The 142,050-nt window shown below is 34.4% G+C and overlaps 16 protein-coding genes, 3 long non-coding RNA genes, 1 other non-coding gene and 4 pseudogenes across 28 annotated transcripts in view; 14 read left to right on the top strand and 10 right to left on the bottom strand.

The window, feature by feature from the left end:
• The window catches only part of LOC110715689 (quinolinate synthase, chloroplastic-like), a 5,730-nt gene extending 1,978 nt beyond the window's left edge, over positions 1–3,752 (bottom strand). The window contains exons 1-4 of the mRNA XM_021894295.1: positions 2,655–3,752; positions 1,279–1,563; positions 669–887; positions 262–441 (exon numbers count right to left, since the gene is read on the bottom strand). Coding sequence (XP_021749987.1) covers positions 262–441; positions 669–887; positions 1,279–1,563; positions 2,655–3,389 — 1,419 coding nt within the window. The 5' untranslated portion in view covers positions 3,390–3,752. The remainder of the gene's footprint in view (positions 1–261; positions 442–668; positions 888–1,278; positions 1,564–2,654) is intronic.
• Positions 3,753–6,898: 3,146 nt separating this feature from the next.
• LOC110715547 lies at positions 6,899–7,632 on the bottom strand. The gene is made up of 2 exons (XM_021894133.1): positions 7,516–7,632; positions 6,899–7,434 (listed from the first exon to the last, which is right to left on the bottom strand). The coding sequence occupies exons 1-2, from the start codon at positions 7,624–7,626 to the stop codon at positions 6,991–6,993; spliced, it is 555 nt and encodes a 184-aa protein (XP_021749825.1). The 5' UTR covers positions 7,627–7,632; the 3' UTR covers positions 6,899–6,990.
• Positions 7,633–10,901: 3,269 nt separating this feature from the next.
• On the top strand, positions 10,902–10,973 carry TRNAQ-CUG. Its single transcript has one exon. It is a non-coding gene; the product is annotated as a tRNA-Gln (tRNA).
• Positions 10,974–12,249: 1,276 nt separating this feature from the next.
• On the bottom strand, positions 12,250–15,978 carry LOC110715345 (serine/threonine-protein kinase AFC2). 3 transcript variants are annotated; one of them, XM_021893908.1, is made up of 12 exons: positions 15,761–15,978; positions 14,902–15,091; positions 14,590–14,616; positions 14,353–14,506; positions 14,190–14,238; positions 13,983–14,097; positions 13,685–13,776; positions 13,375–13,531; positions 13,222–13,286; positions 13,037–13,134; positions 12,811–12,913; positions 12,250–12,711 (listed from the first exon to the last, which is right to left on the bottom strand). In XM_021893908.1, the coding sequence occupies exons 1-12, from the start codon at positions 15,860–15,862 to the stop codon at positions 12,565–12,567; spliced, it is 1,299 nt and encodes a 432-aa protein (XP_021749600.1). In that variant the 5' UTR covers positions 15,863–15,978; the 3' UTR covers positions 12,250–12,564. The 3 variants fall into 3 exon arrangements, with proteins under 3 accessions (XP_021749600.1, XP_021749601.1, XP_021749602.1); XM_021893909.1 differs by lacking the exon at positions 14,902–15,091 and having other exon boundaries at positions 15,761–15,946; XM_021893910.1 differs by lacking the exons at positions 13,983–14,097; positions 14,190–14,238; positions 14,590–14,616; positions 14,902–15,091; positions 15,761–15,978 and having other exon boundaries at positions 14,353–14,363.
• A 3,550-nt stretch (positions 15,979–19,528) lies between these two features.
• LOC110715342 (cytochrome P450 71A4-like) lies at positions 19,529–22,057 on the top strand. Its single transcript, XM_021893905.1, has 2 exons — positions 19,529–20,992; positions 21,202–22,057. Exons 1-2 carry the CDS (start codon positions 20,051–20,053, stop codon positions 21,811–21,813), a joined length of 1,554 nt encoding a protein of 517 aa, XP_021749597.1. The 5' UTR covers positions 19,529–20,050; the 3' UTR covers positions 21,814–22,057.
• Positions 21,014–43,428, bottom strand: LOC110715349. 5 transcript variants are annotated; one of them, XR_002510286.1, is made up of 8 exons: positions 43,271–43,428; positions 43,041–43,161; positions 31,627–32,451; positions 30,318–30,389; positions 23,513–23,629; positions 21,710–21,809; positions 21,367–21,550; positions 21,014–21,274 (listed from the first exon to the last, which is right to left on the bottom strand). It is a non-coding gene; the product is annotated as an uncharacterized LOC110715349 (long non-coding RNA). The 5 variants fall into 5 exon arrangements; XR_002510288.1 differs by having other exon boundaries at positions 31,627–31,726; XR_002510289.1 differs by lacking the exons at positions 30,318–30,389; positions 31,627–32,451; positions 43,041–43,161; positions 43,271–43,428 and adding exons at positions 24,556–24,706; positions 24,796–25,584; positions 25,660–25,749.
• On the top strand, positions 24,213–26,220 carry LOC110715343 (annotated as a pseudogene).
• On the top strand, positions 28,070–30,284 carry LOC110715348 (cytochrome P450 71A6-like). The gene has a single exon (XM_021893912.1). The coding sequence runs from the start codon at positions 28,703–28,705 to the stop codon at positions 29,321–29,323; it is 621 nt and encodes a 206-aa protein (XP_021749604.1). The 5' UTR covers positions 28,070–28,702; the 3' UTR covers positions 29,324–30,284.
• On the top strand, positions 40,841–43,977 carry LOC110715344 (cytochrome P450 71A26-like). Its single transcript, XM_021893906.1, has 2 exons — positions 40,841–42,868; positions 43,072–43,977. Exons 1-2 carry the CDS (start codon positions 41,969–41,971, stop codon positions 43,684–43,686), a joined length of 1,515 nt encoding a protein of 504 aa, XP_021749598.1. The 5' UTR covers positions 40,841–41,968; the 3' UTR covers positions 43,687–43,977.
• On the bottom strand, positions 43,523–48,384 carry LOC110715351. Of its 2 annotated transcripts, XR_002510292.1 has the most exons (5): positions 48,205–48,384; positions 48,042–48,101; positions 46,635–46,731; positions 46,383–46,542; positions 43,523–43,612 (listed from the first exon to the last, which is right to left on the bottom strand). It is a non-coding gene; the product is annotated as an uncharacterized LOC110715351 (long non-coding RNA). The 2 variants fall into 2 exon arrangements; XR_002510291.1 differs by having other exon boundaries at positions 48,042–48,382.
• Positions 48,385–50,163: 1,779 nt separating this feature from the next.
• Positions 50,164–51,184, top strand: LOC110715346 (chlorophyll a-b binding protein, chloroplastic-like). The gene has a single exon (XM_021893911.1). It carries the CDS (start codon positions 50,232–50,234, stop codon positions 51,036–51,038), a length of 807 nt encoding a protein of 268 aa, XP_021749603.1. The 5' UTR covers positions 50,164–50,231; the 3' UTR covers positions 51,039–51,184.
• On the bottom strand, positions 51,095–54,095 carry LOC110715347 (annotated as a pseudogene).
• A 946-nt stretch (positions 54,096–55,041) lies between these two features.
• LOC110715566 (protein CREG1-like) lies at positions 55,042–57,982 on the bottom strand. 2 transcript variants are annotated; one of them, XM_021894151.1, is made up of 6 exons: positions 57,528–57,974; positions 56,866–56,901; positions 56,012–56,213; positions 55,647–55,725; positions 55,425–55,542; positions 55,042–55,312 (listed from the first exon to the last, which is right to left on the bottom strand). In XM_021894151.1, exons 1-6 carry the CDS (start codon positions 57,719–57,721, stop codon positions 55,288–55,290), a joined length of 654 nt encoding a protein of 217 aa, XP_021749843.1. In that variant the 5' UTR covers positions 57,722–57,974; the 3' UTR covers positions 55,042–55,287. The 2 variants fall into 2 exon arrangements, with proteins under 2 accessions (XP_021749843.1, XP_021749844.1); XM_021894152.1 differs by lacking the exon at positions 55,042–55,312 and having other exon boundaries at positions 55,421–55,542; positions 57,528–57,982.
• A 1,024-nt stretch (positions 57,983–59,006) lies between these two features.
• Positions 59,007–59,966, top strand: LOC110715435. Its single transcript, XM_021894018.1, has one exon. It carries the CDS (start codon positions 59,007–59,009, stop codon positions 59,964–59,966), a length of 960 nt encoding a protein of 319 aa, XP_021749710.1.
• Positions 59,967–60,869: 903 nt separating this feature from the next.
• LOC110715672 (protein NRT1/ PTR FAMILY 5.9-like) lies at positions 60,870–65,219 on the bottom strand. The gene is made up of 4 exons (XM_021894268.1): positions 64,972–65,219; positions 64,451–64,668; positions 61,915–62,435; positions 60,870–61,747 (listed from the first exon to the last, which is right to left on the bottom strand). Exons 1-4 carry the CDS (start codon positions 65,024–65,026, stop codon positions 60,946–60,948), a joined length of 1,596 nt encoding a protein of 531 aa, XP_021749960.1. The 5' UTR covers positions 65,027–65,219; the 3' UTR covers positions 60,870–60,945.
• A 7,262-nt stretch (positions 65,220–72,481) lies between these two features.
• On the top strand, positions 72,482–77,288 carry LOC110715389 (ferredoxin-thioredoxin reductase catalytic chain, chloroplastic-like). The gene is made up of 6 exons (XM_021893968.1): positions 72,482–72,728; positions 74,148–74,260; positions 74,916–74,965; positions 75,055–75,126; positions 76,710–76,770; positions 76,888–77,288. The coding sequence occupies exons 1-6, from the start codon at positions 72,632–72,634 to the stop codon at positions 76,930–76,932; spliced, it is 438 nt and encodes a 145-aa protein (XP_021749660.1). The 5' UTR covers positions 72,482–72,631; the 3' UTR covers positions 76,933–77,288.
• Positions 77,289–78,843: 1,555 nt separating this feature from the next.
• LOC110715434 lies at positions 78,844–82,217 on the top strand. Its single transcript, XM_021894017.1, has 6 exons — positions 78,844–78,974; positions 79,393–79,460; positions 79,542–80,071; positions 80,352–80,432; positions 80,588–80,650; positions 81,764–82,217. The coding sequence occupies exons 1-6, from the start codon at positions 78,844–78,846 to the stop codon at positions 81,830–81,832; spliced, it is 942 nt and encodes a 313-aa protein (XP_021749709.1). The 3' UTR covers positions 81,833–82,217.
• A 484-nt stretch (positions 82,218–82,701) lies between these two features.
• On the top strand, positions 82,702–86,356 carry LOC110715583 (annotated as a pseudogene).
• A 1,146-nt stretch (positions 86,357–87,502) lies between these two features.
• On the top strand, positions 87,503–90,505 carry LOC110715516 (cytochrome P450 71A3-like). Its single transcript, XM_021894096.1, has 2 exons — positions 87,503–88,484; positions 89,882–90,505. Exons 1-2 carry the CDS (start codon positions 87,525–87,527, stop codon positions 90,503–90,505), a joined length of 1,584 nt encoding a protein of 527 aa, XP_021749788.1. The 5' UTR covers positions 87,503–87,524.
• A 6,094-nt stretch (positions 90,506–96,599) lies between these two features.
• Positions 96,600–97,463, bottom strand: LOC110715433. Its single transcript, XM_021894014.1, has one exon. The coding sequence runs from the start codon at positions 97,461–97,463 to the stop codon at positions 96,600–96,602; it is 864 nt and encodes a 287-aa protein (XP_021749706.1).
• A 3,166-nt stretch (positions 97,464–100,629) lies between these two features.
• LOC110715432 (protein FAR1-RELATED SEQUENCE 5-like) lies at positions 100,630–103,976 on the top strand. The gene is made up of 5 exons (XM_021894013.1): positions 100,630–100,750; positions 101,684–102,024; positions 102,365–103,083; positions 103,423–103,777; positions 103,905–103,976. The coding sequence occupies exons 1-5, from the start codon at positions 100,630–100,632 to the stop codon at positions 103,974–103,976; spliced, it is 1,608 nt and encodes a 535-aa protein (XP_021749705.1).
• Positions 103,977–103,989: 13 nt separating this feature from the next.
• On the top strand, positions 103,990–106,118 carry LOC110715614. Its single transcript, XM_021894202.1, has 2 exons — positions 103,990–104,551; positions 105,105–106,118. The coding sequence occupies exons 1-2, from the start codon at positions 104,009–104,011 to the stop codon at positions 105,228–105,230; spliced, it is 669 nt and encodes a 222-aa protein (XP_021749894.1). The 5' UTR covers positions 103,990–104,008; the 3' UTR covers positions 105,231–106,118.
• A 20,026-nt stretch (positions 106,119–126,144) lies between these two features.
• LOC110715431 lies at positions 126,145–130,196 on the top strand (annotated as a pseudogene).
• A 6,196-nt stretch (positions 130,197–136,392) lies between these two features.
• Positions 136,393–137,930, bottom strand: LOC110715602. The gene is made up of 3 exons (XR_002510330.1): positions 137,476–137,930; positions 136,743–136,777; positions 136,393–136,631 (listed from the first exon to the last, which is right to left on the bottom strand). It is a non-coding gene; the product is annotated as an uncharacterized LOC110715602 (long non-coding RNA).
• Between the last annotated feature and the right edge of the window lie 4,120 nt (positions 137,931–142,050).

Here is a 142,050-nt window from a genome sequence, read left to right as displayed (position 1 = left end):
AGAACCGGGAGAGGAGCTCTAACCACTTGAGCTATTCCTCACTCTCTACCATTGGATTGATCGTATAGGGGTTAAAATTGTTAATTTCAATGGAGCAGCAACATGAAAATGTTCGATGTATCATACATAACAGTTTAATAGCTTACACCTAAGAAATTCAGAAATTAAATCATCAGCATTATGTCTTATAAAAGGCCCACAAAGTATAACAGCACCTCTTTTCCAAAAAAAAAAAAAAAAAAAAAAAAGTATAACAAGCACCTGGAAGTATTGTAAGCGTGGAAGCAAAGATCTGATTGAGTTTCTGTTATGTTGTGGATGTACTGCTGAAATTTCTTCATCTGACATCAAGGCCATTTGCTGAAACAATTCTGCAATATTGGCACCCATGTAGGAATCCGGTCCATAATACACCGTCAGGTCAGGAATCTGTGCAAATGCCTAAGAAAGAGAAAAGGAGATGTGGAATAAGAAACCCAGAACTGCAATTAGAATCCACATAAATCAAGGGAGAAAAGGGATCAATAAACTTTACATGCGTAAAAGGGGAAGTCCAATTAGGCTACCTTGGAAGTATAGAATAGAGAACCAGCAAAAACATATGCAAAAGTAAAGAGAAACAAGCAGCACTGCAGCAGTAGTAATGATTATTTAGCATTTAGGCCAACCTGCAAAATTGTTTGCACCGCATTGGAAGATGTACATGTTATTGTTGGCACAAGTTCATGAGCATGAGCCTTTGTCTCCAATGAAGTATTAATATAGATCACATGCAATGAAGGTGGCGACAAAGAGGCAATCTCAAGATATTTCATGTATTCTGTTGTAGCTGCAGCATCAGCCAATGAGCAACCAATTCGTTCATCAGACATCCTGTAAACACCAACCTGCACAAAGCATTCACCATCAAGTTATATTGTTGGACGCATATTGACAGCAAACTCTTGTGTAAAACAAACTGCAATATACTTAATTAAGGTTTTGTACATAAGAAAATCATTATTTTAACATGAAATATATATAAATGCATTTGAGTGGAGTTGAAATTGAACAATGCAGCTACAAGAAGACAAGGAGCTGATCAAATTCTGAAAACCACAGCACTAATAACAAGGTCATTAACAATGTTTTTTTGGCAGGCTAAGGTTACGCCAATTTTCTACTATGCCATTACCCTCTCATTTTTCAGCACATTAATACTTAGCTTTGACATAAAACAGTCTCCTGTGGTAACTAGAATAAAAGACTATTTGACAAGACAGCACTTGTCAGATTTACCTTGTCATAGCCAGCTTGATCGAGGATTGCACGAACATTTTCTGACATGAAATCTACACCAAGAACAGCAATAAATTGGCATCCAGCTTTAGCCATATTGACAGCTCTATCAGCCATAACCAATGAGTCTGATATATGGATGTGCGGCCACTGCTTTTGGGCTGCAGTTAAGACACCTTGGACCTCAGGATCCATGTAGAAATGTGCAACAATGCCAATGTTCTTTTCTTTGAGATGTTTGACAAGATCATTGACTTGTGATTCATCAGGGAACAAATATCTTGCCTGAAATCAATTCAAATCAATAGTATCATAATTATGCTAGAAATACATGTAGAAGATAGATGCAAAGAATTAAGGACAGCAGCAGATCAACCTAAAGAGTAATGAATTATAAAGTCATTCAAGAAGCGAAAAAGAGGAGTCTTTCATGCATTATTGGAATTTCGTCATTCTTCAACTGATATCCTTATAAGGAGACTTAACTTGACCCTCCACATGAGAACCAAAATAAATACAGCAGTATACAATCACAATATTCTGACTATAACCAGATTTCTCTAAATCAGCTTAAAAACCAAACTCAAATCACTGAATTGTTAATTGCCTTAATATAATCAGACGAAAGGTTAACCAATCCTTCAGGCAAATTTTCCAATCTATCTAGTTGCCTAATTCGACTATGTGTGTCTCTCAATCTGCTCCACAAATTCAAATATGTGCATAAAAATATGCAGTTTCTGATGAAAATTTATGCCTACACAAGTACACACATAAGTGAGCGAGCACCTGTGTCTTCTTTTTTTCATCATACAAACATAATCTAGTCATCAACTCACCATGCTTCAATAAATACCAGCACATAAGATCAACAAACTGATAATGAACCGACTCTAAACAACAGCAGATCAGCATAATAAACTAGTTATACCGAGTCTAATTTCACAAACCCAAAAAATATTTAGTCTTTAAAATTCAAAGTTCCACTGTCAAACAATCAACTAAATCAGCAGCTTTCCACCAATTAAACCACTCATACTGATAATTCTAATTCCTAAAAACCCGAAAACTATTGTCTTCATAATCCTAAATACAAAAGATCAACCAAAGCAGCAGCATGCCAGCATTCCACCAACTATACTATTCAAATACACCAAATAAATTAAAAAATTATAAAAAAATAAATAAATTAAAAAAAAAAAAAGACCAAATCTTGATTGCACACTGGGATTACCTCTACTACATCACTAAAATATAAGCGCATGACAACTAGTTTAGTTGGTAAAAGCATTTGGGAATTACACCAAAAAGACTACGTCTTACTAATCAAATCCCGTCTACATCATTTAAAACAAAAGCGTTATTGAAAAGATTACCTGCGTTTCAGCAAAGCTACCTTTAGCAGCAATCCCATCCGCAGAAATAACCATAGAAGGAAAAGGTTCACCAAAAACCTTCCCATCTTTTTCAGCAACAAGAAATTTAGTCTTCTTCTGCATACTAATCAAAACATTATACCAAGTATTAGCCCTAGAATTAACACCCCCAGAAATTCCCCCAAAATTCAACAACCCTAAATCTTCAATCTTAAAATTCAATACTTCCTCAGGAAAAGCACCATCCAAAACCCAGATTAAACACCCACAAAACCCTCTACTCAGCTCAGAATCACTATCCGCCATGAATCTCATTCTCCCTTCTTCGTCAAGCTTCGCGTCAACCCAGACTTGTGTCGTGCACCCCATCACACGATTCTTCGCAGTCCGATTCTCCTCATCTAACGGCGGAAAATTCGCCGCGTAAGTCAGCAAATGCTTCACCCGGTCAACGGGGTCAGTCAACGGAAGAAATTCTGCAATTAACCTATCAAATTTCGATGCAGCGAGGTCGGAGGTTTCCGGCACCGGAGTCGAGGTAATTGCGGCGGCGCAAACGAAGGATGAAGGGGAAGAATTATGGTTTATGGTGGTTTTGAGGAGAGAGAAATTGAGGGTAGAATTGGAAAAAGGAAAGCGAGTGATTGTAATGGAGGAAGAAGAAGGGGGTTTGAGAGAAGGGATTGAAGAGAAGAAGCGTGAGGAAGAAGAAGAAGAAGTGGCAGGAGAATTCATGGTTGAAGGTTGGGAGGAGAGAGAAAACCTTGAAAAGCGGGAAAAATGGCAGAAAAAATGGAGATGAAAACAGAGGAAGACGATTATAAATGGAGGAGGGTATGGTATATGGTGTTGTGTTGTGTAGGTGTGAGGTGAGGAATTCAAGACAAACGCACGAAAAGGAATGAATGAATGTTCCACTGTCCCCACTTCTATGGGCACTTTATTTCACTTTACTAATATTTTTATTTTTATTTTATTTTTATACTGAGATAGGACAAGTTTCGATTTATTGAACTAATTGTGTTGAAATGAAATGAATTGTTTATGAGAGAAAGAAATTTTTTATTCTCGTCATTTATCGTCATAGAGCCTGTTCACATTTACTCAATTTCAGTTCACTTCAGATAATTTCAGCTCCAATCAATTCTATTCCGTTCAGTTCAACTCCAAACAGATCAGTGCAGTTCAGCTCCTAATTTCCCTCCCTCATAAAATATTCATTTCAGCTCAGTTCAGTTCAACTCCAATTAGTTTAGTTCAATTAAGTTCAACTCAGTTCAGTTTAATAAATGTGAACATGCCCATAGTTAAGAAGAAGACATAAAGAGAAAATTTGTTTTTTTAAATGGCAAAGTAATCATATGAGCAAAAAATCAATGGCCCAAAATGGAATAAAATAAATTTGTTAAGAACAAAACAAAAAAACAAAGGGACATAGGCCGTCGCGGCTAGAGCTGTCAATTCGGGTAAATGGGTCGGGTAAGAGTGGGTTGGGTCAACTCGGGTCGGATCAATTCGGTAAATTCCATAACCTATGCAGGTCAGGTTTGGGTTGGGTCACTTCGGGTCATACTTCTTATCGGGTTTGGGTCGGGTTTAGGTCGGGTTAATAAAAGGTCGGGTTACATCATTTGAGTCTAGTGAACAATAGGTCGGGTTTAATTCGGTTAAAACGGGTTAGGGTAATTCTTGGTTTTGGTTCCAGTCAATAATTTGCGGGTTAGAATCAGGTCGGGTCATTCTCGGGTTTGAGTCGGGTTCGATTCAAGTCAATAATTTGCGGATTATAATCAGGTCAGGTCATTCTCGGGTTCAAGTCGGGTTCAATTCAAGTCAATAATTTGCGGGTTATAATCAAGTTGAGTCATTTCCAAGTCGGGTCCTTCTCGGATTCATGTCAAGTTATGTTCAAGTCAATAATTTGTAGGTTACCATCAGGTCGGGTTATTTACAATTTAGGTCATATTCGGGTTCAACTAACTATAAATAGATAATTATCATTTTTATCAAGCTAATTATTTCCTTTGACTATAATATATATGATATTATACTAGGGAAATATAGTCTATAATTTAGGAAGATAATTATCTCCTTTGACCATATAACAAATATATACTTTATTTAACTCTTAAATTTGAGGATAATGCTCCTTCCTTTTGCTGGCATGGACCGATTTGGTCTCCCTAGACAAAATGCTTGATCAACAATAATAAAGGTAGTCTAAATTGCATTTAAGGTGATTTGAAATCGGGTCAAGAACAATTTGGGTTGAATTTAGGTCGGGTCAATAACAAGTCGTGTTGATTTCGAGTCGGGTTAGTAACCAATCGGGTTGAATTTTTGGGTCGGGTTAGTGATAGGTCTGATAAAATTTGGGTCGGGTCAAAAACAAGTCGGGTTGAATTTGAGTCAGGTCAATTACAAGTCGGGTTGATTTCGGGTCGGGTTTGTAACAGGTTGGGTTAAATTCATGTCAGGTTAGGAACGGGTTGGGTTGAATTCAAGTCAGGTTAGTAACAAGTCGTGTTAATTTTGGGTTTTGACGGGTTAAAACGGGTTTGGGTTAATTTCGGTTCAAGTCGTGTTCGGTTCAGGTCAATAATTTACGTGTTAAATTCGGGTCGAGTCATCTCCAGGTCAGTTCATGTTCGGGTTTGGGTCTCACATACTCGGGTCAACTCGGGTCTAGGGTTGGTTTCAGGTCGGGTCAGGTCAGGTTTGGGTCACCATTTTTTCGGGTTCAGATGGGTCAATTAATAATCGTGTGCGAGTCGATATTTCGAGTCGGGTCAACTTTTGACAGCTCTAGTCCCGCCTAATTATTAGTTGGAACCTAGTTGTATTGGGGTAATAGTTTAATTAGCTAAAAATGGAGAACAAATAGGAATTGACAAGTAAAAACAGAATTAAAGTATCTTGTAACATATGCCTTCATTAGAGTGAGGCAAAAAAAAAAAAAAAAAAAAAAAAAAAAAAAGTGAGACAAACGAATATGAGCTTTTCAAATTTCATTGGGTTGGTGGCTGTGGACCCCTTGATCAATTACGGCATATTGTATTGCGCATCGCCTGTGGAAAACTGGAAAACTTTGAGGGAAAAAGGCTATCTTTGAATTGAATGTATATGGTAGAATGGCTTATTTCATGGTTAGATTCTCTTCCATCAACAAACAAAATCTTAAATATGCTATTTTAGTGTAATATTAGGTCTTTGTATAGACTACATTGAATACATCGACTCTTTTTAAGTTTTTTAATTATTTTTTTTTTTTTAAATAATAATATTTCATTGCTTTGGCTAAATATCGATTTAAAATTTGAACGGATTATTCATCGCCTTGATTTTACCATCTTGGCTATCTATTTAAGTGTAAATGACGTCTTTGTATATAATACATTCAATACATTGACTCTCTCGACTCTTTTCAAAAAATGTTTCATTGCTTTGGCTAAATATCAATTTAAAAAATGAACAGATTATACATCGCCTTGGTTTTTCTATCTTGACTATCTACTCTTGACTCTCTTAGTCTTTTTTTTATAATGTTTCATTGTTTTGGCTAAATGCCTAAAAATCAATTTAAAATTTGAGCAAGTTATTTATCGCCTTGGTTGTATGATCTTCACTGTCCAAGTATTTCTCCTTGTAAGTGATGTTTGTCCGTAATCTTCTTCAATGACCAAATTTCATATTTAAGTCTAATAAGGCAATCTTAAGGGCAGATTGCCTTAATTTTGTGTACCCTCCCTTAATTGAAAAAATAAAGCAAGAATTATACAAAATACATACTCCATACAGAGTATCTATTTTACTGTTTTGATAACCAACTTTATCAGAGCTCTTTCCCAAATTAAAGTCAAGAAGAACCGCAATTTCCAAATTGCAGCCAAATCTTTTTATTTTCCCATTCTACCGTCCACGTAAGCACTGGTTAAAAAACCGGTTTTTTTTTTTTCCGGTCCAGGGTAAACCGCTACTTGAAGTAGCGGTTTCTTTGCAATAAACCGCCACTTCAAGTAGCAGTTTCTTATTTTGGAAAACCGCTACTTCAAGTAGCGGTTTACTTTGAAAAAAACCGCTACTTGAAGTAGCGGTTTACCCTGGACTGGTTTTTTTTTCAAACTTGCATAATCACTCAAAAAAAAAACCTGCAAGTTGTGTACCTGTAAAACATGAGATATATAGCATATTTTCAACACAACCACCATAAATAACAAGTTTATGAAGATCTAAGGAAGTCGAAATTGCAAAGTCGAATATTTTTCAATTGATTAAATATAACAAAATCCAATTCTAAGCATTTACAAAAAAATTAGTTTAGTTCCAAAATATACACTTAGCTCGGGCGTTGCTTCTTCCCATGAGGTGACGATGAAGATGATGCAGCTGTCTCCTCTGGAATGTCATCCAGGCCAACTCCAACCCCAGACGTAGTGTTGCTACGCCGTCGGTTTCTCTGATACTGGCGATGCACTAGTGGAGGAGATGTCATGATAGTATGCTGAGAAGGAGTCGGTGGACGGAAGGCACGTGCTGAATGGCCTCCACGATGAGGTGGTGGTCTGATCGGCATAGTGTGCACAGTAGAAGATGAAGACGTGGACGGTCGAGGCTGCTGAATAAGGTGTGACTGCCCCACCCTAGACAAGGTTTGGCCACAAAATGATGTAAAACCCTGCATCGTCTGTATGGCAAATGGTATAGCCGTCTCTGGTGGCAAGTGGGAGATGGTCTCAGTAGCTCCCGATAGCTGGACGTGCAAATCAGCAAATGCATGTGCCTACATTTAAGTGTAGTTTTAATGTTAGTAAAATGAAATCAAAAATGTAAGAACTAGATTGAAATGAAGTGAAGTTCATACAAGCAGGAGGTCAGAGGTAGCTGGCTGGTAATGACTCGGGGGGCGCTCCTGCGAAGGTGGAGTAATGACCAGTCTCGTGATGCGACGGTACCAAGCCATGTACTCTGTCATGGCCGGGGAAGAGGTTCTTTATGACGACACTTTTAAATTTTGAGTTCACATTAGAAGCCAAGTGTCGTGTACAGTACTTGTGGTAGGCATTGGGCTCCTCCCAACCACTTCCAACTTCTTCCATTGCTGCTAAAATACCAGCATGTCTGTCAGATATCACACATAGCCCTTTCCTATCTGTAACTCGAGCACGAATACAAGCCATGAACCAAGACCAACTATCATTGTTCTCTCCTTCGACAACCGCAAAAGCAAGGGGGAATAGTTGAAAATTGGCATCCGTTCCCATAGCAATGAGTAGAGTGCCTTTGTATTTGCCATATAAATGAGTGCCATCAATGGTGATAAGGGGTCTGCAGTGACGGAATCCATCAATACATGGCTTGAATGCCCAAAAGACTCGTTGAAAAACATGTGTTCCAGGAACCGTACACTCTAACAACCTCCACTCAACAACAGTTCCAGGATTTGATTCCTTGAGAGCTTGCATGTACTTAGGCAACTGTTCATATGAACCCTCCCACCCCTATACATTATATCGCTATCTTTGTGGACAATTTCTCCACCCCAATAGCAATATAGAGGGTAGTTCGGAACCTCCATGTTTCATTCTAGAAAAGACCATTATTAATCAAAGATATTAGATTGCAAAAATTCATTAACAGTGTGGCAATGTCCTAACATCAAGCAAGCAAACTACACAATTATAGCAACCTAAACTGAGCTATGAAGGTCTTAATACCTCTTGAAGCTCAACATGGGCATAAGTCATGACTACATGTACTTTGGGCTCATGTACTTTGTGTATAGAAGCTCTATTTTCACTTTCAAAATCAGCAATTATAGCAACCTAAACTGAGTAATGTGATCGAAACCATTAATAATTCTACAAGGGTTATATGTAAGGTAAGTAAATCAACAACAACAACCAAAACCAACCACAAACATACATACAATTCTGAAACTCAATAACAACAACAATAAACAAGAACACTAACAACAACAACACAACCAAAACCGAAACTCAATAACAACAACAATAAACAAGAACACTAACAACAACAACACAACCAAAACCAACAACAACACATACATACAATTCTGAAACTCAATAACAACAACAAACTCAATAACAACAACAAACCCAATAACTGAATACAAAAAATAATTAGGGCACTTACCACAAACAAGAAGATCAGCACGTTTCTTCTGAAATTAGCGAAGCCGACCACTAAAGTCGAACCCTCGGCGTCAACAGCGGCGACCTTCGTTGCTGAGGAATGCTCCGGCGGCGTCGGTGGATTCCTTGGCTGCGCCGGCTTCCGTTGAAGGAGGTGTGATTTTGGTGGAAGGCGTGGATGGGATTTTGGTGAGAAGACGAAAATGAAAGAGGAAAGTGAAATCAGGAAATTATACGTGCTAGAAAACCGCTACTTGAAGTAGCGGTTTATTAAACAAAAACCGCTACTTGAAGTAGCGGTTTATTAAAAAGAAACCGCTACCTGAAGTAGCGGTTTATTAGTAAAAACCGCTACTTCAGGTAGCGGTTACTTCAGGTAGCGGTTTTGCTGTAGACCGGATTTAAAATTTCTTCCCCCTGAACCGGTGACGTGGACGGTACTTTGGGAATTCTTAAAACTTTGGCTGCAATTTGGGAATTGCGGTTCTTCTTGACTTTAATTTGGGAAGGAGCTCACTTTATCAAATATTCAAAACCTAATCAATACCAATGAGTCTTTCACCTGAGCATAAATTCTAACCAACTTAAATGTCCAAAATACATAATTTGCTAAAATGAACCTCTTCACATGAACTCTAAAATTATTCAAATAAATTTTTAGCCGTGCCCACTTAATCCCCTATATAACACATGCGTCTTTTTATGTACTAATTGAGGTATACATGTGTAATTTTCTAAATGCAAGTTGCAAACATTAATTGGACAGCTCACCAAAAGTACTGAATAAATTACCACGCCTTTTCAATATATTTACATAAATGGCATCAGATTAATAAAAATTCATTTATTTGGCAGATAAACTTGTATTTGCCCATAAATTTTACTACAAAATATGTAGAATTCAAAATAAAATCTTAGGGTCTGTTCTCTTACGTTGAAATTCAGTTCAGTTCAGCTTAGTTCAGTTCAGTTCAGTTCAGCTCCGAATTTCCTTCTCTTATAAAATATTCATTTTAGTTCAGTTTAGTTCAGCACAGTTCAATTTAGTTCAGCTGAGTTCAGTCAATGAGAACATACCCTTAATTGTTCTGGACTAATAATTTTGTGTTTGTTCCTATTATGAGCCTTTTCACATATACTGAGAGCTAAGCTGAATTGAACTTAACTAATTAGAGTTGAACTGAACTGAATATTTTATAAGAGAAGGAAATTAAGAGCTGAATTGAAATGAACTAAACTAAACTGAAATTAAGTTGAAGTGATCAAGCTATAAACGGTGAATAAAGTTAATTAGTTGTGCGAAATCCCATCGGCCAATTTATTCTTTGAGATTATGTTGAAGGACCGCCAAGATAGGGCAAGTAAGTCCACTGATAAAACTAATGCTCCCGTTTCAATCAGAAGTTATCTAAATAGAATCAAGTAACTCACCACAAACAAAAGGTATTCAAGTAGTACTACAAAATTCTTCTTATAGTCAACCTAAAAGTATTTTTCTATTTATAAAATTTGTTTAAAATTCATTCCTTTTTCATAAATATCGGACCCCCCACAATAGGGTTGCAAAGAATTTGAGATGTGATAAATTGGGGGCAAATGAACCAATAAACATCCTTTCAAGTATAAATTGAGCCATTTGAATCTTATGGACATAATTGGGTAGCTTGTCAATAGACAATAAGAGCCCAGCTTATTCACTTACATAAACTCTTTTTTGTTGTTTTCAATAGTTGTCTCCAACACCTTTTTATTTTTATTTTATTTTATTTTTTTTTTTTTTTTTTTTAGGGGTTCAAATTTCATAATTTTACCACAAATTCTTTATCAATTTATAAAAAAAATACTGTAATCAACAAAGATCCATTACTTACATACGAAGTATTACTTATTCTTTTGTATTACTTGTAAGAACTATTCCTAAATCGGTTAACCTTAAGAACCACTTACTACATATATTTTTCCCGTTGGTTGCCGCTTACTTAATACTTACTACTTCTCTAAACACTGTAACAAACAAACAACCCTTCACTGATATTGAGAACATAGTACGAAGTAAATTATTCTTAAGCATCTACTGTAAAATTTACCACAAATTGGTTCTATGGTCTAGTGGTCAGGACATTGGACTCTGAATCCAGTAACCCGAGTTCAAATCTCGGTAGAACCTTATATTTTAATAGTTGTGCTGTTATTTTTGCATAGCTTTTTGGAGAAATTTTGTGCTTCAAGTATATGCTGATCTGATGAATATTTTTCCTTTCTACCAAGAATATAATGAATTGTATTTTAAAGAAGACTGTTTTTATTCCATGGATTATAGCTAAAGATCCTATATTCCCCACTTTGATCGAATATTAATAATTTTTAAAAATGAAATCGGGATGAACAACAATCAAGAATTAATTATGACCAAATCATATTACTCGAAAATGTTCTAGTAGTAATAAATAACTAATGGTTTTTGAAGTAATAATAATACTTGTAAGTTGTAAGCTACAAAGATTTATTTTTTTGGTTCGAGCTTGTAATAGGATTTTAAATAATTTAATTTTATATCGTTCTACAGAGCTAACAAAACCTAAAACTACTTGCACAATGTGAGGGATTGAGGGAATATATACTGCAAAAACTTTCAACTATGGTTGACATTTATGCTTATCTCAAGCTCCCCACAAATGAAAAATGAAACGCTTGCTCGAAAACTACTAATGCATAACAAAGCCCTATATACTAAAGCGCTTTTATTACAGAATATATCCATTGCTAAGTTTATTCTTATGATCTTATCTAGCTTGATTGTTACGAGCATTAGGCCCTACTCTTTCTTAGAGCAACCAAGGCATTGAGGAACAGTTTTGATTACATATAACACACATTAGACGAAACTATCATAGTTTTATCTTAATATAACAAAACTGATTGATTTGTATTACAACATTGGTTAGCAGGAAGTTATTAGTGATAAACACACGGTAGAACGTCCAATTAACAACTGCAAATGCAGCAACTAGAAGTAGTAAATTAATAACTATGATTAGAATCTTAGATAAAGAGATTCTTTGAATACATTTTCACAAAATCATCTCCAATCAAAAGTTATTAAGAGCGCCTAGCATATAATTTTCGGGCAACCTAAAGCTAAGCATATACTGCAATTTTCAACCGACATTGCATAGTTCATAGTTGCATGTACATTGCAAGTTTGCAACAAGGGACCTTCCAATGTACAATGCCAGGTATAGACAATAACATCTGCATATTGACTCATTTTTGTTAATGTCGTTGGGTTAACCGGTGAATACTCATTTGCAAGAGACTGCTTTGATTAGAAACGATTTGACATATTAGCAGCAATCCAAGAAATACTAGAAGAGCCTGAAGAGGTTAACATCAACTTTGATCTCCATGAGATGAACATTTAAAAATAAAAATATGGGGCGATACAAAATGCAGATATTAAGGGAATTTTTATTTCAAATACCAAACTCCAGTGTTGTTATATAAAGAAAATCAATACAACAATACTCTTTACAGCACTGTGACCAAAAAAAGTATATATACACTTTTGAGACATGTGCCTCAAGGATAGGTTAGAATACAAAACTCGACCAGCACAAGCAGAACTTGTAATCCATCATGTGGCAACTTTTACAATATAAGAGTTGGGCACAAGAATTATAAACATCTTCTTCACCACTTTCTTGACGGATAACAAGTTCCCTCTTCTTTAAACTAGATGGCACCCAGATTTGTACATTTCACCGCCTGAGATTATCACGAGAAAAGAATGGATGTCGGAGAGCTTCACGAGCTGTGAGCCTCTCCAACGGATCGTATCTAAGCAGACCTTGTAGAAGGTGTATGAAATCACCACCAGAATGATCCACATGCTGCATTACAAGGTTCTGAAACAGAAACAAAAATTAACGATATCATCAACACATCACAAGTGATAAACAGGTAAAAAACATTGCGTCATTATGCAATAATCGACATGTTAATACCTGGAGCCGTAGAAGCTTTGAAACTGCCCTAACACTCTCCCGAGAAGCTGCACCTTCTGGCCAGTCCAATCTACCTCTTCTAACATACTTCTCAGCATGCCGACTGCCAATATAATAAGCAGAGTTAAATATATTCAAGTAGAACACATCACCACTGTAACCCACATTATCATTGTACCCCACCCCACTTCTACTATATTTATTCCCCAAAATGATTAGTACTTACTCTAATCTCTTAAGCATATGCTGTGGCAATGGACCGAGCACCCTCTCCATCATTGCAAGATGTTCCAAATTTTCATGTGTCTGGAACAAGGCTTCCCCCTATAATTAAAAAAAGGAATACAAGGTCAAGATATTTCATAAAAAAAATTAAAGGATCCATAATTATCATCAAGAAGGCAGACTTACAGAACAGAGTTCCACAAGGATACAACCGACACTCCAAACATCACATGGGTAACTCCAACCAAGGCCTACATATTTCAAAAAGTATCTCAGTAACACAAGTAAAATCACACAGGATTAGGGCAAACATTCAGTACAATGTAACAAGAACTGTACCAAGAATAACTTCAGGAGCCCTATAATGTCGAGTTGACACTATATAATTCTGATCTGCACGTTTATATGTAGTGCTTCCAAAATCAATGACTTTTATAGCACTTGACTTGGGCACTCTCTTGTAATATGAGCTATCCTTGGGTGATCGAGAAGAACCCTGCATTCAATGTCAAAGATTATTCAGAACTAAGTAGGTGCAAGGGCAGCAGAGATAACATGTACAAAACATCACATCAAAATGCAATACACAACAACAACAGAAACACTAAAGGTTAACCAATGCAACACAAAAGGTAGCCGAAAACCAGACCTTGTAATCAGGGACCTTAACATAGTCTGGTGAGACTAATAGCACATTCTCAGGCTTCAAATCAGTGTGTATAAGATGAAGGTCATGCATAACTGCAACATTTTCCAAAAAGCTCAATGTCATGAACCAAACAAAACCCAGACATGACAGTTAATGATTTCTTATGATGTCTTCCCCGAGAAGATAACAAATTTATAATCTTGGGAAAGGGAAATCAAAGATGTGCCTAAGGAACTAGATGCCGGTAAGACAACAACAAAATCAGTATAACTAAGGGAAGATATATTTTAGTACACACATGCTACACACTCCAACAGTTGTCTTCCAATCTCACGGACATGATCAATGGGAAAGGTGCGGTAATTGTTTTTGCGAAGGAAATCGTATAAGCTTGGTCCAAGCTTCTCAAAGACCTGTTAAGACCATTTCAATTCACCAATGATTTCTTAACCCCAAAACTTATGTGTAATTGGGGAAACCCATTCTAAATCAACTATATACTTACAATACAGATATGGTTACGATAGTCAAACCAGTTCCGTAATTGCACACAACTGCAAGGAACAAAACAATTTAACCACTGCAGTCAAACTTAAAAAGCCTCTGTGACAGTGCCATCAATGGCAGCAAGCACAGAGGTGCAAATGCAAAACAGAAATATAACTCACCGATTGCCTCCTTTATCATGTTTACCAAGCTGTTGCAAAACATCAATTTCAATCATTGCTGCCTCACGGTACTTTTTAATGCCACGTACAATCTTTATTGCCACCATTTCTTTCCTCTCACGATCCCAGCACTCCAATACCCTACCAAAGGTACCTGAGGCCAAATGTGATTCGCATAAGATTCCATAACACAAAGATCACTAACCTTAATTAATAAACCTTTCACTTTATACATACCTTCACCCATTTTGCTGTGGACCTTATCTGAAAAGACATAAAAGAAGTAATCAATACCATGTACCAATATAAATCTGAACCACCTTGCTATACTAGTCTACATGAGTATACTGCTAAATGCTTAATGTTTTTAAAGTTGCATCAATATTAGGACTAAAGTATGGAATACCCCCAGCCAAATTGAATGCAACCTTTAACTTTATTAATTCGTAAATATATATTAATAATGAATGACCATCATATCTACTTAGGACAAGCAAACCAGTAACACAAAAGTAAAAGAACAGTTTGAACAATGGAGAGTGTATTTACAGCGAGAAGTTAAATCATCTCCAAGCTCAAACATGTAATGTCCATCTTTGTCATCTTCCCTCCACGGGGGAGAACCATTTCTTGCCACTCCCTTGCTAAACAGGGGACTAGAATGTTCCGAAAGTGCAGCTGACGGTGCAAAGCTTGAAACATTCCCAATCTCTTGTCCACAAAATATACCTATTGGAGCCTACACACAGCCATTCATCCATGTTTCGCTCAAGTTAACACAAAAACAAAACCCTATCTTCTTTTATTTTCTGGGTATTTTTGTTTCATTACTTCACTTCAAATATTTTTCCCATATATCATTGTTCATAACACTTGAAATCAAATTAAAAAACCAACTTCATAAAATAAATCTTAGCTATCAATTTTAAACAGATCCCATCAACAATTTGAAATAAGAAAACATTAATTTGATTAACATCTCCTCAAGCGTGAAATAAAAATCAGAAATTTAACTTTTCTTTCAAAGTCATCAAAGAAAAATAAAACGTTTGCATAAAATTTAAATTCAACAAAATCTACCAATCCATGATTTCAAAAGCTACAAAACATATAAATTCTTGAAATAACATGTAACAAAAAACTTCAATTTCATTACAATACCAAAACTTTGCGAAATCAAACAATCATAAATAGTTAAAAGATGATTAACAAACATAAAACAACAGATCTGAACAAATATAATTGAATCAATACAATAATCCACCAAGAATCAACCAAATTAAAATCAGATCAAATTCACAAATAAAATTCAATAAATTCAGCCAATTTGAATCAAATATCACCAGATCTAGCCTAAAAAAATACCGAAAACAATAAAATCAAAATAAAAAAAGAAAAGATCGTATACCTTGGTAGTTTGAGGAGCAACATCCCATCCCAGACGAGGTCGCTTCCTGGGACGACGATCAAGATGAGTCATAGGAAACTCGGTAACTCGTTCAGTTTCCATTGCAAAAAGCTTCGAAATCGATGAGAGAGAAAGTCGATTGAAGAGAGAGAAATAGAGAATTTGAGGAGAGAGAAAGTTAAGAATTGGGGAAAATTTTGAGGTGAGAAAAAACCCTAACCTAACACAGATGAAGATTATAGGGGAATCCGATGAGATTGGTAAGGCGGTTGAGAGATGAAATCGGGGACGTACACGTGGATGGTTTTATTACTGTTGGATTTAATAAATTGACTTTTTCTGGATTTTGTGTATTTCACGTTGTGTTGTTGCTTTTGTAATTGTGATTAAATAATTGTGATTAAAGGTGTTGTTAACTAGGGTTGGAATTAGGTTCGCATATTCGGTATGTTGTTCCAACTCTAGTTAAGGTCATTAAGGATTTAAGGAGTTGGTTGGACTTGTTGAGGCAACTTATGGATCAAAAAGTATGGGCTGGGCTAGCAGATCTTGTGCTTAAGCGAGTCGGGTTGGATCGTATTCCTCCTCTATCTCCAAGGGGGTGTTTGGATTTAGAAATAAGATGGAATTAAGGTGGTATCGGGTTCCGTTCAAAAAAAAAAAAAAAGGTTGTATCGGGTTGTTGTGTCAACAAAAAAAAAAGGGTGGTATCGAGTTGTTGCGTCAAAAAAAAAAAGGTGGTATCGGGTTGTTGTGTCAACAAAAAAAAAGAAGGTAGTATCGGGTTGTTGTGTCAACAAAAAAAAAGGGTTGTAACGGGTTGCAACTTGATACATAATACTAATTACTGTGTGTGGTTCAATTCTGGAATGAAATCTCTCACTATTTCTTCCTTTATTTGATACCTAAGAGAATGGAATGAGTTAAACCCACCTCCCCCAAGGTTTCTAAACCCCATACTTGATGGGTTTGAGGTATGTGTTTAAAATTCATACTTTTGACAACAAAATATATGGTATGAGTTTTAGTCATTTTAAACTCATACCTCATACATATATTTCGCGAACCAAACGCCCCTTTAGAACACTAAACATAAAGGTGTCTATTCTTTTTTTGAATTTGCCTCAAAGATTATTTCCATATTCCAGCATTGGCATTTTTTTTTCTTTTAAATTTACAAAGCATTATATCACAACACATTTTGTGCGCGGCTGGCTACGCCATGTGACCACTTATAAAAGAATAAAATAGCCTCTACAATACTGACCGAATAACATGTGTATACTAATCGAGTACCCCTATAACACCGTCAAAGTAACCTTTATAACACTGTCTGTGTAATCTCTATAACACTAACAAGGTAACCTCAACTTGGCCACACGGTGTATGTAGCCAGCCAAATAAGAATTTGTGTTCTACATATAAGAGATTAACTTAAAACTAGTGTAAATAGAGCCACAATGACATGATGTAACAATTTAGTTAAAATAAGATAATTCTATTTAAGGGCCAAATCTGTTATGGCTATTTAAGTTGTTGTTGTTGTTTTTTTTTTTTTTTTAATTATTTTTTTTTTATATATGTTTAGAAAGTCACACAGACGGGTTTTGAGAATCAATCTAGGATCCCCTTGATTTGTGAGAAAAACTTTAACCAGCTAAGCTATTCCTCGCATTCATAAGGCTATTTAAGTTAAGTTTATAAATAAGTTATTATAATAATGTCTAATAAGTTCAAATAAGTTAGAATAACTTAGATAAATATCATCCAATTAACTTCTACTTTTAAGTACACTTCCAATATTTTAAACCAAGTTAAATAGACATTGAACTTATTTTTTTTATTGACGTGGAAATAAAGTTACCCCCTTAATACCTAAAAGAGTGCATCTATTTGACCAACATATTAATACATTTTAATATTTTATTATATATTAGTAAAATTAATACAAAGTTGATATTATAGAAATATAAATTGTGACTAATCTAGTAAAGCTTTATTCAATAACATTATGTTGGTACTCTATATAATAGTATAATATAAATTAAGTCAAAGTTACAGTTGGTATGTGAAGTACATTAATTAAACCATTACATTTATTTGGATACAGCGTGAGTATTATTTTCTTATATTTTATTTGATTAGAGTGACTAATGTGCGTTATCGGGGAACTTTTTCAGCGATTGATTACTTTAATGGAAAATATGTAAACAAATATATTAGGAATATAAATATGCACAAACAGTTTTAAATAATAAAAATAAAAATAAAAATAAAACAATTAACATTAATGAATGGGAAAAAAAAAATTGTACACATTAATAAGTATTAGCATGTAAATGCATATTTTACAGGTATATTTGACATCACACTGTTTATAAGATTTGGAGACGATATGCAAGAAAGGTAAGTGGTAACGACTAAGGAGGATAAAAAAATGATACGCAGACGTCATAAGATTTGGAGTAGGAATTAACGAATTACGGTGTATAATAATATGAGAAATTCCTTATACGTTGCACTAATACGGGAGTGCCACTTTTAAGGGTTGATTCCACTAATTTTGCCAAATTCTAATGAAGTGAATGACTTTATAATCTTTATTTATCTGGTTCTTTCCTGTAACTTCGCTCAAAGTTCTACCAAAGGAAGAAAGAAAAGTGTATGCAATTAACGAGTATTATTGAGGAAGGATAACTTGTAGAAATAAGCTAAACTTATAGGGATCATATATGCTCATAAATCGAAGGCACCATGACATGCAGATAAGTTTAAACCGTCCAAAAAAACGAGGTTCAACCATACTAAGTAACAACTTTGATAAGAATAATCACATAAATTTTGTGGTTGCTATAAAGCGAAGTGTCAATTTTTGACGAGGTAAATAGATTTTAATTTGCCTATCCAGATTATAAGTCACACACTGCACAAGAAACCGACCGCCAAAAAAAAAAAAAAACCAAGAAAAAAAAACTAATTTTGTAATTGTCGATTAGATATACAAATGGAAATAAATAATTTAAAATACGAGATTAAACATAATTGTGTTTTTTTTATAGATTAATGGAAATTTAAAAGTAAATTTTGGACATTAGATTGACTTTTCTTGTAATATAATAATAAAGAGAATTGCTGTACAAAGGATGAGAAGATTATTTTATTTTGGGTTTCTAAATCCATATTTTGGAGTAAAGTATAATCAAATCAATCTTCAAGAGTAATAGAGAATAGACACACATTTGAGTGATCAATATCTATCCTACATGGAAAAAAGAAGACTAACATCATCAATATTGGACTAATCCATATCCACTTTGTAACATAGCATGTAGTTGACTTTTCTCTAACACGAGCTTATACTTAGCCTAATAAAGATTTTTAATCAATGAAACTTGATACTAGTATGTGTACTCATAGTACATTTAAAATTAATCTCAGATATCATACGGCACTTACACAACATGCCCATTTCGACTTTAGGGTGTATAGGGAGTCACAAACGAAAATAATATAAACGGCATGAGGATTCATCATTTCATCACACATCATTAATGATGATATTTTTTATTTTGAAGGAAATCATTAATGATGATAATAATACAAGACAAACAGATGGAGTTTGGTTGTTGAGGTCAAAATCCAACAACTAACACATCAATGAAGAAGAGATAATGTTGTTTGAATTATCATACGAATTACCCGGTTCATTGTCGGTATTTTTTTATGTTATATTAGATCTCAGCAGAGTTCTACACTCTTTGAAGTCAAAAAATTGTTTTAAAGGAGGTTGTCCGCTTGTTGGTTCCGAACTTGCGGTCACTTCAGCTCTAGAGTCATACCATGTTTTGATGTATTCACACTTAAATTCGTATCGTAACGTGAAACGTGGAGATCGAACAAGCAAGAGTACAACACTATATGATTTCGGGTGTTCTGAACGGCCACAATCATAGACTTTCAAGCATAGCATTTATGGCAGATTCTATGAAGAAAGTTTGTAGCTTCATTTTGGTGTGCTAACAAAGACGGCATATTGTAATTATGTACCATATTGTACCATTAATTAGTCGGTTTGTATGTATGTAATAGTGAAAATTAGCCTATAAATAGCACTACAATACTACGTAAATCAACCAAATCAATAAGAGTTGTGTATCTTGAGTTTGTGTAACAACACTTCGAGTTTAGTAGTGTATATCTATATCCCTTTGTCTCTAGGAGACTAAAGTGTTATAGAGCTGTATCGTCGAAGTAGCCAACCGACGTTGTCAATTTAGTAGTGTTGTAAAAATGTTAGAGAAAGTACTTAACGAGTCATTTTACATGCATCCCTTCTCATTTTCTTTCCCTTCTTTGATCTTGTTCCTTTTATTCCTATACAAATGGCTATCAACAACCTCTTCGAAAATTCATAACTTGCCTCCATCTCCACCAAAAGTGCCAATCCTAGGACATCTTCCTAAGCTAGGTGAGCTCCCTCACCGTACTCTCAAATCTTGGTCTGAGCGATATGGTGAGCTTATGTTGATCTACTTAGGGAGCAAGCCTACCCTTGTAGTCTCGTCTGCAAGGGTAGCGAAAGAGATCATGAAAACACACGATGCTTCGATATCCAATCGAGGTAAGTTTAGCATAAACGATAAAGTGTTGTACAATAGCAGGGATGTTGCTGCTTCCTCTTATGGAGAGTATTGGAGGCAGATGAAGAGTATATTTGTGCTCCAACTTTTGAGCAACAGAAGAGTTCGGTCTTTCAAGGGTATACGAGAGGAAGAAACCGCTTTGCTGATGGAGAAGATACAGCAAAGTAATGGATCAGTTGTGAACTTGAGCGCGATGTTTATGGGGTTGACGAATGATGTGGTATGCAGGGTTGCATTTGGGAAAAAATATGACACCGAAAATCATCAACAAGGTGGTGTTGATTTTAAGTTGGTATTAAAGGAGTTTGTTGAGTTGCTTGGGACTTTTAATATTGGAGATTTTATACCTTGGTTGGCTTGGGTGAATAGATTCAATGGTTTGAATTCAAAAGCGGAGAGAGTTGCAACAACATTTGATTTGCTATTGGAAGAGATACTTACAGAGCACACTGATCGATTCAATCGAGCAGGAGATTATAATGATGGTGAGAATGGAGTAAAGGATTTTATCGACGTTTTACTTCATGTGCAGAAGGATAATTCAACAGGTTTTCCTCTTGAAAGAGAGAGCATCAAAGCTTTGGTAATGGTAAGTTTTGTACGCCTCTAGTATAACAACTTTTCTTTGTTTTGATTTGTAAGGAAGCTTTTCTTATGGCATGCCTCTTTAATCTCCTTATACTGTTATACTTTCATAGTTGCATCATCAACTTCAGGTAAAAAAAAAAAAAAAAAAAAAAAAAAAAAAAAAGTGCAAGAATTCCTTATGTTCTGAAATTACATGTACAATCCATGCAGGACGCCTTTGCAGCAGGAACAGATACGACATACACGGTGCTAGAATGGGCGATGACAGAGCTCTTACGAAAGCCTAGAATCATGGAAGAAGTACAAAAAGAGGTAAGAGAAATTGGTGGAAGTAAAGATTACATAGCAGACGAAGATTTGGAGAAAATGAAGTACTTGAAAGCGGTGATCAAGGAGACTCTACGGGTGTATCCACCAATTCCGTTGCTGGTTCCTCGAGAATCAACCCAAGACGTAAAGATAGATGGTTACAACATTGCTGCCAGGACTCTTGTTTTTGTTAATGCTTGGGCAGTACAGAGAGACCCTGCAACATGGGAAGAGCCAGAGGAGTTTCGTCCTGAAAGGTTTTTGAACACTTCAACAGAGTTAAAACGACAGGACTTTGAGCTGATTCCATTCGGGGGTGGCAGAAGGATGTGCCCAGGAATGACATTCGCGTTAGCTAATAACGAGCTTGTGCTAGCAAATCTTGTGCAAAAGTTCGATTGGGCGTTACCTGCTGGGGTCAGTGCCGAAACACTTGACATGTCTGAATGTACTGGTCTCACTATACATAGGAAGACTCCTCTTCTTGCTGTTGCTACTCCACATGTTTTCTAGTATGAAGAGAAAGTGAACCATTAGTTTATCATTAGTCTCTAATATATACTACTACAAATATAGCTGGCTTTAAATCATCTGAAGGTTGCAAAAGTCCTAGTAATACTAATACAGGAATGTATAATAGTACTTTGAATATGGATATTTCCAATGTTTAGAAAACTTGAGGAATCAAATACAAGTATCTCTAGCTTGATTATGTCATTGTAATTTTGTACTCCGTATTATTATTAATTTAATTAATGTAAATTAGATACATATTCGAAGGTGATACTGCACTAATTACTACGGACGACATTTGTACATGTCCGCAGTACATAAAAAAATTCCATAAAATATTTTAGACAAATTGAATCTCGTTACCTCAACATGTTATTCAATCTACAGCAAACGGGGGCGTTAATGTTTCAGGCTAAGTTAATTCTAAGGTGAGAATCATGAGGAGAAGCTCGCTTCCACAAACAATTAATGATCGAGTATTCGAGTGACTTCTAATCCAGCTCAATGATTGGTTCATAAATTACATGTAGAAAAATCAAATTTAAATGACAGATTAACAGGGAGATTAGGAGAGGAAGATTTTAAGGCACTGTTGTAGATTTGGTTGTTCAAGTCAAAATTTGTGAGGATCCACATACATTAATAGCCAAGGATATGAACATGGGGGTTGATGACTTTATGCACCAAAAATTAACATAGAATGATAAACATAATCTTCAATTTATATTCAATTAACATAGTGTGATGACTCATGAGATTGCAATACCACATAATCTTCTCTTTCTGTCTCCTCAACCATACACTAATACATGATATTATATGGTTTAGCATTGACCAAAACAATTTTATTTGCCGTTTTATTTATTAAAACTCCGGCCAGTCCACTATTTGACCTAAAAGAGATCTCATAAAAATTGATTACTAGGCAATTCTAATGGAATGGAGGGAGTATAGGCAAGAACGGGCCAATATACGTATAGTATAAAATGCTAATATGAGTACTTCTTAATAATATAAGGATTTTGTGTTTCCTCAATTACTTTCTATGTGTGGCTACATGTGTAAGCACGAATTCGATTAAAGATATTCCATATCCAATATCAGAAATTTGCAATATCCAGTATCCGTAAATGTATTGATTGGATTTCTAAACTTCAAGAACATCTTCCCAATTCAGCAAGACATTCTCCCTCAAAATACTATCAGTGAAGCAAAACCTTGACTTAATGTCACCTTTCCTTTTCTTTTGCAACCTTGACTTAATGTCACCAACTCATCACTCTTTTCTCCAACATTTTACATATACCCCATCCACTTTATCTGGTGTAGCAAAAGAGGAAAATAAAAAATATGCAAAGCATGCCAAAAATAGGTCACACATATTTGGCCCTAGCACCAAGCCTATTTGACAATGGTGTCATGCCAACAACCAACATTGTGTAAAATTTGAATAGTCAATAATAAACACTAACTTGAATGTTGTAGCTCGTAAGGATGTACAATGAGGTATTTGGGTTAAATAAAACTTTTATTAGGGGTGAACGATGAAGGGAGTAATACTTACTTAAGGTATTAATGAGTAAAGACGAAACTTTAGGAAAATTCACGTTTTAACGTATACTTGAGGGTGAAGATACTTTACCGCGAACATTCACATAGGCCAATCCACACAATCATAAAAAAAACTTATTCTTGTTACCTCATCTTATTATTCTGTACCGGACCATATACCACGGCAAACTACAAGCTGTATATGGCTTTCTGAGTCATAGTGTCTTGATAGATCGGCGAATGCCAAAGCCGCCAAAGACAGGACCTGAGAAAACAGAGCAGCAGGGTATAAGGCTTCAGGCTAAGAACGAAAACCGTATAGAGAGATTATACAAGGACACATATCAAACAGAGGAGAGGGTACAATGCATGTGGCAATAGAAGCTTTCCTTGTTCATCAAAACTACACAATATGACATATCACAACATTACAACAGTGACCGCAAAGATGACGTCGTCAAGATGTCGCCGACATTCTTACTGTGAACATGTAATAATAACAAGATTTACATAGTAATACCAAAATAACCAAAAGTTGTGGCTATAGTTAGCATACATGAGATATGTCATATAGCTACAACTGAAGTAAATAAAAAGATCTGTAATCTATTACGAGTAATGTTTGGGTTTTAGAATAACTAACATAATTTAATTGGACATATACTCATATACACAAGCTTGACCATTATTAAATGGACAAATATGCTAGTAAAAACAATACTGTAAAAATTAATAATATGACTATACTCCTTCCGTATATTAATACGTGTTAAACTTTTGACCAAACACGTATGTTGAGATACAACTTTGACTATTAATCTATCTTATTATATGTTAGTATAATTATAGGTTTGCAAAATACAATCAATTTAAACACATGACAGAATTACATAGTTCACTACTTTTTCTATAAAAAGGAAATATACAGAGCAACAGGACACCAAACTGATTTCTTCCATTGCTATCTATTCATGACTACTTAAGACCAATTACATCTTTAAGAAAACATCAAACAAAAAAATATTTTGCTCTTTAGAAAATGATGAATATATGTAGTACTCCAGAAATGGCAAAGAAAATACTAAAGCTCCATTTATATGCATCCCATCTCATTTCTTTTCCCTTCCCTCTTGTTCTTACTCTTCCTATACAAATGGATCTCAACCGTCTTTTCAAAAACTAAAAACTTACCGCCATCTCCGCCAAGATTGCCAATCCTAGGACATCTTCACAAGCTAGGCAATAGGCATGCTCCCTCACCGCTCTCTACGATCCTTGTCTGAGCGATATGGTGAGCTTATGATGATCTTTTTGGGGAGCAAACCTACACTTGTAGTCTCGTCTGCAAGGGTAGCGAAAGAAATCATGAAAACACATGATGCTGCAGTCTCCAGCAGAATTAAGTCAAGCACATATGAAAAGCTGCTTTACAATTGCAGGGATGTAGCTTCTGCGCCTTACAGAGAACATTGGAGGCAGAAGAAGAGTATTTTCATGCTTCACCTTTTGAGCAGCAGAAGAGTTTGGTCTTTCAGGGGTGTCAGAGAGGAAGAAGTAGCTTTGCTGATGGAAAGGGTTCAGCAAAAAAATGGTTCAGTTGTGAATTTGAGCGAAATGTTTGAGTTCTTCACCAATGATGTGATATGCAGGGTTGCGTTTGGAGGAAAATACAGTGGAAATAAGGAAAATGGTGTTGATTTTAAGGTGGTCTTAAAAGAACTTGAGGAGCTGTTAGGGATATTTAATGTTGGGGATTTCATACCCTGGTTGTCTTGGGTGAATAGACTTAATGGTGTAGATAAAAGATTGAAGAAAGTTGCCAAAGGCTTTGATATGATACTGGAAGAGATACTTACAGAGCACGAGCACTCTGATTGACTTAATCGAGCAGGAACTTTTGGTGATGGTAAGAATGAGAACCAAGGTAAGGATTTTGTAGATGTTTTACTTGAAATTCAGAAGGAAAATTCAGCTGTTCCTCTTGAAAGAGATAGCATCAAAGCTATGATATTGGTAAGTTAATTTGACACTTTAATAAAATTTCTTCTTTCATACGAACAAAAAACAGACAATAAGATTATAGTAGAGTCTTGACGTCCTAAGATGTTGTCACCAAATTGTTTCATGTAGGATGCATTTGCAGCAGGAACTGATACGTCTTACGCTTTGCTAGAATGGACAATGGCAGAGATCTTAAGTAATCCCAGGGTACAGGATGAACTGCAAAAAGAGGTAAGAGGAACTGCAGGTGACAAAGATCACATAGTAGAAGATGATATAGAGAAGATGATTTACTTGAAAGCGGTGATCAAAGAGGGTCTACGGTTGCATCCACCTATTCCAGTACTGGTGCCTCGTGAATCAACCGAAGATATCAAAATAGATGGTTATGACATTGCTGCCAGGACTCTAGTTTTTGTTAATGCTTGGGCAATCCAGAGAGACCCTCTTACATGGAAAGATCCTGAGGAGTTCCGTCCTGAGAGGTTCTTGAATTCTTCTCTAGACTACAAAGGCCAAGACTACGAGCTGCTTCCATTTGGAGGGGTAGAAGGATTTGTCCAGGAATATCATTTGCAGTAACTAATATCGAGCTCGTGTTAGCAAACCTTAGTCACAAGTTCAAGTGGACGTTGCCTGCAGGAGGCAATGGCAAAATGTTCGACATGTCTGAAGGCCCTGGTCTCACTACACACAAGAAAACTCCTCTTCTTGCTGTTGCTACTCCACACCTTTACCAATAGACAGTCCATATGCACCCGTCAGTTAACTAGCTAAAATAAAATTTAGCAGCTTTTCCTATCATCTGTAACAATTAACAAAGTGTAAACTAGCGTAAACCATAAAAATTCTATCCGCCCTGCAGCCTGCAGGTTCTCCTTACATTAACATCAGTCTATTAACAGTCTCCTTCTCTAATTGTAAAGACATCATCACGTAGTCAAGCTACAGGCAAGACAACTTTTCCTTATGCAAAATTTTAACAATGTATTACAGTTGCTAAAGATGAGGCACAAACGTAAACAGAGAAGAGAAGCAAGAATAGGGTGAGTATTGCTCATTTACTCACACTAGTCACTACTTGAGATCTTATATGAGATATACTTGCTAGTAACATCAACATATGCTAACCTTATTTAAGTAATTTTTCCCTCTTTTCTCAAAAAAAAAAAAAAAAAAAAAAAAAAAAAAAAAATCAACATATGCTAGCTTCATGTTAAAAGATGTTACTAGCTCCAAATTTAACAAGTACCGTAATTGCAATTATAAAAAAGATGTTATAAGTATTATAAATTGTGTACACTAGGCTAACATGAACACTTAACAATTAGAGGAGTTAGTTTTCTAAATTTCAATCACAACTCTTCAAACCTTCAATTCTAAAAATCTCTACAGACTTTTTTTTAACCTCTAATTACAGCCTTGCTAAATACAAATTACCAAAAAAACTTCCCCACAATTTACACTTATATTGTCATGCCTAACTACCTAAGATACTCCGTAGTATATTTTTTTTCCCTGTTACAATAGTTATTTTTATATAATTAATGATAAATGAGTCATATTTTTTGCAAATTAGAACATACACTTGGTTACATGCAATTCTACATGTAACTGGGAACGTTTTGGTACTTTATTGTGATAAAAGCACATATGTATAATACAAATGCACATAACATTATATAAAAACACAAATATGAATATAAACAACATTTGTAAAAATTAAAAGCACATAGGACAATTGAAAACGAATAAAGACATAAAAAGCATAAACTTCCTTTATAAAAACCCTTATCATTTAAAAAACATAAAACACATTGTTAGATAATAAAGACAAAAACCCAATTGCATGTAGATTTACATACAACCGCGTTTAACTATACCAATTTGTCATTTTCTTACCTTTTAATTACAAGGCTCCAAAACAGCCTCATAACTCTTAACAGAAATTCTTATATGGTTGGTGACATTGTGTGACTAACTATTATGGGGTTGTTGTTACCCGGTCAACATTACAAGGATTACTTTGTCAGTGTTATAGGAATTACTCAGTCAATATTGTAAGAGTTATTCACTTATTGTTATAGGGGACACTGTGTTTTTTTACAAGCGGCCACATAATGTAATCGGGTGCATGCAAGATGCGGATATAAATCTAAATGCTATCTTTTAAAAAATTAATATAAATTAAAAAAAATCTCATATATTGTAGCTATCCACATCTTCACCAAAGATTACAAAATAAATTTGATAATCTCTAGTATTTATGGATCAACTAGTTAGCAAATTTGGCATAACCATTGACAAAAATGTGCAGACGTGTTGTCCACGCATTAAGGTTGCCAATATATTACTTCGTACAAAAGGGCAGATCATAAAAAATAATTTAGACAAGGACTTTAAGCCAATGAAATAACTTGTACTTATTTCGTTCTTTTTAAAGAGCAATGTTGGAATTTTAGAATCTCCACCCTAGTTCCTAGGAACAACATTGGACTTCAATATCTTAAGCAGCATACTCCGTTACTTTACTCTTTAAGCATTGAATTTTACAATCTTCAATGCACGTCTTTGACCACCATAATCTAGCTATTCAATAATATACGAGTAACAATTCTACAAATTTAATATTTTAAGAGTATATATTTAGTTGAATTTAACAAGATTTTACATGATACGGTTTTAATGTTTATAATAATGAGTATTTATGATTTTATGGTCAAAATTTATAAAGGTTGATCATAAAAATTAAGGCGTAAATAGTAAAAAGTAACGGAGGGGGGGAGTAGCGACCTATTCTTTTGTAATTTTTCCATACAACAATGGGTTTGTCTAGCTACAAACTCAAAAGTGTATGAAGACAAACCTCTTATTGTTGTTGCCCTAATATGCCAAAATTTAATGATGTGGGGAAAGCCATGCAAGGTCACCTTAATGGCAGTATAAATCATCGAGATAGCAATCAACACACAAAGCATTGAGTAAACTTATAGAGCTCAAGAATGTCTAGTGTTCTTCAAATGTTTGAAAAATTCCTTAATTCAATTCACATTCATCCCCTCTTATTCCTTCTCCCCTCACTCTTCTTCATAATCTTCCTCTACAAATGGCTCTCCACCAACTCTTCAAATTTCCAAAACTTACCACCATCTCCACCAAAATTGCCAATTCTAGGACATCTTCACCAACTAGGCGTGCACCCTCACCGCTCTCTCCAGGCTTTGTCTGACCGGTATGGTGAGCTTATGCTCATCTACTTGGGCAAAAAACCTACACTTATAGTGAATTTTCCAACAGGCCTAAGTCTAGCATTATAACTGAGACTATAACTGAGACTATGGTGAGCTTATGCTCATATACTCTTCATGATGCTGTATTTTCCAACAGGCCTAAGTCTAGCATTACAACAGAGCTCTTGAGAAATCCTAGAGTAATGGAAGAACTGCAAAAAGAAGTAAGAGGAATTGGCAACAAAGATCATATAACTGAGGATGATTTGGAGAAAATGAAGTACTTAGAAGCAGTGATCAAGGAGACTCTACGGCTGCATCCACCAATTCCATTATTGGTGCCTCGTGAATCAACCCAAGATGTACGGATAATGGGTTATTACATTGCTGCTAGGACTCTTGTTTTTTTTAATGTTTGGGCAATCCAGAGAGATCCGATTACTTGGCAAGAACCTGAGGAGTTTCGTCCAGAGAGATTCTTGCATTCTTCAATAGATTTCAAAGGGCAGGATTTTGAGCTAATTCCATTTGGAGGAGGAAGAAGGATTTGCCCAGGAATATCATTTACGATAGCTAATATCAAGCTAGTGTTTGCAAACCTTGTGCACAAGTTTGATTGGAAGTTGCCTGTTGGAGTCAAAGGCGAAACAATGGATATGTCTGAGAGCACTGGCCTCACTATACATAGAAAAACTCCTCTTCTAGCTGTTGCTTCTCCACATCTTTAGTAATGAATTATAAATGCTCCCAAATTGAGAAAGGGAGTTAACTAGCCTAGTTGATCTGTGAGTCTCTATATTGTAACAGACTAACAGGTTAAGATAAAAAGCAAAATAATAGCAGTTCTCCATTATATTGATGTAAGCATATAACTGCAAAACATCAATACTTCATACTTCCTTCGTCTCGTAAAGTCCTTTTTTTTTTTTTTTTTTTTTTTTTGGCAATAATACGAATTTGAATTTTTTTACCCAAGTTGGAAAATTTTTGGGACCACTTTTCTTTTTACATTCTATTTCTCTCCTTATAAAGTAAACACATGAAAAGCAACTTACATGATTTTACATCAGTGGATTTTTTTTAAAAAAAAAAAATTTATTTTATCATTTTGTGGAGAGGATGACAAAAACCACCCGAAATTATTACAAGAAGCTGTTCCGTGCCAAAAATTTCCAGCTCTCAAACTGTCATGACAAATCATTGTCATAATTTGATACTATCTGAATTTGTAAGAAATAAATTAAAAGGGCAAAGAGTGATGTCCTACTCTCCATAATAATTCTAAAGAATAGACACACTATCACAACAACCGCCACACAGAAATTTTCCCTAAAGATCCACAACCTTTCTTTTGTTTAGTTAGGTTAAGCGAGTAGGGACTTTGATAATAAAAAGAGCCTCTCTTGGGTCAGGCATTGAGCCACACAGTTGATTTCACCCACAGGCTCCACTCTCCCTGTCCTCGAATAATCAAGCTAACCTATGGTGACCTTATACACTGCTTTACCTAGGCAGAAAAACTAACGGAGTACTATTGTAAATTCGTCAACAAAACACAACTTAGGTAATCATAAAGATCCGGTATTATGACTGCAGAGATATGGCAATAACACCATCTATTCTATGGTGAGTGTTTAAACTTCTTTGGTCAAAATCTGTTATCACGTAGTATATATACAAACTATTTGATATTGAGTATAGAGATTTACTGAAAACATATACCTTCTGAGAATTTGGTCTTTCAACATAATTTATTGTCCACTGCCATATAAATTCCTTGTGTGTGTAAAGGTCCTGTATGTCCAAAAAACAGCCACCGGTGATAAGAGACAGGACAAAGAACCGATGTTTTCAAGAAAAAATAACACCAGATAAACTTATTAATCAAATACTCTCAGAATTAAGCCAAAATACATGCACTTGCATTGATCTCATAGACATTTAAATAAACCTCAAGCAGGGCATGTTTGATGCTGGGACAAACACATTTTGCACAGGGCTACAATGATCAATGACAACGTAAAAACACAGCCACACCTACAAGGTGTAAGAGAGTAAGCAATATTTAATTGAAAGACACTCACAATTAGAAGTAGTCCAACAAATTCAAGCCACCCCCTCCTTCCGTTTCCTAATTCAGACCATAGCCTCTAAGCTACTTTGTAACCAATAATATTTCTATCAAGATGAAGGACATGGAAACTAACTTCTTGCTGTCTTATTGAACATTGATAACCACCCTTATTGAAATCAATACAAATGTTCTTATTTTAGGTAGGTTTTATAGTCTTCAAGTGGTTTGATTGAATGACTTTCCCACCTTCCAAACTCTTGTCTCTTTAACTCTCTTATTTCTTATTCAACCAATTTGTTCTTTGCTAATCACTTTAATAATAAACCATCTGCTCTAATAAGTTATGTGTAGTTTGACAGCTTTTAATAATTTAGCTCTACTGGATGGCTTCAATCAACATAGCTTGTTTGATGCCATTTTCAAGAAAATTAGCAAAGACTTGTATCAATTTTCTCACTTGAGTGAACATAAATATAAAACAGATAATAAATTGCAGAAAGTCGTCAAGAATTGAACATATATGGGACGGCACACGGAAATGCATGACTTCTAAATGGTCCTACAAAGATAAGAAAATCTTGATAATATATTCATTAATTAATGTTATCTTCAAGTATATTAAGTCAAATTTGATCCTACAAAGATAAGAAAATCTTGATAATATATTCATCACATAAGCTACTATGGAGTTTTAGATCTAAATGAGTAAATGGTGTTAAAAACAAATGCCATTTCACACTAATGTCAATTTACTGATCAGATAAAAGCTTGAAAAAGGAATTAAATAAGAATTTCCCACAATCTTATTGAAAAAAAGGATAACTCAAGTTTGGTTGAAATTTTAACTTTGTAGATAAAAAAGTCAAACACAATCCTAACAGCAAGCAACCATGATCCAAGTTTAGAAGCTAATTCAGCTGAGACGAAAAAGAATAGCTTATATTAGGAACTGCTCACCTTTGAAGATCATACACTCCTTGGACCATGTCAAGGCAAAACAGTCACATTAGCCCATTTTGTTCATATCCTTTCATCTCCTCAGATAATGCGAATTGTTCTGCATATTAACACGGTTAAAGATGTTCTAACTCTAATTAATATTTGTTTGTAAGGCTATGAAATCTTATGATGCACTTAAAGTAGAAGAGTGATTCCATATCCAGTCTCCTGTTCTATAACCCTGAGATTAACTACAATGCATCCCTTCATTCCACTTCTCCAAAATATAATACATATCCGTGTTTGATATGAGTCGGAGCAAAACAGAGTTTTCTTCCCATGTAAAAAACAAGACGAGAAAAATATGATAGGGTTATCCACACAAACAAAAGGTGTAATGGCATAAAAAAATGTATCATCTATTCTGAATTTAGCAGTCACATAACTGGTTCAATGCCAGAGAAAGAGAGTATAAGATAAAATAAAATAATAAATGGTTATGACATTGCTGCAAGGACACAAGTAATAATCAATGCATGGGCAATACAGAGAGACCCGATATATTGGGAAATCCTGTGGAATTAAATCCAGAGAGAAGAATTTCCAGTTGATTCCGTTTAAAGCAGGAGAAGAGGTTGTCCAGGGGCACCCTTTGCTCTAGCCACTTGCTGAAATAGCATTAGCAAATGTTGTTTACTCTTTTGATTGGAAATCAGCCAATGGAGTAGAAAATGAAGTGTTTCATGTGCCTGAAAGCCCGAGTGTGAAAATCAACAGACGGTATCCTCTTATAGCCATTGCAACTCCGTATTCTTGCAGCTAAATAACATCCCAGGCAATCAACTTTGTCAATCAAGAATCAACATTTGAATCACCAGATGCAAAAGACACAAGACTCAGTTAGTACGTCAGTTGTATATCTAACATCCAACAATGTTGTTAATGTTTATGTACTCAGTATAATGTGACATGTTGATTATAATCAGCCTCATTCTATGGCATATAGCAATAATGAGTGACCATGTGTAATGAGCTGAGTTCGGTCACCCAGTAGAAATCAATATAACAGAACAAATTTCTGATTTTAACTAGCAAATTAATAAAGGTGAAAGCTTTAAATTGATTGATAATGGTGGAATGGTTAAAAGCGATAATTTAATAGCTTAAGGCTATCAATCTTCGATAGTGAGTTAAGCTCACAACTCTCCAATAATGGCTTTAGGCCATAACTCTCCAAAAGGTTCTCACCAACTTTCTGCCTACCTTCCTTCTACTCCTCTCTACCTATTTCTACTTAGCCAAATAGTACAGCTTCAATTACTAACTTTACTACCCCTTGTTAGGATTAGTGTGGAGATGCATCAATATAAGGAGACATAAGGAGGAATCAAAGGGAAGCTTGATAGAGGAGGTTCGACCGAACCCTCTCTATGGCATTACCGAGGTTCGATCGAACCTCAAGGGACCTTTGCGTTTTTTGCAAAAGAGGAGGAGTGACCGAACCAAGGGGGGTTCAACCGAACCACCTCAAGTTCGGCCGAACACTGGGTAGGTTCGGCCGAACACTGGGTAGGTTCGGCCGAACCCCCTGGTGCTCTGGTTCGACGGCTCGATTTGAGCCCGTGCTTCTTGTTTAATTGCTAGCCCTTGGATTGTCTTTATACTCCTAGACTATATATATCTTTTCTTAGCTTCTTTATCAAGTATTCACAAACATTAAACACTTGAGAGAGGGTTTATGAGAGGTTTTGTGAGGAGCATTGGAATTCAATACAATTCATGCTTGTAATCTTGATTTCATTCATCATCAATACTACTCCATAGTGCAAGGTGGGTTTTTTCTCCCGGTTCTCGGGTTTTCCCACAGTAACTTTGTCTCCTTTTTATTTGCGTTAATTTCTTCATGGTTGTTCTTAGTTGTTGTGCTTGCATGTTCTTCATTGTTGTGGGTTGATTGCAATTAGTTTGAGCCCTTAATCCTTTCACCTCTTTGTCATTACCCCAATTGCCAACTAAGGGCTGCAGCTTTAAGTTGCTGTTGCTTGGTGTGGTTGTGCCTCAGCACCTTAGTTGAGATAGTGCTCAGAAGTGTCCTTTTGTTAGAATCCAACCTCTTTGTTATGTATTCTTCTTTATTTTCCTTATATTTTCCTTATGTAATGTCTCTTTAGTCTTTCTTTTTATTTTTCTAGACCCTAGGGAGAATTATTGTGTTACTGTCATTTCAACGTTCACTTGTAATTCTCTACTAATGCAATATAAAGCTCTTTAGGGAGCGAATGGTTATTCAATCAAAGCTCTCTACCCCGTTGTTATTGCTTTAAGACTTGTGTGTTGTTTAAGCCTTTATAGATATTGTGCTTGCCTTGTTTTAAAGCATCCCCCACCAAACCAAGAGACCCTAGAGACGTCCTCATTTTCGTCGGTTCCGCTTGTGCCCGCTTCGAAGTATCGGCCGTCACAAGCCCCGACTCCGCACTCGTTGTTCTCGTGCGCCCTCTTGAGACACCGTAGGTCCGTGTTGCTGTGTGCTCACGAACCTCCTTGCTTTAGGCTTGCGCCCTTGTCGCCAAAAGACGAGAGCGCGCCGCACGATCTGGTGTTGAATCACTCGGACCGTGACACCTTTCCTGACCTGGGTATTGTTTGTATAAAGCACATGTGGCTTGCTTTGATTCGTTACACCATGCAAGAATGGAAATACGGAATGTGAATTTTAGTACAAGGAAAATCAGCCTCTTACTGGAAAAATAAAAAATGCTTTTGAAAAGAGCTGCTAAGTATGTTTAATGTCATTTCGCTTGATTCTCCTACATTTTCACCAAGAACCCACTATTCTCCGCCAAAAAAAATAATAAAAAAAGTCACCATAACTTCACTAAAATTCTTCTGTTGATATCATTTAAAAAAAAAAAAAAAAAAAAAAGAATAGAAGAAATGAAAAATTATGGTGCTCTATTTACTACCTAGCCAGCTTCCCAGACTCCCAGTACTAGTCATCCAAGTACAATTAGTACACAACCAGTGAGTTTATCTCACAACACTCCCTCTGCTCCTAAAGATGTCCCTATCACCCTATCTATTTTTACCTAACTTTAAATGCAAAAACTTTGATCATGCAATGCTAAAAATTAAAATAATAATAATAATAATAATAATAATACTAATAATAATAATAATAATAATAATAATAATAATAATAATAATAATAATAATAATAATAATAATTAACACTGCCTTCCCCCCCCCCCCTTTTTTTAGGGAATACTAAGCTAAATAATGATTCTTTAACTGAGACAATTCAAATATGAACATCTTTAAGAAACGAAAAAGAGTAATAGAATATAATCATTATCACACTGCTAGCCGGATCATGGTTGGTTACTTGACACTCAGGTCATGACTAACATGCCTAACATGATGTTACTCCAACTCTTCAAATCACCAACACTGATTACTACACACTCATACTAGACAAAAATTCAACAACATTATATTATCATTAAGCGGTCATGTCTGACACTTGAACACGGTCCTAAGTTTAACACGCCTAGCCAAATCAAAATAACATAGCCTAGACATCATTATAAAATACAAGTACATAATTTTCAAAACAGTATCATGTGACAGAAATTTCCCAAAATCACATTCAGCTGTAAAACCTCCCAATCAACCATTAATTTATAATTTCCATGAATTTAATATCAAATTAAAGAGATTACATCAAGTTACTGTATGATCAAAACAAGAATAACCTAACACTCTTCCGAAACAATTTCCATCAAACCTACCGAATTTGAAATTACAATAATCAAATGATTTAAAATTAGAACTGAAAAGCACAGTAAATTTACATGAACATACCAATTCAAGTAGTTAATCGATCCAGTCCAAAATTAGTGTTGAACAATTTTATTTTGGTTTTGTTTAATCTCTCTGAACTTTGGTTTGTACGCCTTTATCCTTTGCTACATTCTCTATGTTCCTCTTCTATTTCCTAAATCGGAACTCGGCTCTTATTTTTCATATGATTGTGTGTGTTTGTTGATAATTCAATGCCTAACTTATATTTGCCTTGCATTATTTGAGCTCACTATTCCCTACGTAGTCTAGTGGGAGTATAGCAAACTGTTTTTTTTTTTCAATCTTTTGATAATGCCAAAAGGGGGAAAAGACAAACTTCATGGCGGCTAAGGCGTGTACCAAGGAACTCACACATCGAAGGTATAATTTTAAGGAAAATAAAGTCCTAGTAGTCTAAGTTTTTTTTTTTTAAGTTAGTAAAGTCCTTGTTAATTTTTCTTTTGCTCAGTCTTTTTATTTTAAAGTACTTTTCTAAGTTCTTTAATTACTCTGTTTGTTTTTTTTTTAGTTTTCATGTTTTGTTTTAAGTTTATGTTGCATGCCTCAAAAAGGGGGAATTTGTTGACCCTTTTAGTTTTGATGGACAAATTGACAAACTTGACTAATGAGCGTTTTAAGTCTTTGGTGAATAAAGGGTTCAAGCAAAGTTCGTTCCGGAGTAGGAACCTGGATGCGGAGTAGCATTCTCTAAAAAGCCTCATGCAAATCTCACGTTCTAGTTTTTAATTGTGAGCACTCAATAATACAAGTTGGAAAGGAACTCAATGATTTATGTTTAAGACTACTGGAATATAAAAATTAGTTTTAAAAAGATAATCTTTTTTTGAGCAAAAGATAATTTATAAATGTTTTATCTAATTTACTATTTTTAAATAAAGATAATTAACCTAAATTAATTATCTTAGTTGTTTTTAAATAATTAAATAATTTATAAATTATCTTTTCAAAATAAAATCTTTTTAAATCCTTTAATAACGGAATATTTGATTAAGTCAAATATTGTTGCATGAATATCTCAACAAAGTTGTTTTTCCAGAAACTATATTTTAGCATGTTGATTGCTACGTGGATTAAAGGAGAGATTTAAGAAATCTCCACTACCTTGATCATAGTCACATTCTCCACTATTAGTTAGTGGGTGTTCACTGGCAAGTGGTTGAGGGGTGTGGAGGTTAAGGATTAAATCTCCCTATTTAAACCACGACCATATTCATTGCAAAATACAACTCTTGAGCATAAAAATTCCAGTAGCCATCTAATAACATAAAGAGAGTTATTATCCTTCTTATATTCTCGAGTGCAATAGGTATTTGTAATCACAGATTGTATTCAAGTACTTTGGGGTTGGGATTGTGAGTTTGTAAAGTGAGGTTAAGGAAGCTTCGTTGCTGAAGTCTTCTGTGAGAGTTGGGAACAAGTTCCTAATTTGTGGAACTTATTAACGGGTTAGAATCTTCACTTGTAAAGAGTTTGATTACATAGTGGAAATTTGGAAAAGCCTATATCTTCTCTCATCGTTATTTTATTTAGATAAATTCCGCAAAAGTTTTTAGAATTCACCTCAAATACAATTCACCCCCCCTCTTGTATTAGCCAGTTAGACTTTCAATTAGCAATGCCCAGAACTTGAAAATCTGATAAACATCATGAATGGATGATTGAATGGAGCAGAAAATTAAACTCGTATATGAAAATATCGCTCATTACTTAATCTCAAAGTGCCAAACTTTTTTGATCTTAAATTCTTAGAATTGGGGGAAGTGAATAATAATGAGAAAATCACCAATTGTTTGCTCCGGTTCTCTTTACCTTAAAAAAATAATATTAAATAAAAATAATTTGAGTTCAGTAAAAATTAGTTCAGTTCAGTAAAATAAGTTAAAAATAATTTCAGTTCAATAAAAATAAGTTCACTTCAGTAAAACTCAATTTTCTTAAAAAAAAAATTATAACAGAAAATTAGTAAAAATAATTTTAGTTCAACAAAAAGAATTTCAGTTCAGTAAAAATAATTTAAGTTTAGTAAAAATAATTTTGTTTCGGTTAAAATAATTTTAGTTCAACAAATATAAGGTGAAGAGAACGGAACCTTATTGATAGAGAAAAAAGGTAGAAATGTTTACGGGGCGTTTAGTTGGAGGATGGGAATAAGAGGGATAAGGAGGGAGAATAAAAATAGGGAATCGATAGGTGGGACAAGGATAAATAATGCTTATCTCATGTTTATGGGTAACTATGGGAAATAAATTAGGGATAAGTAGTAAAATTATAAAAATACCCTTACTAACTCCTACCCTTTTCCCTTATTCTTTCAATTTCATTAGGGTTTTGGTATTTTTAGCCTATTTCTTATCCTTTACCCTTATACCACCCCCCTTAGTTGTAGAAATGGAGGGATAAAGGGGTGTTTTAATCCCTATCCTCAACCCCCTTTTAATCCCTATCCCTCTAAACAAACACTACTTTTCTTTTATTCTCATCCTTTATCCTTATCCTTATCCTTACCTTTTTATCCCCCTAAACAAACACCCCCTTAGAGTATGTTACTACTCTTTCCATCCCAGAATATGTGTGATATTGGACTTTTTTCACTATTTATGTACTCGTATTACGTTTGAACACGATTTTTTACTAACATAATAAAAACATATTTTATCATAAAATATGTTGTTAGATACATATAATATAATTTATAAAATAATTTATATTCTAGTATTTAATTATGTAAAAATAAAATCAAACTAGTACAGTGGCGTGTGTACAATGTTAACTATGTCACATATTTTGAGACGAAGAGAGTACAATCTTTGATACTGGGTAACTTAATGGGACTTAGAAAGAAAAGGCACAATCTTTACCCAAGAAAATCAAAATGTTATCATGAAACTTACGTATACTTCGTATAAGAAAATAGAGTAGAAAAATATGGAGTATCTAGAAAATACTACTCATGCAACCAAATTAATCAAAAATTACCACTCTCAGTACAACCAATTCAACTCTTACAGGAACATAAATTTAGAACTTTACAACAGAGGATACACTGTGATAAGAAAGAATACATGTGAAAATCAAAACTGTAACACCAACGCCAATGCAAGCTAAGTATTACTCCCTCCGTCCCCTTTTTCGCTCCATCCCACAAATTTATATTATTAAAAAATGGTAAAAGAAAGATAGTGGGTGGTCCCTAGTCAATATTAGTGAGTAATAACCATGCCCCAAAATGGAATGGGGCAAAAAATAATGGACATCTATTTATGGCAAATGGAGCAAACAAAAAGGAACGGAGGGAGTAATCTATAAGGAGAAGGCTAATTTGTGCCTGCATATATAACAAGTGGCCTATGAGTTCATAGAAATTGTAGAAACATACAACAACTGAATCATATTTTAGAAGTTTTACTCACAGTTTCCAGTTCAAGTAGTGATCAACAGTAAAGAGGTTTTAGACCTCAAAACCAGTTAAGCATAAATATATTTTCGATATCTAGTCTGAAGACCGTTGTGGCTCACTGGCCATGATCAAAACATAAACACTTACTTCTTTAGCCTTTACAAGAAAATATCAGTCAGACTATAGGAATACGATTATAAGGGCGTGTAGTAGACAAGAAAATATGTTAAGGTTATCCAGACATAATTCAGGGGTAATGGCATATTGGCATCCAAAAAATGTACTATCTTATTCTGAATTTAGTGATCACATAACTGGTTCAATGCAGATAAAAAGGGTAAAAAATTCCGATGCCATATGAATGAAGAGAGTAAAAGTTACAAGACAAACTAGCTCAAATGTGATGCAATTAAATTTCTTGTATAGACATAGTCCACCAACTACAGAAAACGATGACAATAATAACATAGATAGTGGGACATTTTTGTGAATTTATATTGCTTCCATTTCTTGTTACTTATAAAAAAAATATCAAACCAAAAATTTAATCCATATTACACATCATTTGTCAAAACCTACGCTTGCTAATTGAATAAACTACTAAACACACCTAAAAAGAACTCCTTCAATAGTCATACCTTGGAAAAGACACCTGTGATTCATATGCTAGCAAAAGAAACAAATCTAGAAGCACCAGAAGGTCCAGAACATGGCATAGAGTATATCTAGTCTATGGTAAAATATAGATAAGTTAGATGAAAAAGAAAATACTTTTTATACGCTAAATATGTGAAGGAAAAAAAAAATGGATGCATGAACTAAAATATCTATAAGCTTAGTTTTATAAAGTGCGCCTTAGACATCTTCTATATGCTAATCTTTGCAGTTTGTTACAATTCCTTCTTTCAGCTAAACTAGAAAAAAGACGAAAATTTTATTTACGTGTGTTAAGTTAATGCAATTATGCTTATACTCATATAAAACAAATTATCAGTCTTGATCTTGTCTTCTCAGCCCATCACTATCATTTAAACAATTTTTTTTTTCCATATACAGCCCAGGCAAGTTGCAGCTAGGTGTGAAGTGCAAGAAATGGCATATCCTAGGTTCCTAACTAATATAATAATTTTAAACTAATTACAGATGTTAATCATCATTAAAAACTACTCCTTCGTCCGGAAATAAAGTCACCTTGGACTGCTAGCCTCTACTCATGTCCTAGCTTGTCTCACAGCAAAAAATTGCTTCTCTCTTTCCTTTTACTTTCTGACTCTCGTCAAGTTGGCTTCTACTAAGCCTCTTATGAATCATTGTCATTACCCCTTTTAGCATCATTAACCATAAATATAAAACAAATAACTAACTGCAAGAAGTCATCAAGAACTCAACAAGTATCGTACGGCACACGGAAAGATATGTTCTACGCACTTGAACCCAACATATAAGCTCAACTACAAACTTCAAATATTCAGCAATTTTATACTAGCACTCCTTCACCACATATATTGCTCCCATATTCCTTTTAAGATGTCTCATTGACTTTGCCTCACCAATTTTCTTTTTCATTAACTTCAACCAACTAAAACTTAATAAAATAACAATTCTACTATGAGGCAAATCTAAAGGGATCAAGGGATTATAAAACAGAAATATAGAACCACATATTATTCATCAATTGATGTTCTTTTCAGATATATCAAATTAAATTAATCCTATTATTCATCATTATATGTACTTTTCAAGGATAAGTTGAACCGACATGATTCTACATAGAGCCAAAAATATATGATTATATATATTCATCATATAAGCCATTATAGAGTTTCTTAGCTAAATAATTTCAATTAATTCTGTCCATACTAAAATCAAGATATATATGATAATTTAAATTCCCAAAAAGAACAGGTAAAGGATTTGCCGTCTTCATATATATATATATATATATATATATATATATATATATATAAAAGAATATGTGTTTGGTTGAGATTTATGTAAGATGAATAAAAAAAAGTCAAATACAATCCTAACAGCAAGCAAGCCTTGCTTGCCTAATCCAAAAAAAAACTAACTATTACCCAAATGTATAATCTATCCAAACCCTTCACATTTAGAAGATCATACACTCCTTGGACCACATCAAAGAAATTCAATCACGTTAGACTTTTTTGTCCTTGTCCTTACTTTGATGTTATTAGATTTGCATAATTACAACCGTGTATAGAAAATGTAATCTCTCCATTCCAAAGTTAGTTTGCCATAACGCTATACGTAATGAACAAAATATCCTTTGATCAATTAAAATTAACTTGAATAGCTTATTCTACTCTCATTTCTACCCACTCTTACTTGCAATCACTACCACTTAAGCCACCACCACCACTTAAGCCACCACCACCACTAACAAGGAGTACCATCACCTTCTAACACCTAAGCCACCAACACTTAAATCACCATCCCCTCATCAACACTTTCTACAAACCTAATATCTAATGCAATCTAACTTTTTGGTTGTTGGATATTAGTTTGCTACCAATGAGGTGACAATGGACCACATATATCTCGGAGGCTTTGGGTGAGAAAGAAGAATTTTGTCGTCGGCCAGGAGATAATTTTTTTTTCGTCGCCAAAAGGAATGGTCCCACTGATTTTTATATTTACATATGGGTCCATTTATTTTCATACTAACTCTGTATTTTTTAAATGCATCATTTGGATTTCTACACAATTTATATATTACTTTTTATTTAATTTGATATCTAGATGTTTTGGTTGGATGAGTTGATTAACTTTTTTTAAGATGGGAAGGGATATGATTTTGGCAAGATAAAAATACAAATAAATAATGAAACTACAACCAAAATAGTAACTTAGAGTTCTTCAAACAATATATAAATAAAACTATAAAAGTTGTTGACATATTCGTTTCTAGAAACTGATTGCTCCATTATGATTTTTAAAATCTTAAAGATATCCTTACTAACACGATTGTCACGTACACCTTCAAGCTCCTAAACTTCTGCTTTGCATTCCTACTATAAATTGAAGCTACAAGTTAAAGCTTCATATTGCTCCAAGTGAAACAGAACACTAGAAGAAATGTCTAATATTCTTCAGTTCTTAGAGAATATTTGTTTCCATCCCCTCTCCCTAACGTTCATACTCTTCTTGATCTTCCTTTACAAATGGCTAAATAATAATCCTATGCAAAGCAGAAATCAGCCACCCTCCCCGAGAAAGTTGCCCATCTTAGGCAACCTTCACCAACTTGGCAAATTCCCACATCGTTCATTGTACTCTTTGTCCAAGAAATATGGAGAAGTGATGTTGATTCACCTAGGTAGCACACCTTCCTTTGTTGTCTCATCTGCAAGCGCAGCTTGCGAGATCTTGAAGACCCATGATGCCATCTTCTCTAATAGACCTAAATCACGCATCACTAGCAAGATAATCTATGATGGCAAAGACATAGTCTTTTCACCTTATGGGGAATATTGGAGACGGATAAGGAGCATCTGTGTCCTACAGATGCTCAGTAACAAAAAGGTTATATCCTTCCGAAGAGTAAGAGAAGAAGAAGTCACTCTGGTGATTGAAACGATCAAGAGATCAGAACAATCACCAGTAAACTTAAGTGAGATTTTTATAGCATACACAAGTAGTGTGTTGTGTAGGACAGCCTATGGAAAGAAGTATGCTGGAGAAGTGGGAACCAATTTTAAGCTTCTTTTAAAGGAGTTTGTAGAGGTCATGGCAGTTTTCAGTATGGGAGATTTCATACCCTGGCTTGGCTGGATTGATCAACTCACTGGTTTGAATAATCGGGTGGACAAAGTCGCGAAAGAGTTTGATAAATTTCTTCAACATGTAGTCCAAGAGCATCTAGATCGCAAGGTTGAAAAGGATGAAAGTGAACAAGATTTTGTGGACATTTTGCTGGATGTTCAGAAGGAAAACACAGCTGCTCTTTCCATGGACAACATCAAAGCCATTGTACTGGTAAGAATTCCTACTACTTCCTTAATTCCCACTTTAATTAATTATTGTACAACAGAAGTCAATATTAAAAGTCCAATAGTGATCACCAATAAAAATTTCCACATAAATTTGCAAAGCAGATAATCAAAATAAAGTACCACAACTATTTCAGCTTAAGCTAGTTAAAACTTACAAAGTCAAAACTGGTTTTGCATTTGATGAAGGATATGTTTGCTGCTGGGTCCGACACCTCATACACACTACTGGAGTGGGCAATGACAGAGCTGCTGAGACATCCCCAAGTCATGAAAAAACTGCAAGATGAGGTAAGGGGAGTTGTTAGAGAAAAAACAATGGTATCTGAAGATGATTTAGAAAATATGAAGTACTTGAAAGCAGTGATCAAGGAAGTATTTCGCCTACATCCTCCACTCCCATTGCTGCTGTTTCGGTATCCCTCCCAGGATGCCAAAATAAATGGGTATGACATTGCTGCGGGGACACAAGTAATCATCAATGCATGGGCAATACAGAGAGACCCAAATTATTGGGCAGAGCCTGAGCAGTTCCGTCCAGAGAGGTTCCTGAACTCTACAGTAGACTTCAAGGGACAGGATTTCCAGTTGATTCCCTTTGGAGCTGGCAGAAGAGGTTGCCCAGGGATACCCTTTGCTTCATTCAAAATTGAGCTCATGCTAGCAAATCTTCTCTACTCATTTGATTGGAAATCAGCCAATGGAGCAGAAGATGAGGCTCCTGAAGTACCTGAAAATCCAGGCATAACAATCAATAGACGGGATCCTCTTATGGCCATTGCAACTTTATATTCTTGCAGCTGAGAACATGCTGCACATATTAACAAAAGAATTGATATTTGAATCACAGATGCTCAAGGCAGTAGACCAACAGTATCAATTATCCAACAATAACAATTCCATGTCCGAGTTTATTTATGTCCTACTCGTATTTATTTTAATCCTGTTCATGATTATGTTTTTAGTATAAAGTTTCTGATGTCCCTAATTAAGCTATGATGAAGCCTCTTCAAAGGCATTAGGGTAATAATTATGTTGGTGTCGTATTTTAAAAAATAAAAATAAATGACTTCACCCAGTCAATTCCTTAGCTGATTCCTCCTGATCTCAAGCTACCTTTTAGAGATAGTGACTTTGGAAGAAAAGGAGGTGCCTTTCCATAAGCTTCCCCACTCCAACTGTGCCTGTATTTAGATTCTCTATTGAATTCAATTCCCTGGAAACAACAATTGGTACAATAGCCAATGTTGCAAACCAATAAGCATCTCAGTTTTTACATATCAACCAATCAAGCTTAACCCACCCGATAAAGTGCAGGTAAACATATTTCCATTCTTGATGATGACAGGTTCCCAAGCAAGAAGTCAAACTAAGTTTGAGATCATTATTTATCATGTGGAGTTTTTTACTCAGATTGTAGTCCATTGTACAAACCAAAATTGTCAAGTTCATTAGTCCCCTTTGTGAACAACAATCTGATATAATGTACAAATTGGTACAATATGATACATGATACAAATTTGGGCTATTCTAAAACTTCATGAAACACAATACATTTCTGGTAGCACTTAGAACATAACAGAACATACCACAAACTTCATGAAACTATTTAAGTTCCTGTAGTACATGTCCTACATACCAGAACATAACGCATTTCTGGTAGCAATTAGACAAATTGACAATAATTAATTAAATGTCAATTTCATGAAACATGACATTATTAAATAGATAAGTAGCTTAGAGTAAGATGACCCACACGTTTATAATCAACAACCATGTAATATGGTCTATAAGATAAGATAATGTGTTTTGAGGTAGAGAACTCTCAGGAAATGAACCACAGAAATTTACAACTCGAATCACATCACTAACTAGTAGTAATACGCAGTTGTTTGTTTTCCCTTTCCCTGTTCTTAAAATCCTTACCTGAACAACTATTATGCCACCACTCATTCCTCCCTCTACTCCTTCCTGTAAAAGTTATATCTCAAGCCAGATCGATTTCTAATATCCTGACAAACGCTGAAACAAGTGAACAACATCTAGTGCTCCCCTATAGTACTCAATTTCTGCATTTTACCTAACATACCTAGGTAGGATCCTTGACACATAAGGACACTAGTTTAGACAATTGAAAGAGTTGCCTCTTCATCTTGGATTAAAATGCAGAACATTTCATAAAATAGATGATATCAGGATACATATCCAAATAAAAGTGGTTCCAATCTGGAAACATACACTGGTATGGACACTTCAATACATACAATGGAATAAACACTAGAATGTGACTAACAAATTCCATCGGGTTCCTGAACCTTTTCTTCCTTTGATTCCTTCTATTAGTTCTATATAATAATAACGGGCTTACAGCTATCACACAAGGTGAAACAGAACACTCAAAGAAATGTCTACTGTTATTCAATTCTTAAATAACCTTAGTTTCCATCCCCTCTCCCTCCGGTTCTTTCTCTTCTTAACCATCACCTATAGATTTCTTAATAAAAATTCTGGCTGAAGCAGAAAACTGCTACCCTCCCCAACAAATTATCCCGTCTTTAGTAACCTTCACCAACTTGGCAAATTCCCACACTACTCTCTACACTCTTTGTCCAAGCAACATGAAGAAGTGATGTTGATTCACATCAGAAGCACTACCTCCTTTTTTTTGTCTTGTCATAGCACACAAGATCATGAGGACGTATGAGTCATGATATCATCTTCTCCAATAGACCTCAATTACACACTACAAGAGCAAGATCATCTATGATGAAAGAGACAGAGTCTTTTCACCTTATGGGGAATATTGGAGGCAGGTAAAGAGCATATCTGTCCAACAGCCCTTGAGTAACAAAAATGTTCAATCTATTAAGAAGGTTAGAAATGACAAAGTCAGTCTAGTGGGCTGAAATGATCAGAGCATTTCCCTATTACTTAAGTGAGAATTTGAAGATGCTCTCAAGCAATGTGTTCTGTAAGGCAGCCTTTGGAAAGAAGCATAACAGAGAAGTGGCAGCTTTTGAAAGAGTTTGTTGAGGTCATGGCAGTGTTCAGTATGGGAATTTTCATACCCTGGCTTGGCTGGATTGGTCGACTCAGTGGTATGGACAGTTGAATGGATATAATAGGCATAGACTTTGATAAGTACCTTGAATATGTTATCTAAGTGTATGGATCGTAAGACTGAAAACGAAGAGAATGAAAAGGACTTTGTAGGTATTTTGTTAAATGTTCAGAAGGAAATACAGTTGCTTTTCACATGGACAGCATTAAAGCCATTATAATGGTAACGATACCTAGTACACACTTGTCAGCCCACACATAAACCCTTAAAATCTGAAGACAAGGTCAAATTTCAATGACTATAATAAAAGTTCAAAATAGCATGTCTCTTTAAAAGACAGGTATTTTTACTTATCAAGAGAGAAAAAATATCACATATTTAGCCAAACAAAGCATACAAAAACTTTAAGTGCAACACATAGTTTTAAATAAGAAGGTACCTCAGCTATTTCTGGCAAAAACTTGTGATATTCATACAAAATTGTGAAATCACTTTTGTATTCAATGAAGGATATGTTTGCAGCTGGGTCCGATAAAACTTATACACTACTAGAGTGGGCAATGACAAAGCTGTTGAGACGTCCCCAAGTTATGAAGGAACTGCAAAGTGAGGTACCAGGAGTTGTAAGACCAAAAAAAAAAAAAAAAAAAATGGAGCCTGAAGATGATCTGGAAGAGATCAAGTACTTAACAGCAGTGATCATGAAGGTACTTAGGCTGCATCCTCCACTCCCATTGCTGGTGCTTCGAGAGCCTCACAGGATGTCAATATAAATGGTTATGACACCGCTGCAAGAACACAAATAGAAATCAATGCATGAGAAATACCGAGAGACACAATATATTGGGAAAATCCTCAGGAATTCTGTCCAGAGAAGAATCAATATTTTAATAATCAGATATTCAGATGCAAAAGACATAGGACACAATTGTATCTAAAATCCAACAATCCTGTTAATGTTTATGTACTCAGAATAATGTGACATGTTGATTATAATCAGCCTCATTCTATGGCATATGGCAATATTTGCAAGAATGGAATATGAACTTTAATACAAGAAAAATCAGCCTCTTATTTGAAAAATTAACAATGCTTTTTACAAGAGCTGCTAAGTATGTTCAAGTCATATAGCTCGATTTTCCTACATTTTCACCAAGAAACCAACTTTTCTCCACACACACACACACACACACCAAAAAAAAAAAATCACCAAAAACTTCTCTACAACACTTTGATGATGTTAGGAATTTAATTAGTAAAAAAATTTGAACAGAAGAAATAAGGATTGTGGTGCTCTATTTACTACCTAGCCAACTTCCTAGAACTAATCATTTAGCATTCAGTTATCCAAGTACAATTAGTACACAACCAGTGAATTTATCTCATTGAACTCCCTCCGTTCCTAAAAGATTTCCCTAATCTATATTTACCTAACTTTCAATGCAAAAAACTTTGATCTCGCAATGCTAAATAAATTAATACTCAACCTTTTTTTCACAAGGAAATAATCAGCCGAACTTCGAATTTTTCACTTAGAGATTCCAAATATGTAGTATGAACATCTTTAAGAAATGAAAAGAGTAATGGAATATAATAATTATCAGCTAGCTGAATCAGAGTTAATACTTGACACTTAGGTTATGACAGACATGCCTAACACGATGTTACTCAAACTCTTCAAATCACGACACTAGACACTTCACACTCGGGAATAGGCATGACATATGGACACTTCATACTAGACAAAAATTAGCATAATTTTCATAAAATGGTCACGTCTGACACGGTGCAAGTTTAAAACTCTTGGCCGAATCGGAATAACATAATTTTAACATCATTATATGAAATTAAAAAATCATGTAGTAATAAAAATATCACAACATCACATTTCAGCTGTAAAGGCTCCCAATCAATATTATAGTTTCCAATAATTTAATATCAAATTAAAGAGATTACATCAAATTACTGTATGATCAAAACAAGGATTACCTAACACTCTTCCTAAACAATTTCAATCAAACCAACCAAATTTTGCATAACAATAATCAAATTATATAAAATTAGAACTGAAAATTACAGTAAATTGACATGAACCTACCCATAATTCAAGTAGTTAATCGATTGAGTCCAAAATTAGCAATCCCCAGATCTTGTAAAACTGATAAACATCATGAATGAAGAAGTAAATTAAACTCGTATACCAAAATATAGCTCGTAATGTGATCTAAAAGTGCCAAACTTTTTTGATCTTGAATTCTTACAATTGAGGGAAACAAGTGAGTAATAAATCAATAATTGTTTTGTAAATACTCCCTTTATTCCCAATTGTTTGCCATAATTTGATGGATTAGAATTGATGATATGATGAGAGAAAAAAATGATGGGCCTAAATTTTTTTGAGGGATAAAAAATGTTGGGCCTAAATTTTTTTTTTAAGGGTAAAGTTGTAGTTTACATATTTATGATATGGTATGGAGTACATTCTTTTAGGGTGTGTTCTATTCATTTAATTTTCATTTAAGTGAATTTAAAATTAATTAAATTTATCTATTTTTTTTTAGAAAAAACCAAACTTATTTGAACTTATTTTGTTGTAATTTAAATTTGGATAATCCTTATCAGAACTTATTTATATTGAACTGAATTTATTTTTAACTTTTGTGAACGTATTAGACATGAAATAAGTGAAAATAAGGTGAATAAATGAGGCCCTTATTTGTGAACACAATTTTTTATATGCGATTGTCCACACCGTGTGGCAGGGGTTACTTGCAGGGGGTTATTACTTGTTTGGTCAGGGTTTACTTGTAAGGGTTATTTATTCAGGAGTTACTCGGGATTACTTATTCAGAGGTTACTCGTTTGGTTAGAGGTAAATTATTCAGGGGTTACTTATCTAAGGGTTACTCGGTCAGATAGAGATTATTCTCATACTCAAAACGCGCTAAACGACTGAGTAAGTAACCCCTACAACTCTACAAGTAACCATTGAATAACTAACTCCTACAAGTAATCCCTACCACTTTAGTCACTTTGATACTATTTATATACTTCACTTTAACTAATGTTTTTACTTTATACTTCGTATATAAGATCAAACATAGTCATTAACTCATAAGGTACTTGTTTGAATCATCATAACGTATATTTCTCAAATATCAACTTTAAATAATTATATTTATTGCTAATTAAAGATAATATTGGTCAAAGTGGGAAAATGTGCATACCAATCAAAATGGGCACTTAAAAAAATTGATCGAGTATCTTTTTCCCCTCTTTCTCTAACATGGAACAACCAACAATTGAACTACAATGGGATTTGAACACATAGTTCAAAGTTCAATAGTTAACCTTTTAATATAATCGTGAAATCTGATAGATAATAGGTTTATATTATCTTGTGAATATTCTGTAAAAGATATATCTTGTGTAATTTAGGTTATCTCAAAATTAGGTTGTAAACCCTATATATATTGAATGAATGAGAAGCCTCCACTGAGGAGAATTACACTATTCCACATGGTATCAGAGTCAGCGTGACACAAAGGTCACGGGTTCGAATCTCATCCACCCCTCCTTCAAAGTGGAATTAATTCGCACCAGGTATAAGCGGGCTTGTGTTGCATCCACATTTCAAGCCCAAAGGACCCTTCATATGAGGGGGAGTGATAGAGTATAAAATATATTCATGAGCCTCAACCATTAGCTTAAGCTTTTAGTTGAGATGGTGCACTAATAACATGGTGGAGGATTACACTATTCTACAAAAGCAAAGGTTTGATTCTTGTATAAAACCACCGTATAATATTTGCTCTAGTATACTTTGCAATCATTTATTGAATTAAAACTATGTTCCAAAAAAGAGCCATACTTGTAATAAATTAGAATGAAGAGAGTGTAGGACTAGAAGACAACAACTTTGCTTAATCACCTTGATGAAACTCGGCTCCTTGATTTAGTTGGTTGTAACTTATGAAAATCCAAACACAAACAGATTTCTACTAGATTATTATTGCAATCCCAAAATCTCCACGTGTCTTCCTCATATTGGTCATCATTCAAAATTTTACAAAAATCGTCCAAATTCATGGTTTAGACAAATACCAACTATAAACAACACCAAAAAATCTTCCCAAACAAATAAGAAACTAGATAAAGATATCCCTTTAGATAACAATAATACCCCACATTTTCCTATTATATTAAACCAACCCAAACTTCATAACTTCCCATATTCCATGATCAAACACAAACTCATTACTACAAACATTATTACACTCTCTCTATTATGGCTTCCTCCACTATGGCTCTATCTTCACCTTCTCTCGCCGGGAAGGCATTAAAGCTCGGCCCAACCGCCTCAGAAATCCTCGGCGAGGGAAGGATCACAATGAGAAAGACAGCCGGAAAGCCCAAGACAGTATCATCAAGCAGTAGTCCATGGTACGGTCCAGACCGAGTTAAGTACCTAGGCCCGTTCTCGGGCGAGGCACCATCTTACCTTACTGGTGAATTTCCTGGTGATTATGGTTGGGATACTGCTGGTCTTTCAGCTGACCCTGAAACCTTTGCTAAGAACCGTGAGCTTGAAGTAATCCACTGTAGATGGGCCATGTTGGGTGCATTGGGCTGTGTTTTTCCCGAGCTATTGGCCCGAAATGGGGTTAAGTTTGGTGAGGCCGTTTGGTTCAAGGCTGGTTCACAAATATTTAGTGAAGGTGGGCTGGATTATTTGGGTAACCCAAGTTTGATTCATGCCCAAAGTATTCTTGCTATTTGGGCCTGCCAGGTAATCTTGATGGGTGCTGTTGAAGGGTACCGGGTCGCGGGTGGCCCACTTGGTGAAGTGGTTGACCCGCTTTACCCGGGTGGTAGCTTTGATCCGTTGGGGTTGGCGGATGACCCGGAAGCCTTCGCCGAGTTGAAGATTAAGGAGATTAAGAACGGTAGGTTGGCTATGTTTTCTATGTTTGGGTTCTTTGTACAAGCTATTGTTACCGGTAAGGGTCCGTTGGAGAGCCTAGCTGACCATCTCGCCGACCCGGTTAATAACAATGCTTGGTCTTGTGCTACAAACTTTGTTCCTGGTAAATGAAGTGGTTGTTACTTGTTAGGAGTTTAGGGATGATAAAAACGGTAGTGTTTGTATGAGTTTTGAACTTCTTGTGCTTCAATGTAAATTGTGTTTATTGATTCAGATTAATTAATGAATGAATATATTTAATAATTATTATGTGACAATTTATAATACGAAGTATGTTTTTATTTTCAACAAGATACGGGGACAATCAAACACAAATTTATTGAGTTCTACGACTTCAATGAAGGGTGTACATAATTTAGGAGCAAGGAAAGCAACTAAGACATAAAAAGAAGGGGATCATAGTGTTAAGAAAGCAAATTAATCAGCAATTACCACTTTGACAGTGTAAATCCAATTCAACTCTTACAAGAACATGAATATTAAGAATCTTACAATAGAGAATACTCTGATACATTTTGCAGGACTGATAAGATAGAATACAGTTGAGAATCAGAATGTAACACCAACGCGAATGCAAGCATTACTCTATAAGGAGAATTCCAATTTGTGCCTGCATACATAATGAGTGGCGGATGAGTTCACAGAGATGAAGTACAAACATACAACTCAATCATGTTAGAAGTTAAACTCACATTATTTTCCAATTCAGATATTGATCAACAGTAAGAGGTTTTAGACCTCCAAACCAGTTAAGCATAAATATATTTTCGATATCTAGTTTGAAGATCTGGAAGTTGTGGCTCTCCGGCCAATCTGTTCAAAACATTAAGCACTCGTGTTAGCCTTTACAAGAAAACACAATTATCGAATAGGATAATAAGGGTGTGTCATGTGTGGTAGAGGGGATGTACATACATATCATCTCATGATGCTTAGTGAATAAGGCAGACCTTGCATATTCAGCTTCTTTCGAGTCTGCATCAACTAGGTTCAACTGTAAAACCACAGGTCCAGTATGAACAAGTGGTGTATGCAGCAGAACATCATCTACGATAAAAATTAAAATGTACTCTACTATTCTGTATCAGAAAAGCGTACCTTTCCTGTAAGAGTAATTTTTGCACAGGTGGGATTTTCAGGATCAGTATTTCCACAAGTCCCAATTGGGTATTCGCTTACTGTTAATGAAGACCGTTGGTCCTTCAGAGCATTCGCAGTGGTGGGATCATATTTTGCCAAGTAGAAGTATGGTATGCCTGTACTTTTACCGGGAAGTCCATCACTAATCGAAACCACGTTGCTACATGTAGGTAAATCATTGTTATCATCAACAAGAACGATAATTTACAAAATCAAGCATCTGACATTGAGTTTTTGTGCCTTTTTAATTTGTACTTCGTGATAGAATAATATATCTTCCAATAACAAAGGAAAAACATCAATTGCAACATCGTGAATTCATGATAACCACATTGTAAGCACAAGGCACATTAGGCTAAGGAAATGTCCATTATATAAATCATACACCCGGGTGTATTGTCACAAAAGGGAATTTTCTTAGCCCATTTACTCAATTAGGAGACCTCTAAATGTTTAAATAGCATAATTTGAGTATAGGTGTATCGTGTATGGTATACATGTTACATCCGAGCGTATACTGGACACCTTAAAGAGGGAAAAGCAAAGAGGTGGGACAATAGAGATTACCCAAAAGGAGATCCTCCTAAATCGGCGGAATGGTACTGCAATAACATGAAAACAACACAGTATTAGCTTCACTTACAATAGATAATTGACATACTTCAACTTAAAGAAAGGTAATATAAAACAAACACTTCTGATAATGTCAAATGAGCAAACATATTTTGCATCCCAATCTAAATCTAAAGGATCAAAATTCAACGCTTGATCAGCTATCCAAAAAAAAAAGTCAACTCTTGGTCATATTTTTTTAAAAGTCAAACCCTGAATTTTTAATTTTCAACTAACTCCAAAGTCCAAACTCATTCTCTCTAGTCATTTTTAGAACATTTGACTTTACCTCATTCATTTGTTCTATTACATTCACAAACAGTACCAATTTTTAAATTTATGAAAAAAAATTTGTGCATCAAATTGGTCAAAAACTAGATTAATTAAAAGATTGTGAGCTTTATAGTTTAGCTAATGTCCATCCAAAAAGGCTCAGATAAGTAGAGATGGATCATCTAATTAACACGGGAACAATCTAATACAGCGGCATATAAAACACAAAAGATCTGCCTAATATTGTAGTAGATAAATTGACAAAACACTATTACATTGCACATAAAATATAAGAAAACAGATTGAATAAGATCCAAAATGATCAACAGAGGAATAGACAGTAGAAACTGATATCTAAATGAGTCAGATTGCAATCAGATAACATATACAAAGTAGGAACATTTTACCAGGTGAATCTATTGAAAGAATGAAAGTGAGAAATTTACTTGAGGACACCCCAAGAGTTTTGGGATATCAACCAACGAAGCGTAGGCAGCAATGTCAGTGTGGTCGGGTTTGTAGACAGAAAGCTTCAGCAAACGTCCATCAGCACTCACACTCAAATGCAACACAAAAGGAACGCTGGGCTGGGCCACCTCGAATGGCGTGAGCCGCATGCGGGTGACCGTCGGGCATTTTCAGGTGGCGAAAGCCCAATGTATTCATAAAATCAAATATGTTAGCAGAATATTTACTCTGAAAATTGGAGATGTTCTTGTTATTCTCTTTTTCAACTCCATTTTATTTTTCTGATAGCAGCAAGATAGAGGATACTCTCACAGGATACAGTACTATTGCTTCCTATAAAAACAACGTTTTGATGGGTACTAGTTTCCTTTTTAAGTAACATTAAATCTTATGGTCTTTAAGTACATATATCTAGCTGTTCATGTGATTTGGTTGCAACTTGCAAGACTTGCTATTCTCCTCAGATTAAAATATTCTAGCCAAATTCAAATGCAATACAAGAACTTACTTCTTCCCATATTAGTTCGGACACTAATAAGGGCATAGTTTTAGAAGATAAGTTGTGATTAAGTTACGAGTCTTACGACTCAGTAAGGATTATACTGGCTGCTCATATTGGACCAACTTGACCGCTAAATCTGCTCACTCTTTCCGATCCAAATGGGGAACCGACATCAAAATTCATGTAAGGATGGCTCACAGTCTCGAGAAACAACTATGGACTCTTCCTGAAAAGGAAACATTTAGTCTAGAAGATTATGCAAAAAGTTCTGCCAGTCACAGTTAATCTTAGGAAGCAGAATATCCTAGTAACATGCCATTTCTGCAGTCAGTTTACAGAAGATGAGAAACATCTTTTAGGGACTGAACAATGTCAAGACATTGGAGATCCTCATTTCTTAATGTTATTTTGAAATACAGTATTACAGTCTTTATTTCAGGCCAGATACGAAATTGAATGAGTTTATTTCGCAAGAAAGACAGGCCTAATAGCTCAAAGAGCATTAGAATCTGAAAGTTTGAAACAGTCTCCCAGCCTCTGTAGATTTGTTGAAAATTATAAAATGAGTTATGGAGTATTTTGTAGATTTAAGGGTACTTCTGAGAATCTCAGGTAGTATAAGCTCAATTGATAGCTTGAGAAATCAAAATGTACCATCTTCAGCACTGAGGAACTCAGAAGAAGATTGTAACCAGGAAAACCTGAGTGTTGTACTAACAAGGTCTTCTTGACTAAGATACTTGCTGATGGATCATGGAAAAGAAATAAAAGAAACTGGCTATTGGACGGGTTCTACTTGAGAATGGGAATATGATTGAGATTGACAAAGAAACTCAGCTGTTCAGACAGAATAATTATTTGCTGTTCTGAAGAGACTACTGAAGAGGAAAGGAGGATGTCAAGATATTCTCAGATTGCAGTTTCTAGACTTTTAGATGTTGCTAAAAACATGCAATCAAGTCCAATGGAAAATGTTAGCATTATCAGAGATTCCTGGTATAGCTAGTAGCAATGTAGCATAGAATTTTGTTGCACTTTGATCTGCTGTTTTATGTTGTTGTTCTTGCTGTCAAAAAAATAAGGTGCAAACCTTAAACGTCACTTATCTAGAAATAGAAGTGATCAAAATATATACCAATTGCCATTATATTGCTGTATACCCAATTTAGTACTTACATAAACTTGATAGTGTATACCACTTTCATAATGTACATACATATTAGCAGGTTACAAATTACAATAGACAGTATAGATTGATATACATGTTGCATAGTAACTTTGATCAGAAACAATGTTTTATATACCCTTGACATTTACAATTGAAACAACATGCCTGAATCAGAAATGGAGTCGCAACACATGAATTTACAAAGAGTTTGCCAATTTGTTCCTGCACATACAAAACAATTAAATGAGATTTATGCAGTTCAACTAATTAGAGCTTCATATACACGAAGTACTTGTATAATTATTCAGAATCATGATTGAGCAAATTCACTCACGTTTTCCATTGTAAATATTGATCAACAGTAAGAGGTTTTGGACCTCCAAACCAGTTAATCATAAATATATTTTCAATATCTAGCTTGAAGACTTGGAAGTTGTGACTCTCCGGCCAACCTATTCAAACATAAATCACTGTGTTAGCATCAAAATATTACCCAGCCCATGGATAAATAAAATTTCATTTACCTCAAATAGGGAGTAGATAATAGAAAGATTACCTTTCATCTCAGCATGCTTGGCGAACAAGGCAGACCTTGCAAATTCTGCTTCTTTGGAGTTTGCATCAACCAGTTTCAACTGAAAAAGATCACGAAGGCAGTAAATCATACGAAGTATAAGTCTGTACACATATTTCTGATCAATACTGCTAATAATTACATACGGAGTATTAGACTAATATCCTAATAAGTCTCACACAAGTCCACATGTAATTTACTAATTGTAAACATAGTATGGCCTTTCAGATTGAACCGCTGCCAAGTTTCGAAGCCAGATTTGAAGCAAAAAATCTACAACATTACATACAAGCTTATAGATGAATTCACCAAATGCTAAAACCACGAATTACTGAAGAAAAGCACACCTTTCCAGTAAGTGTAATTTTTGCACAAGTGGGATTTTCAGGATCTGTTTTTCCACAAGTCCCAATTGGGTATTCGCTGATTGCCAATGAGGATCTTTGGTCCTTCAGAGCATTTGCTGCGGTTGGATCAAGGGTTGTCAAGTAAAAATATGGTACACCTGCACCTTTGCCTGGCTTCCCATCACTAAACGAAACCACATTCCTACATGCAGATTCCAGACACATCATAATGTCAATCAATTGATATGATTCCTAAAATCAATTCAGAAAGAGTCTGTGGGGTTCACAGATTGTAATATAACAATAGCTTTCATCTCCTTAAGGATGTATTTGTAAGTTGTAAGGACAAAGACCCTCTCAGCAGTTTAACTACTAGAAGATTAATTGGGGTAAATATTACGTGAAAACAGAAATTTGCTAATGTGTCTCAAGAACTACTAGAAGATCAATGAAGACATTATTGTCAGCCGTGCCTCAAGAACATACGGCACTAATGTGGCAAGCATAAGACTCAGCAATTTAATTGATCATGCATAGGTAAAACCTCAAAAACTTGATATGTGGTCCTGCGGATTGTGGAACTTATATTGAAATTGATAGACAGACGACATTGATGCCATCACATCGGAAGCACTGAAGGCTCAATCAAACCAATTGTAACAAGAACACCAACCAAATGAATGCCATGACATTGAAAGACTATCAAAATCAAACATACAAACAATGCAATATCTGTGATGAGTAAACGTGACACCGATACACAGAACCCAACTTCAGCACTAAGACCCGACACAAATTCAACAACCATGAAGTGCAAGAGAAAAGAATAACAAAGTTGGGGAAAGAGTGAATACCCAAAAGGTGCTCCTCCCAAACCTGGCGAAATGGTACTGCAAAACAAATGATGAAAATGTTAGTTTAAAGCCTGAACAGATTACTTTCACCTTGAATTGAACACATAAACACATTATATATAAAACCAAAAGATGATACTTTTCAGTTTTGAATTCGAAGAACGAAAAAAATTACATTTGATTTATCAAGGCCAGCAAAACAAGTTAGATGGTTCACTTCAATCATTGTGATGAATGATGATTGAATTAAAAGGATGTAACTACTACTTTAGTAAGATGAACGCTAATATTCAAAGTTCGTATTCGGGTGGATGTCTACTAACTTAGTTGGTCAACGTGTTCGAAGACATTGAATTGAATCCAACTATATTACAGTCACTCCCTCTACACACTACAATCCAAAAAAAACCAGCTTCCCCAAAATCGGTCAACACCAATCTAAGTAATTTGATTCAATTCTTTCGTATGATTATATCAATGTCCTTAATCTAAACAAACCCATGTAGAATACAATGATTGAATAAAAACCCAAATAATCTAAGATACAAAATTTAAGGGATTTTCAATTAAACAATTGCAATCAAACAAAAATTGTAAACATCCCAGTAATCAATTAACAAGAAAAATTGGAACTTGATAAAAAAGAAGAGAAAGAAATATACTTGAGAACACCCCAAGAATTCTGGGAAACCAACCAACGAGCGTAAGCAGCAGCATCATTGGGGTTTGGTTTGGAGAGAGGAAATAAAACCCGCCCTTCAACACTAAACTGGAAGAGTAACACCATCAACATCAAATATGAGAAGAGTGAGGTTACTTTGAAGATTGGAAAATTTGTCATTTTCATGGGTTCCATTGATAATGAAGGAAGAAGGAGATTGGATTACTTTGTTTTTGTTTTAAAGAGATGGATTGCTTTTATATTAAAAAGGAATATGATTAAGGTGAGAGTAAGAAAGATGATGATAGGAGTTGCCTAATTGAGTGAAATTGGTAAAAGTTTTGACATTGCGTTGAAGTGTGCTTTTTCGTGATGTAATTGTAAATCTATTTTGATTTTTGATAAGTTTGATGATAAGAGATTGTTATTTGGTGCCTAATTGAGGGTTTAAAGCAAAAACTTTTAATTCGTGTATGACATGCAAATTGGTAGATAATAATAGATAACGGTAATGAAATTTAATTAAAATGTGATTTTAATTGAAAATATCATGCTACTAGTTGCTTATTTGATTGAAAAGGGTATTGGAGGCATACATAATGTTGAAGTGTGATCTTACGTGATGTGATTGCAATTTAGTGGATAACAAAGATATTATTTGATGCTTGAATGCTTAAATTAATGAATAAAAGAGAAACTACTATCCTTAAAACTTTCCCAATGAAGAAAATCAATTCTTATAACCAATTACTTCATATTTCATAAGTTATGTAATACATTATGAATGAAGTCACATTAGAGTATACACTATAGCTAGCCAAACCATTTTGCTCATCTCAGTTTTACTATAAAAATATGTGCACTTAAGACATTTAAATCGATACATGTCATGTATATGTATGTTGATTCGCACTTGGGCAAATAATACCACCACTTGACTCTAATGCCAATTACTGAATAGTTAATACTTAATAAGTTAAAGTTCATTATCGTATTGAGCCAATTTGACAAGGTAATCCGTATCTACACTAGAAAAAGGTTAAATCTCATATTTCGGATTTATAGTAGTATTAATCGAGTAATTTGATACTTGTAGGATCAAACCTCATAAGAGACTATTTGAGGAGGGAATTACGAAATCCATTATCTTTCCTGCTTTCCCCTGCTCTCATAAGGCGTAGCTTGTTAACCCGAATCCCTATGAGAGATTCTGATCTAATAAAGCCTTACCGAGTACTCCGTGTTATTACGGAGTTTATAAGTCAATTTTGTCAAAACCGGACGCATGAATTGAAGCAACTGAAAATTCTTCTACAGCAGCGTACCGTGTAACGGCCGGTGACCTTTTCAACTTAACGACCACTCTGCTGTCTCTGCATTCTACCACTCTCTCTCCTTTGACCAACCTCTTCATCTTCATCTTCTTTGCAGATCATTTGCAGAAGAATAACTCCAATTCCCAGAAAACCATCAAACTACAATGGGGTTGTTTTCAATGGCATTTGCTGGTGGCAGTTTCATCCTTCTCGGAGCTTGGGAATCTCTCTCCTCTTCCTCCCAATCACCGCAACAACCACCCAATAACCACCGTCGATTCTCCTCAATCTCCCTAATCTCCGCTGCATCTCTCTCGCTTCTCTTCATCATCAACTCTCTTCTCTCCTTCTTCGACGCTATTTCTTCCTCTGACAAAATCGGTTCTACCCTCCAACTTCAGGTACTCGCGATTTCATCCCTTTTCTTCATGTTTTCTCTTCTGGGTATTTGTAATTTCTTCTCTAAATCGCTCAATTTCCCTTTTCCTTTACTCAATTTGATCCTTCTATTTGCTTTTCTCGAAGAATTTCTACTTTTTCATCTCCATTTGAAGGATTCTGATGGAATTGAGAATCGTTACTATGATTTAATGCTTGTTCCGATTGCAATTTGTGTGTTTTCTACTATGATTGAATTGATTTCCCCAAATTCTGGAATCCCTAAATTGGGTCGTGGGTTAGGGTTAATCTTGAAGGGAACTTGGATTTTGCAAATGGGGTTTTCGTTTTTTTCGGATTTGATTGCGAATAATTGTGCTTTGCATCATAAGAGTAGAGGGAATTACACGATTAATTGTAATGGTCATATGGATACTCATCGTGGTGGAGCGATTGCTGTGCTATTGTTCAATTGTCATCTTGCTTTCCTTGTTACTTTGATTTGTGTGGTGTATTCATGTTTTGGAAGAAGGTTTGTTGCCGAGGGTAATTACTCGAGTTACCGGCCTCTCGGTGTTGAGGTGCTAAGGGTGGAGAATCAAGGGACGTTTACTTTGGATTCGGATTCCGATGATGGTGGCAATGATGTGGTTAAACAGGAAGATGGTAGTGCAGGGTTGAGAAGGGAGAATGGTGGTGCTGTGGAGTTGGGTGTTAATGGTCATGGCTCTCATTCAGTGAGTTAGGTAACTTGGTGTTTGACTGCTTGTATGAGTAAACGAAAAGAATTTCTTCCTTTGATGCGAAAGATAGAAGATTACATGTAGATTACAAAGGGAGTTGCAAGGATTAGGAAAGGGAATTATGCCTTCGAATTCGAGGAAAATAGCTGTGGTTATTCATCTTTGTATCAGGTGATCATAGTTATGAGTTTTATGAAGTATTCAATTTCATTCTTTGTTAGTGCTTTTGGAGCTTTTTCAGCCATAAAATGTGTTGTTTGTATATTATGAACAAAGAAAGCTTAAATATTATAGTTCTATGGAATTATACTTTCTATTGTGGCATAATTCTTGTTTAGTGTGTATAGCTGTTCAATTCAACGATTACTTTGTTTTTTCATGCTTGGTTCATCATCAGCGAAACATTTTTTTTATGTTTTGTTTTATGATATGGAATATGTGGAAAGATCACAATGTTTGATGTTATTCCCTTGCGCGTAAGAACACATTTGCCATTTTCCCCCCTGCTGTAATTGTTGCTTTGGGTAGCTTGACTCTCTTTTATAAGCCTGAGCTTTGGGTGACTTGCCAATCTTATAATGTGAATTAAATCACAGCTAATCATCTTGCTATTTTCGTGCTATGATGGATGGTGTCACGGCACTATAATTTTGAGCAGTGTTGATGTTACGATACACCTGTTACATGTAACCTCTGATTCCATCTGTGCCTGCTGTTCTGTTAACCCAATTGCCTTGTCTTCCAGCAGGCATTGCTTAAGAAATTTTAGTCTTGCACTTTCATGTGCTCACAGTTTCTCACAACACCACTGTTTCTGTTATTAGTTTCCTGTTTATTCCAATCACCTGTCCGTCTGATATGGAGGATTATATTTGGTAACAAGAACAGCTTAGAGCGAGAGAAAAGTTGATAAACCAGAACTTTATAAACTGTTTTCATCAATCAAGTCACTACTACTCTAGTGTATTTATAAACCGAAACTTTATACATCATTTTCATCACCCAAATCACTCCTACTCTTGTGAAATCTACACAAAATTATATACACCAGCAAACTGAATGTACTTAATATAGCTAGTAGCCAATAGTACTTATCCAGCCTTGCTTTCGACATATCATCTGAGAACCAACTCTGCTTTCCTCCCCTTGTACTGAAGATCTCGATCAAAGATATCATCATAGCACTAAGGAAACTGCCTACTCCGAACACACTAGTATACAGGGCTATTCCCATTGTCCTCATTTTAACAGGGACTTCACCATAAAAGAACTCTTGCATTCCCACAACAGTGAAGATGTCTGATATGCCTAGTAATATGTATTGTGGTAGCAACCAAAATATAGTCAAGGATGGAGTTCTGAGTCTCTTCTCTTCTACCAAGGCAGCAATCACCATGGCAATGATAGAAAGGACCATTCCTGCTCCCATTCTCTGCAGGACGGTTATTCCCTTCTCATTTCTGGTGATGACTTGTGTACATGGAACGAGAATCTTGTCGTACAAGGGCATCAGGAGAATAATTGAGACAGTAATGGCTCCTTGGAGAGTCGCTGGTGGTATCTTGAACTTGGTGCCTATGTTTCGTTTCATTGTCATGCCCTGTTTGGTGAAGAATGTGGCTGGTTGTTGGAAGATCACAGCAAACAGCAGCAACATGGTCCAAATAGGTAAGAGCCTTAGTGATACCTTAATATTGTCAGAAAGGTGAATTCTTTTACTGGGTTTCTCATCAACTTCCTTGGTTCCTACTAACTTTTGGCTTGAGATTTGGTTTTCCTGCAGCCTTTAAGATATAGAGGAAAAAGACCATTACTGTTAGAAATTCTGTTTTGTTGAAAGGTAAAATGAAAGATGCTTTGATTTATCAAATGCGAGTACCTATAAATTACAAAGTAAAAATATTTTTGATTATTCAAGTTAATGCATTCTGTTGAAATAGAAGAAACTTACTCTAACTCTGGAACATCGACTTTGCGATGGGATTCACCGATGCCACAGTTGAACATCCTTGATATAGCAGCTTTTAGACCATCAACCGTAGTCTTGAACGGATTAGGATTATCAACCTTGTGATCATTAGTGAAATTAAATGTATAGCTTCTGGTGCCACTGGAAAACAAGATGATAGACGCGATCATGGCTAAGGTAGGAACTGCAAAGCCTAGAGACCAGCCTAAAGTGTCTTGGATATATGACATTACAGAGACTCCCAAGAGGCTGCCGCTGCAAACACCAAAGTACCACCAAGTGAAGAATAGGGTCCTTTTACTGGATTTTTTAAGGTCTGTTTGATCAGTGGGCAAGTCTTCTTCCTCTCCGAGTTGATCCGCTCCAAAGGCTTGCAAGGAAGGGTTGTAGCCTCCTTGGCCGAGTGATATTAAACAGAGTGACCAAAACATGAATGCGTTGGAGATATTCTTGTTCACTGGCCATGCCCATTCGAATGTAGTTGATGTTAATGCTGCAAGGCCCTTTAAGTAGGGGCAAAGGAGTAGTAATAAGTAAAGGCTTAACAAGACAAAAAGGGGGAAAAAAAAAAAAAAAAGATGAGGAGGGTGGTTTGGAAGTGATGCAACTCCAAGCAAGAGATGTTAATCGTAGCTTTTTTTTTTTTTTTTTTGAAATGGAATTCTTCATAATTAAAAGTGGATTTTAAGTCGAATCAATACTAACTCACATGTTGTATTACTTCAGATAAATTTTTTTATTAAGGTGATTGTTCGTTGGTCGAATCTGCAATGTATTTAGATTTAAGGTGTAATATACTTGTGCTAGAATTTTTTACAAAGACGTTTGAGGAGTATTTAATTAGAATAATTGGAGGTTTAATAATTAAAGACCCTCTATAATTGTGAAATGAAAAATGAAATCGAATGATAGTTAATAGGGAAATGATTTTGACACTCTAATTGATTTTGACACCTTCATTATGAGTCACACAATTTTGTGCTCTACTTATCGAGAGTAACAAAATCATCTTCCAAACTTCTGCTATGGGCCTATGGTATGTAACAGAGTATATGGTAAAAGCTAAAAACAACTTAATTCCTTATACTCGTACAACACATAATAATATTTGTTCAAATAAATGATAAAAAGATTGTTGTCGCAAGATATCAACTTGGTTTTTTTTAGGGTTTTTTTTTTTAATAAATTTTATTTATTGAAAGCAACTAGTTTGATTGGTTGGTCTCTACTCTCTAGGGTACTACTCAATATTGGTATCAAATTCTATCTACATTATGCCTTTTATACTTTTATAGCACTATATGTACCCATAAAAAAGTTGGTAGAACACATTTGCAATTCATCAGGGTAACAAATGAAAGTGCATTTTGCCGTGGAAACCACCAAGGCACCAACATCTGACATTCTGTATGATGTATTGATGTGAAATTGTGAATCCATACATTTATTTTAATTTTATATTTTTAGGTAACACCTTTGTACGGAGTAGTATTATTATAGAGGAGATTTCTTATCATAATTGAAAAATGTTTAACTTCTAAATATATGGTAGGTTGATAGGATTTCACTCAAAATCTTCTCCAATACACATGGAAGAACTCTATATTTGTATTGCATTCAATTCACTCAGACAAAACCTATCAATTTACATGGGTGTTTGTTTAATTAGTAACTATCACAATCACAAAATAGCCAAGTGAATTCAACGACTAAGGCAAAATATGAGTGGCATTTCGTAAATCCTCAAGGCTTATCTGTTACATACAACTACAAGCGAATCCAAGAGAACATTTGACATTGTATTATCAAAAAATTTCTCGCCAAAATTACTTTCTAATAAATAAATCATTGTTATATAAAAATAAAGTTTGCATCTTTAATTATGAGTTTTTTTTTATATAAAATTTAAAGTGAACTTGCTAAAATATCAACTTGCACATTATAACTATAACATATTTAAATATTTCCTTTCACATGTTTTTATTGTTTTTAATACTCATATATATTTCATGTGTTTTAATATCCGATAAATCGATTGATTATTTCTTATGTAATCATATTGTTATTATGATTATTCAACATCTATATGCATTGCTTGTGGTCTAACCTAGTTAGTGACTAAACTTATATGTATCGCGTGACTTTTAATTCATGACGACTTAAACAACTCTTAGCTCCCATCTACCCTATTATTGCCATATGGATGCGAACATGAGCCAAAAGTCCCAAGACGGCCAAGGGATTATGGCTGTATATGCTACCATCCTATAGCTACACTACACCTTTAGATCACAACTCACAAGGATTGTATATAGAGAGAGTAATAGAGCAGCAGACTATGTTGTTTCTTTGGGCCATTTTATGCAAACTCACTAAAATATTGATCCGTTTATAGATAGTAGATTTTCTTTTTTTTATTTATTCTGATAAGTTAGGATATAGTCTTGAAAGAATATTATCCTAACTTCTTGTTCACCTTTCCACTTAAAAAAAAAATCTCACATAGATGAGAACTTACCAGAATATAGAATAACGATGATACCAATATTGTTGAGTAGTGATCCCATAAAGAATCAGCAAGAGGAGCCACCAAGAGTGGCATAATAGATGTAAGCCCACACCAACTATTTACAGTTTTAGCTGCTGCTGAATTGCTCATATGTATAATATCTGTTAGATATGTCACCAAATTTGATGCTACCCCTTTGAATGCAAATCTCTCCATGCCCGCAATCACTGTAAACACGTACATGTGTACATGCACATGCACGTTGTAATGAATCAAATAAGATAATACAACTACATTAACAAGCCAGGTCATATGATATTATCTAGATATGATTTGAGAACGTATGAATAAAATGAAGACTACCCCGAATATTTCACAAATCATATATTACTCGTAAAACTAAACATTGCACACTAAGATTAATAATTTTGCATGCATTGTCCAAGTAAAATGTTATTTGTAATTGTAAAAAATGTGTTATTGAGATGAAAATCAATGATGAATAATAATAGATAGAGTAACTAACATACCTATAAGCATGATACATGGTTTGTTGAGGGCTCTAGATTTCTGTCTTCCTGCCATGTAGAAAGAGAAGTAAAGAAGAATAATATAACTACAATAATGTAGTAGAAATTACCAAAAACCTCCAATTAATAGCTAGCAATATCATCATTAATCTTTTTTGAATTTCATGAAAACAATTAAGACTCTTAAGCTTTGGTAGCCAAAGTTTCCATTATATATTTGTTGTGCGCACGTATACTGTACCCATTATTGATCATGAAGCACAATGTGTAAAGTTTTTTTGTTTCCTTATGTTTTAATGGGGTTATTAGACATGCCACTAATAATAAACTTTATGTACACATTTTTCTTTTCCATTTTTGGTGACATGGATACTTATTTTTGGGGGTGGGAAAGGGGTTCATGATGATATATGAGGACTGAGGAGGTTTATGTAAAAATAATATTTGTTTATAAACTATTAAAATAAACAAGCTTCTAATCGCGATATATTGATATTGAAAATAAAAAATTAAAAGTAATATATACAAATTGGATGAGATTATATGTTCTCTTTTATCTTCAAAAAATTTGAGATATAAATTTAGATAAATAACTTTACATAAGGGTGATAATTGTTATGTTTTAATTAAAGCTATTTAACAAGCTAAGTTGAGTTCGGCCAGTTCGCCATACAAATTACAAAAAAGTTCAAAAATGTTTATACATGCATGTGAACATTAGGCAAAATTGTAACAACTTAAATGTTTTTGTTTATGTTAGTTTGTTCGATGTAAAAAAAAAACCCCTATATGTTAGTTACTATAACTAACGTATTTCTCATATATAATTGTAACTAGTGTATATGTTTCATTGTTCATGCACCACACGCAAGCGTGTGAGGTGTACTTGCCATCACATAATTTGTGTTTGCACCGGCGTGTGGCACAAGTTGAAGTGTGAGATGCACACACCAAGTCATGTGTTCGTATGCTCCTCCACACTTCAATACATGTTGTTAGGTCATCATGGTTTCAATTCAACCTAAGTGAGAAAGTGTTTTAAGTTGTCATGGTATAGTAAAATATTTGCGTGCATGATCACATTGTCCACCTTGTAAACCTAAAAGATAATAAACAATTTGAAATGTGTTGTAAGAACCAAAGCTAATTGGCTTGTTTTTCTTATTACTTAAATAGTTGAATGACATTTCATTTCGCTTAATAAAAAAAACCCCTTTTCTAACTTTTAATGTTGTTATTGTAAAATGATTATTGAACTTGGAAGAGTTGTAAGCTAACCCATAATTGTTTTATGGTGAAAAGAAAAATGATTGAGTTCTTATATATTAAATAAAAGGATAAGGGTGAAAGATGAATAAAGTAAAGGTGATATGCATGTTTTATGCATTCTTTTTTCCTAAAGAAAATTACTAATCTTGGATTATTATATCAAATAATGTGATACAATGCATATTGTAACGATTGACAATCATGATTGTGATTTTATTGAAGATTATTATCCTTAACAAAACTACCTTTCGATCTACCAATAATATCATCATAAAACATGAATGATAAGGATCGGAGTACATATTATCCTTCCAATTCTTGCTTGATAGCCTACATCACAACATTAACTATTTGATGCATAATAATATGTCGAACTCCAAGCCAGAAAAAAGACGATTAAAGTAGTTTATATATGTATCCACTACTTTGCATATATAGTGGTAAATTTTAATTTTGCATCTTTCAAGTATGAGGTAATAGGATCAAATTTAATGAGGATCTTTGACGGTGATACAATCCCTCCCGGTTGTTCTAAAGGATCTTTTTCACTAACTCGATCAGGATGGGGTAATCTGTTTAAACAGTTACGTGTTACAGAAAATATTTGCAGACTATCCTAGTTATTTGATCCGTGTAATGCACATTTGTAGCAAGTTTTTTTTTGGTATTATTGATGGTTACATTGAACGACTACACATACACAAAAGTAGAAAAAATAATTAAGTAAAACAATCTAATTAATAATAGAGTATATAATGATGATTTATACATAGTATGGACTATGGAGTAATAAGTAAGTTTAACAATAACTAAATTGTAATTTGGTCGTTAATCTTGTGCATTGTCTCGCGAGTTTCTCTCCATGTGATAAGATAATAGGTTTTTTCGCAGTGTAGTTGCTGAACATATGTGTTGAAATTATAATTACAGAGTTGAGAGAGGGAAAGAATCACATTAACAAGCTTGTATTCAATCCATTAGATAACGTATTATATAACAATATACATATAGTGCAAAACTAAGATATAGGTAAGGAACATGATCCCATGATCATTAGATTATGCTAACTTCAACCCACTAAATTCACTACCCATAAATTCTACTAATAACACAAACTAATCACTTAATAGAGCATATTTCTATACATTAGGAGTTAGGTAACCAGTAATAATTTAAAGCAAATATTCCAACAATATATATAGTCATATATATATATATATGCCGTATCAGAAAAGCTCAATCACAAAACTCTCAGTTTGATTGTCTTAACAAGGAAGTACATACGTACATAAGTACATTACTTGCTCACGAATTCACGATAATTTTTATCATTTATTTTACATTTTTACTGGTTATTAAGATATAATCGAATTACCAAAATATTTAAGAAATTTCAATTTTAAGTTTCGAGCTTTAAAGGGCATGTGGTCCATTAAGTGATACATTACGTGTAACCTGATACCTTAAAGCTTCTAAGAATAGCTTGTAGTATAAAACTATCCAACTAGTTTAATTTTGATTGATTGCACAAGTTAGAATATGACTTGAATATGTATATATGCATTATGAATGTTTAATTCACATGTTTTTTTTTTTGTTTTTTATTTTTTGTTGTTGTTGTTGTTTTGTTATAAGTTATAACTTTTAAACGAACCATAAAAATATTGTGAATACATATATATTACAAATGAACGAGATGACCTTGAACGTGTAATATGTACATATAAGCCATCAGTCATATAGACTCATAGCCACTAGATAAGACCTTATGGGTTATTATTTTCATATGTAATTATTATCACATGTAAATAGGACAAAAAAAAATGGAGAGACTACCTAGAGTTACACTATATTACAATTAAATTCTTTCTAATTATAGTAGTTTGTAGTTTTCTCTAGGGAAGATACTCACTAATTATAACTCAAGTGTACTTTTGAAAATGTTACTAACAAACACATTGACTTTCAAAGTCAAACTTTTGCCATTAAATTAGAATAAAGGTAGCAATGATAACTTAATGAAGACTTAGTAATGACTAAGTAGCAATGAAGATACATTCTTTGTCTCCCATTAATCTTCAATCTAATGAAATCAATTAGTGGAAAATTAAGACAGTCTTACACATAATTATGTACAAATGCACTCATTCATTCTTCTAGTTAATTCGTCCAATCATTACTTAGATTAGTGGCACATTAATTTTGTACCACTAGAATATTAAATACCCTTTATATTTCAAGAAAAGAATATACTGTAAAACATTTTCGTAGGGCAGACAAATATGTGGCAACTCAATCGAAATCAAGAAATTAATTGATTTTAATTGAAAGAACAAAGTATGCATAGAATGGTTTTTTTGCCGTTTTGATGCAAAATATGATAATCTTGACTCCACTTATAACTAATAAGATTAATCTTAGCTTGCTTTATTAGTTGATAGTTGAGTTATGTCGACATGTAGCGACAACTTTGCGTAACACCTCGACTTATTTTTTGCATACCATGGAAGTGGTTTCATGGAATGAAAGCAAATCATAACGAGAATCATATTATATTGCATTATATATAGTCTGGTCAACTTCTCAAGAAAATCTTGCTCATCTTGCTTTTAATTTGTTTTTAAAAGTACATAGTGAGTAGTGACCTATATAACTATTGATGTAGATGAGGTACGATTTTAAATCTTGGGTAATTGTAATTAACTAATTACTACTTCTAATCTAGTTGACATTTAAAATTCACGATTATGTTAGTAAGTAGTAAAATGATTAACATATATAGTTAAGGAATTGAACACAAAGAGTGATAGAGTTGTGTATTACTTATGGAAGTCTATTATTATGATAAGGATGTGTATATTGTGCATGCAAGACAAATTAAGTTTTATCACTTTTAACCTTGTTATGCCAGAATACTAATTAATAAGATAACACACTAGCTACCTAAGAATATAAACCATATAATATATATAATCATTCATTTAATAAGATAACACACTAGCTACATAAGAATATAAATCATATCATATAACTAATATATAAAGCTAAACTTTTAGTCAGGTCACGAGGCAACGACACTTGACGTTCCAACTTTTCGCCAAGTGTCGCACCACGTATGATAGACTTTAGATAAAAGGTTAGTTTAGAATTCTATTTGGATAAAATTTTAAGATTAAATTGTAAGTTTATAGTTTTTATTTTTGATAAAATACCAATATTTCAAATGTACAAATTGAATTATAATTTTATTCAAAAAAATTATTAAATTATAATTCTAATATAGTTCAAAGCGTAAAACATCCATTTATAATGTATATATACTAATCGGCTAAAATAATATGAGTACTTCACAATTTAATAGAATTTTATTACTATGTAGACCCATCAATTATGGTCGGGTCACGAGTCATCTCGAATTGGGCCACTTTAGGTTATGAGTTAAGAAATGTTTAACTTTTGCCCAAAGTTTTAGGTTCGGATCAACCCAACGGGCTTTGAACATTTTTTTTTTTTGGATTAAAAGGGGTTTGGAACATTTATTTCATTTAATTTATTTTTTGCTATTTTTTTTTATGTGTATTAAATCGAACATTTTCGCCAAAATTATTACTAGCCATTATATGCTTATTGGGTAGCAAATCATCACAAAAGTACATCCAATTTCTAACTAATTTGTATCAATGATAAATTTTAAAATTTAATATATAGATTAAAAATTTATCTTACAATTCAATACACAGCCCGGGCATCGCACGGGCACATAACTAGTAATATATATAATCATTCATTTTATTACGTAATAATGCATATTCGACACATGTAAGCTATATACACGTAGCTAGTCCTAGTACATGAATAATGGAGATTAACCTACCTATACTACATGTATTACAATATTAGTCTATTGTGAATTTGTGATGCTAAAGATAAAAAGTAATATTACGACATGCATATAGACTCTTTTGGTATGACACAAGCAACAATGTAGTCGTCATAGCTTTTGAATAATTGGATTATTATTTGACTACCTTTCATTTCGATCTTCCTACAATGTAGCTTGACACATAATTGGAGATAATTCTCAAAAAAAAAAAAAAAAAAAAAAAGTACCCCTTAATTAGATAAAGGGTTCCCGTCAAAAAAAAAAAAAAAAGAAAAAAAAGAAAAAAAAAAAAAAAGAAATAGATAAAGGGTTGATGAGGACATTGTGAAAGAATAATCCACCAACAGTTAGATATGGGATAACTCCTTTATATCATGAAGCTCATCTTTTAGTCTTTAATTATTTACAAACTTTGTAACGTGACAATGATCGAGAGAAGTGTTCTATTGAATAGGCATCGTGTACAAGTTAATTTGATGTATTCATCTTAGTAGGCTCTTACCTTTTCTATTGTACCAAATATTATTGTTTGATTAATAATTTAATTCTAAGTCTTTAAATATGTTAAATTGGAATTAGTCATTGAATGGTTTATAAAATCATGAAATACACATTTCTTTTTCATTGATGTATTGTGAACATTGCTTTTTCTTTGAAAAAAAAAAAAGCAAGGCAAATGGTGAGTTGTGTGGGTTGTTGAGACGGACAACACTCTACACTTGCATGTATGCACGTCATGTATCTTCTTTGCTATTTACTACACATAAATTGCTCCAATTTTGCTTACGTTGATCTTTAATTTGAGAATCTATCTTCACTTTTGTTTCTAAGTATTATTGCAATTTGACAATTTGTACACTTCATTAGGGCTGTACAGAGTGCGGTTTGCGGTATGAAATTTGCGGTGCGGTTTTTAAAAATGACCAAAACCGCGGTTTGGTGCGGTTTCAAAAAATATTGAGACCAAACCGCACTTTAATACGGTTTATGATTTTATACTATATTTTCATTAAAATTATATTAAAGAACTAAATTATATGAGCTAATCTTTAACTATTAGTTATTAAAGATTAATTAAAAGAGTTTAATATTTGAATTATAAACTAATAATTAGAAAATAAAATAAAAGTTTTGTTTTTAAAAGAATAATTACAATTTTAATAAAATACGGTTAAACCGCAAACCGCACCGCATTTTGCGGTGCGGTTTGAAAAAAATTACAAACCGCAATTTTGCGGTTTGGTGCGGTTTATGATCCAAACCGCACCGCGAACACCCCTACACTTCATTCTTTAATTTCTATTCAGTTTTGAAGTAAAAACAAAAAAACAAAGAAAGTATTAATTTAAGGTCCGTTAGATATCATTGTACTCGGTATGTTGTTTTATAGCTAAAAATTAATAAAATCTGCTGAAATCATAATATTGTAATTTTGAAAACCAACAACTTTTTTTTTTGATTTATTATTCTAAAAATATAGAAAACTAAAGCGAAACAATAACGAACGACCCTTATTGAATTGTTTAAATATTGCTAAATATTAGCTTGTTACAGCCCAAATTTATGTATTTACGGGTGCAGGGAAAACTTGGAGCCAAAGAAAGAAATAGGGCTATAATTCTCTGAATAGCCAACTATTGGCTAAGGGATAAAATGAAACAGAGAAGGGGAAGAAAGGAAGAGTGATAGAGCCTTAAGAGACGTCAATTTAGTTGTTCGGTTGGATCAGATTAAGTATATTTCATTTTAAAGTCATGCTAATTTTTTGTGTCTATGCAAATCGGAATTAGAATTGAGTGTATTTCAGAGTGATTTCGGATTAAGGGTCTGTTCTATTCAACTTAATTTCATTTCAGTTCAGTTTAGCTCCAGTCAGTTCATTTCAGTTCAGTTTCTAATTTCCTTCTCTCATAAACAATTCATTTAACCACTATTCAGTTCAGTTCAGTCTCAATCAGCTCATTTCAATTCAATGCAATTGTTTTCAATGAATTGGAACAGACCCTAAGTTTTGAGTTTTTGACACTTCTACTTTGCAAAGTTTGCATAGAATTAAACAATTGTCATGCATAGGAGAATTGAACTCTATTGGGTTTATATGAGGTAACATTATCAGCATTTTTACTCATGAACATTTTTTGGGCCTATCAAAGAGGCTAATTTACTTGTTTGTTCCTTTGTTTTGGGCCCAAAAAATACTTGAAACCCATAAAACAAAAGCTCAAAAATAACCAAGCCCAACTGAGTGGCTTCACTAATTTCCCCTTTTAATAATAACCACAAATATATTATCACTGTCTCACTGATATTTTCCAACGAGTGGCGCGCAGTTTAATTTCTTCGATTTTCCTCATTTTAACAATTTTAACAATTTTTTCCAAAATATTTTATCCAATTGAACAAACTCTTAAAAAATAAACCAAATTTCTCTCATTTTATTTTTCCAATTTATTATTTATAATTATCCATAAAATAATCAGGGAAATTAAAAATAGTAAGTAAGCAACCATGAAAGCTCTTCAAGCTTCAACTGCATACAGCTTCCCCATTTCTTCTCCTGCTCCTTCTTCTTCTAGACGCTTCTCCCGTGTTATTCGTGCTCAAGGTTATTTATTTATTTTTAATTTATTGATTTTCTCTTTTGTTTAATTAATTTTTATAATGATTTTGTTTCTAGTAATTAATCATATTCACTATTTGCGCGATAAAAGCAATACAAATTTTGGTATTAATGAAATCCAGAAATGGTTTATACTTGAGGTTATTTTGTTAAGTTGTTGAGAAGGTTAGAATAGTAATTATCAATTGAGTTTGTTTGTGGGTGTTATTGTATTTTAGAAATTATTAATCAACTTCGATTTGTATGAATTTTAATTCATGGGTAATGAAAGATGAGATTCATGGAAAATGGAAGTAAATTTGGGTTTTCGTTCTGATTGGTAAGTCAATTTATAAGGGTATGTCTGCAATAATATTAGTGTATGACTTATTTCATACTCCCTCCGTCCCCTTTTGATAGCCGGACAAATTTTAGTCCCAAAATGTTCACCCCATTTGCTTTTTCCAACATCTATTAATATTAAATTTTTACCAAAATTCCCTCCCATTTGCAACAATATCTTTGCAAATTTAACTTTTCCATGTAACTTTGTGCCATGTACTTTTATTACTTTCGCTCTCTACTTTTTTTGCATACCCAATGTCAATTTATTTTTACCAATTGGGTGTTGGTGTAGTGGTGATTGGGACTACACTTGGTAGGGAGGACCTGTGTTCGATCCCCCGCAACAACAATTGGGAGGGGACTGGAACCTAACCACCCAGAACTGATCCCCGAATCCGGATTAGCCCAAAAGGTGAACCGGGTAGAACACCAAAAAAAAAAAATGTCAATTTATTTTTTCAATTTAGTTTAACTATTCTTATTTGTGATTATTAATTCCTGTGAAAAATGACCATAAGAATTTATCAAAAAGGGACGGATGGAGTACTAAGAGAAACAAATGATGGGCAAATTGTATTTTGTGTGATAGATGAATAAGGGATGTATTAACTTCCTAGGCGTAAGCGCCTCATAGGCAAGTAAAGTCTAATGTTTCATGAGATTGATGATGTAATGATGTGGGAATTGGAAATGAGACAAGTAATCCTTCTTTTTTGGTGTGCCATGGAATTTGAAGTTTCCATGGACGCGCACATTTGAACAAGGGTGAATGTGAATATTGTTCGTGTAATACGGTGTATGTTATATACTTCGTATTAGAAGTTGTAATATCTTTTTCTTGGAATTCTTAAGGTGGCTTCTACACTCAAGACTCAAGAGTGTGAGAAAATGTCAGGATTAAGATCATGAGCTCCTTAAACTGTACAAAGATATTAACAAGGATTGTGTATTTTGAGATGCTGATCAAGTTCTTTTTAAAAGATATTTGAAGATTACCTATTTTCAGCATTCTATCTTTCTGTTTGAGTTCATTCCAGCATCTAGGTAGAATCACTTATTGATATCTCACTTGTTTTTCAGTGGATCCTTCGGAGAAATCTATTGAAGTAATGAGGAAATTCTCTGAGCAGTTCTGTCGTAAATCTGATACATACTTTTGTGTTGATAAAAGTGTCACTGCTGTTGTTATCAAGGTAAATGTTGCCTTCTTATATTCCATGTTTACTTTCTCTTGTTTATGTGGTGCTTCTTTCACAATTATATTTGTGTGGATGTTATATATTTAAGAAGATAATTATTACCCTATGGAAACCTTGTAAGAATTGGGTGGTAAATTTAATACGTAATATGTTTGAAGGTTTTATAATGGTAGGTAGAGATTTGCTTCCAATATGAATGGATTGTCAATCAAAGATGCCATGTACTTATGTAGATTGTAGATTATGAGCCACTTCCAATAGAGTCAACTTTATGTGGAATATGAGAACATTCAAGAAAGCCATTAGCCACCTAATATAATTGTATTTCTTGTCAAGAAATGTAACTAGGGATCGTGAACTATATTTGGTGTTTCACTAAAGATCTGACTATTTTTTCGATGCTGCTTGGTGGTTGTACTTTAGATGAGCTACCTAAAGGATCATCATAGAAAAACAAGAATGTATGAATTTTTGTAGAAGTAATTCATACGAATTGGAAGAGTGTATGTCAAAAGGTTTGTTTCATCTATCTGGTCAGATATCTGTTGGGGACTAGAACAATTTCTGGTCTGATATGTAAAATGCTCCACAGACGGACTGCTTCTTGTTCTGCAATTTTTATGTAACTTTCCTGTTTGGATGTTTACAGGGATTAGCAGAGCACAGGGACACATTAGGTGCCCCCCTATGTCCATGTCGGTGAGTACAGTTACTTTTCACGGAGCTTTCTTACTTTCTCACAAGATTGTTTACATTTTGATGTTACAAGTGATTCTACTGTGGCTCAGGTATTATGAGGACAAAGAAGCTGAAGCCAAGCAAGGTTTTTGGAACTGCCCATGTGTGCCTATGAGGGAGAGGTATGATTCTCCATATCAACTTTTCTTGCAGATGATTCTGCATACAGTGATGCCTGCTTAACCTTTGGAGCATACATATGATTCTGTCATCTCCATTAAGAGTTAATAATGCAGTAACTCAAGACGCTTCAATTATCATATTTTAGAGATACTGAAGTTGATAGTGGAGGGGTCATAGAAAGATTGTACTTGATAACTTAATTAGCACCAAAATACCAATTTGCATCTGTGCAATGCAGAGTGAAGGGATTCAATGAAATTTTACTGTCAAGTTTGTAGCTTAAGGACTTTAGGAGAGATTAAGCCTATAAACTGTTCAAGAGTTTGTAAGGATGTGATGAGTTCAGTTACATGCATGTGTATGGTGGTGACTCCGGTGGGTATTGTCAGTCTCTCTGCTTTATAATTTTTGAGACTTTTGGAAGTAAGTTATTTAGTGTTGCGTTATGATACCTCTATGGCTCCACCCTCCACTGAATGTTCTAGAAGTTCTGCATACCCCCAATCAGTGGCTATTGTGTATTCATTTTGAGCTAAGAGTTTCACGAATTGTATTGCTTTGAATAGGCAATTTCTGTATGGTCTGATTATGATTCTTAATTTTGGTGAGTATTGTTAGTCAGTCTGTCTCTACTCTTAAGTGTGGTCATGGGAATTTGGGGACTGAAGGTGATTAATTAAGTCTACCAATGAGGTTTTAGTGAATTTTGCAGCATTCCTTTTTGAAATAGAATGCTCTAAGATGTCTACAAGGACCCACTTCACAATAACAGTGGACAGTACCCTGAATTGATAACCTTGATACCTTCAATTGATTTTAAATAGCAGTAAAGTAGAAAGGAGAGAGATAATTATGGCTGTGTTGATTTATCATAGCCTGTTTTGTGAGAGAATCTACTACAGCCAGTTCTCTTCCTATTGCCTTCAAATCTCCTTGGAAAAAATTATGATGATGAACTTTACTCTTCCTAGTTTCCTAATTTAAAAGATTAACCTTCAGGGATCGGCTTCCACATATTCATCACTCGTGGCTTTATCTGATATGCTGCTGCTGTGTTTAAGTGGATAATGTCTCAAACAGTCAAACCAATTGTATCCCAAATTGTGCTATGGACTGATATGGATTTGAGTTGATGTTATGCTGTTGTACTGAGGGTGTGCATATACTGTTCGGAGACTGAAAAAGATAACTGAGTGGTAGAAACATGTGGCACTGAAAGTTATAATGCAAATGTAGAAATGTCTGATCATGGGTCTTCTTTTTGTGTCCTATTATTGAAGGGAATGAGGGCTGGGAAGTGATGATTTATGCCTTTTTGGTATTAGTTGCTTGCGATTTACGTTCTCATGTTCACGTCTCTAACGTAGGATACAATAAGGAAAGACTAGCTTAATGGCTGATTGCTGCTCAACTTGCCATTATGTTACTCTAGGTGGTGGTGTTTATGTTTATGGTCACTCTCTGGGGATTAGCCTTGTCATTCGATCATGTTAATTCCTCGGATTTTGTTTATTTTTGTTTATCTAACACAAGGAACTCATTGCTCATAGCTTATAAGTAACTGAACTGGACAATTTTACAGGAAAGAGTGCCACTGCATGCTATTCCTGACCCCTGACAATGATTTTGCTGGAAAGGATCAGGTTAGCCTAACATCCTAAATGCGCGTTATTGTTCTTCCATGAAGGCATATATTTTCTGAATATGCTGGTCTTTATAAGTTTTCTTACTTAGTACGTATAATTTTGCCATGTTTGCAGACTATCACCTTGGATGAAATTCGGGAAGTGACTGCGAATGTGTGATCTTATATGAGCTGAAGCCTCTTATGCGTAGCCTCAGTAGGCCTGTACATTACGTATTATCACGAGGATGCCAATAACTGTTGTTCTGTTATGCTGTACTGCCTGTATATACTCTTATTTTGGAGAGCCTTGCCATCTCTAACTTTAAGCCTTGTCAAAGGTATATAGCCATACTCATGTATCTGAGTTTGTATTTCATTTTATGATATCATACCATATTATCATTGATAGAAAAGTTATACATCAATAATTCCAAAGTATATTTCTGAAGGGTTTCTGCATTTGGTAAAAATGTAGAAGTATTTCTCAACACTTGATGATCTAGCCAACAACAATATAATTGCCATTCTTATGGAGTATTGTCTTAAAATGGCATGTTATTGATTTATGGAATGATTTATCTGCATGTAGCCACAAATAGTTTTGATGCAAGACAGCAAGAGTTAGGAAAGAAATCAAAATCCTCTATTTCACAAATGTTTGTGTATTCTAAATTTCTAATAATGTTTTTTCTATTGTTTGTGTTATTGTGTATGTGTATATTTTTTTGGCTTGGGATGTACATTGAAAATTTGGCATTGAGATGTATGAGGAAGCTCAAGTTAATCACTGGGATAGACAGAAAATTGTTTAGCTCAAGTTTATCTCATTGGGATAGACAGAAAATAAATCAACAACTTTATCTAGTCATCATCAGTGTGGGACTCGCTTTTATGGAAAAAGTTATTGATTTATTTGCGAAAATACATGTGATAAATAATTATTGTGTATCTCATAGATGAACTTGTATTTACCCAAGATGTACCAAACAGAGGAACACACAATACATCCATGATCATTCTTTGCTTCATGATTTTTAAGTATCTTCTTTAGGAGAAACAACAACAATGTCTAAACCTAATCCCTATAACAAAATCGGTTATATAAACCAAGATCCTTTCTTTCGATGCGCTTTTATCAATGCTCATGTCAACCCAAGTTATTCTTTATTGCCTTTAGCTAGTTCGTACATACTTTTTAATACGGTTAATATCCTACTATCTCTAACGTCACGTCATCACATATACTTTTTCAATAAAATAACAATTGATGGAGTAACCAAACAACAACTTTTCTAAAAAAACAAGTATTTGAAAGATATGCATCATTATGTACTCCGTATTATCTTATATTTTCAAAATACTAATTACTGATTTCTAAGAGTCTGTTTTTTTCAGCTTATTTTCAGTTCTTATCTTAATTTCCTTCTTTAATAAAAATAAGTTTAATTCAACTCAGTTTCGTCAATACTAAGTACTGTACTCCGTATTAAGATCAAAATTATACAGAATAAATACCGTATAAGAAAAAATAAAATTAAAAAAATACTGTGTATAAAGAGACCTTGCGAAAAACGGTCCAAATGCCCCCAAACTCCAAAAGTAGTGAAGAGTGCATAAAATGGAAATACTGCATAAGTTCCGATGTGAACGTCATCTTTCAACTGAATTCTACACTCTAGTTTGACGTTTTATCTTTCTCTCTGTTTTTACAACTATGTCAACGCCCCAATTCACCATCACCCTTGGCCGCTCTCGTAAGTTACTCTCTATTTTCACAGATTCCTTTTAATGCTTTATTGTGTTCATCTTAATTCGATAATTTTGTAATTTTATAATTGTTAGGAAAATGTTATATATAGCTCTTAGGGCTACATATAAGCATTAAATTTACGCTTGAAAATTGTAAAAAGTTAAGAAATCGTCAAAATAAAAACACTAATAACACTGAGTTACGCGTGTTTTTGTCATGAATTCCTAATTTTATACAATTTTCAAGAGTATATTTAATGCTTATTAGAGCTACATATAACATTACCCTTAATTTTATAATGTAATGTTCATTTACAATTCTGTAAGATGTTGAATAACCATGAGCAATCAAGTTTACAATTTGATCATAAATGATTTCAATTATCTCTGCTATACGCTTCTGTTTGGTTTTGCTAGTGTTATTAGTAATAACCACATATTTCAATCTCACAGAATTATGAAGGATACTAGGTGAATTTGTTTATATACTTTTGATTTTCGAATAGTTGAATTATTACATTTTTAATATACAAGAGATGTTCTAGTAGTTGGGGGCATCATTCCATAATTAATAGGTTGAAGGTTCAATTAATTTCTCGCCCCTGTCCCAAGCTAATTTCATATTTTAGCTGCAATGGTCAAGCTATTAGCTAGGAACCCTTGATAATCGCAAGCAAGTCCCTACATACTACAACCATAAGGGTTGCTCATATGGTTATTACTCGAATGTGATTCTTTTAGTGTTTAAAAATTAATAAAGAAACCCTATTATCTCAGGACTTTAGTTTCATGCTCTCATTAAAAGTGGTGGTAATTAAAGCTAGTGAATGAATGTGTTTCTGTTTGTTATGTGTGTAGTCTGTTAATTTCTGTTAGTTAATTGATACAGATTCTATTTTGTTACTTGCAGACTACGAGCTATTGCTAAAGAGAATGTGGATTGTGATGGCGAAATTGGTAACAATATACTAATATATGATGGCTTACAGAGAACATAAATCATCCACTAATGATTTTATTATCTTAACTGTCTTGAAGGTTTTCATCTTGAAAGAAATGATCTCCAACACAAATTGATTTGGAGGAGGCTATCCAGTAAAAATCGTGGTAATGAGCATAGGAGAAAATTTAAAGGAAGGTTTCCTGGTGCACCAGCAAGGTCAGCCATAAGCTCTTATGAGCTGCAGCGTGGCCTTCAGTCTCAAAGCGATGGGCATTGTCAGAGAGATCCTTATAGAGAAGCTACTAGAGCCTTAGCTTACATGGGCTCATTGGAAACTCCTCCTCCTACTGTGACTAGAGATGATTTAAGACGAAGATCTCCTACAAGGTCCGCGTATAATTCTGGCTGTTTGTTGCCTCCAACTCATAAAACAGAATTACAAAAAGTAACATCTATAAGATCAATTGGGCCTCTAGGTAGTCAACATACTTATAGCCATATGTTTCCTGGACCACCTAGATCAACTGTACCAGCACAGACGGTGACATTAATGGATCCGGAAAGGACTAGACCTATGGCTTTTATTCCTTCACCAAGTGGGTTCCTGCCTAGAAGTTTGTCCATGGTAATACTTCACTCTTTTGCTTGCTTCAATTCTGTTTAAAATTTAAGGAAATCACTGAATGATAGGATCAACTCGTTTTGTGTTTCACACTTCTTCTATGTTTTGAAGTTAGGATTTCTGAAGCTGTTGGGATATGATTATTCAAACATTATGCAAATGGTTGTTTATTTTTTCTTAATTATTTGGGGGTGTGGTGAGCTTTATTCGCTTTCTGATCAGGTCAGTGCTTAGGTTTGTGACTTTATGTTATTGCTCAAACTATTTCCGATCTTCTGTGCAGGTTGAGGCACCTGTTACTGTTGCAGGGTTGTTGAATTCACTTGGTTTGGGGAAATATACTATCCATTTTCAGGCCGAGGAGGTATTGCCAATAAACAACTAAGCAAAACTCCTAATACTCGCCTCTTTCAGTATAACTCCATTGAAGGAGGTGGTGTTTTTTTTTTTTTTTTCCGCAGTTATTATCTGAACTTAACTGTACATACTGATGAGGATTGCATCCCACCTTATGTCCAGGTAGATATGTCAGCGTTGAAGCTAATGAGTGAAAAAGACCTGAAAGATCTGGGAATTCTGATGGTATTGTACTCAACTATCTTTTTAGCAAAATATGTACATGCAGTCACAAGTAATGATATTTTCTGCCAAGCCATTTCCTACTTTCCTTTTTTTTTTTTTTTTATTTATGTATTATTTTTCTTGAGTTTGTTGCTTCTCCATCTCTACTATCTCAGCTTTACTTGCTGTCTTCTAATTGCTTGCTTCAATTGGCCCAACAAATGATAACATACTAATCAGATTCTTTGCAAAGCCTTAAGGACTAGTCCTTAGCAAGATAATGACATTAGCCGATCAACCAAAGTCCAATATGAAAACTATGTTGAATTACAAAATAAACAACATATTTGTGAAACCCTTGTGAGATTCTAGGCTTGTCCCTTCAAAGGACCGACCAGGATTTTTTTTTTTTTTTTTTCGGTGAAATGCCCCATGTTCTGTTTTGATTTTCATTTTCTCTTCAAATGTAAGATTTTGTTACACCTGAAATCCCGAGTGCATAAGATAAACATAAAATTCACTAAAATCAACCGAAGCAATAGAATGTTAAATTTTTTTATTTAAAAACTTAACTAAGAGAAAACCTTAGCTAATATTATTGTCTTGTTTCTTTGATCCATCTTGTTCGCAACATCTCCATTAATGATAAAAAAACTTCGTAATTTCTACCAACATATAGATCTAGACAAAGTATCTTTAAGCAACTTTCTCAAATGAACTGATATATGGTGCTCAAATTTACCTTAGTGTTAATTAGATGCTTATCACTTATCATCATTCAGCAGTTCTTGCTGTAGGGAATATATCTCATGCTAATATTCTTTCTTTCCCTTTGGTAAGATTTTTGACTCTCTGTGATGTCAAAATCTTTCTCCCTTGTGCTTTAAGCCCTCGCGAATATTTAGATTTGACAGTAAAAACTAAAAACCATTCTTCGTGAAATACTCCTGCCTAACTGTTTGCTACATATTAAAGTTTAGCATTTATCATATGACATTCTGGGAGTTGATGGTATGCAAATACTTGGTTGCAAAAGAATGTTATCACATCCCAATTCCGTTTCTCTGAGTGTATTAAATTTTATGATGTGGTTAATGGAAAGTTGTGTTCTTACATGTCCTGTTCTGTCAACAGGGTCCAAGGAAGAAAATCCTACAGGCTCTCTCAGCTTTACTTAGGAGGCAATTGCCCAGGCAACTTTAGTCGGCTGAATTTGTATGTACCTTTTGCGTTCAGAAACTACAATTCATAGTCTATGTGATGTTGCCTCTTGCTTTGAATTTGAAGTAGAAAAGTTGGTGTTTATCATTCTAGATTGTTATTCCAAAATTACTCTTTAGGAAGTGGTGATTAATGAATGAGAATCAAAGCTTCCTTCCCATTGTTGCCTTTTTTTTTTTTTTTTGTTTTACATTCATGTTGTGTTGTTAGGCCTATCTAGATATTCTGCCATCACTTTTCTGTCAAGCATCCCAATATATATATATATATATATTTTTTATGCTCGCAACCTTGAATTTATCAGCCCTGCTTGTGTTGTGTCTTGTGTTACTTGTAATTTGAAAATCAAGTGCTTATTGCTTCAACAACCAAGAGCCATTTTTCATCTGCACTAGGCTTCCAAGTTGTTTGTGGAAACAGAATACTCCTCAGTGTTAGGGTAATCAAGATGTCCTAGAACTATGTCCAATGTATGTCCGAATTTCCCTCTGCTATGCCTTGCTGTCCGAGAGCTAGGCCTGCAAAAGAAAAAGAGGGTTAACTGCCCCGGGGTGTGACCCGGGAAAGCCCCTCCGATGCTTAAGTCAGCGAATGTCCTTTCTAGAGATAGAAAGTAGAGAGAGAAAGAGTACTTTAGAGAGAGAAGGTTAGAGAATTAGGAAAAAGTTACCATCATTAATGATTGGAGAGTTATTTATAGACGTACTTTCAGGTGGCAGAAGTTGTACTTGTTTGGACAGATTAGGGGTAAATCCGTACTTTACTCTGACTAATGATGGGCTGGATCACGGAGGGGTATTCTCGTAATTCCAGGTCAATGGGCTTAGGACAATGTACTTGGCCCAAACACAAGTTGCAACATTGCCCGGCAAAACTGCACTGTACATTCCATTTCTAAAACACTTAAGACTATGACATGTATTAGCCAATAGGGCATGTGAGGAACAAACGTTTCATAATTGAGGATTAACTTAGGCTGCACCCTCCAGGACCTTGTTGATCTTTCGATAGTCATTGGAGGACATCGAAATAAATGGGATTGACAGTAATGTGGGAACACGAATGTTTATCAATGCTCGGGAAATCAATAGAGATCCAATTATTTGGGAAGTACCCCAGTTATTTTGTCTCAATAGATCCCTGATGTAGCTCTTAGCTCATTTGATTTCAATGGGCAAGATTGTCGAAATACTACTGTTGGAGCAGGTATAGCCACACAGAAAAAGGTTATTTTGGAATAGCATGTACTTACAATAATTGATTGTGACATGGTGAGGTTATGATCACAATAATGCATTTGTGTGAAATAGAACACAGAATTAGACAAGACTGATATCTACTTACCTTTATATGGCAATAATTTGCAGTCATTTATCTTCGTGTTTTGTGACCATACTTAACTTTGGTAATTATGAAAAGTATAGCCAAGTTATGCTCTACCAATTATGCTGCTCTAAGTATCTAATCAGGATTTGTTATTATTTGTTCTGTTCTATCAACACAGACCAGGAAGAAAAGCCGTCTTACAAGCTCTTTCAGCTCAATCTAGTTGACATGGCTCAATGTCTCAAAGGATAGTAGGATCATTTTATGGTTATGTGGATTGTGAATAAATTTTAAATTTGGAAATATTGGATGTTTTCTTGCATTCCTAAGCAACCTGCCACGCCTTTAGCTTTCGTGGCATTGCCCCTGACATCAATTCTCTGTTATAGTAGTTGTGGAACCACTTCCACAGAAAATGCATATTATTTAGTCCTGGTGATTTAATATCACGAATTTAAGGCCAATCGTTCATGTTAAATACCTATACCCAACCAGACCGGACTCAATTGCCAGATTTCATTTTTTTTTTTTTTTTGGTTCAATCTGTTAGTTCCATAAGTTTTGATCCCAGCTTTGTTTTTGTTTAGACCACCTTCTTCCGCGAATTGATTCTTTGTTGATGCTGATGGATCAATTACTATGTTGAGCATGACAGATTACACAACTTTGCTGTTAATGCATGGAACACTCATTATCAGTTGGAAATACATCAATTATTAACGACAGTAAGAAGATATTATGTCCACAAAAAAGTCAGTAATAATAACAAAACTCTGTTTATCTTATACCATCCCCAAGTGAATACCCCATAATGGAGGGCCCTAATTACCCAAATGATATTATGGATAGTTTTATTTTTTATTTATTATTATTTTTTTCTTCTAAGTTCTTCAAGTTTCTTTTTATAGTGGCTAAAGAGCATACCCTTTGCATCTTATACCTCCCTTCACTTAACTCCAAGATTATATAGAAACAATGTTGATTCGGCTTACAAATTTCTGGCATACTCTCTTTTTCTACCCTTTCTTGGTCCCTTTTGTATTCTTTGTAATTATTTTGTACAATGTTCTATTTAAAGGTCTTGCCACCGGCAAAAACTTCCCACCCTCGCCGCCTATGCTGCCAATCATAGGAAACCTTCATCAACTAAGTGCGTCTCTTCACCGGGACTTTCTATCATTGTCTCGGCGTTATGGCAAGTTTATGTTGCTTCACTTTGGCAGCAGGCCCACTATTGTAGTCTCATCTGTGGATGCAGCTCGAGAAATCATGAAGACTCATGATGTAATCTTCGCTAACAGGCCTAAATCACGTGTTGCCATTAAATTCTTTTATGACTACAAGGATGTGGCTTTTGCTCTTTACGGAGATTATTGGAGGCTGATGAAGAGTGTGCGTTATGCAGCTTTTGAGTAACAAAAAGGATCAATCATTTAGAAACATAAGAGAAGAAGAAGCTGCTTTAATTGTTGAAATGATACATGAATCCCATTCTTCTGTGATTAATCTAAGTGAGATTATTGTGACGTATACGTATGATGTAATTTGCAGGGCAACATTTGGTAGGAAGTATAGTAGTAATCGTGGGAGAGGTGTTGATTTTAAGGAGCTGTTAAATGAAGCTATGGAACTTCTTGGGGTTTTTAGTTTGGGAGAGTTTATACCTTGTCTAAGTTGGGTTGATCGAGTAAAGGGTTTGGATGGTCGAGTGCAAAAGGTGGCAGATAAGTTGGATAAGTTCCTTGAAGCAGTTATTCAAGAACATACTTCAAACATTAGTGCTGAGTGTGACATAGAAGAGGATACAAAAAACTTTGTGGACATTTTGCTTGAATATCAGAATGAGAACAAGGATGCTATTTCAATAGACAGTATCAAAGCTGTTATATTGGTAAGCTAGTTCGATCTAGCTCATTATCGTATTAACCTTTAGATTATTTACTAGCTAGGCTCCCTTCACTTACCCTTATTTTTGCTGAATTGAAGTTATTTTACTGAACTGAAATTATTTCTATTGAACTTAAATTATTTTATTGAACTGAAATCAATTTTACTGAATTGAAATTATTTTTACTGAATTGAATTTATATTTCTTGTTTAAAGTTACTGAATTTTATTGAGCATATCTTATTTTTGTCAAACTGAAATTATTTTTACTGAACTGAACTTAACTTTTTAAGGTGAAGTGAACAGGGTCTAACCGTGTTTTGATGCAGGATATGTTTTTTGCAGGGACTGAAACAACATTCACACTAATAGAATGGATGATGAGTGAGCTGATTAGGCATCCCAGAGTTATGAAAAAACTTCGAGAAGAGATTAGGAACATTGTTGGAGGTAAAGATGGCAGAGTATGTGAGGATGATTTGGAGAAACTAATCTATCTAAAAGCAGTGATGAAGGAGGCACTGAGGCTACACCCTCCTGCCCCTTTGTTACTGTTTCGACAGCCATCGCAGGATGTCAAAATAAACGGGTTTGACGTCACTGCAGGGACACAAGTGATTATCAATGCGTGGGCAATTCAGAGAGACCCAACTGTTTGGGAAGACCCTGAGGAATTTTTTCCTGAGAGGTTTTTGAACAGAACTACTACATATGATTTCAAGGGACAAAATTATCAGTTTATCCCGTTTGGGGCGGATAGAAGAATGTGTCCTGGATCATCCTTTGCTGTGATTAATACCGAGCTTGTCGCTGCGAATCTCGTGTATGAGTTTGATTGGAAGTTGCCTGATGGAGTAGAATGTGGGAAGCTAGATATGGCTGAAAGTGTTGGTATAACAACTCACAAGCGAGTTCCTCTTATGGTTATTGCAACTCCTTATTTCTGTAAATGAGGCAGTCCTGAGTATAATTGAATCAAATAAACTTGAAATATAGCACATTTAAAAGATTATTTGTTTGAATAAGTGTCTACAAATATTGCAATATTTTAGTTTGCCTCAATTTATATGCCCTCAATAGGTATTTTTAAAAGGGGTCATGAGGTTATATATAACAATTATTACATGTTTGTTAGATTTAAATCTCTTTTGATACGTTGTACGTGATCATATTTTTAAGGATTTTTTGTAAATTACCACCCCAAAATATACCACGTATTGAAATAATCGCAATATAATCACCCATTTTTTTGAAAATTAAAAATAACCACTCATATTTTACAGGACTTGTAGGTTTTACCACCCCGACCTATTTTCCGAGCATGGACCCCACATCAATTTAGGGAATTCAAGACAATTTAAGGCTTTTGAAATCAAATGGAGGCAAATATGTAAATGAACAGTTTTAGGATATAAATGTTCATACACTATTCATAAGTGTTTTGTTAAACTTTTTCTAAGGTAGGGAAAACAATTAACATGAGTTAGTTTATTAAGTTATGAGTTGTAATTAACTCTGATCCTCTAATTAATATCAAGAGAAACGATAATGTAAAGGCTTGTTTGGTTCACCTTATTTTCGCTTATATATATGATGAACTTATCTAATCTTGTTTGATATGATCTGATTTGGTCTAATCTGATCTGATTTGACTAAACTTTAACCTTAAATGTACGATAATCTATAAGGAAAAAATGTATCAAGTGGGATCTTGTTAGATTCGTAATAATATGTAATTTTCATAATTTTTTAATTACGAAATCAAAAATATCTAGCGATAAAAAACTGCACATAAAACGAGATGATCTAATATGAACTTTTTTTTCTAATCTAATTTAATCTGAACTTATTTTTTCTAATTTAATATAATCTCAGAAAAAATAAGGTGAACTAAACAAGATCTAACACTCTCGTACTTTTGCCACATCGTTAAACTTGTGATCCATCAAGACCAAAGGCCAAATAGGCGGAGTCCCACCATAGTTAAAAGAAATTAATTTATAATTGAAAAAAAAATTGTTTTATAATAAAAGTAAATGCATGTAAAGTTTGTTAAACAAAATTCTGTTTTAAAAGTCAACATCAAAACAATGTCCATGCATGCATGCATACATTTGGCCATCAATAAATGGACCTCTTTGACTCTTATTTTTTTTCTTCTGAAGTTACCATGTAACTGAAATTTTGAAATTTGAAATATGCAATATTTCCTCTAGTTGTAACTTGTTCTTAGTCTATAATCACATTTTTCATACTGTATTCTCTTTATATCTTTCAAATTCATTTGCACTCCTCATTGAGATTTAAAATCTTTTACATGCAGTGTGGTATATCTTATATCTTATATAATTAAGGTGCAACTCAACTCTATTATTGTTCATTTGATAATTTTTTTTCTTGCTCATTTAAAAATCTTCGAATTTCCATCAAACATATAAATTACTTTCATACAAATTCGAAAATGATTAGTTTGATTCTGCAATTATTCTTGCAAAAACTCTGTTTTTACACTTCAACCTTACTCCCTTGTTTATTTATTGTACTTTTTATGTACAAAATTCTTTCTGCAAGATCTATCAATGGAAAACTTCGACCTCCTTCACCACCAAGGTTACCAATTATAGGTAACCTCCACCAAATAGGAGAGTTACCACACCAGTCATTTGCATCATTCTCTATGAAATATGGCAAGGTTATGTTGCTTCATTTCGGCAGCAAGCCTATACTCGTGGTATCAACACCAGAAGCTGCCTGCGAAATCATGAAAACTCAAGATCAAATCTTCTGCAATAGGCCTCAGTTACGCATTCCTACTAGATTATTCTACGGTTGTAGAGATGTGGGTTTTGCTCCTTACGGCGAACATTGGCGCAGGATGAAGAGTCTCTGCATTACACATATGTTGTGTAACAAAAAAGTCCGATCTTATAGAAAAATGAGGGAAGAAGAAGTTGCTTTAATCGTCGATCAGATAAAGCAATCATCGCAATCTTCATCAGTTGTGAAGTTGAGTGAGGTTATTAGTAAACAAACATATGATTTAATATGTAGGGCAATATTTAGAAGAAAGTATAGTAGTAATGATAATAATGGAGGTTCCAATTTTAAGAAATTGTTGGATGCAACGGTTGTGTTACTCGGAGTTTTTACCGTGGGGGACTACATTCCTTGGCTTAGTTGGGTGGACAGAGTGACGGGGTTGGATCGTCGAGTCGAAAGGGTTGCACAAGAGTTTGATGAGTCGCTTGATAAGCTAATACAAGAACATCAAAATCGTCTAAGTAGTAAGAAAATGATAAATGCTGAGTTTGATGAACAACAAAGAAAGGATGTTGCTAAAAATTGTATTGAGGGTTTGCTGGAGATTCACATGGAAGATGAGAATGCTGTCACAATGGACGATGTGAAAGCCAATATATTGGTAAGGGTAATTTGATACAGAATTCTTAGTTAGATTTTTAGTAAATGAAATTTCCTTTAAGATGATTCATGGCATTTTTGTAGTTTTTGAAAAAAGTATATACGTAACAGGTGAAGTTTTTGATTTAAATGCTTTCCTAAATTGAAATATACTTCTTATAGAAATCTTGTGTATAGAAAAAGTATATAGCATCACATAATTATACTTGAAAAGTTTTTTCCAAATACTCCGTAAGATTTATAATTGTCACTACAGCTTACAAGAATCTGTTGAATTATCATCAATAAATTTTCTCCATTCTCTTTTACTTGTAAACTTGTGAACATTTACACTTTTCACATTTTCCATCTAACATATATGTTGGATAAAATAGTCTTGTGAAATCATATTAGATTTGTCTCGATTTTTATTTTCTCCGTATCAAAAGTTTACTCTTTTTTTTTAACCTATCATTAAATAAAGATATAAAGGGTTGAATTATATGTTAGCAAATAAATGTGAAAATCAAAACATTTCAAATAAAGGAAAATGGAATATATATATATATATATATATATATATATATATATATATATATATATATATATATATATATATATATATATATATATATATATATATATATATATATATATATATATATATATATATATATATGAAACTAGTTTAAGTCCCGTGCAATGCACGGTTTTTACTTAGCATATTTATAAATTATAATGTTAATTTAACAATAATTAATAATTAATCAAAAATAAAAAATCATTATTTTTAATTGAAACAAATACTTGATTTTCTTTTCCATAAAATACCTATTATAAAATATTATATGTCAAAATATTTTTATTGAATGCATATAGAATATACTTTATATATAGTTGTCAAATTGAAAGTTAAATATTACAGGATATTATAAATTAATGTTCATAAATATTTGTTAAAAAAAGGAAAGTAAAAGTGGCGGGAATTTTTTTAATCAAAACCTGACAAGTGTCATATCAGATTCGCCTTTAGTATAATGTAATTAACAAGTGTCATATAAGATTCGCCTTTAGTATAATGTAATTAATTTTACTGAACTGAACTTATTTTTGTTGAAATGAAATTATTTTTATTGAATTGCTATTAAAGTTCACTAATTTTTAATTAACTAAATTAACTTTACTAAAGTGAAATTATCTTTACCGAATATTATTTTTAAGGTGAGATGAATAGGGCGTAAGTATCAAACTATAATTTTATAAAATTTTCGATTACATCATTAGAAATGTTAATAGTCAAAGACAAAATAAGAACTATTAGAGACTAGGGGAGTATGATATACTTCGTAACATTTTATTTATGACTGATTGTGTAGTAATTAAAAAGGTTGTGATATATGCATGTATTGATGTATACAGGATTTGGTTGCTGCTGGTAACGACACAACTCGCACACTATTAGAATGGACAATGTCTGAGTTACTTAGACATCCCAAAGTCATGAAAATATTACAAGAAGAGCTAAGAACAATTGTTGGAGACAAAAGCAACAATTTAAAGGTAAACGAAGATGACTTGGAAAACTTACCATATCTAAAAGCAGTGATAAAAGAATCGCTTAGACTACACCCTCCAGTTCCGCTGTTGGTGTTTCGACAGCCAATGCAAGATGCCAAAATCAACGGTTTCGACATCGGTGCAGACACTCATGTGTACATAAACGCATGGGCGATACATAGGGACCCAACTTATTGGGACGAACCAATGGAGTTTCGTCCCGAAAGGTTCTTAAACACTAGTACGTTCTCTTTTAAAAGACAAGATGATTTTAGGTACATTCCTTTTGGAGGTGGTAGAAGAATTTGTCCTGGGATTGATTTTGCTATGGTTAATGCTGAGGTTATGCTTGCAAATCTCGTCTACGAATTCGATTGGAAAGTGCCAGCAGAATGTGGGGAGCTTGACATGACTGAGACTGTGGGAATCGCGGTTCACAAGCGCGATCCCCTCATGGTTATTGCAACTCCTTATTCAAGCTCATAAGCTAAATAATCTTCAATAGGTGCAATTTAATAAGTGATATTGCAATGGTTTCCTATATTTGGTTTTATGATTTGTAATAGCAACTGAATTAAATGTTTCTTTTTGATGTTATGGTTGTTATTATGTAGTACAAAATCATGTTTGCAGCATTTAATTTATATCTCTCATACTACCATTGTTACAAATCAATAATCTACTAATTGATGAATCCATTCTTAGTTAGTAGCTTCAATAGAATGAATATCTAAGACCTAGACCTAGACCTAATCATGGGCAAAGCCTATGCAAAAACACAATTTTTTATGTGGCTGGACACACCGTGTGGTCAACCATTATGGGTGTTACTTTGTCAGTACTATTGGGTTACTAAGTCAGTCAGCAGCTACTAGGTCAGTCATTAGGGGCTATATATTTACTCGGTCAGGGGTTACTCGGTCAAGGGGTACTCACTCGATTAAGGGTTATTAAGTCGGTCGGGAGTTACTCGGTTAAGGGTCACTTGCTCAGTTAGGGGTTATTTGTTCGGTCGGGGATTACTCGGGTTATTTAATGCTTGTCAGCTGTCCATACAACGTGGCCACCACACGCAAAAGTTGCTGATGCAAAAAAAGTTGGCCATTTTGGCTCAAAGCTTCTAGCTGAATTGGGACCAAGTTTGTGCCAAAAAATTTGCTCACAACGATTCCATTTTAGGCCAATATAGAAAGTTTTTTGGGCCATTTTCAATTGAGTTAAGATTGTTACTAAAATTTAAATTTTGGATCGCTCCAAACCCCAAATAAATAATAACCAAGCCTAAAATGTAGGCCCAAAAAATCTTTTTCAAGCTAGGCTGCTTTTGATTAGCTCTACCTAGACTAATAGATGCAATACAATCATAAAACATGATACTCCGTAATTTTTTTTGCTTTTATGATACTCCGTATATTACATGGTTGAAATCACTTAAGAAATAAACATCGCGCTAAACTTTGTAGAAATTTTGCTTGAATATCAGCAGAAGAACAAGGATGCTCAATACCAAAGTTGTTAAATTAGCAAGAAAGTACTAATTCAATTTCATAAATTATACTACGTATTACCTGATTTTACTACATCCAATGGTACTTATACAGTTATACATATATAATCAGAATTGACACAATCTTCACACATATAGAATGTATATGATAATAATATTAATAAATGAGTTAATTATTAGGCGTCCTAGAGTTGTGAAAAACTGCAACAAGTAGCTCCAAGAAAAGGCAGTCGTGCACTCATACGGTATTTTTAAGGATAGACTAGTTCAAGTTACTATAAGGAACTATTCCATTTGAAGGGGAAAAAGAAAGTGCTACCTCAGAGTTTCGGTGTTATTTAGTTGAAACCCATTGTAGAAAGATGAGAGACGATTTTACTTTATAAGGTAAAATAGTACCTTCTACTATTGCCAATTGGTTTTAGTATAGAAGCTCTAAAGCTTTGTTTGTGGACCAAACTCTCCTCCTCCTTGTTCGGGTTGCCCAGACCCATTTCATATTGTTTCGATATTTAACATATTTAGGCCCGTTCTCTTCACTATATTTTTGCTGAATTGAAATTATTTTTACTGATTTTCAATTATAATTCTTCTTTAAGAAAACTAAATTTTACTGAACTGAATTTATTTTTACTGATGAACTGAAATTATTTTTACTGAAATGAAATTAATTTTACTAAATTGAACTTATTTTTTACTGAACTGTAATTATTTTTACTTAATATTATTTTTTTTAAAGGTGGAGAAAACAGGGCCTTACAACAATTAGATACTTTCTTCTTACACATTTGTCGTGGTTAATGACGAGCTCGTCGTTGTGAATCATGTCTATAAGTTCAATTGAAGTTGCTTGTTTGGAGTAGACTGTGTGACATTAACCATGGGTCCATGGTTGAAAACGTTGCTATCAATAATGCTCACAAGCGACTAAGCGAGCTCCTCTTTTGTTTATAGCCGCTCGCTACTCTTTCAAAGAATGCCGTATTTGATGTAGTTTCATTTAAGTCAGATAAAACACTTGAACACGTTATTCATGTTAATTAAGGCATTTTTCATTTCACCATAATTTTGTTGAACTAAATTTATTTTTATTAAATTGAAATTATTTATATCAAACTTAAATTATTTTTACTGAACTGAAATTGTTATTGTTGAACTAAATTATTTTTAATAATTCTCTATTATATTTCTTCTTTTAAATTACTAATTTATACTGAACATGATAAGAACTGAAACTGAGCTTTAGATCAACAACAATGGAGGAAAACAGAAAATCGCCATTAATGGTTTTAGAGAGAAGTTACAGAGAGAAAAAATCTAGAAAGAGAAAGTTGTATTGAATAATTGATAAAGAAGAAGAAGAAGAAGCGTATTAATACAACTTAACAAATATCTCAACAACTAACAATAAATGAGAAGTCCAGCTGGCAGGTTGTTATAACTAATTTAATTAGTGGAGAAATCAGTTATTGCTAAAGTTGCTGACGTGTGACGCACTAATTCTCCAAGAGATATCTCAACATCCCCCCGCAAACTAAGCATAGATTTGAACATGCCTAGTTTGGAGAGCAATTCTGTGAACTGAGAGGAAGGAATAACTTTTGTAAATACATCAGCAATTTGAGCATTTGTAGGCAGATATGCAATCTTCAACAAGCCTTCAAGGACTTTATCTCGAGTAAAATGAACATCAATTTCAATATGCTTCGTTCTCTCATGCTGTACTGGGTTCTTGGCAATGTGAATCGAGCTTTGATTATCACAATACAGTGTAACAGGTATGAGGTTTGTAACCCCTAGTTCTTCCAGCAGCCTCACCATCCAAGCAACCTCACTTGCAGCATTAGACATAGCTCGATACTCTGCTTTAGCAGAACTCTTGGAAACCACACCTTGTTTCTTTGATTTCCAACTGACAGGGGAATTACCCAACAACAAGATGTAGCCTGAAACTGATCTTCTGGAGTCCTGACAAGCTCCCCAATCAGAGTCAGAGAAGGCCTGTAAGGTCAGCTGGTCTGAAGCATACAACATAATGCCCTGCCCAACAGTTGAAGCCAAATAATGAAGAACATGGAGTAAAGCCTGATTATGGGGGATCCTGGGATGCTGCATGTACTGGCTCAAGTGTGGACTGTGAAGGCTAGGTCATGCCTTGTGTGAGTAAGAAAGTTCAACTTGCCCACCAAGGTTCTGTACCAGCTAGGATCATGAAACAATTCCCCATCAGTAGAATTCAGCTTAAGGTTCAGAGGAAGAGGAGTTACTGCAGACTTGAAAGAAGTAATGCCACAATCAGCCAATGACTATTTTGTGAACTTCTTCTGAGAGAGAGTGATTCCAGAAGAATGGTAGCCAATTTCAAATCCAAGGAAAAAGCTAATTTGGCCAAGATCTTTAATGCTAAAAACCATGTGCAAGTGATGCTTGAGAGTAGAAATTCCCTGTAAATCATCACCTGACAAGATAATGTCATCAACATAAACAACTGCCACTATCAACAGACCACCAGTCCACTTAAGGAAAAGGGAATAATCATTTTTAGACTGTGTGAAACCCAGAAATTGAAGTTCTGCCACAAGCTTGGCAAACAACTGGTGTGAGGCTTGTTTCAGCCCATAAAGAGACTTGAGAAGTCTACAAACCTTCCCAGGAGAAGAAGGATACCCCTCTGGTAGCTGCATATACACTTCCTCATGGAGTTCACCATGAAGGAAGGCATTATTGATATCTAGCTGAAATAGAGACCAGGATCTGGAAGCTGCTAAGGCAATCAAACACCTGACAGTAGCCATTTTTACCACAGGGCTGAAAGTTTTTGTGAAATCCACCCAAGCTTCTGAGTAAACCCCTTAGCCACTAACCTGGCTTTGAATCTCTCTACTGATCCATCAGCTTTTAACTTGATTTTAAAGACCCATTTGCAGCCTATAGGTCTCTTACCAAAAGGAAGGTCAACAAGCACCCAAGTTTTGTTGGCTTCCAGGGCAGCAATCTCCTTAGCCATTGCATCAACCCATCTAGGATCTTTAACAGCCTCCTTATAAGAAGAAGGTTCAACCAGATTCTCAGTATTAGCTATGAAAGATTGATGCTGTGTAGAGAAGGCAGAGAAACTGACTAGATTGCACCAATGAGAAGGAGACTCCTGGACAGAATTGTAGCAATGGTAACCCTTCAGATAAGAGGGAGGTTTTCTAGGTCTGTCAGACCTAAGTAAGTCAGGTGGAGAAATAGAATCAGGAGGTGGTGATGTTGGTGGTGAAATAGGGGAAGAAGAAGAAGAAATAGTGGTGTTTGGGGAAGGAGGTGGTGTGTTTTGTGTTTGTGGTGAAGGGTTGGTTGAGGAAATTGAACTGTCAAGTGACTGAAAAAATTTCAGGAAGATCATATACAAAAATCTCAGTAAAATCTGTAATAGTGGGGAGAAAGAAAGGTGTAGGAGAAGAAGAGAAGGTATTAGAAGAAGATAGATGAAAAGGAAAGTGTTGTTCCTTAAAAACAACATCCCTAGAAGTATGTATGGTATAACTGTCCAAATCAAGAACTTTGTACCCCTTTTTACCAGGTGAATAGCCAAGAAAAACGTGAGGAGAAGCCTTAGGGTCAAACTTACTCCTCCCTTGTTTAGAAGTAGAGACAAAACATAAGCATCCAAACACTCTCATGTAATCAAGATCAGGTTTAGTACCATACAATCTTTCATAAGGACTAGTATTAGTCAAGACCTTTAATGGCATTCTATTAATGATGTGAGCAGCACATAGTACACACTCATTCCAATAGGAAATTGGAAGTTTAGACTGAAAAAAACAAAGCCCTTGAGGTCTCAAGGAGCTGTTTGTGCTTCCTTTCCACCACCCCATTCTGCTGGGGAGTATCAGGACAGCTACTTTGGTGTTCTATCCCTTTACTAAGATAAAACAATTTAAGATCACCTTCACATAGTTCCATAGCATTATCAGTTCTCACACATTTGATAGAAGTACCAAACTGATTTTCAATATATTTCACAAAATTAGGGAAAACAACACTGACATCAGACTTGTTCTTCATGAAAAACACCCAAGTCATTCTAGAGAAGTCATCAACAATAGTAAGAAAAATCTTACAGCCAGTATGAGTAGTTTCCTTGTATGGACCCCAAATGTCTAAATGAAGAAGTTGGAAAACTACAGTAGACTTTATTGAACTAGAATTGAAAGACAACCTGTTTTGTCTAGCTGCAGGACAGATCTGACAAAAAACATCACCTAAACAAGGCTTATTATGAGAAATAGGGAAAGAAGAAACATACTCAAGTTGTTGAACAGGGATGTGCCCTAGCCTTAGATGCCACAACTTAGTAGTATTAACATCCTGAGCAGTCAATGAAGAAACAGCAGCTAACTTGCTGTCAGAAGTGTCCTAATCTGGCTCAATCAGATAGTATAACCCATTCACCATTCTACCAAGAGCAAGAGGCTTCATTGAAGTACTCTGGAGAATACATGCATCATTAGTGAACACAACATTGCAATTCATATCCATACATATCTTGTGTATGGAAATTAAATTGAATTTAAAGTCTGCCGCATATAATACATCTTTTAGTATTATATCCTTGTTAACTTGCACATCTCCCTTATGAGTTATAATCACCTTTCTTCCATCAGGAATGGTAATGAAATTGTCCTTACCATCAAAAGGAATCCATGAAATGAACTTAGACTTATCATGACTAATGTGGTCAGATGCTCAACTATCAACAATCCAGTAATCAGATTTAGAAGTCAGCAAGCAAAGTTTACCTGCCACATTAGCAGACTTTGTTGTGCCCGAAGAACTTCCAATGTTGTGCTCATCATTCAGTCTTTGTTGTGCTACAAACTTCATATATTGTTGTATCTGATCAGGAGCAATTGTCAGACGACTTTGTTCATCAAAAGAAAAACCAGATTCTGAACTCTGAGCTATGGATGCCAATTTCTTGCTCTTATCAAACTTGAAGTGTGAAGGATAGCCATTGAGCTTGTAACACCTTTGTATACTGTGACCTGGCATCTTACAGTGGTCACAGTAGTAATTAACTCTTCAAGTATCTAGAAGACCTGAACCACCAGAGGATCTCTGAGTAGAAAAATTGTTCTGAGAATTGTTGTACTGAGGTTTATTGTTCCACCTCTCCTGAAATCTTTGTCTACTTGTTGCAAAAGCCATAGAGTCTTCAGAAGACCTCATACTGTTGTCCTTTGAATCTCTGTATAGCTGCCTATGCTTTTCCTCTTGCATAAGCAATCGATAAGCATAAGAAATCAGTGGCAATGGTTGCATCAATAGGATACTGCCTCTAACCACTTCAAAGCCATCATTGAGTTTCATCAGGAATTGCACCAAACGTTTGTCCCGTTGTGATTTCAATAACCTCTGAGCTATAGTACAAGTGCAATTGTCACAATGACAGAAAGGTAGAGGATCTACATCATCTAATTGATCCCATAGTCTCTTAAGCTTAGTGTAAAAAGTAGAAACATCATCAGTTCCCTGCTTAATCTCAGTAATGGCTTGCTCAAGAGCAAACAGCACTGTTCCAGATGAAGCACCATACCTCTCTTCAAGATTCTGCCAAATTTCCCTAGCAGTAGAGAAATAGAATACACTTCTAGCAAGATTCTGATCTAGAACTCCTAACATCCATGAAATGATCATACTATTACACCTCTCCCAAGCACGAAGAAGAGGTGAAGTAGAATCAGGTTTAGAAATGGATCCATCGACAAAACCTAGTTTGTTCTTGGCCGATAAACTAATTAACATCGACCTCTTCCAATCACCATAAGCATTTCCATCAGATTTATCAGAGACTAATTTCATCCCAGGGTTGTCAGACGGATGTAAGTAATAAGGTGAAGTAGGGTCCTGAGAAGGATCTAGAGGTGGTGTTTGATGTTGTGCCATATTTTTGTGTTTTGATTATGAATGCAAATCAACAACCAAGAAGAAATTGAACAATTACAGAGATCTAGGTCAAAATTGGGGAAAAAACGGCAAGAAGAACACAATCAACCAAAAAATTACTAAACAACGTAAAGCAACAATCAACTTATCACTGAATCTCAACAATTGAAGAGCAAGGAATAAGAAGAACTGACCAACGAAGATCACTGAAAAACGAGAAAACGATCGAAGAACTCAAGTACGAAGATCGAGCAACAAAAGAATCCAAACAAGAACGCAGCAAAGAAATCGCAATGAGCTCAACTTGGCTCTGATACCATGATAAGAACTGAAACTGAGCTTTAAATCAACAACAATGGAGGAAAACAGAAAATCACCATTAATGGTTTTAGAGAGAAGTTACAGAGAGAAAAAATCTAGAAAGAGAAAGTTGTATTGAATAATTGATAAAGAAGAAGAAGCATATTAATACAACTTAACAAATATCTCAACAACTAACAATAAATGAGAAGTCCAGCTGGCAGGTTGTTATAACTGATTTAATTAGTGGAGAAATCAGTTATTGCTAAAGCTGCTGACGTGTGACACACTAATTCTCCAAGAGATATCTCAACAGAACATAAATTATTTTTACTAAATTGAACTTTTATTGAACTTATTTAGACGGAATTATTTTTATTGAATATTTTTTTTTTAAGTGAAGTGGACTGGGCCTAATAATTTAAGAGGACGTTTGGTTCGCGGATTACAGGTATGAGGTATGGATTTAGAATGATCAAAACTCATACCATATGTTTGGTTGTCAAAAATATGAATTTTAAACCCATACCTCAAACCTATGAGGTATGGGGTTTAGAAACCTGGAGTTGGGTTTGGCTCATTCCATTTCATTAGGTTCAAATAAGTACATGAAATTAAGGGGATGATATTCCATTCCAGAATTGAACCAAACACATGGTATTAAGTATCAAGTTCTAACCCGATACCACCGTAACCCTATTCCTGATTCTAAACCTATATCACTCTGCGAACCAAATGCCCCCTAAATAGTTTTGTAATTTTATGTTTTATTAAATACTGTTATTGAATTAGTAAAAAAAAACACAGATTTTCTTTTCATATAATACTGTTGAAGTGTTACAGTGGCATTAAGTTATAGTATGTATACCTTATTAAGAAAAACATTACAATTAACATGGAATAAAATTAATAAAATGAGTTTTTAGTAAAAAAAATAAATAAATAAATAATTAAAAAGTTACAAAATGTGTAAGTGTATTGTACTTGTAATAATTTACGTTTGTCTTGGCTGTTAAAAAATCATTGTTTAAGCATGAATGTCACATAAATCAAACTCGACAAATATGAATGTAACCTAAATCAAACTTGATTTAAGACGATAATGACAACCAAAATGAGACAATTAGGAGGACTCCTAAGTGAACATATATATATTGTCATTATATCATGACTACTTCTTGGATACCTGCCACGTTATTCAACTAGTAGATAGCATGGAGGTGTCCACCACGTTCGGGTTTTTTTTTTGTTTCCAACTTTTGATTTACAATTGTCGATCTCATGTACATTTGTTTCATCTCTTATCTAGTATAGTATAGTATTTTTTTTAATTCCTTTTCTATCGCTTTAATAATATGAATATGAGGTTGCAATTGAAGTTGATAAGGCTCACTCGCCCCTGACTTAATTAATATTTCCTCCTATTCTATTTAGTTGACGCGCTTAATTTAGGTACATATATTAAGGAGAGGAGATAGAGTGAGAGAGAATAAAAAAACAAGTGAGGTAGCTTGTAAATGCAAGATAAAAAATTTATCCCAAAAGATTACGTGTCAACTAAAACAAACTTTCGAAAAAGGAATACGTGTCAACTAAAAAGAAACGAAGGTAGTATTTGTCTCACGTTCAAATTTAAATAGATACATTGACATTATACTATTATGTAGGTCGAAGTTTTTGGTTGTAGAAGATCGATGAAGTAAAGAGAGATTATGAAATGGTGCTAAATATAAGCTAAGAAATGGCACAAGTTTAAAAAGACAAACGAAAAAAAATGGGCAAATACAAGTTTATCTGCCATGTAAACAATTTTTTGTTAATCTGATGGCATTTTTGTAAATATATTGAAAAAACGTGATCATTTATTTAGTACTTGGTGAACTGTCCAATTACTATTTGCAACTTGCTTTTACTGTTTGGGAGGAAATTACACATATACCCCACAATTAGTATATAAAAGACACATGTACCCCTTCACTAATACTTGAAAAGATGATTATACCCCCAATTTATCTGAAATTAAATGAGTACAACTCAAAAAGAAGATTGTAACAATGGTTAAGAAACGGAGATTGAGTACATGTGTTAATCTAGCAAATATATACTACTACCTCCGGTCCAAATTACTCGCAACTTTGGGGTATTATTTGTGAGATATAAAATATTCTAAAGTTGCGAGTAATTTAGATCGGAGGTAGTATGTCTTTCAATTTCAGATTTCTAGGGCCCCAAAATATTAACAGCCTTCAACAAAATGCATAGCACGTGGGCATATTGTGATTCACGTACCATGGCCATGGCTGGTTTGTTTTTATCAATGAGACTATGGGACCTTGTGTACCTTCTAAAATTTTGTGGCATGAATTACTTATATTGATTTTCGAGTATATTTTAGAAGTTAAGTCGTACGTTCAAGTGTTAAATTTTACTTTACACTTTATATGAATTGAAGTATAAATCTAACCGTTGATTTTTACATTTACATAGCAATAACACAAAGTATTAATGCTTGATATATATCAACTTATCTTCATTAAGAGAATAGCATAAGAAATTTCATGATTTAGAGGCTAAGACGTTAATGTTTGAAATTAGTTTTATACACCCGGGTGCACCATGCACATGGTGCACCACCTGGGTGAAATTGTTGCTGCGTGACATGCGTGATCTGTTTTTAAAAAAAATCATGTGTTTCCGTAATTTAAGGGATTGTGAAGAACATTCCATATTATTTGTTTCCAAAATTACTCCATCTACATTCTTCCATTATTTTCAAATATTTTAGAGAGAGAAAATTAGAGAGAAGTTTAGAGAGAGAAATTATCAGCGATTTACAGAGAATTTCAGAGCAATTTTCTCAATTTTAATGGCGTATCAATCAGAATTTCGACATGATTCTGATGCTAGAATTGTTGATGATAACCATGGTTATGATAATGATGATGATAATGGAGGTGAATTTGAAGATATCGTAAACAGAGACGAAGGTAATTTTTGTTGAATTTTTGTTTTGATTATTTATTTGTGGATATATGAATTGTGAAATTATTAAAAATTAGGTTGAATTTGATTTTAGATTTAGATGATTGATTGTTCAATTGATTGTAATTTTTTTTTTAATATATGTTTTTTTTGTAAATATATATAATTGTTGGACGTTGAAGATGAAGTTCTTTTTATATTTGGACATGTTCTTTATTTTATTGATTTGTTATGTTCATAGTGTATATGTTCTTTTTCATATGATTTATGTTCTTTTTCATATGATTTATGTTCTTTTTGTGAGACATGTTCTTTTTTTATGATACATGTTCTTTTTCATATGAGTTATGTTCTTTTTTATGATACATATTCTTTTTTTTTAATATTCATGTTCTTTTTATGATACATGTTCTTTTTTTTTCATGTTCTTTTCATGATACATGTTCTTTTCATGATACATGTTCTTTTCATGATACATGTTCTTTTTTTATGATACATGTTCTTTTTATGATACATGTTCTTTTTCATATGAGTTATGTTCTTTTTTATGATACATGTTCTTTTTTTTTAATATTCATGTTCTTTTTTTTTTTATATTTTTGGTGATATAATTGCTGGACGTTGAATATGAGGTTCTTTTTATATTTTGTCATGTTCTTTATTTTATTTATTTGTTCATGTTCACAGTGTATATGTTTTTTTTATGATACATGTTCTTTTTCATATGAGTTATGTTCTTTTTATGATACATGTTTTTTTTTTCATGTTCTTTTCATAATACATGTTCTTTTTTTATGATACATGTTCTTTTTCATATGAGTTATGTTCTTTTTATGATATATGTTATTTTTTTAATATTCATGTTCTTTTGTATGCAGATGTTCTTTTTATATGAGTTATGTTCTTTTTTAATATTCATGTTCTTTTTATTATTTTAGGCTTTACTGAGGCAAAGGAATCTGAACTTTATCTCAAAAAAGTCAAGTCTGATGATGAGGCATATGAGTTGTACAATAATTATGCATTTAAACATGGATTTGGTGCACGTAAGGCGAAAAAGAATTTTAGAGAAGATAAGGCTACTATTCGCCAACGATTTTGTGTTTGTTCTTATGCTGGTTTTAAGAAAGAAAGAAAGCCAGGTGATGAACCAAAAGTGTATCAGAAGAGAAACTTTTGCACAGGATGCAAAGCAATGATTCAATTTGATGTTGAATTAGATTCTGGTTTGTTTGTTGTTGTCAAACATCTCATGGATCATAATCATAGCAGAGTTCCAGTTTCAAAAAGACATTTTTAGGTCTCATAGGAAGGTATGATCTTTTTATGATACATGTTCTTTAATATTTTAGGATGTTCTTTATTATATATAAGTATGTTCTTTGTGAAAACATTATGTTCATTAATGTTCTTTTTCGTATAATGTAATGTTCTTTATGCATTTTCAGTGTGTTCGTTTTAATAATTTTAATGTTCTTTTTTAGTAACAGTGATGTTCAATTTATTTTCATAATTGTTCTTTTTAGTTTGCATCATGTTTATTAATGTTTATATTGATACTGATGTTCTTTTCTGAAATATTGATTTTAACATGTTCTTTTTTTCTTAACTATTTATAGATCAGTCAAGAACAATTTGGTATGCTTAATAGTTTAACTGAGAATGGTATACGTGTTGCTGATGTTGTTCGAGTTTTAAAAAATCAAGTTGGTGATGAGAAAAATTTGGGATTTCTTTGCAGCGATGCTTATGATGCTTTAGCTTCAGAGAAGAGGAAGAAGTTTGATGGTTGTGATACTAAGCAACTATTCAGTTATTTTAAAGAACGCAAATCAAATGAGTATGACTTCTACTATGATTTTGATGTTGATGATAAAGGTCATTTGCAATCTTTCTTCTTTCGAGACAATAGGATGAAGGTTGATTATGATGCTTTTGGGGATTTATTGGTTCATGATACAACATATCGTACAAATAAATATGCTATGATTTGTGGTCCATTTGTTGGTATGAATCATCACAATAAAAATGTTATGTTTGGCATTGGATTTTTGATTAATGAGAAGTGGGAGTCATTTGTGTGGTTGTTCACTACCTTTTTGAAATCGATGGGCGGTAAACATCCCGTTACAATCATAACTGATCAGGCCCAAGCTATGGCCAAGGCTATTAGAATTGTCTTCCCAAATTCTCGGCATCGATTATGTACTTGGCATATCAAAGAGAATTCAAAGAAAAATATCAAAGGACTGAGGGCAAAAGAAGGGTTTAATGAATTGTTTGACATAGTCCTAAAATACACAGATACTATTCAGGAGGTTGAGCACTATTGGTCTAGGTAATATTCTTTTGATGTTATGATTTTATTTTGATTTTATGATTTATATTTTCACATGTTCTTTTTTGTATAATGTAATGTTCATTATGCATTTATAGTATGTTCTTTTTAATAATTTTAATGTTCTTTTTCATAAATAGTGATGTTCATTATATTTTTACAATTGATCCTAATGTTCTTTTTCAGAAATATTGATGTTCACATGCTCTTTTTTGTATAATGTAATGTACAATGTACTGTTTAATATGTTTTTTTTGGCAATTACTGTTGTTCATTATATCTTTACAGTATGTTCTTTTTAGTAAGAATTATGTTCATTAATGTTTTTCCAAATTTCAGCATGCTTACAAAATATGATTGCAAGAATAATAGTTGGATCAACAACTTGTATAACATCAGAGACATGTGGTGCCCTGCATACTGTAAGGACTATTTTAGTGGTGGTATTTTATCTTCTCAGAGAAGTGAAACTACAAACAGGTCTGTTTCCCGTAGACTTCATATCACTCATGGGCTTTGTGAGTTTTACAATTCTTTCATTGAGGTTGTTGATGAATGGAGGAGTAAAGAAAGCAGAAATGATTATGACAGCATGACTGGCAATCGTCATTTAGTGTGGGCAGATGTTGGTTTGTTAGAGCATGCTCGAAACATTTACACAATTCAAGTGTATATACAATTTCAGGATAATTTTGTGAGTGGTGTTCCTTGCACAGCAAAGATAATAGGAATTCAACATCCTCTTTATGAGTATCATGTTGGGCATCCAAAGAGGGATTTGATCATGCACACTGTTTCTTTTGATGAATCATTGGTTTCAGTTGATTGTACATGCAAATATTTTAGTGAGGTTGGACTACTATGTAAGCATTCATTGTGTGTTCTTCATTTGAACAACATCACCTACATCCCAAAGAGGTATATTATGAAGAGATGGACAAAGGCTGCAATGTGTACTCGGGTTGATGATAATGTTGTAGCTGAATCGGGAGTTACACCTTCAAATGTGTGGAGATTACATATTATTAGGACTTTTATAAGGCTTGCTGATCGTGCACAAATTGATTTAAAGTCGCGAACTGTCATTGAGGAAGCTATTGATGAGTGCACCAACAAAATTGATATTCTTCTAAGGAAAGATGAAAGTGAAAATCAAGAGTCTTCAAATACTGATTGTCAGTCAACTGTAACACAAGATCAAGGAGATGGTAATTTGTTGGAACCACAAGGAGTAAATGAAGAATGTGTTCCTCAAACTGAAGATGTGAATGGTAAACAAAAAGATGTAGTTCAAGTAGAAATTAAAGATCCTATCAAGAGAAGAAAGAAGGGGCAAAGAAACACTAGACCTAAGAGTACACAAGAAAAGATAACCAACAAGCTAAAGGGTCAAAAAATCAAGTCATGGAAAAGGAAAACAACAAGAGGTGTTTCAAAATTGAAACAAAAAGCTCAAACTACGATTAAGGTACAGATTTGAGAACTCACAATACCATGTTCTTTTTACTTTACTTTATGTTCTTTTATATATATGTTCTTTTTACTTTATTTTATGTTCTTTTATATATATGTTCTTTTTACTTTACTTTATGTTCTTTTTTACAAAATTAAAAGTTTATATGTTCATTTCACATTAATATATGTTCTTTTTAAATATATGTTCTTTTTACCTTACTTTATGTTCTTTTTTACAAAATTAAAAGTTTATATGTTCATTTCAAATTAATATCTGTTCTTTTTAAATATATGTTCTTTTTACCTTACTTTATGTTCTTTTTCACAAAATTAAAAGTTTATATGTTTATTTCACATTAATATATGTTCTTTTAATATATATGTTCTTTTTACCTTACTCTATGTTCTTTTTTACAAAATTAAAAGTTTATGTTTTCATTTCACATTAATATATGTTCTTTTTATGTATATGTTCTTTACATATCTTAACTTTCTTTTTCCATTAATATATATACTGCTTAACTTATTTTATTTTATTTTTTTTTTTTTCATTTGTTGTGTTATAGGAATTTATGGTTGTACCAAAAGGAAACATATTGGCACATTCAAATGAGTTTGGAGGATCATTAGAGTATTTTGAACCTGATGAGTATTTTGGAGTTCATGTACTTCCTTTTGAACCTTGTCATTAGTAAGAAAATTTAGATTTAATGTTAGTTTTACTTTTTTTTTTTATATATTTTGTAGTAGATTCAGCATATTAAAGGTTTTTTGAACTTATATGATTTCTTATATAGCATATTATATACACTTGTATTCATTTCAAATCAAATAAACAATAGTCATTCATTAAAAAGAACATGTCATTGATTAAAAAGAACATGTTCTTTAGTCAAAAGAACATATCATAAATTGTAAAAGAACATTACTTATATAATAGGAATATGTTTTTTGCAAAAAAAAGAACCAAGTCATATAAATACATATAAATAATTGAAAAAATAATAAACTGCTGCTATTACGTTAATGTTTCAACATCCAAATAAACCTGAAATTTTAAATGTTCCCTAATTCTTTGAAATGTTTTTTGGCACGAGCACGCATTTCTGGTTTCTTCATGTTGAGATAAGTGGTGATAAGCTCATATGTGTACCTCAATCTTAGCTTCTTCAATGCATCAAACTGTAAAAAGTGAATGAATAAATTACAACTCAGTCAATAAAAACAAAGCACAAATTCATTTATAGATAGACAAATCTTACATTATTAGCTTTGAGACCACAAGTCCATTTTTTCTTCCCAAAATATGTTTCCATGTGTCTCATTGCATACACACCACAATCAATATTGTTTTTCTCAGTCTTCCATGGCATTTGAACTAACTTCACAGGGTAATTGGACATGTTCTCCCCTATTTTAATATCTTTGCTTTGCAAGTATAACCCAAGAGCATCTCTCTGTTAAAAAAGATTATAAGTTATTATCATAAAGAACATAAAAAAAAACATAACGGTTGACTAAAAAGAACATACGACACTGAATTCTTACTAATTTTTCAGGATAGTCAAAATATTTATTCTACATTGGGATTCCATCTGCAAGTGGTCTGTTGTCAAGTATATCTACTGTCTTTGTCCTAGTGTTGATGACAACAACATAGAAATGTACAAATACGTACACAGGGAAGAAGAACTGAAACATTTAAAAAGAACATGTCATCGAAGAAAAAGAACATAAGTATTAAATAAAGAACATGTTATTGTCTACAAAAGAACATAACTAGTAAATAAAGAACATGTTATTTATAAACAAAAAGAACAAACTACAACAAATTAAAAAGAACATAAGTGGTAAATAAAGAACATGTTACCTAAAAGAAATAGCATACTATAGCTTATGAAGAAAAAAAAATTCAACTTACCAATTGATATCCATCTGAAGAAAAAGAACATTCATGGTACAATAAAGAACATTTCACTAAAAAGAACATCCATAATATATAAAAGAACATGCACACTGAAAAAGAACGTTCATGATACATAAAAAGAACATCCAGAATATATAAAAGAACATGTGATTAAAAAGAACATGTTCTTTAGTCAAAAGAACATAAGTATTAAATAAAAAACATGTCATTGACTACAAAAGAACATAACTAGTAAATAAAGAACATGTTATTTATAAACAAAAAGAACAAGCTACAACAAACTAAAATGAACATAAGTGGTAAATAAAGAACATGTTACTTAAAAAAAATAGCATACTATAGCATATGAATAAAAAAATTTCAACTTACCAATTGATATCCTTCTGCAGATTCTATTTTGTTACTTTCATTGAGCCAAAAATGCATAGTCTCAAAAAATTTGTCAATCCTATATCCAGGTGTTGGTGATTGACTATCATCAGCATATGACTCATTCATGCATAGTTGATTCTTTTAAAAAAAAAATCATATAAAAAATATTTGAACACAATAATTAAAATAAAGGAATAAAAAGAACATATTTCACTAAAAAGAACATATCTCACTAAAAAGAACACCAGGAATTATGTTACTCACAAAGGCATTGTTTGCAAAGAAAATCCTTTTTTTATCATCAACAGAATCCTTGAATTGAGGATTAATGCCCAAGCATCAATAATATCAGTGTATAAATATACATTGTCCCCAAGTGTTCTGAACATTTCTCTTGTCAAATTTGTATGCCCATCATCATACATCCATTCACTATGAAAACAATATGAAATTGTATAAGTTAAATATAAACAAGAGAAAATGATAGTATATACTGCTCTTTAATATGTACCAAACTTACTCGTCATCAAGTTCTGGGGCATATGCATACTCTAATATAGCATGCTCAAACTCTTCTGTTCCTTCTATCATATGAGAATATTTTACAAGGTAAGGTGACTTGTAAATATATGCCTCCTTTCTAACCCTTTTGACAGCTTTAGGGGATCCACTATAAAAAAAAATAAAATAAAATAAAAAAATTGCAAACTATCATAAGTTAAAGAACATTCATATATATTAACAAAAAAAAAAAGAACATTTAATATTTTTTATACAAAAAAAAACATTTAATATAAATTATAAAGAACATTTGCCACAATCAAAATGAACATGCTTACTGAAAAGTTTAATAATACTATTAAAAAGATCATCCCGCTTAAAAGTTTATTTATAACATGCACACTGAAAAAAACATTCATGATACATATCTAAAGAACGTTTATAACATTGAAAAAGAACAACAACTAAAAAGAACATTCATAATACATAAAAAGAACATTTCACTAAAAAGAACATCCATAATATATAAAAGAACATGCACATTGAAAAAGAACATTCATGATACATAAAAAGAACATTTCACTAAAAAAATCATCTATAATATATAAAAGAATATGCAAACTACAGAAGAACATTCATGAAACATAAAAAGAACATGCACACTGAAAAAGAACATTTCATAATACATAAAAGTTCATCATACAACAAAAATATTTACCAATCTTCAACCAGAGTTTCTTTTCCTTTTTTCAAATTCTTCTCAGTTATCTCCATTGACTCAATTTTCTTCTTCTCTTTTTCTTCATCTTTTTCCAGAATTTGTGTTTCAACCCTTTCTTTTGCAATTGTTTTCTCTGCCTTTTCTTCCCTTTTTTTCATTTTGTCCTTCTTCCATGCTTTTGTCATTCACCCTTATAACACTCAAAAAGAATATAAGAACATATATAAAGTAAATAAAAGAACATACAATACATACTCAAATAAAAAACATAATTTAATAGATAAAAGAACATAATTAATAAAAAAAAGAACATGCTTATAAATAAAAGAACATGAATGTACTTTCACAAGAGTCAAAGAACAAACAATACCAAACAAAAAGAACATGCATATAAATAAAAGAACATGAATGTTCTTTCAAAAGTGAAAAGAACATACAAAAGTTAAATAAAAAACATATTCTTTCAAGAGTCAAAGAACAAACAATACCAAACTAAAGAACATTTTTATTAAACAAAAACAACATATAAAGTCAAACTAAATAACATATTTTTTAAATAGTCAAAGAACAAACAATATCAAACTAAAGAACATATTTATTAAACAAAAAGAACATACTTATAAATAAAAGAACATGAATGTTCTTTCACAAGTGAAAAGAACATACAAAAGTCAAATAAAGAACATAAACCTGTTCATCATAATAATATTACACATTAATAATTCAAATAATACATTTCTGAATAAACAAATTGCATAATTAAAAGTCAGTATTTGAGTCAGTTAGTTACCCCATCGTTTGATTACTCATGACTTGGTCCATTGCATTGGACTCCAATTGTTGCTCGGTGAAGTGTGAATCATATTGAGAAATGTCATCAAAAGCCTGATCACCCATATTGATTGTTCTTGACATGCTTAACCCAAGTGTAAGCCTTAGGTCACATGATGATTCAGGCAATGTGGTGGTTGGAGTAATGACATTAAATACAATTGGTTCAAGTGTGGATGATTGAGTTCTCTCCTCCTAAACTCCAGTATCTTCAACACTCATATTGTCACCAAATTCCTTGGTGTTTTCCTCAAAACCATCCATCTTGATAACATTATCTACCATTTCACCAAACCAGTCAGAGGCAAAGAAATCAGTGTCCTGACTAAGAATAGAAGTCCCTTCTTCTCGCTGTGTAGATATATTTTCTGATTTTCTTGGGAAAATTTGATTCCAGAACATTTTGCCCACATTGTACTCACATTTAATAATGTGGTGTCTATATCAAGTGTGTTACCATGGAACCTCTCCCCTAATTTTAAAACATTTGAGAGGTTCACAAACCCTTCAGCAATTCTCTCTGTTGCCTGAAGAAGCAATAGAGTATATTCCTAAAAGATGAAGAAGTATATCATGCATACATTAGCAGAAGAATATATTGAATATATTCAACAAAGTATAGAACATGCGATGAAAAAGAAAAGTTTATATTGTACCTGCAAATTTGTAGGTTGATGCTGATGTTGTTGTTGCTCTTGATGCTCATGTTGTTGCTGTTGTTGTTCATGTTGTTGCTCTTCTTGTGGTTGTTGCTGCTGCTGTGGTTTTTGTTGTTGTTGTTGCTGCTTCTGCTGTTGTTGCTGTTGCTGTTGTTGATGTCCTTCAACATCTTCAATGGCCAAGACTTGGCTAATTTCTGGGGCTTTGATTCTATCCAAAACTGTGCCAATCCCAAAGTCATTTGTTACCTCAAGATTAACCCTTTCCTTGATCATATCACCATTCCACTCTTTGACAAGAGGAATTTCTCTTGGAAAGCTTGATGTACCCCGTTTAAGGCGGTCAAAGTAGCAAATCTACATAATTAAAGAATGAAACAAATGATAATCTACAAATACATTCATAATAATTAAAAAGAACATAAAATTAAAAAGAACATCCACAATTTATAAAAAAAACATCCAAATATATAAAAAGAACATCCATAATGAAAGTTAAAAATAACATCAATCTAAAAAAGAACATCCATAATGAGAGTTAAAAAGAACATCAAACTAAAAACAATCATCCAAAATATATATAAAGAACATCCATAATGAAAGTTAAAAAGAACATTAAACTAAAAAAGAACATCTAGAATATGAGTTAAAAAGAACATCCATAATGAGAACATCTATAATGAGAGTTAAAAAGAACATTCATAACGAGAGTTAAAAAGAACATTAAACTAAAAAAGAACATCCAGAATTTATAAAAAGAACATTCAGAATATATAAAAAGAACATCCAGAATGAGAGTTAAAAAGAACATCAAACTAAAAAAGAACATCTAAAATATATAAAAAGAACATTTAAAATATAACTTAAAAAGATCGTCAAACTAAAAAGAACATCAAGAAAATATAAAAAGGAACATCCAACATTTATTAAAAGAACATCTAGTACATAAATAATGAAATAAATGATAAACAACAAACTTATTATAAATAATAAAAAGTACATATGAAAGTACAAAAAAGTATATATGTACATTAAGAATATTTACCGTAACAAAAGGCAATGGTCCAGGAAAGAATCTTTTTCTATCTCCCTTCCAGTAAATAGTCATCTCCTTCAAGCTCTCTACTGTATAGGAAGACCAGTCAAATTTTGATATTTTGTTGGTGTCGGCTGCTGTGTACATGAACCTATCATAAAAAAGCAACAACTAATAAGATAAATAACATGATTGTATAAAAAGAACACAAACTTTATAGAAAAAGAACATAAACATTAGAGAAAAAGAACACTAACATTAGAGAAAAGAACACTATATTTTTACCTATAAAAAGGCTGTGTGTTAGACACAGACTTGATGCAGGATTTCACTACAATAAGTAAGAAACTCCTCTTCCAATTATCATCAAGGGGAGTGTCTGGATTACCTAACTTTCCAGCTAAATCTGATAAGTTTGGAATACTCCCATCACTATATGCTTTCACTTCTTTCATCACCTCAAGTAAAACTTCATCCTCAAGGGCAGCATCTTTTATCTCTTCACCTCCAATTGGTAAACCATATACCAGGTGGGCATCAATGGGTTGTATATCAATTTTCTTATTTTTATCACATAAGAAATAGAGACCATCAACTTCCAAGTTCTCCACAAGTGTGGCTGAATACTTAGGGGTGCCCTTTGGCATATCAAGATGCAAGAAACCGCCAAACCCCATATTTTCAATGGCTTGCAACTTGTCCTCCTGTTTTGTGCTCTGCAAAGTTTTTACCAAATTTTGTAAAGGCTTAACAGTGTGCCTTTGCTTCAACTCTAAATCCTTTATTTGTACTATAGCCACTTTTTGTTCATCTTCCTTATCATCCTTTGTTTTCATTCTCTTGTTTTTTGGTTTTGGCACACTTACTATTGTAGATTCAGCCTTTGATTGTGAAATTGATTGTGAAACACCAACTTCATGTTTCTCCATAACTGGGAACATAGGCTCTCCCAATGGTGCCCTCCTTTTCCTTAATACAATTTTTCTTCCACCACCTTCCTCCACTATTTCTTCTTCTACAACTTTATCAGTAGCTGATTTCCTAGCTGGTTTAGCTGGTGCAGTCTTCCTGATAATTTTTATACAAAAAAATAAAACATTTTAATATAAATTATAAAGAACATTTATCACAATCAAAATGAACATGCTTACTGAAAAGTTTAATAATACTATTAAAAAGATCATCCCACTTAAAAGTTTATTTATAACATGCACACTGAAAAAAACATTCCATGATACATATCTAAAGAACATTTATAACATTGAAAAAGAACAACAATTAAAAAGAACATCCATAATACATAAAAAGAATATTTCACTAAAAAGAACATCCATAATATATAAAAGAACATGCACACTGAAAAAGAACATTCTTGATACATAAAAAGAACATTTCACTAAAAAAAATCATCTATGATATGTAAAAGAACATGCAAACTAAAAAAGAACATTCATGAAACATAAAAAGAACATGCACACTGAAAAAGAACATTTCATAATACATAAAAGTTCATCATACAACAAAAATATTTACCAATCTTCAACCAGAGTTTCTTTTCCTTTTTTCAAATTCTTCTCAGTTATCTCCATTGACCCAATTTTCTTCTTCTCTTTTTCTTCATCTTTTTCCAGAATTTGTGTTTCAACCCTTTCTTTTGCAATTGTTTTCTCTGCCTTTTCTTCCCTTTTTTCATTTTGTCCTTCTTCCATGCTTTTGTCATTCACCTTTATAACACTCAAAAAGAATATAAGAACATATATAAAGTAAATAAAAGAACATACAATACATACTCAAATAAAAAACATAATTTAATAGATAAAAGAACATAATTAATAAAAAAAAGAACATGCTTATAAATAAAAGAACATGAATGTACTTTCACAAGAGTCAAAGAACAAACAATACCAAACAAAAAGAACATGCATATAAATAAAAGAACATGAATGTTCTTTCAAAAGTGAAAAGAACATACAAAAGTTAAATAAAAAACATATTCTTTCAAGAGTCAAAGAACAAACAATACCAAACTAAAGAACATTTTTATTAAACAAAAACAACATATAAAGTCAAACTAAATAACATATTTTTTAAATAGTCAAAGAACAAACAATATCAAACTAAAGAACATATTTATTAAACAAAAAGAACATACTTATAAATAAAAGAACATGAATGTTCTTTCACAAGTGAAAAGAACATACAAAAGTCAAATAAAGAACATAAACCTGTTCATCATAATAATATTACACATTAATAATTCAAATAATACATTTCTGAATAAACAAATTGCATAATTAAAAGTCAGTATAATTAAAAGAACATGCACACTGAAAAAGAACATCAATACTTTTTCTTGGTAGCAATTTGTTTGAAACGATAATCTTTCTTCTTTTTTCCTTTGCCTTTCAATTCTTGGGGTTGTGAAGGATCTTCAGTCTTGACTTCTTTTGGTTCTTCTTCTTCATTCCTTCATTTATTTTTTCAAATTATGTATTAATTTAAATAATAAAAGAACAAGAACATACCCAAATCTTAAAAAGAACATTATTGACATTATGTTAACCAAAAAGAACATCAAAATATATAAAATTTTAGTGACCCTACCAACCAGATCTACAATTTATAATAAAGTTTAAATGCCATTGAATTCTTCAATAACTAAAAAAGGACCAGAAAAACATGAATATTCTAGATAATGATACTTTAACTTACTTGGGAATATCCTGTACCATAGTTTCTATGGATCTTAGGATTTGGGGGTCCACAATTGGTTCCATATCATCATGTTTCTTTTTACTCACATTTCCTTTTACATTAAACAATTCACAAAGAGGTAGAGATTCCTCATCCTGTTCTTGTAATTTACTGTAAAATAATTACAAAACAACAACATGAAACCAACTGAAAATTCAATAATTTCAAAACCAATATAAAAATCGAAAAATTGACAAGTTAAAAAATAACCTTTCTTGGTTTTCCTCCAATTGTTGTTCTTCTTTCTCCTCCAATTGTTGTTCTTCTTTCTCCTCCAATTGTTCTTTTGGAACATCTTGTACTTCTTTGCTTTAATCATTTAAAAAAAAACCCCAAAATGAACAAAATTAAACATTTTAAACACCAAATTATTGACGAAAAACTGATTGCACGTACAAAATTATTACTTACACTTCACTAGAATCCACCATTTGTTCAAATTTGAAAGTTTAATTGTTGAAATTAGAACAATTAATCCTAGATTTTCACTTTGAATATGATGGTTTTACGGTTTTAATTTGAAAAATAGAAAAAAGATAGAGAGAAAAGATCTAGAGAGAGAGAGAGAAAATATCTAGAGAGAGAAAAGATTACTTGTGAAATGATTTTTACTCACAATAATTACCAAAAAAGGTGGGCCATGTGTCAGTTATTTTCCGAAAAAAAGTAACCCACCTTTCCATTTCTCGCGTTCTTTTTAACCAACTCTTTATGTTCTTTTATTAACCCATGTTCTTTACAATCCTTCTTAATGTTCTTTCCGCCTTTTTAACTTCGTTAGGGTTCTGCGTTTTATGTTTTAGCGTATGTCGTTTTGATCGGGTGCACCATGCGTATGGTGCACCCGGGTGCACCAACCAATAATTAGTTAATGTTATATATGAACCTGACACCTAAATTTCTTTAGGAAGAAGTATTATTTTTTTAAAAAAATGTATTTTCTTTGTTTTTTTTATTAAAACTTGTAATTATTTAATTTTCACACTTATCGATTTATATATAATTTCATCTATTTTACCTAAAAAAGGCAATTGATCTACGCAAAATTAATTATTAGATGGAGTATAAATTAATGCTTAATTATACTCCCTCTGTTCTCGAAAAACAACCCTTTTGGGTTGATTTTGCGGGTATTAAGAATGATAAATAAAAAGAAATAAAAGTGTATAGGAAAAATAATTTACATGGGGTTTGTAAAAAACTAGAGAGAGAAAATATTATAAGTACATAAAAAAAAATTTATATGGAGAAGCTAATTTTGCACAAATATTGTTATAAATTGGTGAGTATTTTAATACAAAAGGGTCAATCATTTTGGGCCCAAAATTAGGCAAAAAAAAAAGTCGAACTTTGGGGACGGAGGGAGTAATAACAAACACAAACTTGTATGTATACATGAATCTCACATTCTTGAACTTATTATTGAACTTAATTCGATCATGCATTCTTTCAAAAAAAATTAAAAAATTTTTTTTTTAAAAAAAATTAAAAAAAAAAAAAACAACACTTAACTCATGCATAATTCACTATAATCACGAACTGACACAACCTTGTATATATAATTCACATTATTAGACATGAATTAAGGCTTAACCGCTTAAGTATATATAAATGATGAGCTTATTAGTTATTAATAACTTTGCCTTTAAAATAGAAACTGAGATAAAATTGATAAAATCTCACACTATGTGTCAACAAACTCAATTTTATATTAGTTGACACATTTTATTAAGGCATATTTGTCGATGCATGCTTTCAAATATAAATATCTTTAATTGTGTATTTGTAAAATATAAAAAATTTTGATATTCAAAAAATAGATGTTGAGACGAAGCTAACAAGACCTCACATGACTATGTTTTTATCTACACTAAAGCCTCGATCACTTCACCTTATTTTTGCTGAACTGAAATTATTTTTACTGAACTGAAACTATTTTTACTAAACTAAAATTAATTTTACTGAATTAAAACTAATTTTGCTGAAACCGAAATTATTTAAACCGATTTTCTATTATATTTCTTTAAATTTACTGAATTTTACTGAACTTAACTTATTTTTACTGAACTGAAATTATTTTTACTTTTTTTTTTAAGGTGAAGTAAAAAGGGCTTAAATCACAAAACAAAGTCAAAATAAATTATGTGAATAGTATACAAAATCAAAACGTGTCAACTAAAAAAAACGGAAGTAGTATAATATAGCTTTCCTTGATTAATAATGCATGGATATCAAACTAGAGGGATTTTAAAGGGAGGAATGTTAGGCATGTAAAAAATGCATAACAATGGGTATTCATGTAATTATACATATGTACAAACGAATGCATATATTGGTATCATTGGATGATCAAATTGTATCACTGAAGATACTGTGATACTATATATGCCATAATGGTATAATATATGCATTCATTTGTACAAAATTTATGCATAACTAATATCACTGAAGATTCAAAGGTATCATATAAATTTTCAGTAGAACAATCAATATGTGGTCTCCCCCATCACGTGATACAATCCGACCAAAAAGTAGGTGGGGTCCACCTACAGACCTCTCTCTTCCTATCTCTCTCCTCTTTTCTCTCCCTACCATGTGTTTTTAAAATATTTTAATCAATATTACTTCCTCCGTTCTTTATTACTTGACCCGCTTTGACTTTTACACTATTCACCACCTCTCCTTTGACCGTCTTTTGTGAATAATATGTAAGGAAAAATATATTCATGTATAATCTTTTTGGATTCGTCTCAATAAATACTATCATAATTTATAATTTTTACTTATGGAAAATTTAAGTTATTGATCGTTAAAGTTTTGCATTGGCAAGCGTGATAAAAGAAACAGGTCAAGTAAAAAAAACATAGGAAGTAGGTATTTACAAATGCATAACATTCCTCCATTTCCACTTTCTCATCAAACTAATATGTGGCAGAGAATTAAAGAAAAATGTGGCAAATATACAAATGAAACATTATGTGAAAAAAGTAATCAAGAATATGGCCCCTTGAGCTTCTTACATAAACCTCATCCATATAAAGTACCTAATACAGTAGTACTTGTGCAATGATATCCTGCCATTTATTAAATTTTTTAACTATAAATAAGACTATTTGTGTGAGAATGTGGGATACTATAATTGGAAGATATATTGTGTGGAATTCATAATTAAAAGGTACCCTAAAAGAACAAAAAACTCAAAACTAAATAAAACCAAAAAAAAAAAAAAAAAAAAAAAAAAAAAAAAAAGAAGGTGAAAAAGGACAATTTTTTGAAACTACATTTTCCAGTTAATTTTCTAGTAGCTGCTGAAGTGCTTAGGACCCTTCATCCTTAATCCTTAACTCATTATATATATAGTTGTATAATTTCATATTGTTCAATTAAAATATTTAGCTTGGTCTATTAGTTCACTTACAAAAATAAAAATAAAAAAATGTTTATTACTCTAGCAGAAAAATACATTGAAACTATGTTTATTTTGATACTACAATCGTTACAAAAACTTAATTTCAACCCTTTCTACTTCAATCTTTGTAATACTTTTGTACAAGAACCTTTTAACAAGTTCGATATCTAAAAAAAATTCCCCACCATCTCCACCAAAGCTTCCTCAACCAAACAATATTTATAAACCTACACCTACACTAAACAAGTTTAGTGGTAAGTAGAGGGTCGAACCACGGAGACGACATAAACACTATCAACACCACCACCAATTAAGCTAGGTCAAAGAGATAGGATGGATAGAACAATAAACAAAATGAGATTAATATTAAGTTAAACTAACACCAAGGGAGAGGGTCAAACATGACAATGATCTTCAATAAAGTTAGGCAATGGAAATGAGTTTACATGCAAACCAAATATCTCATATAAGGCAATACCAACAATACCATCTAACCACCTATCGGAGTCAAAGGCTTTCCCAACTTAACACATGCTCATACTATCGTCATAAGCTATGAAAATTAAGGTTTTTGCATAGAATCGATCACCTAATGGATATCCCTAAGTTACACTATCGTCATAACTTAGTTCAATCCACCCAAATACAACACATGATTGGCCATTCACATGGAGTAATTAGTAAAACATGGTTACAAGGTATATTTAATCACATATAACCAACATTTGTCTAGCCTAATACATTCAAGATTCACCACATGCTATCACCAATCCCTTAGTAAAGGGAATTACTCACTAATCATGAACAACTAACACAAAACCCAACAAGAAGAACAAAGAGAAGCAATTAAACTAAACAACTACTCTAATCAAGCAAGAAATTAAGAAAGAACAATAAATGAGATAGAGTTTAGACCCTAAATTACTCTTAATCTACATTACAAAGTATAAAAACAAAGATTAAAACTAAATCTAAGCCTAATTTATGTGAAGATTGATGGAGAGATGTTAGGGTTTAACCCCTCAAAGAGGAGAGAGAAAACCCCAAAGAAACCCACAATCCAAACTTGGCCAAAAAGAGGAGAGGAAGAAGCATTTAAAAGACCCGTAGCTGCTCGTGTGCGTCCGCGATAGAGGCTTGCGCGGCCGCGCACTGGGATTGGCCTGACAGCGACATTCATTTTCAAACGGACATAACTTCTGTTCTAGGAGGCTTCTGGGGGCGTGCGACCTACCGTTGGAAAGATCTTTAAGTCTAGTTTCCAATGCAACTTGAATCACCTCAATAAAATTTGTAGATCAAAAGTTATGGCTAAAAGAGTGAACAAAGGTTAGTTTTGGAGTTCAGGCCCTTGAGCGCCCGCACCTATCTTAGGAGCGCCCGCGCCTATCTTAGGAGCGACCGTGCCTAAGCCGCGCCCAAATCGCGCCTACATTCTGCTTCCAATATTTTCGACCCCAATGTTAGGCACGCCTGCGCTGGGTTTGGCGCGCCCGCGCCATTCTGAAAGCGCGACCCGCGCTGTCCGCATGGCCTTGCTTGCTTGCTCCTTAACTTCCTTTGTAGCTCTTCAAATGAACTCCAATTCTCCAAGCTCTTTATTCTCTCAAAATCAACTCCAAAAGCCTACAAAACACGAGGAAAAGCACAAAAACATAATAAAGTGAGAAACGGAGCAAAAGGGGTACAAACAAGGGACAAACGTAGAAAATACCGCGATTAGAGGATCTAAATAGTGGCATAAATGCCACTTATCAAATTCCCCCACACTTGCCTCTTGCTTGTCCTCAAGCAAGAACAAAAGCAGAAACAAAAAGAAAGAAAAAGGATCTAATAACACTAAAAGGAGAAGGGTGAAAAAGAATATACACTAACTCACTTTCGTAGGAATCACGGTTGTTTTTAGCGTAAACAACAAGCCATTTAAACCTCAAAGTCGCCTATGAGGACGAGTGTTAAGGGTTTCCAAAGAGTTTAACCCATAACTCTACACATAAAGCAACACAAACAAGGCAATGCATAGACAAATAAAATAAACACAAAAACAAGACGTTCTTGGTGGACTTTTTGGAACGAAACAAGCACCAATGAATGCACAACTTTCTAAACAAATAAGGGTATGCACGATCCAAGATGTTTAGGGTTGAAAGAAACATAGACTAAGCTAAGCATAGAGAACTAAGAGCCGTACAATTCACCTTTCATCCCAAACTAGCTAGCCGCGTTCTCTCCACTAGCTTCAAGTCAACCATTAGGTAGGCTTCTCATGGTTCCTCGAAGGAACCGGAAAAAGATAAAGAAATGAAAACGATGAGAAGGTGATCCCGACGTCTTGGCTATGCACTCTCTCTCTATAAGCTTGACAACTATCTTCCTCCATCGATAAAGACTAAACTCTATAGGGTCTAAAGGTCTTTTATTGGTTGTAAGGGTATGCTTGGGGTGTAAGGTGGGAAAATTTTTGAAAAATTTAAAAATTTGGTGGTATTCCCCCACACTTATTCAATAAACACACACTAACAAGACTAAGAAACAGGACTCCCCCACACTTGAACGGAGCATTGTCCTCAATGCTCAAACACGAGGGATATGAAGTTTTTTTTTTTTTTTTTTTTTGTCCTTACCTTATTTGAGTAAGGACGGCTTTTCATAAGCATTTGCTCTTATTTCACTGAATAGAAACACAGTTTACTCACTTGCTTGACCAAAGAACTACAACTTTCTCATTTGCGTTCAAAATCAACACAAAACAATTCTCAAACCAACATGCTTCACATAAACAAAAGGTTTAGGGGAACAAAAGGTCATTCGGTTTGTAATGTGGCTAAAAATCAAGAAAGGGAAATAGGCTCAAAGGGTTAGCAAGAGGGGCAAATTTAAAAGAAAACCAATTTTGTAACAAAACAAAAAGAAGGATAAGAAAATGAAAAATGCCTATGTCCTCCCTTAAAGGGTTCGGTCACGATATCGGGTAGATAGAAGTCAAACTCTGGATTGAAAAAGGCATAACCAAGGATCCAAATATGCCACTCAACAAAGTTGATGAAGGCTAGAACAAATAAACCTCACACGGGATTTGTATAGCAATTACCGACCTAAGGGGTTCATATCCACTATGGAGAGCGACACCGTCTTACCACAACCATGGATTAAGGCTACAAGTATCCCAAAGTTCTTAAAATCGCTACCTTAGCATTAAAATATGTTTAACTCAACCCAAAACACTCTCAAACCGTGCATACCATTACCAATTAGGAAGGAAAGCCTTCAAGGACACAAGCTCAAAACATTAAGTCCAAAACAAGAATGAATAAAACACATACGAAAACTTGCCTTGTTTTTAAAGGAAAAAACTCCATACAAGCAAATATTCACAAGACAAGAACAACTTGAGAATGTTTATACAGTTGCGCAAGATGAGAGCATGATCAACAAATCCATGTATACCAAAAGTCAAATCAATAAGGCGCTCATGGCCATCCAAATATAGAATAACCAAAGTCAAAAATAAACCTTGGTATGTATGGGGGGTAAATCAAGCAATCAAGAGACCAAGAAAGGGAAGAAGGAAACAACAAAACCACAAACATTATCTTTCAAACCATATGAAAATAAAAGGGTAAAGCAACAAAAGAGAGGAGATGGAAAGAGTGAACCAAAATGTTAGGTGGGTGTAGAAACCCGCAAATGAACTCATTTTCATCATTTCCATCTAATTACTCTTCTTTGATGCTTCAACTTCCAATCACAAGCATTCCTTGGTTTGTTTCTTCTTATGGTTCCCGATCCAAGGTCATTAGCAAAAGGGTATTTTAGGTCGTTACTAAGACACCTCTATCAAATGATATTTGTGGTCCTAAACATGCAACTAAACGAGTATAGAGGCAAGTCAAGGGTCGAACACAGGGAAACGATTAAGCAATGCTATCTATCTCCTAAAGTTAATCTAGTTCGGTCAAGGAAAATAGTGGATGAATTAATGACTAAAGAGTATGTAAAATTAGTTAAAATAAATGCTAGGGGTAGGGGTCGAACATGCTATGAAGTCAAAGGAGCTAGGCTTAGGGAAGTAGGTTTACATGCAAACCAAGCAACTCATACAAGGCAAAGTCAAGAGTACTCTCTAATCACCTATCGGGATTAAGAGCTTTCCTAGTTAACATGCACTTACACTATCGTCATAAGGCATGCAATACTAAGGTTAGACAATAATCAATCACCCAATGACTATTCCTAAATCACACTATCGTCATGATTTAATTCAAGTCACTCAACCACAACATGCATATGGCCATAAACATGGAGTAGCCAAAAAGTATAGGCGCAAGGAAGATTTAATTGCAAGTATTCCAAACTAGCCTAGCCTATCATACATCAAATTCAAAGCATGTCTCCACCACACCCCTAGCAATAAGAAAACTACTCACAATCCATAACCCTAACTACAATTACACTAATCAACAAAGTAATTAAGAAATTAATGAGAGAGATAATAATTTCACCAATTAAACCAACAAAGATGGGAACTTTAAGCATATAACAAAAGAATAAAAAGAAGAATACCAATAGTTTCATTCAATACCAAGTGAGATGACAAACACCAATCGAGTTCCAAAATGCTTCCTCAAAATACCCAAAGTAGCTAAAATTGATAAATTGAAGATCTACACTAAGATCTATGGAAGAATTTCCAATACAAGAAAGCTAAAATCTATGCTAAGAATGTTCCTCTAAAGAGTATGCTGAAAGTTTCAATATGTGAATAATGAATGCTGCCCTCTCTCTCCTCTTCTCTGCTTTTTAAATCTGATTTCAGGTTACGGACCGCAGCAGATAGGCGCGCCCGCGCTGCACAACGGCGCGCCCGCGCGCTAGATGGTGCCGCGGCTGCTCCTCAAGAAGCGCGCCCGCTCAAAAATGGGTGTCACAGGATTGGGCCAGCTTAGCACGCGCCCGCGCAAGGAAGTCGCGCGCCCGCGCCCAAGGTAGCGCGCCCGCTCTAAACTGCTGGTTCAATGCTTCGATCCTTGCTATGGCTCCTTGTCAATTCGAACCGCAATCAATCTGCAATTACAAAATAGGAAGGCGAAGCGTAATACAACGAAGAGGGAGGGGAGCAAAGCCTACCTAAACCAAATAAAAACACATTACGCAACACATAGGTAGACTGCTTAAATTAGGCAAAACATAACAAAAGCACACTAGGATGAACCGAATTATTGCTAAAACTACTAGAAAGAACTACCCTAGGAGTGACATAAATATCACTCATCAAATTCCCCCAAGCTAAACCTTTGCTCGTCCTCGAGCAAAGCTAAAGACAAAGAAGAATAAGACACAATCATTCAAACATGAGAAAGTAGGAAAGAAGGGGAAGGGGAATACACTAACTCACTTTCGTAGGAATCACGGTTGTTTTTAGCATAAACAACAAGCCATTTAAACGCCAAAGTCGCCGATGAGGACGAGTATGCTCTCGTGAGGGTTTCCAAAGAGTTTAACCCGCAACTCTTGGCAACATGCTCAAAACAATTACTAAACAAGGGAGCAAATAAAGAGGAAACTCAACTATAAACACGGAACAAAACATGGAGATGAAGAGCATATTGAAAAGAAAAAAAAATAGATGGATGTCAATCTTTCTAAGCAATAAGAGTAAGCACGTTTTTGGATGCCAATGGTTGATTGAAAGATAAGTTATGCTAAGCATAGAGAACTCTAACATGCTCCACTCCACCCGCATTCCATACATTCTTACCGCGTTCCCTCATCTAGGTTCAAATTCACCCTACTAGGTAGCACTTCATGACTCCACGAAGGAGCCGGAACAAAGATAAGACAATGAAATCAAGGGGAACCCGACATCTTACCAAGACATGCTCTCTCCATATGCTTGAAATCTAGCTCCCTCCACCGACTAGTGACTCAACCAATTCTAAGTCAAAAGGACTTCAAAAAGGGTTGTAACGCAGGCTGGGAGGTAAAGGTGAGGGAAAATTTGAAAAATTTGGTAGTTAATCCTAATTGTGAAGAAAAGAATGAGGTCAATTCTCAAAACAACGTAGAATATCTCCAAATTTCCAAACAAAATTACATCTCCCCCAAGCTTATTCAACACAAACTCACCATACTATATACAAGACGCGTAGAGCCTCTCCCCCAAGCTTGAGTGGAGCATTGTCCTCAATGCTTAGACGAGTGGGGTAAATGACATCACTTTTTTTTTTTTTTTTTTATTTTTACTATTTACGGTTTTTTTTTTCTTGAATACACACGTGCTTTCCATTTTTAACCATTACCTTCCATCTTTTCAAACCAAAAGCACAATAAACTCTCATGGCTCAAACTTCACAAGTCTAAGGTTAAGAAAAGAAATAGATGGACCATGGGGTTTTTAATGTGCTATAAACAAGGAATATGGGGCTCAACATGGCTAGCAAGGGGCAAATGCAAATAAAATTACAAGAAAGCAACAAAAGAAGAGAGAAGCCTAGAAAAGCAAAATAGTCACCGAAGAAAATGCCTTTGTCCTCCCTAGATTAGTTAGGTCGCGATCTCGAGTAGCTAGAAATCAAGTTCTCGATTTAAGCATGCCTTGGTAGGGATCCTATGTCGCTCATACAAGAAGTGTTGGAGGCCTGAACAATAAAACTCACATTGGGTTACAAAAACGACCTTTAGGGCTTCAAATCCCCTAATGAGGGCAACACCTTCTTACCACAAACAAGTGAATTTGGGTTCGATGGGCCTTACGAGTTCTAGCATAACTACCTTAGCATAGAAATATCCTAGAGTCAACCAATGGCAATCCAAGAGCGCGGAAACTCTTAAACCTTAGGAAGAAAGACATTCAAGAATGCAAATCCATCAATTATTGCTCAACAATAGACAAAATATACAACAACCACATGGTTTGTTTTGAGCAAAAGAAAAATCCTATACAAAACAAAAGAGCATAAAGGTAAAAGACATGCAAGCAAATAAATCCCAATCGTCAAACAAAGATCGTTCGGCATCAATACCAACGATCACCAGATTCTGAAGAATCAAGAGCATACATCCTCGAACCATTCAACTCCAATCTAAACTAAAGCTATCCTAAAGCACACCAAAGAAAAAGAAAATGAAAGAAAAGTTAGAAAGATCTCACCGAAATAACGCCCAAGTGAGCATATCCAAAGGGAAAGCATGCGCCCTAAAAGTGGTAAGAATCCAAATAGAAGGAAAACAAACTATATACACAAAAGGGTTAGTCCGGATGGATGAGAAAGAAATAAAATGCAACTCCCATTCGGCTCTTTTTTTTTGGGTAGAAAATAGTTTTATTTTTGCTTCACTACTCCCAATTCAACATTACCTAATCAATCATCGAACCATATATACACACACCGGTCAATCGCCATGTCGGCGAATATCAGTAATCATCGTCATCATCATAGACACATCAAAAACTCAACAACCATAACAGTGAACAGGGGCAAAAACAACCAATCAAACAGTCATGCAATCTAGCAGAATCAGCAGCATCAAGGTAAGAGTAAAACAATGAAAGACCGACAGGCACACAGGTAAGAATCTCATCCAAGTCACTCCCTACCAAGAGTATATCTCCTTCTCATCAAAATAAACATGCAAAACAGGGGAGAGATATACTCAAGGGACGTAGCCTACTGGCCACTAGAGCTAGGCTCACTAGGTGAGTCATGCTGAGGTGGCGGCTCGTCATAGCTGAAGCCACTAGGTGGGCCAAAAAGGCCCCAGCCACCGTCAAAGCCCGGTGGTCAACCGTAGTGACCCCTGAAAAAATCCTCTTGCCAGCTGGGCAAAGGATCGGAGGGAGTGTCCTCAGACTGGGAATACAGAGGGGCGGGGTGATCAGGATGCACATAGGGGTAAGAAGGGTCCCCTCTAAAGTCACACCCGTCGGGCACACGATAATCGTACTGCCCATCCTCTGGGAAGCTGCGGAGCTCCCTACTAGGCTCGGAAGGACCTTGCCAGTAGGGGTAAGTGGGGAGATTGTTCCCCCCCCCCCCCCAAGAAGGAACAGGGCCGTGCTAAGGCGGCCAATTAGGGTAGTTCACGGGGGGAGAAATCTCTCCTTTGTCCACAGCTGAGTCATAGAGGGCCTGCTGCTGCAGATGGTGGCCCTGTTGTGACTCATAGATTGCCTGCAATTGCCTAGCTATGTCAGATAGCTGGAATGTACCTGTGGACTGCTGTGCGCCCGCCTGCTGCTGCTGCTGCTGAACCTCCTCCTCTACCTCCTCCTCATCACCTACCCTTCCCTCATCATCCCCATCAAGCTCGGGCACTTTCCCGTTATCTCTCAAAACTCTCCATACATAATCGGTGGCACGGGTGATGGAGGTAAGGTGGGGTTTGGGAAGAAAGCAATGGTGTCTCCCTCTCACAAGCCAGCTGTAGTAGGCAGGGTTAGCGGTTGGCAAGGTAAAGTCAGACCTACGAAGCTGTTCTAGGTCAAGGTAAATGTCACCTTTACTCCCCACGGGTGTGCAGAGAGGTAACATATCAGTGTGCCCCAACTTAATGGCCAACCTAGTGACCATTGCTCCGCAGTGTATGTCTCTAGACCTCTTACCCTTTGCGATAGCTACACAGGTGGTCATGAAGAGAAAACCTAATTTAAGCTTACGAGGCTGCTCACTCCTAGAAGCGATCCACATAATACACACTTCCTCTTTAGTCAACTTCCCTAGGTCTTGCTTGCTAATAACAGAATATCCTAACAAACGGTGCAGGACCCTAAGGGCTGGGTGGAACATCTCACTAGCTATAGATTTCCTCGTGGTGAATTCATCTCTGCCAGAAATGTGACTCCACCAACTAGTCTCGTTGTATTCTCTAAAGTTTTCGTAAAGAGGGCGGTAGATATCTGCTTCTGGGAGGAAGTCTAAGGCTTGGTTGAATTGCCCTAAGGTTAGCTCATGCTCAGTGTTAAAGAGTTGGAATTTGATCTTATATACATCATTATCAAGATCCAAGGTGTCCACAGAGAAGGAGGAGAAGAATTCCAAGCAGGGTTCTAGGTAAGTCGTGCATGAGGAGTTAACAAAAGATCCCATCCTCAAATTCTCAAACAGAAACCACAAGTCGTCATTTATTCCCAATTTCTCCATGTCCTCTCTATGGTAATGCCTTGAGGGTCTGAATTTTCTTTTTTTCATATCATTATAGACGGAGGCATGGTTTTTGTTAATGAATTTTAAAGTAGGAAGAGTGTTTGTTGTATTGGGGTTAGGGTTTTGGGACGATTGTCCCGAGTTAGCAGTTTTCCTCTTTTTCCCAATCCTTAACGAACTCATGACTACTCTTTCTTTTTTTTTCAAACACAAGCCAACTCTGGCTAATTCCAACCACACCCCACAAACTACAATGTACCTGTTCTATAACAATAGTAATTCAACAACAACCAAGTATGTCCACAATTTTGACACCAATTTTCACTGAATCAACAAGAATATCCAGCAATAATTTCAACAATAATCAATTGAATCTCAAAATTAATCTAAGATAATCAAATTCCTTGCTTAAAAATCAATCAAAGGAGAATAATTAACAAAGGAAATTGAATACCTTTACCCTTATGCGAGTGAATTGCTGTTTGGTGTCGAATTGTTAAAGGGAAGAAGATGAACTTGAGTGTGATGGTGAGAAGCACCGCGGTGGTGATGATGGAGGAAAATGACCTTGAAGCTTGCGTGAAGATGGAGTAAGTGGATTTGAAGGATGGGAAAGTTAGGGTTTGTGAGTTTTAGAGAGAGAGAGAGTGAGAAGAGTGTTTTCTGTTTTTGAGAGTGAATGGAGAAGTAAGGGGGTTTCGGTGTTGAGGAGTCCTTCACTCGTTTTTTTTTTTCTGAAATCGCAACAGGCGCGCCCGCTCTGGATTGAGACGCGCCCGCTCCTTAACGACACGCGCCCGTGCCTAAGCTGAGGGATTTTTGAATAACTTTTTCAGATCGGACGGCGCGCCCGCTCCTCTTCCGCGCTCAAATCGCGCCCCTTACTGGCTTTTCTAAAGATTTGGGCATCAGATATGGTGCGCCCGCTACGTAATCAGCGCGCCCGCGCCACCTTCAGATGCGCGATCTCTCCTCATTCGCACACAAACCGCGCACCTTACTGACTTTTTCCTCCAATTTCGGCCCCTAGATGATGCGCGCCCGCTCTTGATTTGGCGCGCCCGCTCTTGATTTGGCGCGCCCGCTCCGAAACTGAGGCGCGGCCTTTCCTCTTTCGTGCTCAAACCGCGGACCCTTCTGTTTTTTCTCATTCAATTTGAGCCCCTAGATGAGGCGCGCCCGCGCCACCTTGCAGCGCGACCTCTCCTCTCAATATATCGCTTTTGCTTCAAATCTTCTCTTTTCTCTAAAACACTTCCCATAACACCTACATCACATTATACAAGAAAAGAGTTAGAGAGATTATACTAAGAGGTTTAAAAGAAAATAGAATCAAAAAGGTTAGAAACTGGGTTGCCTCCCGTAAGCACTTCTTTAACGTCACTAGCTTGACGTACTTCACACCAAATCACGGCGACTTAAAAACATCAATGAGAGATAAATGCTCTGGCTTCTCAATTAGTTGACCCTCATAGTATGGCTTGAGACGGTGCCCATTCACTTTGAACGGAGGGTACTTGTCATTGAATATCTCAACCAAGCCATAAGGAAAGGCTTTGGAAACTTGAAATGGCCCACTCCATCTAGACCTCAATTTCACGGGGAAGAGCTTGAGTCTTGAATTGTAGAGTAGGACCTTTTGTCCTTCCACAAATTTCTTCTTGGAAATTTGAGTGTCGTGCCACGCCTTGAGATAATTAGGTCGTTGGACTAACTACCCTCAACCAAACAATATTTATAAACCTACACCTACACTAAACAAGTTTAGTGGTAAGTAGAGGGTCGAACCACGGAGACGACATAAACACTATCAACACCACCACCAATTAAGCTAGGTCAAAGAGATAGGATGGATAGAACAATAAACAAAATGAGATTAATATTAAGTTAAACTAACACCAAGGGAGAGGGTCAAACATGACAATGATCTTCAATAAAGTTAGGCAATGGAAATGAGTTTACATGCAAACCAAATATCTCATATAAGGCAATACCAACAATACCATCTAACCACCTATCGGGGTCAAAGGCTTTCCCAACTTAACACATGCTCATACTATCGTCATAAGCTATGAAAGTTAAGGTTTTTGCATAGAATCGATCACCTAATGGATATCCCTAAGTTACACTATCGTCATAACTTAGTTCAATCCACCCAATTACAACACATGATTGGCCATTCACATGGAGTAATTAGTAAAACATGGTTACAAGGTATATTTAATCACATATAACCAACATTTGTCTAGCCTAATACATTCAAGATTCACCACATGCTATAATCAATCCCTTAGTAAAGGGAATTACTCACTAATCATGAACAACTAACACAAAACCCAACAAGAAGAACAAAGAGAAGCAATTAAACTAAACAACTACTCTAATCAAGCAAGAAATTAAGAAAGAACAATAAATGAGATAGTGTTTAGAATGCTCATTGAAGTATTGAAAAGGAATCCAAAACAATGTCACTTTGCATCTTCATCTTCTTCAATCCACCATTGAAGCTCTTCACTTTCTCTCTCTAAAATACCCTAAATTACTCTTAATCTACATTACAAAGTATAAAAATAAAGATTAAAACTAAATCTAAGCCTAATTTATGTGAACATTGATGGAGAGATGTTAGGGTTTAACCCCTCAAAGAGGAGAGAGAAAACCCCAAAGAAACCCACAATCCAAACTTGGCCAAAAAGAGGAGAGGAAGAAGCATTTAAAAGACCCGTAGCTGCTCGTGCGCGCCCGCGATAGAGGCCTGCGCGGCCGCGCACTGGGAACCAAAGCTTCCGATCATAGGAAACCTTCATCAACTAAATCCGTTGCTTCACCGTTCACTTCATTCATTGTCACGACGATATGGCAACCTTATGTTGCTACATTTTGGGGGTAAGCCTACCTTAGTCGTTTCATCGGTAGATGCTGCCCGCGAAATCATGAAGACTCATGATATAATTTTCTCAAACAGACCGAAATCACGGGTTGCCAGCAGTTTTTTTTATGACTGCAAGGATGTGGCCTTTTCGCCGTATGGGGAGTATTGGAAGCAGATGAGGAGTATTTGCGCGTTACAATTATTAAGTAGCAAAAGAGTCTCATCTTTTAGAAAAATTAGAGAGGAAGAAGTTGCATTAGTTATTGAAAAGATAAAAAAGTCTCAATTTTCTGTTGTAAATTTGACTGATGTTTTAATGTCATTTACAAATGATGTAATAAGCAGGGCCGCTTTTGGCATGAAGTGTAACAGCAACAGCAACAGCAACAGCGAGGGTGGTATGAATTTTAAGGAGCTCTTATTCGAAGCAATCGAGTTACTTCAGGATTTTTGTTTAGGAGACTTTGTACCTTGGCTTAGTTGGGTGGATCGAGTACGAGGTCTAGAAGGTCGAGTGCAAAAGGTCGCGAAAGGGTTGGATGATTTTCTTGATGCAGTAGTACAAGAACATCAGAATCGTCTGAAGGAAAACACTGATGCAGAGTCTGAAGAAGGGAAGAATGCAGGGAACTTTGTTGATTTTTTGCTTAAATATCGAAAGCAGAACAAGAATAATGCATTTTTATCAGACGATATCAAAGCTATCACAAGAATGAAAGCCATCACTCTGGTAAGTAATTGTATTGTTTATTGCAAATTGTCTAGATTTAAGAATTTGACAACTTTTTCCGAACATCTTAAAATAACAGAGCTTTTTTTTTATGCAGGATGTATTTGCTGCTGGGACAGAACCAATTTACACGCTAATAGAATGGACGATGTGTGAGCTAATTAGGCATCCTAAAATTATGAAAGAGCTACAAAAAGAGGTAAGAAAAATCCCAGGCCCGAAGGTAACCGAAGATGATCTAGGGAAACTAGTTTATCTAAAGGTTGTGATCAAGGAAGCACTTAGGCTACACCCTCCAGCTCCTCTGTTGCTCTTTCGAGAGCCGTCCCAGGATGTCAAACTGTTTGGTTATGACATCGATGCAGGGACACAAGTTATTATCAATGCATGGGCGATCCAGAGAGACATTAATTTTTGGAACGAACCAGAGGAATTTCGTCCTGAAAGGTTGCTAGATGGTAATACATTTGATTTTAAAGGGCCATAAATGCAATATATTCCATTTGGAGGTGGTAGAAGAATTTGTCCTGGGATATCATTTACCATTGTTAATGCTGAGCTTATTATCGCGAATCTCATCTACGAGTTAGATTGGAAAGTGCCTAATAGAGTAGATGAATTAGATGTGGCTGAAAGTGTTGGTTTCACAGTTCACAAGCTAGTTCCTCTTAAGGTTGTTGCAACTCCTCCAACTTGCAAATAGCACAATATTGGATGTCATCGAACAAAACTACTGCCTACGGTCCAAATTACTCGCAACTTTGGGTATTATTTGTGAAATATAAAATATTCCAAAGTTGTGAGTAATTTGGATCATTTTGTAGAAGTAAAGTATGTTTTCATTAAGTCCAGTGATTGTCACATTTTGTTGCAAATAATGTCGTCGATAAAGTGATTCTATTTGTAACCAATAACAATAATACCATAGATTAGTAAGATTGAGTCATAAATTCTTAAGATCGTACATATTTGTACCAATAATAATAGCTTTATGAGCTTAGATAGTAAAATGGAATCCTAATTTTTTAAGATCGTACATATTTGTTTAAATTCAAGTTTAATAGATTAGCTAAGAATATCATTATAATTTATTTGGTGTGTACGTAGTTAGTAATTCAAGTGTTTAAATTTGAAATTTAAGCTCTGTATATATTATTATCAAAAATTAAATATTATAAATATTGCTTTTTCACAAAATCCATGAACTTTTAATGTTATATACGAGTATATCTTAAAATTTAAAAACAGTGATAGCAGTAATTGGATGGTGAGTATCGTGCATACGTCTCTATTTTCTTATTTGCACACATGATAAAATGTTTCAATTGTTAATTTACTTTTCTTGTAAAGCATGATATTACGGGTCTGTTCTCTTCAACTTATTTTCAGTTTAGTTCAGCTCTAATAAGTTCAGTTTAGTTTTTAATTTCCTTCTCTCATAATATATTCGGTTTAGTTCAGTTCAGTTTATCCCCAATAAATTTAATTCAGTTCAGTCAATCAAAACAGGTCCTACTTATTTACTTATTTTTCAAAAAAAACAAAAAAAAAAAATAAAAAATTGATAAGCTATAACTAATATTGTAAGAATTTCATATTATTAATAAAGTACGTGTACGATAATCATGTATTTTAGATGTTGATGAGCTATCACGTATTATTAGCTCGACGCCTGGACCCAAGTTGGGTTTCTCAACTAAAAAGTGTAAACTACATTAATTAGCACTGCGTACATTGTTTGAATTTGTAACTCCTATAATTTACGCAATTTTTTAAAATGCGGTTTGTCGTGTGACAGGAGTTACTTGAGTTTCTCGGTTAAAAGTTACTTAAGTTCAGGATTACTTGAGTTTCTTGATCTGGGATTACTCGAGTTTCCGAGGTTACTCGAGTTTCTCGGTCAAGAGTTACTCGAGTTTTTCGGTCATGGGTAACTTGATTTACCGAAATTACTCGAGTCACAATTTTTTGTATGCAGCCTAACCGAGAAATTCAAGTAACTGCTGATTGGGAAACTCGAGTAACTTGTGTTCGAACCCCTCAAGTAACCCCTGGTCAAGTAACTCAAGTAACTCCTAACCAAGTAACTCAAGTAACCACTGACTGAAAAACTCAAATAACTCCTAACAAAAAAAACTCGGGTAACCCCTGTCGCATGGTGTGACCTGCTGCACCAAAAAGTTGTTAAGTTACAAGAATTTGAAAATTATTATATATATGGATGTATGGTGCAATTAAGAGTATTATTTGCTCATTTTATTGATTATTGTAATCATCTTTAAAATGAGCAAACAATATACTCTTGTGCATCTGAATGTACATAACAAACTCTTGTGATAATTAAATACCATAATAATTCTAGTACGCTCTCCGTATTTACAAAAGTGTGCTCCATCAAGTTTTTTTTTTATTTTTTTTTTATTTTTTTTTACGGGAGTGCTCAATCAAATACTTAAGTCTATAAAAGATATCACAAAGTACTACAGAGTTCTTGACAATGAAATTCTCTTTTAATCTAAGGGAATTCTCAATAGTGACTCCCAACTTTTGTTATGCACACATAATAACCCTCTTGAAAGTCAATTATACCAAATGACCTTATTTAAGAATTTTATCCCAAATATGACATTAATGAGTGTTTTTTTAAGTAAAAAATTAAACTATGATTAGATTTTTTAAAAAATGGAAAAAAATACAAAATAAAAAAGCCCACCCAGCCGCCGCCACCACCTTCACCTTCAACCAACCGACGTTGCAACCACCTTCACCTTCAACCAGCCACCACCACTACGACCTTGACCCTCATCCTTACCCCAAACCGACACCCCCACCAGACCCAGACTCGAAACCTCCTTCAGACCCTAAACCATACGCGACTTGGACCACCGCTCTTCCTCCCATCATAACCCACGACCCTCCTTTTCTATCTCCTCTGACTCTCTGACCTCTCCGTCAACAGCAACCTATTTCAGTTTCAGCACCACCCACCCAAATCTGAAAGTGATTTCAGTTCGGGTGGGGCTAAGGTGAGGGTGTTTTTGGTCCAACTATTGGTGGGTGAGGGGGGAAGGTAGGGGCGAAAACGGGACGGGGGAAGGGGAGGGGGCCGAAAACGGGGTAGTGGCAGGGACTAGTGGACTACTAACTGGGTTTAAGTTTTGGCTAAAGAGGCATAGTGGGGTTAGGGTTTCGGTGGAGGTGGTAGGGGTGGCTAGGTTGGTGTTTGGGTAAGTTTTTTTTTTTTTTTTTTTTATGAAATAAACTTAACTATATTTAACTTAAACTAACTTTTATATAAATAAGATTTTGAGTAGGATAAATTCTTTAAAAAAGTTCATTTTCTATAATTGATTTTCAAGAGGGTAACCATGTGTGTTTAAAGATGGCACTGGGTCGGGCCGAGCCGAATCCCAACACGACCCAACACAAAAAGGAATGGTACGGGCACGAAAAAAGCATGACCAATTCAACACGATGTCGTGCGTGCCGTGGGCCGCCTTTATTTGGAAGAAGCACGATAAGGCACGACATAGCCAGACCTGACATGACGAAGCATGCTAAAGTCAATGCAATTATGCTTAGGCATACAAGCCCAGCACGACACGATGGCATGTCGCCTTGGGCCGTGCACAAGCCAACCTTTTGAAAACTTCGATCCGACACAAAACTTGTGAATCGAGCCATGGGTCGGGCCCATCTAACCCCAAAGCACGTGATCCTAGCACAACCCGACATGGCGCAGAGCCATCTTTATGTGTGCATAGCAATAACAGAAGTTGAAGGTCACCATTGAGAATTTCGCTTTAATCTATTTTTGTTCATATCAGTTTTCCCATTTCCCTTACTATTCAGATTCCTTAATTAACTTATGGGTTGTATCATAGATCTTTTTCAAATTTAATTTGTATATTTGATAAACTAATAAAAAAATCAATCACTAAATGGATAATCATCACAAAATGACTCATTTAAGTAATAATTGAAAATCACTACTATTAATCACTAACCAGTCATCATACAATCCATTAAATCATTGATTAACAATTTAACATATTAATATGACAGTTATGAACCAGTAGGCAACAAAACCATAACCTGGTTTCATTTTCAAAGCTATTAATGGTGATAATTATTGTTTTATTGCCAACTGGTTTATAATTGTAATAATTGAAAAAATCAAAAATAAACATGAGTCAATATCTTGTCTCAGATAAGTAGATTACTTAGTCGAAGGCATCTATCAGACTATCACAGATTCATAGGATGTCTGGCTGGCAAATGCCCGGAAGTGGTAAGGGGATGGGATTCGTGCTTGATATGAATTGAACCTCGCACCTCAACGAACTCAACCCAAAATAATACATATATAGTAAAATTATTAGAATACCCCATTATGAGATTTTTTTTTTTTTTATACGGTAAGTTCAACTGAGCCCCAACCGAAGGCTCCTATCACAGGATGCCTGGCTGCCAATGCCCATAAGGGATAGGGAATGAAATTTATGTCTAATGAGAATTGAACCTCACACCTCAAAAATGCAAGACGAACTCGGGCCACTGCTCCTCCAAGAGGTCTTTTTCCCCCTTGTGAGATATGCAGATCAGCACATGTCTCATTGTTAGACAATAAGACTTCCTCCTTTAATTACAGTGCACCGTATTAGAAATTTCTCATTGATGGCCTAGAATACTTTGACTTTCATCATTGGTATAGTAGAGTAGCAGATTTTTTTTTTTTTTTTTTTTTTTTTTTTTTATCATCATTGGTAACCTTGAATTCCTATATTTTATCGACCTCCGAAACAATCATTCAATCGTACGGGGTCTTGTAGTAGGGAGGAGATGGGGTTTTTGTGACTTATTCCATCTGAACCTAATTAAATCCTAGAAACGACCCTCTTTATATAGAGGGTCATAGAGTAGTAAACAATATATCTATCAAATATTCTACGAGATCTTGAAGATAATATCTTATATTTTTTTTATATTATCTTATTATTTACAAATATTTGACACCTAATAATTAACAAAATTTCAGTACAGTGTCAAATGCCGCCCTCGAAACCTGTTGTGGAGATTTGATATCGGATGCTACTTGGTTTCGAAATTTTCTTGTAGAATTTGAAAGCAGATTTGGTATGCCCTCATTAAATCTACGAGTTTTGAAACTTGAAGATTGGAGATGAAGAGCGAAAATTGTCCCACTGAGCGTGCCAATTTGTTAACCATAAAAATTCAAACCTGTAATATATGAATAAAGAGGTAGAAAAATATACGGGAACAATTATTTCATTGATAATTTGTCGGTTACAACTCTCGTAGATCTCTTGATGCCTTTCTCCAAAGGGCTGGGATTTTAATATTTGTTTATAGTACGGGGCCTTGTCAACTTAATCCATACTATGTACCTACAATGTTTGGTAGTAGGGAGGAAATGGGGTCTTTGTGACTTATTCCATCCGAGCCTAATCAAACCCTAGATTCGATTCGACCCTCTTTATATAGAGAGTCGTAGAGTAGTTAACAAGATATCTATCAAATATTATACGAGATCGTGAAGATAATATCTTATATTTTTTTATATTATCTCCTTATTTACTTATATCCGACACCTAATAATTAACAAAATTTCGTTGACAACACTTACTTTTAAAGGCTTCCCTACAATTAGCAATTCTGATTATGTTAGCGACCGTACTGCATTTGTTGAATTGAGAGCGTTAAGGTCCGACCGTATGCTTGACAATTGCTGTAGATAATTGATTGATTGGATTGTTATTGATATTTGATATATTTAGAACTATAAACATGGTGAACCATAACCCAAGGTCTTTTATTAATTGTTTTATTCTTATTTTAATTTAGACTACCTTTCTATCTGAATTTCGTGACTTGTTTAGTTTCTCCAATTTCTTAGAGGTTAGATTAAATCTCATCTCCATGTGGATTCGACCCTAATTACCCTACTACATTATTAGTTGGTTTTGTTAGGAATTTATTTTTGACAGGTGTACGACAACCTATCAATACCCTTCGGAAGTTCAATTGGGTGGGTGGAACCATCCAATTTGCCTTTAAACGGCTTATTTACGGGTTTATAACTTGCACCAATTTCATTAAATCAAGCCTACCACAAACATTTATAACAACATATAATGATCATATATGGTTCCAAACATCATTATATGACCCCGAGATGTATTCCCTAAAATCTCAAGGCTTTTCAACACCGTGCTCAAAATTTCCAAAATTTCTCAAAAAACGTGGATATAAGCCTTCAATTTTGGAATTTTTTGACTTTTTTCGCCCAAAAGTAAAAATTGCCGAAATTTTTACGGTGGTCCCTATTACCCTCCGGGTAGGGCTGTACACCGGTCCAAAACCGGACCGGACCTGGACCGGACCTGTTAGGACCGGGACCTGAATCAGCCAATTCTGAGGACCGGGGACCGGACCTGATTCAGCAGGTCCGGGTCAGGTCCAGACCTGAGCAATCAGGTCCGGGTCAGGTCCAGACCTGAACAGACCTGTTTTGTGTGTTTTTTTTTGTTTTTTTTTTTTACAGAAAATAAATAACCTGTTGGACCTGATTATAGACCTGTTTACATAAAATCTGAAAATATCAATGACAAAAACTACATAAAATCTATAAGTCTCAAATATAAAAAATAATTCATTAAATTACATAAAGTCTCTGAGTCTCAAATACTAGAAATACATAAATTATCCAAAGACAACTTGAATTTTGGCGAGTTGCTTTCCCTTTGATTGCGTGATTCACACTAATGAGTCAACGAAAACAACTTCATCATCTCCATCGTTAGATACATCATGTTGCACCTCTAAATAAAAAAACATTATAGAATATATTAATGAATGATAACAATGAAATAATAAATTTGGTGTAACAAAATTACAAGTACATAAAATTAATACTACCTTTCTCCATTTCTTGTAACTCTTTCAAATTTTCTTCCATATCCTCTTACTTTTTCTGTTCCATATGTATTCCCGCCCCGCTTTTAACTTCTTATCTGGAGGCAAAGTAGATTGCAATTCTTCCATATCCTTTTTCAGAAAGTGGCTGTGACATTTCTTGAGAAAAAGCAGCAGATCTTTTGGATTGAGAGCTCTCCATCTTCACTATAATTATACACAATCTTCAATATAATTATACACAATATAAGTAATTTTTAAGTAACAATTATAAACACATAACATTTTATAAAAAAATGTGAGAACAACTTACATTGCAAGAGTAAGAATCCGTGGTTCTTGTTGATCCTAAACATATAAAACGATAGAATTCAATTACAATTCAAATTGAATTCACAAAATAAACAGAATACATACAAATATACAATACACCAGCAAGGCAGCAAATTCTACAATATGAACTAAATTCGAAAGAAACGGATTTTAAACAGATTTATCAATCTACTTTAAACAGATTTATCAATCTTTTCTGATTTATCAATCTACTCCCAACAAATTCACAGAATAAACAGATTTTAAACACACAAATCGAAAGAAACCACAATTCAACATGCATTCGAAACAAATGAACTAAAATAATTAAAAAACAGTTACTTAAAATAAATAAAAAACCTCAAAAAAAATCATGAATTCGAAAAAAATGAACTAAAAAACAGAACTTGCAAACATTAAACAATCATAATAAGCAATTGAAATACAAAATACCCAATTCAAATATAATTAGATTTAATTTTTTTTTTAAAAAAAAGAACTTACAGGATACCAAAATTCAACATGCATTCGAAACAAATGAACTAAAATATTTCAAAAACAGTTACTTAAAATAAATAAAAAAAACCTCAAAAAAAATCATGAATTCGAAAAAAAATTAACTAAAAAACAGAACTTACAAACATGCAAACATCAAACAATCATTATAAGCAATTGAAATACAAAATACCCAATTCAAATATAATTAGATTTAATTAAAAAAAAAAAGAACTTACAGTGAGATGCAGATGCAGGGTGTAGTCGTCGACTCGTCGTTGCAGGATGTACAGCGTGTAGTCGCTGCTGGTCTGGACGTCTGGTGGGCGGTGGCGACTTCCGACTTGTGTCTGGGCGCCTGGGCGGTGGTCTGGAGGGAGTGGGTGTTGCCGTGTGTGCTTGTCGGCTGAGAGAGAGAGAGAGAGAGTGAGTGAGGAGTGAGTTAGGGTTAGTGTGTTAACAAAAATGAAACTGACTTCTTTTGAAATTTGGGATTTTTTTTTTTTTTTATAAAAAACGTATTTTTAACGGGTTTCAGGTCCAGACCTGAAAACCCCGGGTTTGGACCTGATTCGGACCGGGACCGGGACCGGACCTGAATCTACAGGTCCGGGTTAGGTCCGGTCCCAACAGGTCCGGGTCAGGTCGGTTTTCAGGTCCGGTACTGTTCATGTACACCCCTACCTCCGGGAGTCCAATTGGGTGGGTGGAACTATCCAATTTGCCTTTAAACTGCTAATTTACCGGTTTACAACTTTCACCGATTTCATTTACTCAAGCCTACCACGAAAATCGATGACAGCATATAATGATCATATATGGTTCCAAACGGCATTATATGACCCCATACGTATTCCCCAAAATCTCAAGACTTTTCGACACCGGGCCTCGAAACCTCTAAAATTGCTCAAAAAACGTGGACATTAACCTTTAATTTTTGACTTATTTTCGCCCGAAAATAAAAATTGCTGAAATGTTTACCATGGTCCTTAATACCCTCCGGTATTCCAATTGGGTGGGTGGAACCATCCAATTTGCCTTTAAACGACCAATTTACAAGTTTACAAATTGCACCGATTTCACTAACTCAAGCCTACCACGAACATTTATGACAACAAATAATGATCATATATGGTTCCAAACGGAATTATATGACCCCGAGATGTATCCCCAAAAATTTCAAGACTTTTCAAAACCGAGCCCCGAAACCTTCAAAATTTCTCAAAAAGCGTGGATATAAGTCTTCAATTTTGTAATTTTTTGACTTTTTTTTCGCCCGAAAAAAAAAATTCCGAAATGTTTACCATGGTCCCTAATATTATTCGGGAGTTCAATTGAGTTGGTGGAACCATCCAATTTGCCTTTAAACGACTAATTTACCGGTTTACAACTTGCATGGATTTCATTAACTCAAGCATACTACGAACATTTATGACAACATATAATGATCATATATGGTTCCAAACGGCATTATATGACCCCGAGAAGTATCCCCTCAAATATCAAGACTTTTCTACACTGGTTTCCGAAACCTCCGAAAATTTTCAAAAAACGTGGATAATAGCCTTTAATTTTGGAATTTTTTGACTTTTTTCGCCCGGAAATAAAAATTGCTGAAATGTTTACCATTGTCCCTAATACATTCCGGGAGTCCAATTGGGTGTGTGGAACCATCCAATTTGCTGTTAAACGACCAATTTACTGGTTTACAACTTGCACCGATTTACCGGTTTTCAACGACCAATTTAATTAACTTGCACCGAACACGACTTGAACCGAAATTGACCCTAACCCGTCAAAACCCGAATTTAACCCGACTTGTTACTAACCTGACCTGAATTCAGCCCGACCCGTTCCTAACCCGACCCGAGTTTAACCCAACCTGTTACAAACCCGACCAGAAATCAACCCGATTTGTTATTAACCTGGCCCAAATTCAATTCGACTTGTTATTGACCTTACCCAAATTTTAATATACCTATTACTTACCCGACCCAAAAATTCAACCCGATATGTTACTAACCCGACTTGTTATTGACCTGACCTAAATTTAACCCAAATTGTTCCTGACCCGATTTCAAATCACGTTAAATGCAATTTAGACCACCTTATTATTGTTGATCAAAGCACTTTGTCTAAGAAGACCAAGTCGGTCCAGGCCAGCAAAAGAAAGGAGCATCATCCTTAAATTTAAGAGTTAAATATAGTAGTTGTATATATTTGTTGTATGGTCAAAGGGGATAATTATCTTACTAAATAGTTCCCTAGTATATTGTCATATATATTATAGCCAAAGGAATAATTAGCTTGATAAAAATGATAATTATCTATTTATAGTTGAATCCGAATATGACCCGACTTGGAAATGACCCAACCTGATTGTAACTTGGAAATTATTGACTTGAACATAACCCGACTTGAATCAGAGAATGACCGTATTGATTTGAACCAAACCCGACTTGAACTCGAGAATGACCCCTTGAAAATGACCCTACCTAATTACAATCCGCAAATTATTGACTTGAAATGAACCCGACTCAAACCCGAGAATGATCCGACCTGATTCTAACCTGCAAATTATTGACTTGAACCGAACCCAAGAATTACCCTAGCCCGTTTTAACCCGTGAAAACCCGTGTAGGACCGATCATCGGTCTCCTCCTAGGGATTAAACCCGACCTATTGTTCACCCGACCCGAATCTAACCCGACCTATTATTAACCCGACCTAAACCCGATAAGTATGACCCGACGTGACTCAACTCAAGCATAACCCAGCCCAAACCCAACCCCCATAGGCCATGGAATTAATCTGAATTGATCCGACCCGAGTTGACTCGACCCACTCTTACCCGACCCAAATCCAAACGGTTGACCCAAATTGACAACTCTATTGATAACTGTTGTCTAAAAAAACAAAAGAGGATTGCTGATTACCAAATATGTTAACAATTGCAGAGGATCGAGGGCCAAACTTCCCTCTTTCCCATTGTATACCAATTAATGATGGGCCTCGAGGCCTACCGGTGGTGGAACCTGGATGTTATCCAAGCCAAACTTTTGAGAGACCAAGCCCAGTTATCCAAATCCAATGGCAGCCGAGCTGTTTCAAGATGGGCCGTGATTGGGGGTGGGCCAATTCTAACCCAGCCCACTCTCCATTCCTTATCCCATCCTTCGTCTATTGAAGAAGATGAGGAAACATTGAAGTATATTAAATTATTGACATGAACAGGCCGTGGTACCCTAAATTGGAGTGTGCTGTTTACCGAAAGTGCCTGGTAAAGCAAAAGAGAGAAGACATTGAACTGGCTCTTGAGCAACTAATGCCATGGAATGCAGGAAAAAAAATCTCAATTCAATCACATATCACAGAATCACGACTAAAGCTCATAGTCTCATACAGGATCAGAGCGACCTAGTTGAGGCCTTGAGGGTGGTCGAGCAGGATTGCTAGCCCATCTCTTGTTGAACCAAGCTCAACAAAATAATCATCATATTCATCAATATAGCATAAATAAGGATCATTTGTTTTTCACAAGCAAAAGAAAAAAAAAAAAAAAAAATCTTCAACTGAGCAACAAAAATTAGAAAATTGCCACCAAGCTGCTTACTGTAAGACTTCATAGCTCTAGTTTTCAAGTTTGATACCATAACTCAATGGTAATCTTATTTGCACAAACCATGTTTGGCAAAGATTGGTGGTATACTTGTTAAGTGCTACAACCAGCAAACTAGTTTGACTTAGCCTAATAACAAATTTGTTGATTTACAGTTTCAAGTATGTGAATATCCTGGCTTATGTTCACAAGAGCCAAAGACCAGGTATCAAATTGCATATGAATCAACTATGAGTCCTTACTGAAGTGAATGATATAATACTTCAAGAAACACAACTAAATCAACAAGTCCTTACTGCATTTCATATTCACAGTTCACCTAAAGAATTCTTTGAAAAATGTCCGCTATTCCTGGTGCCTGGTGGCATTAGCAATCACACAAGATCATTAGAAACTATCTAATTCATAGCTATAAACTGACCTAGAAGAGTAACAACTACCTTTTTACACCAACTGCATAATTCACCTCTATTTTGCTCCATGTTTAGCAGTCTCAATTGGAATCAAACTAAGGAAAAACAAAATTACCAGAATCAGGGCAGTAGCTTCCTTCAATCTCACTGAATAGGCTCAACTGTTACACCAAACACGCAAATACAAAGCTTAGGGTGGATTCCTAGATATCCATAACTAATTTACCATCGACAAGTCCATAAAGAATGTCCTGAAGTCTATCAGATGGACCTACAGAGCACCTTAAGCATCTCCTTAATCGTTACCAACAACAATTCCAATACCCCTCTGCCCCCTCTTTCTATCCTAATCCCATGTCGCCGATCTCACCCTACAAACACACACACACACAAACACACAAACACTAAATACGGCATCAAAGCCAACTTATTCATTCATTACCATTGACAAGTCTCTGCCCCTTCTTTCTATCCTACAAACAAACACACACCAAAGACGGCTTCAAAGCCAACTAACTTAGCTACATCCAATCAAACACAATTTCAGACGATCAAATCAAACAACTACGAATAAACAAAATTGAATTATATCCCATCAAAATTAACACATTAAACCATTAAATAAGCCGAATGAAACCAATCACACAAGAATGCAAGATCGATATAAACCTTATAATTCATAGCTTGCTGGCTGACCCTATGACTCCCTTCTTATACCAAACTCAAAATTCACCAATATCTATATTACTCCGTGTTTAGCAGCTCAATCTGTATGATTTTAC

This window comes from Chenopodium quinoa, unplaced genomic scaffold (assembly GCF_001683475.1).
Source record: "Chenopodium quinoa cultivar QQ74 unplaced genomic scaffold, ASM168347v1, whole genome shotgun sequence".
Lineage (NCBI taxonomy): Eukaryota > Viridiplantae > Streptophyta > Magnoliopsida > Caryophyllales > Amaranthaceae > Chenopodium > Chenopodium quinoa.
Note: the sequence above shows the minus strand (reverse complement) of the source record. Positions and strands in the feature narration are given on the sequence as shown.

What these genes read in the sequence shown, in the direction of transcription:
- LOC110715547 (XM_021894133.1), bottom strand. Translation starts at nt 7,626, where the DNA reads ATGACAGAGTACATGGCTTGGTACCGTCGCATCACGAGACTGGTCATT. An exon ending in CTACCTCTGACCTCCTGCTT is followed by an intron (nt 7,435 to 7,515) that starts GTATGAACTTCA and finishes ACTTAAATGTAG; the next exon opens with GCACATGCATTTGCTGATTT.
- LOC110715345 (XM_021893908.1), bottom strand. Translation starts at nt 15,862, where the DNA reads ATGGAAACTGAACGAGTTACCGAGTTTCCTATGACTCATCTTGATCGT. An exon ending in ATCGTAACCATATCTGTATT is followed by an intron (nt 14,098 to 14,189) that starts GTAAGTATATAG and finishes TGGTCTTAACAG; the next exon opens with GTCTTTGAGAAGCTTGGACC. An exon ending in TCCTTGTGGAACTCTGTTCT is followed by an intron (nt 13,135 to 13,221) that starts GTAAGTCTGCCT and finishes TTTTAATTATAG; the next exon opens with GGGGAAGCCTTGTTCCAGAC.
- LOC110715342 (XM_021893905.1), top strand. Translation starts at nt 20,051, where the DNA reads ATGTTAGAGAAAGTACTTAACGAGTCATTTTACATGCATCCCTTCTCA. An exon ending in GCATCAAAGCTTTGGTAATG is followed by an intron (nt 20,993 to 21,201) that starts GTAAGTTTTGTA and finishes CAATCCATGCAG; the next exon opens with GACGCCTTTGCAGCAGGAAC.
- LOC110715348 (XM_021893912.1), top strand. Translation starts at nt 28,703, where the DNA reads ATGGTGAGCTTATGCTCATATACTCTTCATGATGCTGTATTTTCCAAC.
- LOC110715344 (XM_021893906.1), top strand. Translation starts at nt 41,969, where the DNA reads ATGTCTAATATTCTTCAGTTCTTAGAGAATATTTGTTTCCATCCCCTC. An exon ending in ACATCAAAGCCATTGTACTG is followed by an intron (nt 42,869 to 43,071) that starts GTAAGAATTCCT and finishes CATTTGATGAAG; the next exon opens with GATATGTTTGCTGCTGGGTC.
- LOC110715346 (XM_021893911.1), top strand. Translation starts at nt 50,232, where the DNA reads ATGGCTTCCTCCACTATGGCTCTATCTTCACCTTCTCTCGCCGGGAAG.
- LOC110715566 (XM_021894151.1), bottom strand. Translation starts at nt 57,721, where the DNA reads ATGGAACCCATGAAAATGACAAATTTTCCAATCTTCAAAGTAACCTCA. An exon ending in TTGGGAGGAGCACCTTTTGG is followed by an intron (nt 56,214 to 56,865) that starts GTATTCACTCTT and finishes ATCTGCATGTAG; the next exon opens with GAATGTGGTTTCGTTTAGTG. An exon ending in AAATTACACTTACTGGAAAG is followed by an intron (nt 55,726 to 56,011) that starts GTGTGCTTTTCT and finishes GATCTTTTTCAG; the next exon opens with TTGAAACTGGTTGATGCAAA.
- LOC110715435 (XM_021894018.1), top strand. Translation starts at nt 59,007, where the DNA reads ATGGGGTTGTTTTCAATGGCATTTGCTGGTGGCAGTTTCATCCTTCTC.
- LOC110715672 (XM_021894268.1), bottom strand. Translation starts at nt 65,026, where the DNA reads ATGGCAGGAAGACAGAAATCTAGAGCCCTCAACAAACCATGTATCATG. An exon ending in CATCGTTATTCTATATTCTG is followed by an intron (nt 62,436 to 64,450) that starts GTAAGTTCTCAT and finishes CCCTACTTAAAG; the next exon opens with GGCCTTGCAGCATTAACATC. An exon ending in GTCGATGTTCCAGAGTTAGA is followed by an intron (nt 61,748 to 61,914) that starts GTAAGTTTCTTC and finishes TATATCTTAAAG; the next exon opens with GCTGCAGGAAAACCAAATCT.
- LOC110715389 (XM_021893968.1), top strand. Translation starts at nt 72,632, where the DNA reads ATGAAAGCTCTTCAAGCTTCAACTGCATACAGCTTCCCCATTTCTTCT. An exon ending in GCCCCCCTATGTCCATGTCG is followed by an intron (nt 74,966 to 75,054) that starts GTGAGTACAGTT and finishes ACTGTGGCTCAG; the next exon opens with GTATTATGAGGACAAAGAAG. An exon ending in TGTGTGCCTATGAGGGAGAG is followed by an intron (nt 75,127 to 76,709) that starts GTATGATTCTCC and finishes ACAATTTTACAG; the next exon opens with GAAAGAGTGCCACTGCATGC.
- LOC110715434 (XM_021894017.1), top strand. Translation starts at nt 78,844, where the DNA reads ATGAGCAATCAAGTTTACAATTTGATCATAAATGATTTCAATTATCTC. An exon ending in GGATTGTGATGGCGAAATTG is followed by an intron (nt 79,461 to 79,541) that starts GTAACAATATAC and finishes ACTGTCTTGAAG; the next exon opens with GTTTTCATCTTGAAAGAAAT. An exon ending in TGCCTAGAAGTTTGTCCATG is followed by an intron (nt 80,072 to 80,351) that starts GTAATACTTCAC and finishes TCTTCTGTGCAG; the next exon opens with GTTGAGGCACCTGTTACTGT.
- LOC110715516 (XM_021894096.1), top strand. Translation starts at nt 87,525, where the DNA reads ATGATTAGTTTGATTCTGCAATTATTCTTGCAAAAACTCTGTTTTTAC. An exon ending in ATGTGAAAGCCAATATATTG is followed by an intron (nt 88,485 to 89,881) that starts GTAAGGGTAATT and finishes TGATGTATACAG; the next exon opens with GATTTGGTTGCTGCTGGTAA.
- LOC110715433 (XM_021894014.1), bottom strand. Translation starts at nt 97,463, where the DNA reads ATGGCACAACATCAAACACCACCTCTAGATCCTTCTCAGGACCCTACT.
- LOC110715432 (XM_021894013.1), top strand. Translation starts at nt 100,630, where the DNA reads ATGGCGTATCAATCAGAATTTCGACATGATTCTGATGCTAGAATTGTT. An exon ending in GTTGAGCACTATTGGTCTAG is followed by an intron (nt 103,084 to 103,422) that starts GTAATATTCTTT and finishes TCCAAATTTCAG; the next exon opens with CATGCTTACAAAATATGATT. An exon ending in TACAATTTCAGGATAATTTT is followed by an intron (nt 103,778 to 103,904) that starts GTGAGTGGTGTT and finishes CATTGGTTTCAG; the next exon opens with TTGATTGTACATGCAAATAT.
- LOC110715614 (XM_021894202.1), top strand. Translation starts at nt 104,009, where the DNA reads ATGAAGAGATGGACAAAGGCTGCAATGTGTACTCGGGTTGATGATAAT. An exon ending in AAGCTCAAACTACGATTAAG is followed by an intron (nt 104,552 to 105,104) that starts GTACAGATTTGA and finishes GTTGTGTTATAG; the next exon opens with GAATTTATGGTTGTACCAAA.